The sequence below is a fragment of the Thalassophryne amazonica genome, chromosome 10, assembly GCF_902500255.1.
Source record: "Thalassophryne amazonica chromosome 10, fThaAma1.1, whole genome shotgun sequence".
Taxonomy (NCBI): Eukaryota; Metazoa; Chordata; class Actinopteri; order Batrachoidiformes; family Batrachoididae; genus Thalassophryne; species Thalassophryne amazonica.
Window position 1 is genome coordinate 90,884,027 of NC_047112.1, and position 131,562 is coordinate 91,015,588.

General features: G+C 43.3%; 3 protein-coding genes across 4 annotated transcripts in view; 1 reads left to right on the forward strand and 2 right to left on the reverse strand.

Annotated features, from left to right (window-relative positions):
* The first annotated feature begins 10,742 nt into the window (after positions 1-10,742).
* Positions 10,743-90,139, forward strand: clocka (clock circadian regulator a). Of its 2 annotated transcripts, none has more exons than XM_034180497.1 (24): positions 10,743-10,922; positions 15,174-15,258; positions 28,402-28,636; positions 28,722-28,813; positions 38,623-38,682; positions 40,176-40,324; positions 40,417-40,508; positions 40,603-40,692; positions 43,160-43,250; positions 44,163-44,276; positions 44,364-44,482; positions 45,151-45,233; positions 50,249-50,355; positions 50,465-50,612; positions 63,128-63,203; positions 63,334-63,478; positions 63,561-63,655; positions 63,810-63,896; positions 67,944-68,102; positions 70,360-70,554; positions 77,628-77,815; positions 85,538-85,802; positions 89,298-89,451; positions 89,563-90,139. In XM_034180497.1, the coding sequence occupies exons 4-24, from the start codon at positions 28,794-28,796 to the stop codon at positions 89,604-89,606; spliced, it is 2,481 nt and encodes an 826-aa protein (XP_034036388.1). In that variant the 5' UTR covers positions 10,743-10,922; positions 15,174-15,258; positions 28,402-28,636; positions 28,722-28,793; the 3' UTR covers positions 89,607-90,139. The 2 variants fall into 2 exon arrangements, with proteins under 2 accessions (XP_034036388.1, XP_034036389.1); XM_034180498.1 differs by having other exon boundaries at positions 28,402-28,623; positions 89,298-89,450; positions 89,562-90,139.
* A 5,009-nt stretch (positions 90,140-95,148) lies between these two features.
* tmem165 (transmembrane protein 165) lies at positions 95,149-120,178 on the reverse strand. Its single transcript, XM_034180504.1, has 6 exons — positions 119,877-120,178; positions 111,262-111,487; positions 110,998-111,173; positions 102,236-102,418; positions 99,919-100,024; positions 95,149-99,677 (listed from the first exon to the last, which is right to left on the reverse strand). Exons 1-6 carry the CDS (start codon positions 120,009-120,011, stop codon positions 99,601-99,603), a joined length of 903 nt encoding a protein of 300 aa, XP_034036395.1. The 5' UTR covers positions 120,012-120,178; the 3' UTR covers positions 95,149-99,600.
* A 3,182-nt stretch (positions 120,179-123,360) lies between these two features.
* The window catches only part of srd5a3 (steroid 5 alpha-reductase 3), a 22,769-nt gene continuing 14,567 nt past the window's right edge, over positions 123,361-131,562 (reverse strand). The window contains exon 5 of the mRNA XM_034180503.1: positions 123,361-124,491. Within this exon, the coding sequence (XP_034036394.1) occupies positions 124,232-124,491 (260 nt within the window). The 3' untranslated portion in view covers positions 123,361-124,231. The remainder of the gene's footprint in view (positions 124,492-131,562) is intronic.

Sequence of the window (131,562 nt, forward strand, 5' to 3'; positions counted from 1 at the left end):
GTTAAATGTGGGTGCGTTTGCACCCAGCAATCCGTATGGCGGGAAAACCACCTCCACCTCTCGTCGGAAGAATGTCTGCTATTTAACGCACAAAAGTAATAAAGGGTTACTGTCAAAAAGACAACACAGTCAGCTGAGTACGGTACCTTCTAGGTAGAGCGATATCTCGGCAAAGAGGTGGAGATGTCGTCCTGCTGATATACCACTGCAGATCAGATGATTGGTGACACCTGTTGTAGGTGATAAGTGACAGCTGTCACCCCGGCTGCTCCTGTGAGGCGGCAGCGCCCTCTGGTGCCTGGAGCCCGCACTCCAGACAGGGCGCCCTCTGGTGGTGGTGGGCCAGCAGTACCTCCTCTTCAGCGGCCCACACAACAGGACCCCCCCCTCAACGGGCGCCTCCTGGCGCCCGACCAGGCTTGTCCGGGTGGCGGCGGTAGAAATCGGCCAGGAGGGCCGGGTCCAGGATGAAGCTCCTCTTCACCCAGGAGCCTTCTTCGGGTCCGTACCCCTCCCAGTCCACCAAATACTGGAAGCCCTGGCCCATCCTACGGACATCCAAGAGCCGGCGCACAGTCCAAACCGGCTCGCCATCGATGATCCGGGCAGGAGGCGGCGCCGGACCCGGAGCACAGAGGGGTGAGGTGTGATGCGGCTTTATCCAGGACACATGGAAAACAGGATGGATCCGCAGTGAGGCCGGAAGCTGAAGCCTCACTGCGGCTGGACTGATGACCTTAAGGATTTTGAAGGGGCCGATGTAACGGTCCTGTAGTTTGGGGGAGTCCACTTTGAGGGGAATGTCCTTTGTGGACAACCACACATCCTGCCCTGGCCGATACGCAGGGGCCGGGGTCCGCCGACGGTCTGCATGGGCTTTTGCCCTCGTCCGGGCCTTTAGCAAAGCAGAACGGGCGGCGCGCCACACCCGACGGCACTTCCGCAGGTGGGCCTGGACCGAGGGCACACCGACCTCTCCCTCAACCACCGGAAACAACGGGGGCTGATACCCCAGACACACCTCAAAAGGGGAGAGGCCGGTGGCTGAAGACACCTGGCTGTTATGGGCATACTCGATCCAGGCCAAATGGGTACTCCAGGCCGCCGGGTGCGCGGCCGTCACGCAGCGCAAGGCCTGTTCCACCGTTCTGCTTGCCCGTTGGTCTGAGGATGATACCCGGACGAGAGACTCACCGTGGCCCCCAGTTCCCGGCAGAAGCTCCTCCAGACTTGCAAGGAGAACTGGGGACCGCGATCGGAGATGATGTCTGTTGGAATCCCATGCAGCCGGACGACGTGGTGGACCAGGAGGTCCGCTGTCTCCTGGGCAGTCGGGAGCTTCGGGAGGGCCACGAAGTGGGCCGCCTTGGAGAATCGGTCCACTATCGTGAGGATGGTGGTGTTGCCCTGGGACGGCGGGAGGCCCGTGACAAAATCCAGGCCGATGTGGGACCAGGGGCGATGAGGCACAGGCAGCGGCTGGAGCAGTCCCGATGCCCTGCTGGGATCAGCCTTGCCCCTGGCACAGGTGGTGCAGGCCTGGATATAATCCCGGACGTCGGCCTCCAGGGACGCCCACCAGAAGCGCTGCCGGACAACTGCCACGGTCCTACGCACCCCTGGATGACAGGAGAACTTGGAGCCGTGACAGAAGTCCAGGACTGCAGCCCTGGCCTCTGGTGGGACATAAAGTCTGTTCTTCGGCCCAGTTCCGGGATCCGGGCTCCGTGCCAGGGCCTCCCGGATGGTTTTCTCTACGTCCCAGGTGAGGGTGGCCACGATAGCGGACTCCGGGATGATAGGTTCCGGTGGATCCGACAACTCCATTTTGACTTCGTCTTCATGCACCCGGGACAAGGCATCCGATCTCTGGTTTTTGGTCCCGGGACGGTAGGTGATCCGGAAGTCAAAATGGCCGAAGAACAGTGACCAGCGGGCTTGCCTGGGGTTCAGCCGCTTGGCGTTCCTGATATACTCCAGGTTCCGGTGGTCAGTGAAAACCGTGAATGGCACGGACGTTCCCTCCAACAGATGTCTCCACTCTTCAAGAGCCTCTTTCACCGCAAGGAGTTCTCGATTGCCGACGTCATAGTTCCGTTCGGCCGGGGTCAACCTGCGGGAAAAATAGGCACACAGGTGAAGGACCTTATCGGCCTTTCCGCTCTGAGATAGCACGGCTCCTATCCCTGAGTCCGAGGCGTCCACTTCAACCACAAACTGGCGACTAGGATCGGGCTGCACCAGAACAGGTGCAGACGAGAAGCGCCGTTTCAACTCCTTGAACGCGGCATCGCACCGATCCGACCAGGTGAAGGGAACTTTTGGAGAGGTCAAGGCTGTCAGGGGGCTAACTACCTGACTGTATCCCTTAATGAACCTCCTGTAGAAATTTGCAAAGCCGAGGAACTGTTGCAGCTTCCTACGGCTGGTGGGTTGGGGCCAGTCTCTCACCGCCGCGACCTTGGCCGGATCAGGAGCGACGGAGTTGGGGGAGATGATAAACCCCAGGAAGGACAAAGAGGTGCGGTGAAACTCACACTTCTCGCCCTTCACAAACAGCCGGTTCTCCAACAACCGCTGCAGGACCTGACGTACATGCCGGACATGAGTCTCAGGATCCGGAGAAAAGATGAGTATATCGTCTAGATATACGAAGACGAATCGGTGCAGGAAATCCAGCAAGACATCATTAACTAATGCTTGGAACGTCGCGGGGGCGTTTGTGAGGCCGAACGGCATGACCAGGTACTCAAAGTGACCTAAGGGGGTGTTAAATGCCGTCTTCCACTCGTCTCCCTTCCGGATCCGAACCAGGTGATACGCATTTCTAAGATCTAGCTTAGTGAATATCTGGGCTCCATGCAGGGGCGTGAACACTGAATCCAACAAGGGCAACGGGTATCGATTACGAACCGTGATTTCGTTCAGCCCCCTATAATCAATGCATGGACGAAGTCCGCCGTCTTTTTTACCCACAAAAAAGAAACCTGCACCCATCGGGGAGGTGGAATTCCGGATCAACCCGGCGGCTAAAGAGTCCCGGATGTAGGTCTCCATTGATTCGCGCTCAGGTCGTGAGAGGTTGTACAGCCTGCTGGACGGGAACTCAACGCCTGGAACCAAATCAATGGCACAATCGTACGGACGGTGGGGGGGAAGGGTGAGCGCCAGATCCTTACTGAACACATCCACAAGGTCATGGTACTCCACCGGCACCGTCCCAAGATTGGGCGGGACTCTGACCTCCTCCTTAGCCTGGGAACCGGGAGGAACCGAGGAACCTAAACATACCCGATGGCAGGTCTCGCTCCACTGAACCACTACCCCGGACGGCCAATCAATCCGGGGATTGTGTTTTAACATCCAAGGGAACCCGAGAATCACACGGGAGGTGGCAGGAGTCACAAAAAACTCGATCTCCTCCCGGTGGTTTCCTGACACCACCAGAGTTACTGGTGGTGTCTTATGTGTGATTAGAGGGAGTAGGGAGCCATCTAGTGCCCGCACCTGCACAGGCGAGGTAAGCGCCACCAGAGGGAGCCCTGCCTCCCTGGCCCATCTGCTGTCTAGCAGATTCCCTTCAGAGCCTGTGTCCACCAGTGCTGGGGCCTTCAGGGTTAAATCCTCATAAACGATTGTCACTGGGAGTCGTGTGGCAATATGGGTATGTCCCACGTGAATGTTTTGGCCCACCCCTAACCCAGTTTCTAGGGGCGGGCGTTGGTGTTTAACTGCTCGGGGCAGTCCCTCACTTGATGCTCTATTGAGCCACAAACAAAGCACGCTCCGCGGACCAGCCTCCTCTGTCTATCTGGTGGCCTAAATGTGGCCCTGCTCGTGTCCATAGCTTCATCAGCAGGGGGAGCTGTAACCACACGGAGCGTAGAGGCCGTGGAGCGTGGGGAGGGCGGAACTCGGTCGGAACCGGAAGGGAGAGGGACGGCGCGTGCCCGGCCACGCCCTTCGTCTCGTTCCCGACGGCGTTCTTCTAACCGATTGTCTTATCGTATAACGAGATCAATAAATCCCGCGGTTTGTCCTTGGCCACCAGGTGCTCCTTCAGGACCAACGACAGTCCGTTTACGAAGGCGGCACGGAGGGCAGTGCTATTCCAGCTGGACCTCGCAGCCGCGATGCGGAAGTCGACTGCATAAGCAGCTGCGCTCCGGCGCCCATGTCTCATTGACAGCAGCACGGCTGAAGCGGTCTCTCCTCTATTTGGGTGATCGAACACTGTTCTGAACTCCCTTACAAACCCATCATATGTCAGAAGGAGCCGTGAATTTTGCTCCCAGAGCGCTGTAGCCCAAGCGCGTGCCTCGCCGCGAAGCAGATTAATTACATAAGCTATCTTACTAGCATCAGTCGCGTACATGACGGGACGTTGTGCGAAGACGAGCGAACACTGCATAAGAAAGTCCGCGCATGTCTCCACACAACCCCCGTACGGCTCTGGAGGGCTTATGTATGCTTCAGGGGAAGGTGGGAGGGGTCGTTGAACGACCTGTGGAACGTCACTGTTGCGCACAGGATCGACAGGAGGGGGAGCCGCAGCAGCGCCCTGAGGGCGCGCTTCCACCTGCGCGGCGAGAGCCTCCACCCTGCGGTTAAGGAGGACGTTCTGCTCGGTCATTAGATCCAGCCGAGCCGTAAAAGCGGTGAGGATTCGCTGCAACTCACCGATCATTCCTCCTGCAGACGCCTGTGCGCCCTGCTCTTCCATTGGCCGTTCAACAGCCGGTTGACGCCCCTCGGGGTCCATGACGTTGGCCGAGATATCCTGTTGGGAAAGTGTAGGAACACGGACCCACAACAGGGGGCGCAAATGAACGGACAATGGAGGAAGTCAAATAACAACACTTTACTGTTGTGAATAAGCACAACAAACACAACGGATCACAACAATAGACAAAGAAGTCAATTCACAAGAATGTGTCACGTGGGCAGGCTCGAAGATAAGAGACGTCTGTCCAAAGCAGAACCGGAACCACACGATTTCCTCCGCCACCGAACCCCGGGAATACTGGAGCCGCCAAGTCCCGAACTCCCAGGTGGCCACTGCCTCCGCGTGTCGGACCTGGTACTGCTGGCGAGGAACAAAAACAGTTAAATGTGGGTGCGTTTGCACCCAGCAATCCGTATGGCGGGAAAACCACCTCCACCTCTCGTTGGAAGAATGTCTGCTATTTAACGCACAAAAGTAATAAAGGGTTACTGTCAAAAAGACAACACAGTCAGCTGAGTACGGTACCTTCTAGGTAGAGCGATATCTTGGCAAAGAGGTGGAGATGTCGTCCTGCTGATATACCACTGCAGATCAGATGATTGGTGACAGCTGTTGTAGGTGATAAGTGACAGCTGTCACCCCAGCTGCTCCTGTGAGGCGGCAGCGCCCTCTGGTGCCTGGAGCCCGCACTCCAGACAGGGCGCCCTCTGGTGGTGGTGGGCCAGCAGTACCTCCTCTTCAGCGGCCCACACAACACATTACCTAAAATCCAGAGGTCACTTTGGATGACTTTAGTCAAACCGTAGATAGAATTCTGGCTGACCAATACTAGGTGTGGGTTGAGGAGCTTCTCTTTCCATGGACTATGACCGACATGTTCATAAACGGACCATTATGGACATAAATGCTTACATTATTCAAACCTCACAAACCACATTTGTCCTGCACTGTCAGGCTGAATGTTATCCTGAGACTGTTATCAGTGACTAACACCAGTATGAGTAATATGCTGAGCAATCTGTTGGATATTTATAGAAACCCTGTGTCCAAAATTCAAGAAAGAAGAAGTCCATGGCATAAAAGAAAGCAATTAAATGGTATCTTTATGTGCATAATGGGGATGGGGGACATGGATATGACTGAACAGGCCCGGTCTTGACCTGTACAGTTTCTTACAGACGCTGTATGTGGTTGTTGCATGAAGCTTCTGCCGGTCAGGACCTCGCTCTCTTTTGTTCCTCGTTCTCCTTGTCTCCTCTGTATTGTTTGTTCACATTTTTTCAAAGACTTCTAGTGTGGATCATTTCTCCCTAGCTGGCTCGTTCATTCCCTTGTTCCTCCCAGGTCTTCCAGTTGATGGAGCAGTTCTTGAGGTTGTGTTTCAGGAGGTCCTTGCAGCATTTCTTCTACCCTCCTCTGGAATGTTTTTAATCACTCAACTATAAGTAGACGATCTGCTCGGCCATCAACCATTCTAACGACGTGACCCACCCACTGAAGCTGGTTCTTGATGATGATGCCAGGACGCTGATGGTGGTATGGTAGTCTTCCCAACTGATGTGGAGGACACTCCTCAGATAACATTGGTGGAATTGCTGAATGGTCTTCAGGTGGCAGCGGTAGGTGGTCCAGGTCTCAGATGCATACAGCAGGGTTGGCATGATGACGGCTTTGTAGATAAGGAGTTTCGTCTCATGTCAAAGGTCTCTGTTGTTGAAAACATGGGTGTGGCGCTGGCTGAAGGTGGTTCCTGCACACTTGAGTCAGTGCTGGATCTTACCATTGATGTCTGCATTTTATGACACATGGCTGCGCAGGAATGTAAAGTGGGTCACTTTCTCCAGTACCTTTCCATGCAATTTCACAGCAGGAAGCTGTGGATTGACCATGTTTGGTGGGTGGAGGCTGATACAGGGCCTATGTCTTCTTCAGGTGGATGTGAAGGCCAAGCTTGGTGTAGGCTTCATCGAAGGTTTCAAGGATTTTCTGAAGATGTTCTTCCATAAAGGATGACATGCTGCTGTCGTCGCATACACATATTAAACACATATTTTTCCAGACAGACCAGGGGTTTTCACAATGGGTGGCTTGGATCATAAAAAACTATGACTGGCATATTGCCTCAGCAACCGGTTCACCATCAGTGGAACTAACATTGCCAATATTCATACTTGGTAATTAGTGCTACTAAGGCTAAAATACAAAATAAATAATACTAAAATTTCACTTAACAGCAACCCATATGAAATCACATTCTCACTCCCAACTCATCACCTATTCACGAATCCCTTGTTATCAACATTCAACATACTGGGTACCCCTTTCACATCATTAACAACATACAGGGGAGCAGGTTAACGTACATTAGCCTAATTCCTCTCTGATAACATTCAAAGCCACCACCCAGTGTGTTGCATGCTGATGATAAGAGATACTCACCAAGCATTAACATGTAATGAGCTGATTTGGCCTACGAAGGATTTGGACTCCACTGACCAATCGTGATAATGTGAGTTTTACATCCCAGAAAAACTCAATGAAATGTCTGTGCTTCTTTGCTGCAGACAGACTGAAAGGAAGGTGAGGCGTGTCTTTCACTGAGATCAGAAGTGTTTTGAGCAGTGTCTTCCACACTTGGCAGTCAGCTAAACAGCAGTTCTGTCACAGACATGTCTGCTGAACACAGCAAAGCAGTTGTTTATGTATTTCAGCAGAGGCTCCAAGCAGAGGAAACGCTTCGTTGCGACCTGAATCAAACATTTGAGAAAGGGCCACATTAAGTAACGCGGGGTGCAGAAAGACAAAAATCAGCCTGACTTCAAATATGAGTAACTTAAGCACTTTTATTTATTTATTTATTTATTTATGTTGGGGGCTTCTTGTTATGCTGTTGAAATGAGGAAATGCCTCCGTCCTGAAAATGGTTTATGTATTCAGAGCGGGTGTGCCATCTAGTGTTCAAGAGATGAAATGTCAGCCACTGACCCGACATTAAATAAATGTATTTAATTATTTCACCAAGACATCAAATCTACAACAGGCTTGCATCTTAGATGTACCTTCTGGCAAATTGTAGATGTAATTTTGAGATCTGCACAATAAGTGTATCTGTTTTTATTTTTGTTGTTTTTTTATTTTTTTAATCAATTTAGCTTTGCCAAGGGCCTATACAGGTACGGTTGGACATCTGGGTCCCTGATGTGCGCGCACATAGCAATGCACATAGCAACCAGCGAGCCGCTGAAAACAAACCGCTGTCACGCTCATTTCCTACTTGACGTCCATCACGCTCACAGCGTTCTGCCGCGACTTTTTCTACTTAATATACACCAGTTTTCACACAGAACGCCACGATCGTGTGTTGCAGTTGGCTGTACCAACCACGATAAGTTAAAAGATCAAAAAGTGTGTTTTTTTTGGAGCTCCCAAAGCGCCACATCCTGCTTCTCTCCTCATTCTGCTCGGCTCACAGGAACGGATTCTGTCTTCAGCTGTGAGTTCTCCGCTTTCAGGTGTCCCAACTCTTCCTTTTAGGACACCTGTTCCATGTAACGTAATCATGTGATGGTGAACAAGGCAAGTCCTCATGGTCACTCAGGTCAGCTGGAGGCAGGAACTCTCTGGGTGAGGTTACTGCTGTAGCAGGTTCACCAAGAGAGGCAGCTGCAGGAGGTGAGTTGAAATGAAGCTTTGACTTCACCCTCATTGGCCTGGGGCGTGGCTGGTCGAAATGCTTCACATTTCTGCTTTGGCTTTGGCTGTAGCGTTCAGCGGCCTTTGAAGCACTAGTACTGCAGCACACGATCGTGGCATTTGTTGTGAAAACTGGTGTATATTAAGTAGAAAAAAATGTGGCAGAACGATGCGAGCGTGATGGATGTCAAGTAGGAAATGAACGTGACAGCGGTCTGTTTTCAGCGGCTCACTGGTTACTATGTGTGTTGCTATGGGCACGCACATCAGGGACCTGGATGTCCGACCGTACCTACGCCATTTGCCATGACCAAATTGGCAGGCCTTTGCGAATAAACAACAGTAAAGATGACTATATCAACAATGGTTGTGAGTGTGCGTACAGTTTGTTTTCAGCGGCTACCCAAAGTGGCGGCCATAACTACACGGTCGTGACGTAGGCCCGACCGTACCTATAACCCATTCAGAAACTCTTCCATTATTCACCTTATTCAGGAAGTCAGGGTGGGCGGCTCCATTTTGTCAAACTGGTTTGCCACTGCGTCTAATGATTAGCTACTGTACGTGGGAACACAGTACGTTAGAAGTGTCCACACATGAGCAGCATTAATTGTTCAGTTCGTGGGTGCCACAGCAACTGGAATAAGAGGAAACTATCGCTTTCAGAACGATGTTTTGAACATGGAAATGAGAGATCTGAGTGCTGTGGACGAGCATTTAACTTGTTCCCTCCTCCATCGATATAGACAAGGCTCTCCGGTGCTAGTTAAAGGCGCTGAATTTGAAAAATCCACCCAAATGTCCCTATGTCTGTTCTTTTTATTTTGTGGAGAAAAAACCCGCACCACTGCATCCTTGCCCAGAAAAATAGTTGGACTATAACGCTCTGTTGAAGAAGCCATGGCGGATGCTAGTGAGACAAATGGGTAAGCTGTGTTTGTAGCGTTAGCTGCTATCTAATTTACTCACTTTCTGACGTTTGATACAACCAAGCACTACATGAAATAACGCCATACGTATATTAACATTACGTAATCTTGGCATTACGGAACTACTTGTCGGGTAGTATTTTAACTTGATTCAAGGAGGCTTCGGTGCTTTTATAGTTCCTCATAGCCAAACCGTCCACACAAAGTAGTTAACAATATCTGCATACATCATCGAGGGTCACTTTTTCATGTCATCTTCCCACTCTCTTATGACCAGTTGGTGAGCCAGAGTCGTTCCCTTTGAGCTTTTCAAAAAGTTTTTTGTTTCTACCCATGTAATATCTTCCATTTTTCTATACTGAAAATACAGCTTAGCGGAAGTCCTAAGCCAAAATGGAAATGCCTCTGTTGTAAAAGTGGGCGGAGTTGAATAAGGTGAATAACTTTTACGCATAAGTTTATATTGCAATATATAACGTTACCGTGAAAGGATTCAATTTATACCGGAATTCGCCCTATTGACGTTTCAAATCCCGCAAAACGTCGAAGAGGTCGCTGCTCTGCGAGATCTCAGTAACATTGAGAACTGCATTGAGATGCCCCCTTCAGGCTGCACTTTAACCGCTGCACACGGACCACACCATTAACATCACAACATAAAACTATTTTTATATTGTGCCTAAAACTCTCATGAATATATTCTCTGGGTTTATAGACGTTGTTATTGCATTTGTTTTATGTAAACATGCGAGAATCACAGTCTGCTTCGGCGTTATTTTCAATGGGAGTTCCTCTGAACTACGTTCGCTTCCTGATCATGTCGTTCTGGGGGGAAGTGAGGTTTGCTCTTTAACGTCTTGATTATTGTTCTTTACAACACTGTTTGTCCTCTTTGTTCCAGACTTATATATATGTCTGAAATTCGGTTTGCGTTTATTAAATTCCACACAGATTAAACGTAGCAGACACAGATTGTTATAATTGTTTTAGCAAGTTTTCAGGGTATCATGCATGCAGTTTCTTATTAACGCAACGAAAAGCATAAAACATTACATTTTTCTAGTATAATATTCATTTACAATTGTCATCATGTGGATTCTGTATATGTTCTTTGACTGCAGTGACTCTGGCACGCAAGGGATTATGGGATACGTCAATAGGGCAAATATGAATTTTAGGTCATATCGCCCAGCCCTAATAGCTATCACTCAAAGCAACCAGGCCCTCAATTATTCATATGCAGCTTAAAATATCTTAAACTGATGAGTTATAAAAATCTCCCTCCAAAAAACGTTTTCAAAAATGGGGACCTGGCTGTAAATGTTCATTTCTTTAACATGAAATTCAAACGTGTACTCATAAAAGTCACAGGCAGCGTGGGGCTGCTCGGACAGCAGTTTTTGTTTGGTTTGGTAACAGACTCAGTGACCCACATTCTTATCTAACACTGTTCGTTAGCCAGCTAGCTCACACGCTCGCCGCACTTAGAAAGTCGCTACTCAGCGGAATAGAACGGATATATCTCCTTTTTCCCTCTCGTGACGGTGCGTGGACAGTTTGCGTCATATATCACAGTGAGTGTGTCAACAATGTTTAACTTGTTTTTTTTTCCTTATTTTTGACGTTAGTACGTAAGCTAGGTGGAGTTAGCAACACCGGCCGGTGTTTACTAGTCATTCAGCAGGTAATTAACAGGTAATTAACGCTGTCTAACAACTATGTTTTCCGAATTCTGTTGTTTTGTCATGTTTGTTGAATTGCTGCCCCACTCACCAGACATGGATTTGATAAGTATCTTCATGAACTCGTGCTGTTATATGGAAAGCTTGCTTAATAAACTTCTACATACGAAATTATGGAATCACCGGCCTCGGAGGATGCTCATTCTGTTTAATTTTGTAGAAAAAAAGCAGATCACAGACATGACACAAAACTAAAGTCATTTCAAATGGCAACTTTCTGGCTTTAAGAAACACTATAAGAAATCAGGAAAAATAATTGTGACAGTCAGTAACAGTTACTTTTTTAGACCAAGCAGAGGGGAAAAAATATGGACTCACTCAATTTTGAGGAATAAATTATGGAATCACCCTGTAAATTTTCATCCCCAAAACTAACACCTGCATCATATCAGATCTGCTCGTTAGTCTGCATCTAAAAAGGAGTGAACACACCTTGGAGAGCTGTTGCACCAAGTGGACTGACATGAATCATAGCTCCAACAGAGAGATGTCAATTGAAAACAAAGGAGAGGATTATCAAACTCTAAAAGAGGGTAAATCATCACGCATTGTTGCAAAAGATGTTGGTTGTTTCACAGTCAGCTGTGTCTAAACTCTGGACCAAATATAAACAACATGGGAAGGTTGTTAAAGGCAAACATGCTGGTAAACCAAGGAAGACATCAAAGCATCAAGACAGAAAACTTAAAGCAATATGTCTCAAAAATTGAAAATGCACAACAAAACAAATGAGGAACGAATGGGAGGAAACTGGAGTCAACGTCTGTGACCGAACTGTAAGAAACCGCCTAAAGGAAATGGGATTTACATACAGAAAAGATAAACGAAAGCCATCATTAACACCTAAACAGAAAAAAACAAGGTTACAATGGGCTAAGGAAAAGCAATCGTGGACTGTGGGTGACTGGATGAAAGTCATATTCAGTGATGAATCTCAAATCTGCATTGGGCAAGGTGATGATGCTGGAACTTTTGTTTGGTGCCGTTCCAGTGAGATTTATAAAGATGACTGCCTGAAGAGAACATGTAAATTTCCACAGTCATTGATGATATGGGGCTGCATGTCAGGTAAAGGCACTGGGGAGATGGCTGTCATTACATCATCAATAAATGCACAAGTTTATGTTGATATTTTGGACACTTTCCTTATCCCATCAATTGAAAGGATATTTGGGGATGATGAAATCATTTCTCAAGATGATAATGCATCTTGCCATAGAGCAAAAACTGTGAAAACATTCCTTTCAAAAAGACACATAGGGTCAATGTCATGGCCTGCAAATAGTCCGGATCTTAATCCAATTGAAAATCTTTGGTGGAAGTTGAAGAAAATGGTCCATGACAAGGCTTCAACCTGCAAAGCTGATCTGGCAACAGCAATCAGAGAAAGTTGGAGCCAGATTGATGAAGAGTACTGTTTGTCACTCATTAAGTCCATGCCTCAGAGACGGCAAGCTGTTATAAAAGCCAGAGGTGGTGCAACAAAATACTAGTGATGTGTTGGAGCGTTCTTTTGTTTTTCATGATTCCATAATTTTTTCCTCAGAATTGAGTGATTCCATATTTTTTTCCCTCTGCTTGGTCTAAAAAAGTAACCGTTACTGACTGCCACAATTTTTTTTCCTGATTTCTTATAGTGTTTCTTAAAGCCAGAAAGTTGCCATTTGAAATGACTTTAGTTTTGTGTCATGTCTGTGATCTGCTTTTTTTCTACAAAATTAAACAGAATGAACATCCTCCGAGGCCGGTGATTCCATAATTTTTGCCAGGGGTTGTACTACACATTGGACAGGTTTAGAGACGCAGATAAAATTAATAATAATAATAAAGTCCATTTAAAAGGCGCCTTTCTTGACACTCAAGGACACTATCTGTACAACTTAAAATCCAATAAAAGAAACAACAATAAAATCAATACAACAGACAGAGCAATATGCATCAAGAGGAATAAGCAGTCATAAACAGATACATTTTGAGTTGTGATTTGAAAAGGGGAAATGAATCATTGTTTCTGATTGTATGACAGAAGTATTGTAATCCTATTATAATAGTCACACCGCTTCTGTTGAAAGAGTCCTAAAAATGAACCTATAATCTTAATCAATATGCTAGCTTTATAGGCTAAGTTAGCTGCAAATAACATAAATTATGTTTGATCTGGTAGCTTTAAGGCGCGTGCTTGTGCCATAGACTGTAAAAATAACAGATAAACCCTCCATGATGTCATCCGTAGGTTTTCTGAAGAGGTGCCCTGCATTGCAATACTTAGTACATACTACCCAAATGGCTTCTGATGCATATTTTTTGTAGAATGTCAGGGCCCCTTGGATGCCATCACCATTTTAATGTAGGCCCATTATCTTTGAATCTTCCTGGGAAGTTCTTTGGTCATCAGGTTTTAATTGCATCGTGAGGTATTGTAGTCTGTTTGCACACTATCGAGGTACTACATCATCCAAGTGCTATCATCCAATACTTCAGTACTTCACTTTTACACAATAGTTTCTATGTGGTAGCTGAATAATAATAATAATGGTTATTTATCCTTTTTGTGTTTTTCCATGCATGACTTCAGAGAGAGGAGAAGGAATGTCACTGCTATTTTTCTTTTATACATTGGTTGAAAGAGTTTTGCAAGAGCTTCAGGCGCATAATCCAATTTGGTTCCACCCTGATTTAGTCTGTAGTCATTTTCTGACAGAGTAATTAATGGTGTCTGCTGCAGTATACTGAAAGATGACATCCACTGACAGCAACATGAGCTGAAAAAAATTCCTTTTGCCAGAAGATTGTTTTTTCTTTCAGACTGATTTTTCTCAGAGGATTTACCTCTTGAAAACGAGCCTGGATTTGTCATTTATAATTGATGTGCATGGTCTTTTTCTGCCACACTTAAAAATAATCTTTCATTATATGCATGAGTGTAGGCTACGCACAGTTAACAAATGAGGCCAATATTGACATGGTCCTTCAAAATAAATAAATTTGATATTAACTAATTCTGTTGCTTACTTTTTAAAAGAGCACATCCTCCTGCAGGCTCTTGACTGGGGCTATTGAGTTCTGGAAGCACTGGAAGATAAACTAGCTGTGGAGTGACATGGTTTTCATACTGTGTCTTGTCATTTTTAATTATTGTATGCAACAAAGATCTATATTTTTAATTTTTGAAGTAATAGCTGTTGTGACACTGAAAAGATTTTTGCTTTTCAACTTTTTTAACTACATTGGTTGGACAAGTGCATGCAATGACTGCCAACTAGGTCACATTTGGCCATGTGCAAAAAGTAATAAAACAAAGCCATTGGATTTAATTTATGTTATTTGTTATTCTGGCCTAGTTTAAAATAATATATGAAATACTTCATCTTACTGTGACGTGTCAGCCAAAATTGCAATTAAAGGTCTATGTGGGCCCCAGATGATTTTCAGAGTGGGTCCTGGAATGGCCCACTTTGAAATAGAATATTTTATATACATTCACCCCATGTTCAAATATCATACATAAATGGATAAAATAATTATAAGGATTATTGTTTATACAAATTGTCACTTTTACAGGCAGTCTTAAAATGGACACATGAACATTTACAAGTCACTAAATACGTCTTGGACTTCATTAACAGCAGGTGTTAAGAAATACAAAAAGTATGGCACTTTATGTTAGATCTATCTTGAAGAGGCCATTTTTAAATCCTTTGGCTGTGCAAGAGGGAGACTACTGAGAAAAACTACCAAGACACCCGTGACAACTGAGAGTTACAGACCTGAGTAGATGTAATTGGACAAACTGTGGAATGACATGCTTAATGATATCATACCGTATTGCCACTTATAACATTTATAAAATATTTCTCATCTTCCACTTTGCAAGAACACGCTAATAGTGCTGTTTGCTGTTCAAATAAAACTAAAGGTGATACGTGACTACAATATAACAAAGCCCATTTTGCAGTGGGAAGTGCGCAGCAGTTTTGTTAATGTGATCTGTGGAAGCTTCGTGATACAGATATTTTACAATAATTGTGAGTTGTAATGTTCTAAACTGCTCATTTGTAATAGTGATTATTGTCTGTTCTACAGGTGAGATTCTTTACTAAAATGAACACCGAGTCATCGGTCATGAAGTAACTCGGTGGTCGAACTGTCCATCACTAAAAAAGAAAAGGTAAGCCAATCTAGTATAAACTTGCTGATTGTTTTGCTCTACGATGCTGGAGACCATGTCAGGGTCATGTCTGGGAGTAAGAGGTGGGACTCTGTGGAACTACCTTGGGATCTGGATGGTAACTACCCAGACAGACAACTGGTTCATCCCCATTTCTCCAAAGTAACAATCTGTTGCAGTCAAGTGAAACGTGGGCTGCCATGGGCCTTCTACCACTGCTTGGGTCCACAACAGTGACACACCTGCGTGCTGGATCATGCAAACAGAAATGTGCCAAATGGCCAATAGAATATAATGTGCTACAAAGTATTTGAGGAATAGACAAAGTCATATTTTCACATAAAGTCAAGTTAAACTCATTTGATTTTTAGTGCAGTTTTCTACAACTTGCTCCTAAATCTAAGCTTGACTTCTTTTGGTCACAAAAATAAGTTGCTTCTTGTCTGGGTAGCTGGATGGTCAGCATGATTATTTTGTGTGTACCAGATAAGTCCAGGGCTTTTGGACAGTTGTAGTCATCCTTGGTCACACGTCTTCCCTTGGCAATCGTCATTCTGAACTATGGTGGCCCACTTGGCACTGGTATGAGAGCCCTCACTGAGTTAGTGCTCTGCAGGAACTAGGGATGGGACGACTAGTTGTAATAGTCGACTATGACTAGCTAACATCTGACTTGTCGACTATTTTTTCTGAGTCGACTCGTCAAAAGCCATTTATTAACTTCATTTAACCCTTAAAATAATAGACCTGCTGGAGCTGCCACCACTCCCTTCACTTAGTGAAGGAAGGAAGTGTTCATGAATGTTTTCCTATTCAGGATTTGTCTTTAGGTAAGAACAAATCCTATAAACACGCAGGAGAACTCTTACGTACTGGGCAGCTGTTGCCTCCAGTGCTGACATGTTGTCACATGATGGAGGATTATCATCATTTTCCCTGGTGGAAGTCACTGAGGTAGTCAAACAACTCTGCAGTGGCAAGGCCCTCGGGGTTGATGAGATCAGTCCAGAAATGCTGATGGCTTTGGGTGTGGAGGGACTGTCTTGGATGAGACATCTCTTCAACATTGCGTTGATGTCTGGGAAAGTGCCTAAGTAGTGGAAAACTGGGATGGTGGTCCCCATATTTAAGCAGGGGGACCAGAGAGTGTGTGCCAATTACAGGGGCATCACACTACTCAGCCTCCCTGGTAAAGTCTACTCCAGGGTGCTGGAAAGGAGGGTTCGGTCGATATTCGAACCTCTGATTGAAGAGGAGCAATGTAGGTTCTGTCCTGGTCGTGGAACAGCCGACCAGTTCTTCACTCTCACAAGGATCCTGGAGGGTGTCTGGGAGTATGCCCATCCAGTCTACATGTGTTTTGTGGACTTGGAAAAGGTGTATAATCGGGTAGCCCGGGAGATACTGTGGGAGGTACTGCAGGAGTATGGAGTGAGGGGGTCTCTTCTCAGGGCCATCCAATCTCTTGTTATGTGCTGACGTGGGTCAGAGAACCGAACCAGCATCTGACAATGGCCCAGCGCTAAATAACCAGAAAGCGGTTCCAAGAAACAAATTTATTCCCCCTCATGTGCAATAATCCGTGTACAACATAAATAGTCAGCTGTCTTGGCAAGGTGAAGGACGGCGCGCTCTCCAGCGCCCAAATGGATCAAAGCCCGGCACTTCTGGACTCAGATTCACCGCCGAACACCCCCCAGGTGAATACGACAAACTGACTCTCTGATGTGTGCTGACAGCATGTGTCCCTCACCCGTCCTCCTTCACAGGCACGATGTGTCAAACCCTGGCGCGGTCCTCAGCGTCTCACAACCGAACATCACAAGGTCGAGTTCCCGGCAATTCTGCTCAAATCACTCATGGCTTAAATACAGAACACCATCTCTCTGATGAGGGTGAAGGACTCTTCCGCCAGCACCTTCTCCACAGAAAAAAACAGTTTGCATACGACCCGGAGAGCAAAGAAAAGAAAACAGCACCCAAATGTCCAGCCAAACCCCCCAACACACAACATCTCTGTGCTCACAAAGTAAGAGCTGTGTTTGGCAGTAAGTCGGACTCATGTCCGGTGGGTGTTGGCCTCTGCCAGGGCTGCACCTTGTCACCAGTTCTGTTTGTGATATTCATGGACAGGATATCGAGGCGTAGTTGGAGGGATGAGGGTCTTCAGTTTGGTGGGCTCAGGGTCTCATCACTGCTTTTTGCAGATGATGTGGTCCTGTTGGCTTCATTGGCCTGTGACCTCCAACACTAACTGGATCGGTTTGCAGCCGAGTGTGAAGTGGCTGGGATGAGGATCAGCACCTCTAAATCTGAGGCCATGGTTCTCAGCACGAAGCCGATGGATTGCCTACTCCGGGTAGGGAATGTGGTCTTGCTCCAAGTGAAGGAGTTCAAGTACATTGGGGTCTTGTTCATGAGTGAGGGAACAATGGAGTGTGAGATTGGCCGGGGAATCAGTGCAGCAGGGGCGGTATTGCATTCGCTCTACCGTACTGTTGTGACGAAAAGGGAGCGGAGCCAAAAGGCGAGGCTCTCAATCTAGTGGTCAATCTTCGTTCCTACTCTCACTTATGGTCATGAGGGCTGGGACATGACCGAAAGAATTAGATCACGGGGACAAACAGTCGAAATGGGCTTCCTCAAGACTGTGGCCGGTGTCTCTCTGAGAGATAAGGTGAGAAGCTCGGTCTTCCATGGGGAACTTGGAGTAGAGCCATGGCTCCACGTTGAAAGGAGCCAGCTGAGGTGGTTCGGGTATCTGATAAGGATTCCCCCTGGACACCTCCCTAGGGAGGTGTCCCAGGCATGTCCATCTGGGAGGAGACCCCGGGGAAGACCCAGGACTAGGTGGAGAGATTATCACTCTGGCCTGGGAACACCTTAGGATCCCCCAGTCAGAGGTGGTCAGTGTGGCCCGGGAAAGGAAAGTCTGGGGTCCCCTGCTAGAGCTGTTGCCCCCGTGACCTGATCCCAGATAAGTGGTTGAAGATGAGAGCGAGTGATGTTGTCATATTGGTTGCATTGTCTGCTTATGTGAAATTCATTAAAATACAGTATTGCAGTGATATTTCCATGATATCTCTGTTCATTATTATATATAACGTTTTGGTAATTTACACAACATTTTTTATATTAAAATATATTAAATGTACACTGTAAAAATGATAGCCCCATTAAGTTAAGTGAAATTTTTTCTTCTCATTTACTCCACTTGTAATGGCAAGTTTAGGATATTGGACTCAAGTAAATATGTTTTCAGAATCTGACCTTAGAGCTCTCTATTTTTTTCTCTAATTGTGAGTTGAAACGAAGATTATTAGATTAAGATTTAAGGTGAGTTAACTGATATTCAGGTAACATTCTGAGCACGAAAGCTCACAGCGGAAAATCACGGCAGGTAACATTCTGAGCACGAAAACTCACAGCGGAAAATCATGGCAGGTAACATTCTGAGCATGAAAGCTCACAGCGGAAAATCACGGCAGGTAACATTCTGAGCACGAAAGCTCACAGTGGAAAATCACGGCAGGTAACGTTCTGAGCATGGCAGCTCACATCAGGAAAACACAACAGGTGACATCAGCTCCATAAATGGCAAGGGAGGCCAAACCAAGATAACTAAGTAGACAAAACATAAAGACCGGGTTACCGGCTGGGTGTGTTGTTGGAGCACCGGTGGAAACCCGGAAACAATTCAGAGATTCTGGCCCTGAATCAGTGGAAGATCTGAGATTAAATACTGGTGGTAATGAGGGGGATGACAGTCAGCTGTGAACACGCTGCTTTGCGGGAATGACAATCAGCTGTGAAGACGTCGCTCTGACATCTCCCATGTGCTGTCTTGACAGCAGGGGATGAGCTGTGATGTCACCCACAGCCGACGCCACCGTCCAAACAGAAAACTACCGCAGTCAGGTTCACCTTCACCTGGTAAAACAGACAGAGCAAGAACCAGGACAGACCAGACAGGAACCAGGGGCAAACCCCAACAGATGAATCTGACATAGAGTTTTCTTAAGAACCTTCTTAGGACCACCTTAAGAAGAACCCTAAGAAGATTCTTCGGAAGATATTGCTAAATGAGGCCCAATGTCTCATTGACTTCTCTTCCCTTTCCAAACACTGTTTTTTTTTTTTGTTTTTTTTTTTGTTTTGTTTTTTGTTTTGTTTTGATTTTTCAGTGACACTATAGGGATTTTTTTTTCAGTGAAGAAATACAGGAATGCAGGCAGGCTGGGTTGTTTTTTGTACTGTTGTGTGGGTACTTGCTTGCTCTGTAAGATGACACACTACATCATTGGCAGCAGGAAAGTGTTGTCTACAGAGTTGTGATTGTCAAAGGAGGAAAGTAGGGCATGAGGCCAGCAGGTCAGTGAAGCATAGACGACATCATAGTTATACAACCCCTGCTCTCTCAGTTATACAACCTTCATTCTGCAGTTACTGAAGGCTCTGCTGGTACAGTAGTACTAAGCATTTTCTTCACATCTGCTTTCATATCAATGATCTCATTATTTTTTAAAACTTTGTGGTCATCCCCCACCCTCCTGACTGTATTCTTATTAACACAAATATCGTTCAGACAGTGAAGTCCCAATATATATATATATATATATATATATATATATATATATATATATATATATATATATATATATATATATATATATATATATATATATATATATATATATTGGACTGATGAGAGTAAAATTGTTCTTTTTGGGTCCAAGGGCCGCAGACAGTTTGTGAGACGAACCCACAAACTCTGAATTCAACCCACAGTTCACAGTGAAGACAGTGAAGCATGGTGGTGCAAGCATCATGATATGGGCATGTTTCTCCTACTATGGTGTTGGGCCTATATATCGCATACCAGGTATCATGGATCAGTTTGGATATGTCAAAATACTTGAAGAGGTCATGTTGCCTTATGCTGAAGTTGGGCCTATATATCGCATACCAGGTATCATGGATCAGTTTGGATATGTCAAAATACTTGAAGAGGTCATGTTGCCTTATGCTGAAGAGGACATGCCCTTGAAATGGGTGTTTCAACAAGACAATGACCCAAAGCACACTAATAAAAGAGCAAAATCTTGGTTCCAAACCAACAAAATTAATGCCTCGCAGATGTGAAGAAATCATGAAAAACTGTGGTTATACAACTAAATACTAGTTAAGTGATTCACAGGATTGCTTAAAAAGCAGTTTGAACATAATAGTTTTGAGTTTGTAGCATCAACAGCAGATGCTACTATTATTGTGAACACCCCCTTTTCTACATTTTTTTTACTAATAGCCCAATTTCATAGCCTAAGAGTGTGCATATCATGAATGCTTGGTCTTGTTGGATTTGTGAGACTCTACTGAATCTACTGGTACCTTGTTTCCCATGTAACAATAAGAAATATACTCAAAACCTGGATTAATCTTTTTAGTCACATAGCACTACTGTTATTCTGAACACTACTGTATATATACACACACACACAGTGGGGCCAAAAAGTATTTAGTTAGCCCCTGATTGTGCAAGTTCTCCTACTTAGAAATATGAGACAGGTCTGTAATTTTCATCATAGGTACACTTCAACTATGAGAGACAAAATGAGAAAAAAAATCCAGGAAATCACATTGTAGGATTTTTAAAGAATTTCTTTGTAAATTATGGTGGAAAATAAGTATTTGGTCACCCACAAACAAGCAAGATTTCTGGCTCTCACAGACCTCTTCTATCCTCCACCTGTTACCTCTATTAATGGCACCTGTTGGAACTTATCTGTATAAAAGACACCTATCCACAGCCTCAAACAGTCAGACTCCAAAATGCCAAGACCAAAGAGCTGTCGAAGGACACCAGGAAGAAAATTGTAGACCTGCACCAGGCTGGGAAGAGTGAATCTACAATAGTCAAGCAGGTTGGTGTGAATAAATCAACTGTGGGAGCAATTGTAAGAAAATGGAAGACATACAAGAAACCACTGATAATCTCCCTTGATCTGGGGCTCCACGCAAGATGTCATCCCGTGGAGGTCAAAATGATCATTAAAATGGTAAGCAAAAATCCCAGAACTACATGGAGGAACCTGATGAATAACCTGCAGAGAGCTGGGACCAAATTAACAAAGGGTACACACTCAAATCCTGCAGTGCCAGGCGTGTCCCCCTGCTTAAGCCAGTACATGTCCAGGCCCATCTGAAGTTTGCCAGATAGCATATGGATGATCCAGAAAAGGATTGGGAGAATATCATGTGGTCAGATGAAACCAAAATAGAACTTTTTAGTAAAAACTTAACTAGTCATGTTTGGGGGAAGAAGAATGCTTCACAGCATATCTACTGTGAAGCATGGGGGTGGAAACATCATGCTTTGGGGCTGTTTTTCTGCAAAGGGGACAGGACAACTGATCCATGTGTAAAGGAAGAATGAGCGTGGCCATCTTTTGTGAGATTTTGAGCCAAAACCTCATTCCATCAGTGAGAGCATTGAAGATGCAACGTGACTGGGTCTTCCAGCATGACAGTGATCCCAAACACACCACTCAGGCAATGAAGGAGTGGCTCTCTAAAAAAGCATTTCATGGTCCTGGAGTGGCCAAGCCAGTCTCCAGACCTCAACCCCATAGAAAATTTGTTGAGGGAGTTGAAAGTGCATGTTGCCCAGTGACAGCCCCAAAACATCACTTCTCTAGAGGAGATGTGACTAATCAGAGACGATCAAAGATGGCGGAGGGTGCAGCACACGGTATTCCTGCTGTCCCTGCATTTGTTTCTTCTAGACTGAAACCAGAGATCTACACCACAGTGGACGGCAAAACTATTGTGGAAGATGAATTTTTGAACTTCCTTGTCGTGAAAGCTAGAACTTTAAGCCAGGATGAACTTATTTTACTGGCAGCAAACACGTTTGACTCTGAGTGGATTGAGGCCTCTAAAAAAATCCTGTTTGAGTTGTGCCCTACGACGCAGCATAACATCTCACATAAGGGAGCGCAAAAGGACATTAATAATATAAAGAGCTGTTTAAAAGTCATTAACGAATGCGGAGAAAATGTACCGCGTTTTGTATCTCATTATCTGGATGATCTGCCTCCTTTAACATTCTCAAGCATGGATGTTTGTGCCCTGCTTAAGAAGATGGCGCAGCTACAAGCAGACGTTGGGGCCATGCGAGGTGCGCTACAGATGCAAGTGGATATGTGCGCAGATCTACATGCGATTACAATCGATGTGAACCGCCGGGTGTGTAGCATGGAGAAGGCCGCGGATGAGACACGAAATGACGGCCTGGGCTCACATGCACCAGCGGCGCTGAGGGCCCCCTGCGGTGACAGAGGCTGCGCCACGGTGGATGCAGGCGCAGGGACCGCGCAGGTAATCCAGGCTATCGGGGGCGCTGCTGCTTCTCCCTGTGTGCAAGAAGAAGACGGAGCCCTAGTCGTTGGTGGCGGTGAGGAATCAACGACAGAAAAAGTGTTAAATCCTCCAGGATCTCCTAAGTGGAGTGATGTTGTTAAAAAGGGAAGGCGACAGCTTAATACGGGGACGCACGCGGCTGCACCTGGGGCGAAGAAATTGAGTAAGCGTCTGGCAATTGTGGACACTGGTGTAGCAAGCAACATAAAGAGGGTGACAACTAAGTTGATGAGTGTTTATGCCTCCAAATTCTCTCCTGACTTAGATGTACAGACACTAACTGACTTTATGCAAGAGCAACTTGGCCGTGAGGTGACGTGCCAGAAAATCGCCAGTGCTAATGATAGATTCTCCTCGTTTAAAGTTACGGCTGAGTGCAAAGATGTGGTGGAGATGTACAATCCAGAAATCTGGCCAGTGGGCACTTATGTACGGCGTTTTTATGAGCCACGTAACCGGTCCGCTGCTGGCCCCAAAGGAGCTGCTGTCGTTGCACAGACTAGCAGGGCCACATTAGTCTGTGGAGCGGAGGCGCAATAATTTTTAGATATGAGCCTGAAAGTAATTTCATACAACTGTCGTGGTCTGCGCACAGGACAGAGCGCAGAGGACAGGGCTCACCAGGTTGTTGTGGATCACCTGTTGAGTCAGTGTGATGTGCTGTGTTTGCAAGAGACATTTCTTACAAAGCAGGATTTGGAAAGTCTTAACTATTTAAACCATAATTTTCACAGCGTGGGGGAGTCTTGCGTGGATATTGGTGATGGAATAATACGAGGGCGCATCCCTGGTGGAGTAGCAGTTCTCTGGAACAAAAGGCTTGATTCATTTGTCAATGTATTAAGACTTGAAATGGACTGGTGTATAGCTGTTCAGATCACCTGTGATGGCAAGGAATGTGTTATTTTAAATGTGTACACTCCATATGAGAGTAATTTTAATGAAACTGAATATTTAAACAGACTTGCTTTTATTAATCCATTTGTGCAGGACAAATTCTTAAATGTGCTTGTAATTGGCGATTTTAACTCAGACATTATGGACCATAAATCAATATTCGCTAATCACTTGAGTCAGATTTGTGAGGACAATGGTTTAATACTGTCAACTAGACTTAGACTTAGACTTAGACAACTTTATTCATCCCACCAGGGGCAATTGGTTTCGGCAGCCTGCATACCGGCACATTAACATACAACAACAACAACAAAAACAAAAAACAGAATAAGATAAAAAAAATATATATATATACAACATCCATACATCCTCATACCTATACATCTACACCTCACAAAGAATTTAAAAGACGGATAACAGAAGGGATAAAGGATTTTAACAATCGATTCGTCCTGCAGACAGGTGAAACATAACGTCGACCCGAAGGCAACAGAGAAAATTCACCTGCTAGCACATGTCCGGAAGAAGACAAAATACATCTTGCCTTCCTTATCATTTGTTGTTCACAAAAACTAGCTAGGTCTCTAGTTTCCATTCCAATGATCTTTGAACATATCCTTGTAATACTATACAATCTATTTTTATCCTTCAGAGCCAAGCTGGAAAACCAGCAGATAAAAGAAAAACATAAAAGGCTTTCAATAAAAGACTGATAAAAGCGGCCCATGATAACAGGCCTAACAGAGAAGGAATTCAGTTTGCGCAGAAGGTACACTCTCTGTTGCCCACGTTTCACAATATCTGCCGTATTTACATCAAATTTCAACTTCTCATCAAAGAAAGTGCCTAAATATTTATATGCAGAGACTTTTTCCACGGCTTTACCATGAATAACAGTGTCCACAGCTGACCCTTTATTTCGTCTGAAATCAATTATTAACTCCTTCGTTTTGGATACATTTAAGTCCAAGTGATTTGCATCACACCATGAGACAAAATCAGTGAGGGCCTCCCCATGTTCTGACTCATCTCCCTGAAGGAGCGACAGCAAAGCAGTATCATCAGAAAACTTAACCAAATAACTGCCCTGCCTAACACTTCTGCATTCATCTGTATATAAAATAAAAAGTAAGGGGGAAAGGACACAGCCCTGTGGTGAGCCAGTGGACAAAACCACGGAGTCTGAAACACGTCCATTTACCAAGACTCTCTGCCTCCTATTAGTCAAAAAGTCTGACAACCATACAACAATCTGGTGGGGCAATTTAAAATCATACCTCAACCTCTTAACTAAAAGGTGTGGTTGCATCAGATTAAAAGCTGAGGAGAAGTCAGCAAATAAAAGCCGAGCATGAGCTCGAGGCTTCTCTAAATGCCTATAAAGACAGTTAAGAATGAAAAGCTTAGCATCCTCCACTCCTTTTCCCGCCTGATACGCAAATTGGAGTGGATCTATATTCCCCTCCATATTTGCTATTATCATATTCTTCATGATTTTCTCAAAGACCTTCATGCACAATGATGTAAGCGCTACGGGTCTGAAGTCATTAAACTGCTTAGGGAATGAATTTTTCGGGACAGGAATTATGAGTGATGATTTCCATAAGTCCGGTACTTGACCACAAATAAGTGACCTCCGAAAGATATAAAGGAGGACACTACTAAGTTGGTCAGCACAATACTTTAGTGTGCGTCCACAAATTCCATCTGGACCGCAAGACTTCCTTACTTAGAGCCCTCTTACCTGCAGACAGCGTCACCTACATAAGTGAGGCCTGGCACACTATGTCTTGGTTGGACCATTGCATAGCTACAGCAGATGCTCATGCATCTTTGACTGATATGAAAATATTTTATGAGCTTTCAACAGCTGACCATATTCCATTTGGAATGCAAGTTATTTGTCAGTTTTTACCTATATTGGAAATGTATAAAAATGAAAGTTGTCTGTCTTATGTGGATTGGACCTCTCTCACAGCAACTGAATTACAATCCTATTCTGTGATCACTGATGATCTTCTGAGAAATATGTACCTGCCCAGGGAAGCTCTTATGTGTAAGGATGCTAATTGTAAAAACTCTGAACACAGAGCAGCTGTTAGAGCTGTGTATGAGGACATAGTCAAAGTACTGCTCAAATCAAGTGAGTCCCTTCCAAAAACTAAATCTAAAAAGCAGGTAAGGCCAGGTTGGAATTCCCATGTGTCTGAATTTTTTACTAAGGCTTGAGAGGCGTCTCAGGAGTGGATATTGGCTGGGAGACCAAGATTTGGGCCTATTTATGAACATAAACGAGTTACAAATGCTCGATATAAGTATGCAGTACGTTTTATAACTAAGAATGAGCAAGCAATGAGAGCTGACTCAATGGCAAGAAAACTTGCTTGTAACAACACTTTTGACTTTTGGAAAGAAGTAAAACGCATCAAAACATGTAAGACATCTTTGCCGGGTGCGATTGATGGCACCTCTGGAACTCAGGACATTGTGGAGCTTTGGCGCCAGCACTACAGTAAATTGTTTAACAGTGTTCAGAGTGAGCCCTGTATTTTGAATGATGTGGAACATGTAGATGCAATATTGTCTCAGGAAGTGTTCAAAGCTATCACTAAACTGTCTAATAAGGCCAGTGGACAGGATGGGTTTCAGCTGAGCATTTAAAGTATGCAAGTGCAAGGTTAGCACCACTATCTATTTGTCTCACTGCTCTTCTTGTCCATGGTTTTTTTTACCTGATTCTTTGTTAACTGTCTTGTTGGTCCCTGTCATCAAAGACAAAACAGGGAAAGTTGGAAGCTCTGATAATTATAGACCTGTAGCTCTGGCCAGCATAGTGTCAAAAATTGTTGAATCAATCCTGCTGGACAGGATCTCAAATGCTATTAAATCATCTGATAACCAGTTTGGTTTTAAGGCTATGCTGGGCACAGACGTGTGTGTATGCTCTAAAAGAGATTGTTCAGAAATACAAGAGACAGAACTCTTCAGTTTTTATGTGTTTTTTAGATGCATCAAAGGCGTTTGACAGGGTGAATCATCACAAATTATTTATGAAATTAATTGAAAAAGGTGTACCTAAATATATTGTGCGCATTTTAATTTATTGGTATGTGCAGCAAACAATGCAGGTTAAATGGGAAAACAGTGTTTCTGCTCCATTTAGAGTTTGCATTGGAGTCAGACAGGGGGGAATCCTGTCCCCTGTTCTATTTAATCTGTATCTTGATGAACTGTCAACTAGGCTCAAAGCATGTAAAACTGGTTGTGTTGCTGGAAACATGGTTCTGAATCATCTAATGTATGCAGATGATTTAGTAGTCTTTAGTCCAAGCACTGCTGGTTTACAGGAGTTACTAAACATTTGCTCAGCTTATGGGGGGGTGAGCATGACATCAAATACAATACAGCTAAGAGCTTGATTATGATCTGTAGGACCAAAGAGGACAGACATATGAAATATCCTGATTTTTATCTGTCAAATATTGTATTGAGTATGACATGTAAAATCAAGTATCTTGGGCACATCATCACTGCAGATATGACAGACGATGATGATGTCTATAGACAATGCAGAATGTTGTATGCTCAGGCAAATACACTCATGCGTAAGTTTGGCTCCTGTACTGAAGAGGTAAAGCTGACATTGTTTAAATCATACTGTACACCCCTGTATACGGCTCACCTTTGGACTAACTATAGAAAAGCCAGTCTGCAAAGGTTGCAGGTGGCCTACAATGATGCCTTGCGTGTGCTTTTGAGGAGGCCACAATGGACTAGTGCTACAGAGATGTTTGTCTCTACATGAGTGAACACCTTACAGGCTGTACTAAGGACTTTGATGTACAGTTTTATTTGTAGACTCAACAAGTCGGACAATGAAATCATAGTAACACTCACAAATATGCAATTCAGCTCCATACGATTCCAGTCAAGCATGTGGAAACACTGGTATGGCTGTCTTTTGAAACTGTGAATAATTATTGTTTCTTCTCTGTTTTGTCTGTCTTTTAAAATGGACTACGAGTCTGGAATAAAGTTTGAATTGAAATGAATTGAAATTGAGATCTGCATGGAGGAATGGGCCAAAATACCAGCTACAGTGAAGACTGGTGAAGACTTACAGGAAACGTTTGACCTCTGTCATTGCCAACAAAGATTATGTTACAGTGTACTGAGTTGAACTTTTGTTATTGACCAAATACTATACACACACACACACACACACATATATATAATATATATATATATATATATATATATATATATATATATATATATATATATATATATATATTATATATATATATATATCACCTTTTACTTTTACACAGTGTTTTTAATCAGTGGCATTGGGTTATTTGTATACAGTGGTGTGAAAGAGTGTTTGCCTCCTTGAGCTTTTACATGTTAGAAATTTTTTAGGACATCAAAAAATTTTATTCCTATTCCTGCCAGGGTCTTCAAATTCACATGGAGCATTCTTGGGACACAGACCTTGGATAAGCTCAAAGATGGCTAACCTTGACCTATTTTAAGGGGTCAAAAGGTCACATTTTGTTTAATATTTTTGTGCTCGTAAAGCTAAGGGTATTTTAGTATTGTGTTACATTTTTTAAGTTAAGTTTTTAATTCTGCTTTCTGTTGCTGTCAGTTTGAGCAGGATTCATATCTTTCACACATGTTCACTAACATTTGCTTCTCAAATGAACACTGGAGAAGGTTTTGCTTATGTTAGAGATTAGACAGTTCAGTGTCAACAAAAAAATCTGTCAGATTAATTCATAGGAAGCCCTAGAAATGTTTTTTTTATTTTTTCAAACTCTGCAGACTCTGATGTTGCTGCCATGCCCCACACTCACATCCAGAGTGGACGAAAAACTCAGCTCATTGAAGATCTTGTGGCAGCGTTCTCCCTCTTACCCAGGGAACATTTACGGGCTCTCCTCCAGGACGTACAGAATTCAGTCTTCGCTGCAGGCAACCCACCCACACACCACCATCATCTGACTCCTCGTGGCTCATCCTTCCAAAGTCTTGCCTGTGCTCTCTGTAATGTCAGATGGTACAACAGCCTCAATTCCCTTCGTTTTAATTTACTGTCATTATGGAATATTATATTGTCATTTTGTGTGGTCTTTTCCTTAAAGGTTCTTTCACAAATGACTACCTCACGATTAAAAGAACCATCTCCATCACTGTGACCCTGAACAAGATATAAAATGACCTCTACCAATGAGCGGTGAGTCAGCTGTTTTTAACTAGCTTGGACTGGCACATACAGAATTTTAAAATGCATCATCTGTATTTGGTAAATGCTTATAATGTTGCAATGGATCTGTTAAAAACACTTTTCCCCCTTGAGGAAAAATATGTTTTGATCCAGTCTTGTTGTTTTCATGCCTTAGTGAAGTAACAGTTCTTGTGTGTGTGTCTCTTCCTTTAAGCATTAAAAGAATGTAAAATAATGTTTAAGTAGGCCTGTCGCGATAATTGATATATTGACTTATCGATGAACATCTCCCTTTCCATATCTGTCACCAACTTGGGTGTTAAAATGGACCTTCAACTCACCTTGACACCCACATCAAACACCTCTGTAAGACATCATTCTACCACCTCAAGAACATTGTCAAACCCCGTCCAACACTCACCCTGGCAGATGTGAGGAAGCTCGTCCATGCCTTTGTCTTATCCAGGCTGGACTACTGTAATGCACTCCTTATTGGGATTTCTGACAAGCGCATCCAGAGATGCAGAGATTACATCCATCGATAACAATACGTTCAGAACAATGCTGCCAGGATCCTGAAGAGGGTGTGCAAGTATGATCACATCAACCCCATCCTGAAATCCCTTAACTGGCTCCCTGTCCTGCTCATTATTGATTACAAGGTCTCCCTCCTCACACACCAGTGCATTCAAGGACATGCCTCCTTTACCTCCAGGAACTCCTCAAACCCCAGACCGCCTCACGCACCCTCCCTTCTGCAACCACAAACACTTTCCAAGCCCCCAGAACCAAGCTTCAGAGCATGGGAGAAGGGCCTTTTCCTCTGCTGCTCTGAGGCTGTGGAATGCCCTCCCTGACCACTTGAGGGCCCCAGAGACTAGAGATGTTTTTAAATGAAACTTAAACTTATCTTTTTAATAAAACATTTTGCTAAATATATTTTTTAGGTTCTTTTTGATCTTGGTAATTTTTAATTACATTGATTTAAATTTTTTTTTTTTCTGTTCTGTAGCACTTTGAGGTTGCTGAAATGTAAAGTGCTATACAAATAAAATTCATGATTATCATAATTATTATTGTTCGATATACAAAGAAGAACACAGTCATTTTGCTGGTCTTGATATATCGCCATTTACATGCAAATTTGTGTCACCAACTTTTTAGAGAGTCGCGCTGCTTCTTTTGTCCCTCTCAGCTTGCAGTCTGGGGCTGTAGGGTCAGCCCGCTGTGTGTGCGAGGCATAAGACCATAAACACATGGAGTGAACAGTGTGCCGCAGTAAACAGCCACCCGAGTCGACTGCACAATTACATCTAGAATGTTTCCATCCAGAACATTTTGAAGAGTACATGGACTTGGTGTCTAAGACTAATTCCACAGCTCTAGTGTTGGAATATTTTGGACTAAGGACAGATGAGAGAGGAGAGCCAAAAGTGAACAAGCCGGTATGTCAGCTTTGCTTGAAAACAGTGGCGACAAAAAGTGGAAATACGAAAATACACCTTAACCATTGCCATCCCATCCAGTTTTCCCAACTGGCAATTAAAAATTGGTCATGTGACACAACTCGTGGCAAGACGCCCAACAGTTTGCTGTTAAGGATGCATTTGCGCAACAGTGCAAATATAAACAAGACAGAACAAAATGTTGCACACTCACAAACTGTTACTTATTTTATAATTACCTCCACCAAGGAGGTTATGTTTTCGGTCGTGTTTGTTTGTTTGTTTGTCTGTCTGTCCCTCTGTTTTTCAGCAGGATAACTCAAAAAGTTTTGAACGGATTTTGATGACATTTTGTGGAGTGGTTGGAAATGACAAGAGGAACAAGTGATTAAATTTTAGTGGTGATCCGGATCACGATCCGGATCCAGGAATTTTTTAAATGATTCTTCACTATTGAGGGATAGGGGGAATTTTGACATTCTAGTTTCTAACTCCACAAAAACAAGGCAGAAAGGCTTGAAAAAAATTAGGGTGTAACATAGTCAAATGTTCTATCAAACAACAAAGTTTGGTGATGATCGGATCTGGATTCCGGATCTGGTGATCCAGAATATGCAAAAATATAGGGAAAATAGAAAATGTGTCAGTGTGAGGTGACAAATGAAGCTAGAGATGCACAACTAACACCAAATTGTAGCTGAATCTGTACTGATTCAGTAAGGTGTCATCAGATTTGATGTAGCTTCAAATGTTATGGAGCTAGATCCAGAAGAAAACTGCCATTACCGAAAAAATCATTTTTATACAATAACTTTTGAACTAATAAATGTTGTGTGGGCCGCTGAAGAGGAGGTACTGCTGGCCCACCACCACCAGATGGCGCCCTGCTTGGAGTGCGGGCTTCAAGCACGAGAGGGCGCCGGAGCCACTGGGAGTGACAGCTGTCGCTCTTCATCAGCACCAGCTGTCACTCATTCAACCCATCACCATAAAGGCCGGACTGCAACTCCACCTCCTCGCCGAGAAATCATCTACCATACAGGTAATTTTCTCTGCTGAATCTAAACCGAACAATAGTCTGATCTCTTTTGCAGCCGTTTTCCTGTGACGGATTCCTTGTCTGCTGTGTTGGCGTTTGGTGTGGACTGCGATGGCTTCGCCTCCCACCCCACCCAGATAAGTGGTTGTCTCAGGAGCTGCACGAGTGTGTGATTGGAGGTGGAGGTGCTCCCTCCTTACTGAACACAGACTGTGGGATTACTGAGTGTGCGTACTCACACTCATCAAACTGTTTCTGTTCTCTGCCAGCAGTACCGGGTCTGACTGCTGAAGACAGTGGCCACCTGGGGCACAGGGCTTGGCGGCTCCGGTGTTCTTCAGATCCGTTGGTGGTGGAAGCTGTGTGGGTTCCGGCTCTTCTATCACCAGACGTCTTCTATCTTCGAGCCTACCACACGCCACCTTATGTATGATTGACATTCCGCAATATTGTTATTGTCTGTACTTCGTTGTGCGCTTCACAACATTAAATTGTTACTTTTTGGCTTATCCATTGTCCATTCCTTAATGCCCCCCTTTTGTGGGTCCGTGTCACGACACCTTCCCAACATGATTTCTCGGCCAGCGTCATGGATCCCGAGGGGCGTCAACCATCGCTTGAACAGCCAATGGAAGAGCGAGTTGCACAGGCGCCAGCAGGAGGCGTGTTAGGTGAGCTGCAGCACATCTTAACCGCCTTTACTGCTCGGTTGGACTTAGTTACCGAGCAGAGCATTGTTCTCAATCGAAGGATGGAGGCTCTCACCGCCCAGGTGGAAGCGCATGCTCAGGGCGCTGCTGCAGCACCTCCTCCTGCTGAACGAATGCCAGAGACAGACATTCCACTGGTCCCCCCACCTTCCCCTGAAGCATACATAAGCCCTCCGGAGCCGTACGGAGGCTGTGTGGAGACATGCGCGGACTTCTTGATGCAGTGCTCGCTCGTCTTTTCACAGCGTCCCGTCATGTACACGTTAGACGCTAGCCGGGTGGTTTATGTTATAAATTGGCTTCGAGGAGAGGCATGCGCCTGGGCTACGGCGCTCTGGGAGCAGAATTCACAGCTCCTAACGATTTACACTGAGTTTGTGAGGGAGTTCCGACAGGTGTTCGACCACCTTCATAGAGGCGAGACCGCTTCAAGCGTGCTGCTGTCGCTAAGACAGGGGGGTCGGAGCGCAGCGAAGTATGCAGTTGACTTCCGCATCGCGGCAGCGCGAGCCGGCTGGAATGCTGTTGCGGTCCGCGCCGCCTTTGTAAACGGACTGTCTCTGGTCATTAAGGAGCACCTGGTGGCGAAGGACGAACCGCGGGATTTAGACGGGCTTATCGACCTGATTATACGGTTAGACAACCGATTAACAGAACACCGACGGGAGCGAGACGAAGGGCGTGGTCAGGCACAAGCCGTCCCTCTTCCTCCCGGGTCCGAAAGGGGGCCGACTTCCCCACGCTCCACAGCCAGGGCTCTCCACATGACGACAGCTCCCCCTGCTGACGTTGCTATGGAAACGAGCAGGGCCAAAAAGCGATCAGATCAGAGACAAAGGAGGCTGATCCGTGGGGAGTGTTTTCTCTGCAGCTCAACCGAGCACATACAGAGAGAGTGCCCCAAACGGTCAAAACAGCAGTACTCGTCCTTAGAGACTGGGCTAAGGGTGGGTCACAATACCCACGCGGGGAAACCCCGAAAATCTGCACGTATCCCATTCACGATCCTGAGTGGGGATCTAACCCTTCATGCCCCAGCACTGGTGGACACGGGGTCGGAGGGGAATCTGCTGGACAGCAGATGGGCAAAGGAGGTAGGGCTCCCTCTAGTGGCCTTACCGTCACCATTGTCGGTGCGGGCACTAGATGGCACCCTTCTTCCATTAATCACACACCAGACACAGCCCGTGACTTTGGTTGTTTCTGGGAATCACAGGGAGGAGATTGTGTTTTATGTAACACCTTCTACCTCCCGAGTGATTTTGGGTTTTCCATGGGTGTTAAAACACAATCCCCGGATTGATTGGCCGTCTGGGGTTGTGGTTCAGTGGAGCGAAACCTGCCACCGGGAGTGTTTAGGATCCTCGGTTCCACCCGGTGTGACAGCTAAGGAGGAGGTTTTAGTCCCCCCCAATCTGGCGGCGGTGCCAGCCGAGTACCATGACCTTGCTGACGTCTTCAGCAAGGATCTGGCACTCACGTTGCCCCCACACCGTCCGTACGATTGTGCCATTGATTTGATACCGGGCGCTGAGTACCCGTCCAGCAGGCTGTACAACCTCTCTCGTCCGGAACGCGAATCAATGGAGACCTACATCCGGGACTCGTTAGCTGCCGGGTTGATCCTGAACTCCTCCTCCCCGATGGGTGCTGGTTTCTTTTTTGTGGGCAAGAAGGACGGCGGACTCCGTCCATGCATTGATTACAGAGGGCTGAATGAGATCACGGTTCGCAACCGATACCCGTTACCTCTGTTGGATTCAGTGTTTACGCCCTTGCATGGAGCCCAAATTTTTACAAAATTGGATCTTAGGAATGCTTATCACCTGGTTCGGATCCGGGAGGGAGACGAGTGGAAGACGGCATTTAACACCCCGTTAGGTCACTTTGAGTACCTGGTCATGCTGTTCGGCCTCACCAATGCACCCGCGACGTTCCAAGCATTGGTTAGTGATGTCTTGCGGGACTTCCTGCATTGGTTTGTCTTCGTATATCTAGACGATATACTCATCTTTTCTCCAGATCCTGAGACCCATGTCAAGCATGTACGTCAGGTCCTACAGTGGTTGTTGGAGAACCGGCTGTTTGTGAAGGGCGAGAAGTGCGAGTTTCACCGCTCTTCTTTGTCCTTCCTGGGGTTCATAATCTCCTCCAACTCCGTCGCCCCTGATCCGGCCAAGGTTGCGGCGGTGAGAGATTGGCCCCAACCAACAAACCGTAGGAGACTGCAACAGTTCCTCGGCTTTCATTAAGGGCTACAGTCAGGTAGTTAGCCCCCTGACAGCCCTGACCTCCACTAAGGTCCCCTTCACCTGGTCGGATCGGTGCGAAGCCGCGTTTAGGGAGTTGAAGCGCCGGTTCTCGTCTGCACCAGTTCTGGTGCAGCCTGATCCTACTCGCCAGTTCACAGTGGAGGTGGATGCCTCTGACTCAGGGATAGGACCCGTGCTGTCCCAGAGCGGGGAGTCCGATAAGGTTCTCCACCCTTGTGCCTATTTTTCCTGCAGGTTGACCCCGGCTGAGAGGAATTACGACGTCGGCAATCGGGAACTCCTTGCGGTGAAGGAGGCTCTTGAAGAGTGGAGACACCTGTTGGAGGGAGCGACGGTGCCCTTCACGGTTTTCACGGACCATCGGAACCTGGAGTACATCCGGATCGCCAAGCGGCTGAATCCCAGGCAAGCCCGCTGGTCACTGTTCTTCGGGCGCTTTGACTTCCGGATTACATACCGCCCCGGGACCAAGAACCAATGGTCGGATGCCCTGTCCCGGGTGCATGAAGAGGAGGCCATGGCCGAGTTGTCAGACCCCATAGAGACCATCATTCCCGAGTCCACTGTCGTGGCCACTCTCACCTGGGATGTGGAGAAGACCGTCCGGGAGGCCCTGACATGGAACCCGGACCCGGGGACCGGCCCGAAGGACAAACTGTATGTCCCACCAGAGGCCAGAGCTGCGGTTTTGGACTTCTGTCATGGTTCCAAGCTCTCCTGTCATCCCGGGGTGCGCAGAACCATGGCAGTGGTCCAGCAGCGCTTCTGGTGGGCGTCTATGGAGGCCGACATCCGGGACTACGTCCAGGCCTGTACCACCTGTGCCAAGGGCAAGGCTGACCATAAGAGGACTTCAGGACTCCTCCAGCCCCTACCGGTACCTCAGCGCCCTTGGTCCCACATCGGTCTGGACTTTGTCACGGGCTTCCCGCCGTCCCAGGGCAACACCACCATCCTCACGATAGTGGACCGGTTCTCCAACGCGGCCCACTTCATGGCCCTCCCGAAGCTCCCAACGGCCCAGGAGACAGCAGACCTCCTGGTCCACCACGTCGTGCGTTAGCATGGGATACCAGCGGACATTGTCTCAGACCGTGGCCCTCAGTTCTCCTCTCAGGTCTGGAGGAGTTTCTGCAGGGAACTGGGGGCCACCGTGAGTCTCTCGTCCGGGTATCACCCTCAGACAAACGGACAGGCAGAACGGGCCAACCAGGAGCTGGAGCAGACCCTCCATTGCGTTACCTCCGCGCACCCGACGGCCTGGAGCACCCATCTGGCCTGGATCGAGTACGCCCACAACAGCCAAGTGTCGTCAGCCACCGGCCTCTCCCTGTTTGAGGTGTGTTTGGGGTACCAGCCCCCATTGTTTCCACTTGTGGAGGGAGAGGTCGGTGTGCCCTCTGTCCAGGCCCACCTCAGGAGGTGCCGCCGGGTGTGGCGGAACGCCCGTTCTGCCCTGTTGAAGGCCCGGAAGAGGGCCAAGGCCCATGCAGACCGCCGGCGTTCCCCGGCCCCTGCATACCAGCCCGGGCAGGAGGTGTGGCTTTCAACCAAGGACATACCACTCCAGGTCGAGTCTCAGAAACTGAAGGACCGCTTCATCGGACCATTTACAATCCTCAAAGTCCTCAGTCCTGCTGCGGTGAAGCTGAAGCTGCCGGCTTCACTGCGGATCCATCCTGGCTTCCATGTGTCGCGCATCAAACCTCACCATACTTTACCCCTCTGTACCCCCCGGACCGGGGGTCCGTGTCACGACACCTTCCCAACAATAAAGACATAAAAGTGATTCCAAGTTCTAGTGCTATGTTTTCATGGTCAAGGATGTCAAATATAAAGGAAAGAAGACTGTATGTATCATAGTTTTGGTTGTAACACGGAATTGTTGAATAGATCACTGTGCCAAGGAGGGAATCTCTTTAGGGTTAGTGACCCTATGGCCTTGTGTAGCACATGCAGCACTTAAAAAATAGTTCTGTTTCAGAATTTACTGTTATTTATTTAGAGAAGTGTTTCATAAATGTTAAAAAATTCATATATTTGCAGTTTAGTTGAATAATAAATTGAATTTTGTCTCATTTGTTTTTGTCTATAAGCACATGCAATATCAATATCAGTGCTCAGATGACAGTAGCTTCTGGGAAAGGTACAAGTTGCAATAAACTGTAATGCCAAGTGCTAAGGATACATGCTATCCAGTCACAGCAGATGAAACTTTTTTTACTACTGAGCAAACATCATTGTTAGACTTTTTTAGGTTCAGTGATTCCACGGCGTGTAGATGTTATGGCGTCAGTGACCCCATGGCCTTGGCGGAGGTTTGCACTCTCCGAGTGCTTCTAGTTAGAGAGATGCAACCATTCAGCACACTTGAAAAACCTGCCCTCATTATGTGTGGCATAAAATGGTCTTAATATTGCAATATTATCAATTGTTATATTTTCTTAGGCAATATATCGTCTACCAAAATTTGTTTTCGTGACAGGCCTACAAATACTCCCATCACATTACTCTTGTGGTTGACTTCACTGTCTTCCTGATCCATGGGCTATAGCAAGGCAACTCTGTGTTGCACACTTAATGGAGCTGTACCTTCAGAAAAGGAACAGTTCAAGCTTTCAGTGGTGGGGTTTCCCCATAGTTCGTTCAGTGCCTCCTGACTGCAACTAATCTGTTACATACATATAATGGATTTTGTCCATTGTATACATGTAGCTGATTTTGATTATAATGGACAAAATTTGCTAGTCCACCTCATTTCATTATATGCAAGTTTTACAGTAATTAGGGACATTTTTGCTTTGAGTGAAAGGGAGTGTGTGCCACTAAGCTGAGCTCAAAGCTCCGTGAGACCACTAGCCGTGCCTGCTAGCAGTTGTTGAGGACCGTGTCTGTCCTTTGTGTGATTTATTATGAATATCTGGAATAAAGCCCCATTAAACATTAGTTTATCATCCTTGACATCAGAAAAAAGTGATGGGGAGGGTGGATTTTTTTTCCTTAGAAACAGAGAACAAACAATACAGTAAAATTTTAATATGTAAAATTGTAATATGAATTAACATAAGTTTATGCTACTCATTTCATTTCAGTCTCGAGGATTCACAGCTCTGGTTGTTCTTTCCTGAAACTTGTGGCTATCAGCAAAACAACCTGCACACATTGGGTAATACTTGGCTGCATCATATTCAGATAAATCGTCCTCAGTCCCACAGACAAAACAATAAGCGGCAAGTTTGGGGTCCGGCTTGGTAAACTTCGGCCATCTTCGGACAAAGCATATTGCCATAGTGGACATGCCGGTTTTTGCACCAGCTGTACCGCCGTCAAGGAAATTTGCCCCCCCCCCCCAAAAAAAAACCCTGATATGGGCCATTTTGGCATGCGGGTAGGAATGACTGACTAATGGTTTTTTGGTGTTGTTTTTTTATGGGCCCTAATATGGCGTGCTGTGCAGTTAATTGTCCTAGCGGATCTAAGAAGTCTGTGCTCCAGTATTTACATTGAGGGAAATTTTTGTGTTATTTAATTTTGTATGTTAGCAACATTAGCACTTTTATCATATATATTGGTGGCTTGATGATATTAGGTCCAGTTAATTCACAATCCCTGAGGCAATAAGTCCGTCAGAATAATCATATCCACCCCCAAGCTACTACTCATGAAAACCATTGCCCAGCCCACAGAAATATGCTTTAATAAAACACCAAAAAGCAAGCTTAGCCTGTTAGCTTTTAGCTTGTTCAGTAAGTCTAAGATGGGGGCATGTTCAGGCTTCATTTGTCCTGCCCAGGTCATGCAAGGTCTCGCCCATGCTCCACTTTACCCATTTATGGGGTGGCTGGGATGTAGGCAGAGTAAGCATTGCCAACATGGCTACACCCAGAGCAGCATTTTGGAGCTTCAAAACAGCTTTTCCAGGTCTCTTCAGAAAACCTATGGGTGAAGTCACGGATGGTTTGTCAGAATACAGTATATACAGTCTGTGGTTTTAACAGCAAATCTATCATTTCCGAAGCTTTTGTAAGTTATTTGACTCATAAAATTATGATTGCTTAATTTTGTGTCATTGATTAATTGACTAATTGTTTCAGGATTCTGGAAAAGGCTTTTGGTAGATCCATCCAGCAGATGCGAAGTGCACCATCGGTTGGGCTGCTAAACAGTCGTGTTATAGTCATGTTGCTATGTTGTTATTATTACTACTACATTATTTAAGACTTAATTTCAATTGTATTTTTCATTGCTGTAAAAAAAGTAGTTGTCAGAGTAATGTATTAAATTGTTCTTAAATCTTTTTTTTAATGAACATTTATTGGAAATTTTTTATTTGAATCTGTTTTCTTTGCAGGGATGACAGCAGTATCTTTAATGGGTTAATGGAAAAAGATGAAAAGGACAAAGCAAAACGGTTAGACCCATGTGCAAATTTATTTGTATACTTACCGGCAGAAAATGATTGTGATGCGCTTCAAAAACCATGATTATACGAGGTCTATTAGAAAAATTTCCGACCTTATTATTTTTTTCAAAAACCATATGGATTTGAATCACATGTGATTGCGTCAGACAAGCTTGAACCCTCGTGTGCATGCGTGAGTTTTTCCACGCCTGTCGGTTGCGTCATTCGCCTGTGAGCAGGCTTTGAATGAGGAGTGGTCCAGCCCCCTCGGCGGATTTTCATTGTCAGGAAATGGCGGAATGATTTGGGCTTTTTTTCCATCAGAATTTTTTCAGAAACTGTTAGAGACTGGCAGCTGGAAACCATTAGAAAAATTTATCTGGCTTTTGGTGAAAATGTTACGGGCTTGGTAGAGAATAAGGAGTGTTACTGTCGCTTTAAGGATGGCCCCCAGCGGCTGTGGGGCGCGCCGCGCTCCGAAGCCGCCATCGACAGGCTGAACGACCATTTCATTTCTAAACGGATGGCTGTCTGGATCCGTGACCATCGTGTGCCATTTCTCTGGTTATCACAAGAGCTGGACATCAACCATTTTCCGGCAGATTTCACTTTTAACAAGAGTTTGTGTCATGGAAAGCCGAGCGGAGGCTTCGAGCGTCACGATGGATTCGCTACTGGAGCGAGACAAAACCACCTTCGTTTTGGTCTCACAGGACGGCTTTGAGATGGCGTTCAGACAGCTGTCGGTGGTTTTTCCATCGAGTGATTAGCCGAGAAATTGTGGATGTGCCTGGACATGTCAGAACATGTCCTGTGAAGCTTCATCACGGCGTTGCTTTGCGCCATGCGGCACTGCCGCGACGCGCGGAATTCGTCCGCACGTCTATCTCAATGTGCCGAAAAAGTGCTGATGTCCACGTCTTTTCACAATTCCTGTGCTAGTCAGTTTGGAAATGAACGGCACATTCCACTGTTACAGGAGTTTTTGTCATGGAAAGAGGAGCGTAGGCTTCGCGCGTTGCATGAGGGTTCAAGCTTGTCTGACGCAATCACACGTGATTCAAATCCATATGGTTTTTGAAAAAATAAGGTCGGATACTTTTCTAATAGACCTCGTATCTATTTTGTTTTTGTTTTTTTACATGACAATAATTATTTATGTGTTTCATTGGCAGTCCTTCATTGAACAGGAGTTAATGTAAAGCTTAGCACTACTTTGTCAAATCCTCCCATGGCCGTAAGTCAGTGGTTCCCAAAGTGGGGATTGCAATGTTTAAGATGTGTGTGTTGGAATGGAGGGTTTAATTCTTATCTCCAAAAGAGTGGACCTGCAGAAAAGTTTGGGAACCACTGTCCTAATTTCACCCATATGCCCAAATTAAATTTTACACTGATATGGACTCGTGAAATCACATACATGAAAATTGTAAGTGTAACTTTAACGAAAGGCCAGCCCATGGAATCAGAAGAAAATGTGTTTGTCCTTGTGCCTGACTCAACAGTGTGTCCCGTAACAAGTCTGAGAAGAAACGCAGAGAGAAGTTCAATGCTCTCATCAAGGAGCTGGGTACTATGTTGCCAGGCAACACTCGGAAGGTGGACAAATCTACTATTTTGCAGAAGAGCATTGACTTTCTGTGCAAACACAAAGGTAATGTGACCTCTCAGGGTTCCCACAAATCTGTGACATATATTTAGAGATTCTGTATTGCATCTGAGCTTAATTTCCTGGGTATTTGTTAGAAATTGCTGCTCAGTCAGAGTCCACTGACATCAGACTTGACTGGAAACCGCCTTTTCTCACGAATAAGGAGTTCATGCATCTGATGTTGGAGGTGAGCTAGAAGTACTCTTGCACATGTAGCCATTTCGATTATATGGAGAATATGATTGAATCAAAGGAGTGCACTATATTTTTGTTTTTGTCAGGCATTAGATGGTTTCTTTCTCGCAGTTATGACTGATGGCAATATAATCTACATCTCGGAGAGTGTGACATCCCTTCTGGAACACTTACCTGTGAGTATGAATAGGTAAATTAATAAATGCACACAGTCAGTACTTTTGTTTTATTCAATAGCCAGTAAAAATGCTTTTCCTAAGTCCTGGTTTTTGACACATGCAAATCTGTGAAAGACTATCCATGTACTCGTGAATCCACAGTTCATGCCTTCTGTCATAGCTATTTTTTCCCTTTATTGGCATTGTACTTTGTGTACTCTATTGATTAATTGCATTATTTTATTTTTTAAATTGCACTAGTTAGAGTGATCTGCATGCTACAGCACTTGTCCTCTCCATGATGCATTGCGCTGAGGGAATGTTGAATTTTGAATCTTGAGAAGAGAAGGAATATTGTGACCTGTGTTGTGGAATTTCTGTGATGATATAAAATGAGACAGGCGACACAAGGAGCACTCAGGATTCAGACATACGATGCAGAGAGATTTAATTTTGGTTGAAGCAGAAAATGGGTGCACCTGGAGAAGTTCCAAAAGGTACCACATGCAACCATCCCCACAGAGCCCTCTGCCCTTACACGCAGAGAGCGGTGTTAAGGACCTTTCCCAAAATGAAAACAAAATCATAATACAAACATGGCCTTTGGCTAGTCTGGGTCATGATCAGATGTATAATGAATGCTAGCAGGGGGTGACCCTGGTCCAGTACTTTCAGTACATTCTGCCCTGACAATATAAGGCAAACATCAATTATTCCTCGACATCCTGAAACAGCAGGTCCAAAAGCTGCAGACCTGGATAAAATGTCAGGTTGCAATAGTTACTTGACACCACATTTAATGATTTTTATTTATTTATTTTTTTAACTGCAAATGTATATCAGTATCTGTATCCTTGAAGAATTATAATCTGTACTGGCAGTGGAAGAAAACATATTAGCAAGCTCCTACTGAGCACATTGTTTAAACTCAGTTCCTCCTCTTCTGGGTGGCGCAGTGGCTTAGTGGTTACCAGTGGTGCCTCACAGCAAGAAGGCCATGAGATTGCTTCCTGCCCTTTCTGTGTGTAGTTTACATGTTCTCCCCGTGTCTGTGTGGGTTTCCTCCAGGCACTCTGATTTCCTCCCACAATCAAAATGTGCTTATTTAGTGTCTTCTTTCTCTGCCCCTGACCAAGGCAGTGTCTCTACATCTGGAGTTGGTCCCCAGGTGCTGGACTGTGGATGCCCACTGCTCCTAGTAGTTAGATTGTGTCTAACTGTAATTAGGATGGGTTAAATGCAGAGGACAAGTTTGGTTGAATGTATGTGTAGTAGTGGTGCAGCTTAGCTAAAATTTCCATTAAAAAATTGTTTGTTGTGTGATAAAACCATGGAACCTGGCACACATATTCTAAATTAACTGTGTATTTTCAGATATGGAGCCATCCTAGAGCTGACCTAACAAGCTAGAGGAGTCAATAAAGAGTTACACAGGGGTCAAAATTTAAAACGCTCCAATCATGTTGAAAACTATATTACATTATTTGTCTGAACGTAACGATTCCAAAAAGGTATAGTTTGGACTATCTATGACTGAATTCCATGGAGTTATGGGGTAAAAACAGCAAAAATAGCAATTTCAGTTTGTACAGGGGTCAAAAGTTAAAGTTGCTCCAATTTTGGTAAAAAAAGATGCAAATTATTGGTTGAGTTAATAGCATTTTAAAATGGAATAGTTTGCACCATCTGTCATGCTTAGTTATCATGTTACGGGGTAACATGCCATACGTCATCGAATCCAATAGACGTCGACCTTGTTTGACCTTTACTTTGTAGACCAAGCATTCAACACAGTCAAAACTATTCCATTTATTAATCCTTTTATTTCAACCAATAATTTTCATCATTTTTTTACCACTTACCAAAATTGGAGTAAATTTAACTTTTGACCCCTGTACAAACTGAAACTGATCTTTGTCACCATTTTTGCCATTTTTCCCCCCGAACATTCAGTCATAGATGGTCCAAACTATTTACCGTTTTGGAATTGTTATGGTCAGACAAATAATGTGGTATAGTTTAACATGATTGGTGCATTTTTAAATTTTGGCCCCTATGTAATTCTTTATTGACCCCTGTAGTTCATTAGAGGTCAGCTCCAGGCTGGCTCCATATCTGAAAATAAACATTAATTAACTTAGAATATGCGTGCCAAATTCCATGCTTTATCACACAATGAACAATTGTTTTGCTATGCCGCCCCACTATATGTACAAATACAGGCTCTTCTTCATTCATCAATTGAGTTCTGCCTCTTTCCAACAACCACACTCTTTCAGAAACTGTATGGTCCAAATGTGACCCCAAAATTGAACACAATCGCCACACTTGCTGGGATTGTCTCTGTGCTTATTGTCTCACACACACACACACACACACACACACACACACACACACACACACACACACACACACACACACACACACACACACACACACACACACAGCCCTGAGAGCTAATTATTTACAGCCACATTTGTTTCAGAGTGATCTTCTTGATCAGAATCTATTGAACTTCCTGCCCGTGGAGGAGCATTCAGATGTTTACAAGGCCCTTTCCTTGCATATCACGGATGGTGAGACTTTTACACTAGAATATCTGGAAAGTGAATGCTGTAGTTTTACATTTATATATATATATATATATATATATATACACATATACATATATACATGAGCGCCTTGGGGCAACTGTTTGTTGTGATTTGGCGCTATATAAGAAAAAAGTTGATTGATTGATTGATACACAGTCACAGATGCTGAAATGAACTGTATTTTTTCTGAGGTCCAACTGCCATATGCAGAAGAAGCTATACCTGAAGAAGCTATACCTGAAGAGAACCATTCAAAAAGTATCCAACCTTTGACTGCAAAAATAAATTACTCACCTGGGGGTCTGAAATCCTAATCCCTTTTGATGTAGTCTCCTTGGGACTGTACATACCTCACCCAGTGGTTCCGTCATTGTTGGAAGCATTTCTGGAAGGCCTTTTTTGGAATGGTGTCCAGCTGGGCCGTAGCATTCCATATGATGTCTTGTCAGGACTCAAATTAAGTCCCTTTTAGTGCCATTTTGATGTTGGGGAACAGCCAAAAATCAGAGGGAGCCATGTCAGGAGATTAGGGAGCCTGACGAATCACAAAAGTGTGTTTGACCAGGAAAGTCTGAATCAGTTGAGCAGAAGGGACGGGTGCATTGTCATGATGGAAGTTCCAGATGCAGTTCCTTATGCTCCACCATTAGCAGCTTCAGTGTGGATTCTGTGTTCACTCTAATGCTGACTGATGCACTCTGTGGGTGGGAAAAAAAATTCATGCATGCACAAGAAGGTTGCCTACACTTCCCCATAGCGACAACTCGCATGCTTCATTTGTTTCCGTGGGATAAGATAAGGTTGGATACTTTTTGAATTCATATTGTGTGTGCATTGCCTCTGTTACCCAAGTCCTAACTTAAAATTATTTTTTTTATGTTTTTTTTTTCCCAGCAAAAAATCACCTTGAATTTTGTTGCCATATACTCAGAGGAGCAGTTGACCCCAAAGAGCCCCCAGTGTATGAATATGTCAAGTTCACTGGAAATTTCAAGTCCCTAAATAATGGTTAGTCACACATGCAAAAGTCTCTTAGCTCTGATTTGAGATTTGTTGGCATTAAAGAAGTCATTCCTTTGTTCTACTTTGTTCCAGTGTCTAAGTCCACCCAGAATGGTTTTGAAGAAGTGATCCAGCGATCACATCACTCTGCCTTTGAAGACAGAGTGTGTCTTATAGCAACTGTGAGACTTGCAAAGCCTCAGTTTATTAAGGTGAGAATCAGTGGGTCTTCTTGAAGATTTTTTTTTTCTTTTAATTGGTTGGTATTTAATTTACATGCTGTTTTATGATGTTTGAAAGACTTTCAGAACTGTGTTAAACAGAAATTCTAGTTTATCAGAAAGTTCAGGGAACCACATTTGGTCATCTAAATAATGAAGCTAAAAACTTAAGCGAACTAAAAATGATAACTTATCAGCACTTTTAGTATCACCCACAACCTAAGACCTTCAGCATAGCACCTGTGATTCCCACCTGTGGCCTTCCTGTGTGGAGTTTGCATGTTCTCCCTGTGTTTGCGTAGGTTTTCTCTGGGTGCTCCAGTTTCCTCCTACATTTAAAAGAGATGCAGGCTAGGTGAATTGGAAACTTTATAATTGTCCATGTCTCCCTTGCAAAAGAGGTCTTGATCTCAATGAGACTAACCTGTTTAAATTAAATTAAGTTAAAACCACCAGTTCGATACCCTCCCCTGCCCATTCTCCATGTAATATGGCATTGCGCCAGGATGTGCACCAATCTTGTGCCAAAGCAACATGCAGATCCACCTTGGAAACAAGGGAGCAGCCATATTATTAGATCAAAAAAAACTTTTCACTGACTTGTTTCATAATACATGTAAATAATATGATGCATGAGCACCTCCACTCTTCTTCCACAGGAAATGTGCACGACAGAAGAACCTAATGAGGAATTCACCTCAAGACACAGTTTAGAGTGGAAGTTTCTCTTCCTGGACCACAGGTACAGGTTCTTCTGCATTTGGCAGTTGACCCTCAGAAGAATACAGTGTGTGGATTAGGGTTGGGTATCGGGAACTGGTTCTTTTCGAGAATCGTTAAGAAAGGATTCGATCCACCGACATCAGTTGCCTTTTTGCTTAACAATTCCCTTATCGGTCCATCAGAGCGGCCGTTGTTTTTGAGGGTGTTTGTCGGGAAAATGATCATTTCTCTAACCACTTCTGCAGCGCAGCTCTGCTTTGAAGCAGTGTGCCGTCCTGTTGCTTCATTGGTTCTTTGCTCTGTTGCTTTTCAGAAGCGGCAGATCTGCTTCTTAACCCCTCTCAAAGCCATTAAAATGTCAATCATGACTCACTTTTGTGCAGATTAAGTTACTAACTGGGACTCCTGTCTTGTTGCGAGAAAGAAACAAGAATCGTCCTCTGTTCCGTTCGCACAGCTCCAAACGCTGCGCGGCTCTCTGCCGGGTCAAATTAGAAAGATAAGAGTCCAGTCAGAATTAATAACTTCAAAGCAAATCACGTTTAAATCAATTGACACCTCTTTCCAAACGTTGTAATACAAACAATAAACTGCAGTCGATCAAAACGTTTTTTTCCTCCCAAAATGAGACGTCCTGCGCTGACGTGCAGCAGCCGTATGAGCTCAGAGTGTTGTGTGTGGGCCGCCAGAAGGGGAGGTACTGCTGGCCCACCACCAGTGGGCGCCCTGCCTGAAATGCGGGCTTCAGGCACGAGAGGGCGCTGCCGCCACGGACACAGCCGGGGGTGACAGCTGTCACTCATTATCTCTTGACAGCTGTCACCCATCTACTCAACATCATCTCACTCCATAAAGACCAGACGTCATCTCCACCTCGTTGCCGAGATATCGTACTTCATTGGAGGCAATATACTCAGCCGTTTGTGTTTTACACATCAATCTGTATATTGTGAGTCTTTGCAGGAGTACCTGTTATCCTCTGTCTGCGGGAGCTGATTGAGTGCTGGACTGCACTCTTTTCCCCTGAGGAATCACTGCGGTACTCTGCTACATATTGAGTGAGAGGTGGAGGTGGTATTCCCACCGTTGTTGTTACGGGGTGTACACACACCCACACTTGACTGTCTTTGTTCTCGCCAGCAGTACCAGATCCGACAGTCGGGGACGGTGATCACCTGGGAATTTAGGACTTGGCGGCTCCAGTATTCACCAGGTTCGGTGGCGGCGGAAATCGTGTGGTTCCGGCTCTTCTCAGGACAGACGTCTTCTATCCTCGAGCCTGCCCACACGTCACCTTTGTGGATTGACTGTAATCATATTCTGAGATTGTCTGTATGTTCGTTGTGCTCCTTCACAACATTAAATTGTTAATTTTTGGCTCATCTATTGACCGTTCATTTGCGCCCCCTGTTGTGGGTCCGTGTCACTACACTTTCACAACACAGAGGATGGAGAGACATTCATGCCAAAATGTCTGAAAGGAAATGCTTTTGACAAAACTACAGATTTTGTTTATGTCCACAGATCAAGGATTCAGTGACCAATTTCATATTTATTTACTTTAAGACTCAGTAAAATGTTACTGACATAGAAAACCTGCAAAGCCTACTTTTAGTACACAGAATATTCACAAGAGGTATTGATAAGGAATCGGATCGCTAAGTGGAATTGATAATGGCATCAATATCGATAAAGTCTTATCAATACCCATCCGTAGTGTGGATTATTAGCAAACTTTACAGAAGTGTAATAATTGTGTCATGGTGACTTAAGTCACCACTTAAGTTACCACTTGTTAAGTCACCATGACACAAAGTTTTTTTAACCGATAACTAGTTCATTTCAGTGCATTTGCGGTAAGAGGAGTGGAGCAGCAGCACGTGCACATCGTGTTACGATTTAGAGCCAGGAACCAATAAAGGAAGATCCCCGATATGCAGACAGCTGAGACTCAAAGGTGCATTCAAAAAGTAAGGGATTTATTTCCAGACAGTTTAGTTAAACTCAGGAACAGGTAAGTGCCTCAACAAAAATACAGACTAACCCAACTCTGGGTGAATGATTCAAAAAACAGCTGGTGTGGGAATGATTCTAACAAAATGCAATCTAACTCCAAAGCCAGGGTAAGGAGAAAATCCAACAACAAAAGGTGTGTCACAAAAGAAGATAAATATTCAGAAACCCAAGGAAATAACCACTCACCACAAACTAGGACAGACAAACACAATGAACTCCCAAGGACGGAGCAAACAGAGAAGGTTTAAATTAACTGACTAACGAGTAACACCTGGGACAAAGTGAACAGCTGCAGAAATCAAACCGGACATGTAATGACTTGAACTGAACAGAAGATGGCAGCAGAGGCATGAAGACAGTAAACGGTGAGTAACTCACGACTGGAAATTAACAACCCGGCACGCTGACTAGACTTACAGAAAAATACCACAACCAAAGATGAACAAAGTAAATCAAAATACGTAATCCACCTGGATCACAAAAACTGAAAGAACCATGAATAACATGATGACAACATAAGGCAGAGACACATACCGCAAGCAAGGAGAGACAGACACACGCAACAATGCAGAACGGTGGAGGATGTGGAGGATGTGACAGACACATAACCACTGGAAGGAGGGAGTGAAGGAATGAACATAGGATTAAAACACAAGATATAAAGACTCACAACAGGGGGAGACAAAGACTGGACCAAACCATATATCCACACATAATTGGCTGGGAACAGACAGCAGAAACATAGACTGTGGGAGCACACGCCGACATACACACCAACATAGAAACGAGACACGATTGCAACATAAGCCAACACACACACACACAGGACAGAGACATATCAACCACAAAGGAGACAACTAAGACATGACAGAGGACCAAACGTCTAATGCACAACACACGCACGTATACACACAGGAAGAAGGAGGATAGACAAAATCCACAGACACCACTGACAGCCCAGGGGGCGTGTCTGAACACACACACACGGAGACCAGTACAAACGCAGAACTCATAAGGTCTCAGACAATCAGCAAGAAAGCACATACACAGATGACAGAAACTAATAAAACCTCCTCCACAGACGACATCACAACACACTGTGAATGCAGCCTGTGAAAAACAGCCTCGCGTCCGGCTGTGGAGTGCACCTCTTCCACATTGATTTCCTCAAAAGTCGCATTGATAATTCCACTGTGCGCCCTGTTGCCAAATAGATGAAAACTGTGATTGAATCCAATAACAAGTACCTCGATAAAGCAATTTTTTGATTAGTCATTAAACATGATTCACTTAAAAAAAAAGTGCACATTTTCTCACTTTTGTCTGTGAGATGCAGCTAGCAGCCAGTGATCAGCAAACAGCACTTGTATTTTTAAAAAGTACACAAACCCACTCCCTGGAGAGGAAGCCCATCCAACTAGCAGGAGGCCCCATAGAAGACCCAGGAAATGTTGGAGTGATTATATGTCCCAGCTGCCTTGGGAGCAGGACGTTGGGATCGCCTAGGAAGAGTTAGAGAACTTGGCAGTGGATAGGGAAGTGTATAATGAGCTGCTTGGTCTACTGCCACTGCAACCTGTACCCAAAAGTGGCAGAAAATGAATGAATGAATGAAATGTATTCATGTTTTTATTGTCATGTTTCCAACTGTGGGCTAGAAATTCATGTTCATCTGTGTCAAATAACAACCAATGTGTTGTCCATCTTGCATATTTTTTAAATTTAAAACTCCTTTTGGTACACACCACAGGCTGAGGGCTTCCTGCAAAAATCCACAGTTAACGTTTCCATCAGTGTCCATCTGATGGTTCCTTTTGGTCATACTCCAACAAATAACATCCAGTATATTGTCCAACATGCGTTTATTTGTCCATCTTGCTAATTTTTTAATTTAAAAGTCCTTATGTGAAGTAACAGCATACACGTGCAGATTTTTTTTTCATTGTTGTAAAATGAACATCAATGAATAACTAATTCAGTATATTTTCTCTCCATTAACCCTCTGGGGCCAACACCGTCAAATACAACGGCTAAGACCAAGCTTTACTAAATTATAAATAACTTTTTAATGATGTGACATACAAACACACTTTTTTTGCTGAAAAGTTAACTCCGCGGACTTTCGAGCCAGCCATCGGCCATCTTTCTACTCCTCATAGAAGCTGTGTGATGACGTGCGCAATGTGAGTGTCCAATCTGAATTGGTTCACCGTCACATGGTTTTCCAAAATCCAATCGTAGGGCAGATTTACCTCATGTGAAAAGCCAAAGATCGTTTCAGGAGTGATATATTACTAGTTGGCCCGTTTCAAAACAGTTTATTATAGTTTGCTGTGTGTTTTGAATAAATGTGTGTGGAAAATTATTTTCCGCTTTACTTTTTCCTTTCTTGTTTCTGATTGTAAACCTGTATTACACTTATAAAACACAACAAAAGCATATATATTCTGAAAGCACAGGTTGTCCTGAAAAAAGAGACATAAAACTTGATTGTGGGATGCAGGGAGAGCTGTTAACAGCAATAATAAAACATTTATGCCAGGTGAGTGAACTGTCCAAAAAATGCCCTCGGAGGGTTAAAAAAAATAATTTGTTGCAGTGACAAATGTGAACTAGGATGTTTTACTGGAATCAATTTTCTTTATACTTCCTGAACAGGTTGGATGTGGCCTGGATATACCATTAATTTTGGGGTGGAGCAGACTAAGTAACTAACTAACTAAATTAAAAGAAAATTGCAAAATGAGGCATTTTTGGCCATGTTGGAAGTTTGCAGTTTTATTAGTGGCTTTTTTGTGCTTATTTTTGATGTAGTCTTGTGTTTGTACCACCTGCCATCAGATGCCACTTGACATACAGGATGGGCTGTTAATTGTAAATAGTTTTGAAAATGTTAGATGTGCCTTTGAAAGACATGTCCTTAAAAAAGATGGTCTGAATGTTATTTTATGCTTCTGTGTGAATAGACATGAATGTTGCTTACTCACATCAATGGCAATGTTATGTGTTTTTGTTCAGGGCACCACCCATTATAGGTTACCTCCCGTTTGAGGTACTGGGTACATCAGGCTATGACTACTACCATGTCGATGACCTGGAGACACTGGCCAAATGCCACGAACACTGTGAGTAGAGTTCAGTCAGCCTTCAGGAAAATGAAGTGATCAACAAATTATACATTTTTCAGTTTCTCTCACTGTTTGTGACAGTCAACTCCTCATTTTGTCTCTGTAGTAATGCAGTATGGAAAGGGAAAGTCATGCTACTACAGATTCCTGACCAAAGGACAACAGTGGATTTGGCTTCAGACCCACTATTACATCACGTACCACCAGTGGAACTCAAGACCTGAGTTTATAGTCTGTACACACAGTGTTGTAAGGTAGATAGAAATGATATAATATTTCTATTTACAGGCCTGGTATTTTTCCGGCCTGAGCCGGATTTCCGGCTTTTGGATCCGGATATATGCAGCGGAGGTGACAGGCTGCCATGTAATCCTATGGAAGGACGCGTTGTGGATATGTCGTGACGTGGAGATGTCTGTCTGGAGTTTATACTTGACGTGGACATGTCCTGTCTGTGGCAATCAGCCTGTGAGCAGGACTTGTGTCCCTTTGTCTTTTATTTAACACAATTACGACAGAGTTTGAGGGGGAGAAAGCGAGGAATGCGGCAGCTGCCGGTGTTTTTTTTTTTTTTCACGTGCGTGCACGCGAATGAATCGTCCATGAAGATCTAGGGCAGTCACAATTATTACAATATTCACCAATCGCGATTATCTGACGTCATTGTGCTGCAGCCTCGCTCACTCTGTTTTGCTCTCGTCTTGAGGCAGGACAATAACATGGAGGGTGAGGAGCGATCTGTCCTGCCGTTTGGATAAGACGGCCGATTAAAACAGTGGCCGTCTTCTTCAAAGCCGTCTAAAATGCGGAGTTTACCGAAGGAGCTGTTGGTGTGCGTGTCAGTGTGTGTGTGTGTGCATGTGGAGTCAACAGGCTGCAGACTTTGAGGGAGGGGGATTCCTGAATGGAGGCATGACACTTTACACTCTGCTGAGAACCATCAATGCACGCAGCAAGCGCGGAGCAGAGAGAGGATTTTAACCTGAGTGAACATGTTAAAAAAACAAAACCAAATCATGGAGCTGCCTTTACTTCTCTTTGAACTTTCTCTCCCGGTGTGATTCTGCCGTTACCGTCCTGTTCACACCATGTGCGCATTGTATACTGAATTTATGAGATCATGAGATGAAATAAACGGTCAAATATCTTTAAAAACATATTTAAAAAATGAGAATATATGAATGAACTGAGCAAAAATTACGCATACATGGGTTAAAAAAACCCTGACGTGGAGAAGCTGTGGTGATGTTCAGAGGCACAGATCACAAAAAGCAGGTGAGAACTCTGAACATTAACAGCTGTTATTTTCCAAAGGTATGTATTTGTTCAATCTTGAGCTTAATGTAGTGTTTAAGCACAAAATGTGACTGATGAGGAGAAACAATTTCAGAAATGCAACAGAAACAACCAGAAATCAGAAAAAGTTGGGACTGTATGTAAAATGAAGATAAAAATAAAAATGTTGCACTAGTCCCAGTTTCCCCACTCACAGAAGCCAAACATTCTTCCAGAGTTGTGTAGCCTTATACTACGATGGTAGAATATAAAGAAGGGAAAAAAGAAAAAAAAATAGACAATATATTCGTCAATCGCAATTATTTGGCTGACAATTAATCGTCTCAAGAAATTCCTAATCATGACAACCATATGAAGATTATTTTATTAATTACACAGATGTATCATAAAACAAATGGTGACTGGTTTATAACACAATTATGACAGAGTTTGAGGGGATGGTCCGCGAATGACATTTAGCGCCAGGAAATATACTGGTTCTTTGTTTAATAAGAGCCGCAAAATATACCCTGTTCTTTGTTTAATAACACAGTTTTTCATTGGTCTAGCTCAGTGTGATAACCAATTATTGAACGTGTTTTAATGTGGCTCAATCTGTATCAGAACAAAAATCTTTTCTTAGAATTTTGCAGGCGCCTGTTAGACAAAGCGATCAAATTCAAGAAAGAGATTATTTAGTGGATATATTTTTGACCAGTGCAGCCAATTGCCGTAAGTAGTATTTTATGTTTTTTATCTATGTAGTTTGAAGATGTCTTAGTGAAAGGATTAAGCATCCATGACGAGTGTTCGATAAATTTCGAAATTCAAATTGCTTACGAATTTTGGCATTTCGAAAACAAAATGCTTAGCTCATGTTGTAAGTTAATAACCATTCATTTATTGAAAAAATTATTATTTTTCACATATTTGAAACTCCGAGTGGATGCGAACCCAACCCTTTTGTTGTGTGGGCCGCCAGAAGAGGAGGTACTGCTGGCCCACCACCAGAGGGCGCCCTGCCTGAAGTGCGGGCTTCAGGCACAAGAGGGCGCTGCTGCCACGGACACAGCTGGGGGTGACAGCTGTCACTCATTATCTCATGACAGCTGTCACCAATCTTCACTTCATCATACTATTCCATAAAACCCGGATTTCATCTCCACCTCGTTGCCGAGATAACTTCGACCTGTTAAGGTATAACTCTCAGCCGTTATTGTGCCGAATGCACGTAATCTGTTCTTGAGACTTTTGCAGACTTACCTGGTGATTACTCGCAGCTGGAGCTGGGGTTTGCGGATTGTGGAGGAGTTGACGCTCTTCACTCCTCACATGAAACTCGATAAGTAGTCATTCAGGCGCTGCACGTTACTGTGTTACTGTGTTTCAGGTGGAGGTGGAATCTCCACCATTGTTGTTACTGGGTGTACACACACCCACATCTTATTGTTTCTGCTCCTCGCCAGCAGTACCAGATCCGACACTGGGAGACGGTGGCCACCTGAAGACTTGGGAATTGGCGGCTCCAGTATTCTCCGGGTTCGGTGGCGGAGGAAATGGTGTGGTTCCGGTTCTTCTCAGGACAGACGTCTTCTATCCTCGAGCCTGCCCACATGTCATCTTTGTGGATTGACTGTTTGCAAAATTCTGTAGTCCTCTGTATTGTGGTTGTGCTCATTCACAACAGTAAAGTGTTCATATTCGACTCTTTCATTGTTCGTTCATTTACGCCCCCTGTTGTGGGTCCGTGTCACTACACTTTCCCAACAGGATATCTCGGCCAGCGTCATGGATCCCAAGGGGCGTCACCCATCTGTTGAACAGCCAGTGGAAGAGCAGGATGCACAGGCGTCTGCAGGAGGCGTGATTGGTGAGTTGCAGCAAATCCTCACCGCCTTTACCGCTCGGTTGGATCTTATGACCGAGCAAAACGTCATCCTTAATCGCAGGATGGAGGCTCTCACCGCACAGGTGGAAGCGCGCGCTCAGGGCGCTGCTGCAGCTCCTCCTCCTGCCGACCCAGTGCAGAATATAGACGTTCCACTGGTCGTTCAACGACCCCCCCCACCATCCCCTGAAGCATACATATAAGTCCCCCAGAGCCGTACGGAGGTTGTGTGGAGATGTGCGCGGACTTTCTTATGCAGTGTTCGCTCGTCTTTGCACAGCGTCCCATCATGTACGCGTCTGACGCCAGTAAGGTGGCTTATGTAATTAACTTGCTTCGTGGTGAGGCACGCGCTTGGGCTACAGCGCTTTGGGAGCAAAATTCATGGCTCCTTACCACTTATACTGGGTTTGTGAAGGAGTTCAGAATGGTTTTTGATCACCCTAACAGAGGAGAGACCGCTTCAACAGTGCTGCTGTCAATGAGACAGGGGCGCCGGAGTGCAGCCGAGTATGCAGTCGACTTCCGCATCGCGGCTGCGAGGTCCGGCTGGAATAACGTTGCGCTCCGCACCGCCTTCATAAACGGACTGTCGTCGGTCCTGAAGGAGCACCTGGTAGCGAAGGAAGAACCGCGGGATTTAGATGGGCTTATTGATCTCGTTATATGGTTAGACAATCGGTTGGAGGAACGCTGTCGGGAGCGAGACGAAGGACGTGGCCGGGCACGCGCCATCCCTCTCCCTTCCGGGTCCGAAAAGGTTTCGCCCTCCCCACGCTCCACAGCCTCAACGCTCCGTGTGGCTACAGCTCCCCCTGCTGACGAAGCTATGGACACGAGCAGGGCCACATTTTACAGACAGAGGAGGCTGGCCCGCGGGGAGTGCTTTGCCTGCGGCTCGAGTGAGCACCAGCAGAGAGACTGCCCCAAGCGGTTTAAACACCAATGCCCGCCCCTAGAAACTGGGCTTAGGGTGGGCCAAGACATTCACGTGGGACACACACATATTTCCACACGACTCCCAGTTACAATCCTGAGCGGGGATTTAACCCTTCAAGCCCCAGCACTGGTGGACACGGGGTCAGAAGGGAATCTGCTAGACAGCAGATGGGCTAGGGAGGTAGGGCTCCCTCTGGTGGCGCTCCCTTCGCCATTGCAGGTGCGGGTACTAGATGGCACCCTTCTCCCTTTAATCACGCACAAGACACAACCTGTAACTCTGGTGGTGTCTGGAAATCATCGGGAGGAGATCGAGTTTTTTGTGACTCCCTCTACCTCCAGAGTGATTTTGGGCTTCCCGTGGATGTTGAAACACAATCCCCGGATTGATTGGCCGTCTGGGGTGGTGGTTCATTGGAGCGAAACTTGCCATCGGAGGTGTTTAGGTTCCTCGGTTCCTCCCGGTTTACAGGCTAAAGAGGAGGTCAAAGTCCCTCCCAATCTGACGGCGGTGCCGGTTGAATACCACGATCTTGCTGACGTTTTCAGCAAGGATCTGGCACTCACCCTTCCCCCGCACCGTCCGTACGATTGTGCCATTGATTTGATTCCAGGCGTGGAGTTCCCGTCCAGCAGGCTGTACAACCTCTCACGACCTGAGCGCGAATCAATGGAGACCTACATCCGGGACTCATTAGCTGTCGGGCTGATCCGGAATTCCACCCTCCCCGATGGGTGCAGGTTTCTTTTTTGTGGGCAAGAAAGATGGCGGACTCCGTCCATGCATTGATTATAGGGGGCTGAATGAGATTACGGTTCGCAATCGATACCTGTTGCCCTTGTTAGATTCCGTGTTCACCCCCCTGCATGGAGCCAAAATCTTTACAAAGTTGGATCTTAGGAATGCGTATCACCTGGTTCGGGTCCGGAAGGGAGACGAGTGGAAGATGGCATTTAACACCCCATTAGGTCATTTTGAGTACCTGGTCATGCCGTTCGGCCTCACTAACGCCCCCGCGACGTTCCAAGCTTTGGTTAATGATGTCTTGCGGGACTTCCTGCACCGATTCGTCTTCGTATATCTGGACAATATAATCATCTTTTCTCCGGACCCTGAGACTCATGTCCAGCGTGTACGTCAGGTCCTGCAGCGGTTGTTGGAGAACCAGCTGTTTGTGAAGGGCGAGAAGTGCGAGTTCCACCGCACTTCTTGTTATGTGTCGGACGCAGCCCGGAGAACCGACCAGCGTTTGAAGGACCCAGTATAAAATAAGCAGAGCACGGTACAAAGGATAACAGAATTTAATGAACATAACAGTGCTGTGATAAATATAAAAGTGCGCGGTCTGGCGTGGCGGATTTGCGGTGTGCTCCCAGCAGCACAAAACGGTCCAGGAGCCAGAACCAGTTCGGACCCAAGGACCCCGCCGACACCCCCCAGGTGGCCGCGACAAACCGAGTCTGTGAAAGAAGAAATCATCATGTGAGTCCACACTCTACACACAGAGGGACTGCTCAAAGGTGTACAAACAGCAAACACTTCCTGGCTTAATCACTAATCAGCTTCCCACCCTGCAGGCATAGAACACCCTGCTTACAAAACTCCACAGCAGTGGAAGCTGATTAAACGACTACATACAGCTCAATATAATAAGGTGTGAGGGACACCATATTTACTGACTGTATAAATGTTAGTCACAAAATCTAACGTACCTCAGGAAGTGTGCTGACGAGCGTGAGACCTCACCCCCTCCTCTTTCACAGACCATGCATCAAACCTGGACGTTCTCTGCATCCACTGATGATGAGATGGCTCTCGAGACGACGATCTCACCTGTCTGGTCACAAGATCGAGTCTCTGGCAAATACACACTGTGTACTCCAGTCTTAAATGCCACCATGTTCCAATCCATGTAGATGCACCACAGCTGTGAGTCCTGACGAGCCGCAGGTGATCAGCCTCAGGTGATCAGGGTGAGGTCCTGATAAACTCAGCTACACAGCCACTCAGTCCCAAATGCAAGCCACCTGGAAGGAAAAACAAAAGACAGAAACAAAAAGGCAGCCAGGCCCCCCAGCCATACAACAGTACCCCACCCTCACGGGAAGCCTCCCGGCGACCACACAAACCTGGCCCAGGAGAAACACCCCCCTCCAGGGACCATGGCTGGAAACCGTATCCGCATTCATCTTCCAACAGAATCTTCATCTAACAGAACGGTTGATGTCTTCTCCTCTGGCTGCATCTTTGCCCTTGTTTCTATCAGTCAGTTAGCACAGGTGTGGCCAGGAGTTCTTGAACCTGTGCGGTCAGCCTTTGTCCAACCATGTTCACAGTCTGATTAGTCATAAAACAAAAAAGACAAACACAAACAACCAAAACACCCCCCCCTCCCCAGGGGACCGTCCCATCAAACCCCGGGAAGAGGAGAAAAGAAAAACACAACCCAAACTTAAGCTTACAAATAAAAATGCTAACACCCCCCCCTCCCCAGAGGACCGTTCCATCAAACCCCGGGAAGGGGAGAAAAGAAAACCCAAACTTAAGCTAGCAAATAAAAACACTAACACCCCCCCCCCCCCCCCAACGACATGTAGGGACCAACACCCCCAGAGGACATCCCGCCAGCTCCAGGAGTAATAACCACAGCCGAGGTCCCTCTGGGATCCAATGTCACCCACGGGGACTCCCAGCGCCTCCCAGAGGACCATTCCATCAACCCCAGGAGACGCCTCCCCTCATGACCAATGGACCCAGCCCCGGCCGTCTATGGCTAGATAGACCCACAGCCCTCTCCCCCCCAGAGGACACCACAGTCAAACCCTGAGGGCGGAAACTGGGGGGAAAACAAAAGGAGAAAAAAAAAACATACAAACGAAACAACCCCAACCCCACCCCCTTGGCGCAGTGGAAACTGGAAGCACGTCCAGTGTCACCAACCGTGACTATACCCCAGAAGCCAACCGGGAGGAGTGGAACAGCGGTTATGGCAGACGGCACAAAACGGCGCCACTCCTCCGACTTCCAAACCAGCCACCAGCTGCGGGTATATCCCACTGCCCCAAACCTCAGCCACGCCGATGGCAGACGGCTCAAAGGCGCGCTGAAGCTGGAGGTGGAACAGGGAATCAACAAACAAAAACACCCCCCCCCCCCCCCAGGTGCAGAGGTTACCTGGGAAACGCCCAGCATAACCAAACTGCACCACTCCAGCAACGCCGACACTACGGCTCACACGGCTGGAGCCAGAGGAGAAGAGAGGGAACAAAAAGAAAATAGCCCAAACCCCCCCCCTCCCCTCCCGGGTGCAGAGGTTACCTGGGAAACGCCCAGCATAACCAAACTGCACCACTCCAGCATCGCCGACTCTACGGCTCACCCGGCTGGAGTCAGAGGAGAAGAGAGGGCATAACAAATAACAAAACAAAAAAAAAGAAAAAACAACCCAATTACCCCCCCATGACCCCCCAGGGGACCGTCCCATCAAACCCTGGGAGGTGAAACTGAAAGAAATAAAAAGAAAGACTAACAGACTAACATAAAGTTGCTTGGGTCCTTTTTTGCTCCAGACAGAACTGCAGGGTCACGACCCCAGACACTAAATAGTGTACAAATAAAAACCCCACACAAAAAAACCAACTCAAAAAACACCCACACAAAATGAACACACACAAAACTAATAAGTGGTTTATACCGTCAAGCTCAAACAAATGGAACACACCTGTTCCAACTTAAGAGCTTGACGGTAATGTGACTCAGTCACCAAAAGAGGGAGCCAAAGTGCTAAAAATGAAAAACCCCCTTTGGTAACTGAGAAAACAAACTCATGCTGCCTTTCTGTGCGCAGCTCTGTGTAACACACAACCAAAAATGTGATTTAACTAAATAACACCGGAGCTGACACAACAGACGCAGTAGTTATCTTCATCTGGGGAAACGGGGCTACAACTGTCACACGGGAAGCACAGCGACCCGTGCCACAGAGCTCCGCCGTGCGCGTGCACCCATTACAGACACACTCTTGCAGCTCCCGTTTAAACCTCTTATCCGGTCGGAGCGTGACGCGAAGCCGTCGCCAGTCACACTCCACCACGACCCTCGGATAAGGCACAAACACAGGAAGACGGCTGCATGAGCGCTCAAATCAGTATTCAGTAATGGGTTCTCCAACGCGCACCATCCGGGCGGAGAGCACCCGCAACTGATCCGGATAACTTCTGAACGTCTGCTGCCGCCTTCCCGGCGCGTTACCGTCTCTGCTACCGCTGGGTCCGTGATGTTTGGCCAGAGACTACTGTTATGTGTCGGACGCAGCCCGGAGAACCGACCAGCGTTTGAAGGACCCAGTATAAAATAAGCAGAGCACGGTACAAAGGATAACAGAATTTAATGAACATAACAGTGCTGTGATAAATATAAAAGTGCGCGGTCTGGCGTGGTGGATTTGCGGTGTGCTCCGAGCAGCACAAAACGGTCCAGGAGCCAGAACCAGTTCGGACCCAAGGACCCCGCCGACACCCCCCAGGTGGCCGCGACAAACCGAGTCTGTGAAAGAAGAAATCATCATGTGAGTCCACACTCTACACACAGAGGGACCGCTCAAAGGTGTACAAACAGCAAACACTTCCTGGCTTAATTACTAATCAGCTTCCCACCCTGCAGGCATAGAACACCCTGCTCACAAAACTCCACAGCAGTGGAAGCTGATTAAACGACTACATACAGCTCAATATAATAAGGTGTGAGGGACACCATATTTACTGACTGTATAAATGTTAGTCACAAAATCTAACGTACCTCAGGAAGTGTGCTGACGAGCGTGAGACCTCACCCCCTCCTCTTTCACAGACCATGCATCAAACCTGGACGTTCTCTGCATCCACTGATGATGAGATGGCTCTCGAGATGACGATCTCACCCGTCTGGTCACAAGGTCGAGTCTCTGGCAAATACACACTGTGTACTCCAGTCTTAAATGCCACCATGTTCCAATCCATGTAGATGCACCACAGCTGTGAGTCCTGACGAGCCGCAGGTGATCAGCCTCAGGTGATCAGGGTGAGGTCCTGATAAACTCAGCTACACAGCCACTCAGTCCCAAATGCAAGCCACCTGGAAGGAAAAACAAAAGACAGAAACAAAAAGGCAGCCAGGCCCCCCCAGCCATACAACACTTCTTTGTCCTTCCTGGGGTTTATCATCTCCTCCAACTCCGTCGCCCCTGATCCGGCCAAGGTTGCGGCGGTGAGAGATTGGCCCCAACCAACAAGCCGTAGGAAGCTGCAACAGTTCCTCGGCTTTGCAAATTTCTACAGGAGGTTCATTAAGGGCTAAAGTCAGGTAGTTAGCCCCCTGACAGCCCTGACCTCTCCAAAAGTCCCCTTCACCTGGTCGGATCGGTGCGAAGCCGCGTTCAAGGAGTTGAAACGACGATTCCCGACTGCACCAGTTCTGGTGCAGCCTGACCCTAGCCGCCAGTCTGTGGTTGAAGTGGACGCCTCTGACTCAGGGATAGGAGCCGTGCTATCCCAGAGCGGAGAGACCGATAAGGTTCTTCACCCGTGTGCCTACTTTTCTCGCAGGTTGACCCCGGCTGAACAGAACTATGACGTCGGCAACCGAGAACTCCTTGTGGTGAAAGAGGCTCTTGAGGAGTGGAGACACCTGTTGGAGGGAGCGTCTGTGCCGTTCACGGTTTTCACTGACCATCGGAACCTGGAGTATATCAAGACCGCCAAGCAGCTGAACCCCAGGCAAGCCTGCTGGTCACTGTTCTTCTGACGTTTTGACTTCCGGATCACCTATCGCCCCGGGACCAAGAACCAGAGATCGGATGCCTTGTCCCGGGTACACGAAGACGAAGTCAAAACAGAGCTGTCGGATCCACCGGAGCCCATCATTCCGGAGTCCACTATCGTGGCCACCCTCACCTGGGACGTGGAGAAGACCGTCCGGGAGGCCCTGGCACGGAGCCCGGATCCCGGAACTGGGCCGAAGAATCGACTTTACGTCCCACCAGAGGCCAGAGCTGCAGTCTTGGATTTGTGTCACGGTTCCAAGCTCTCCTGTCATCCAGGGGTGCGAAGGACCGTGACAGTTGTCCGGCAGCGCTTCTGGTGGGCGTCTATGGAGGCCGACGTCCGGGAGTATATCCAGGCCTGCACCACCTGTGCCAGGGGCAAGGCAGACCACCAAAGGTCCCAAGGACTTCTCCAGCTGCTTCCTGTGCCTCATCGCCTCTGGTCCCATATCGGCCTGGATTTCGTCACGGGCCTCCCGCCGTCCCAGGGCAACACCACCATCCTCACGATAGTGGACCAATTTTCCAAGGCGGCCCACTTCGTGGCCCTCCCGAAGCTCCCTACGGCCCAGGAGACAGCAGACCTCCTGGTCCACCACGTCGTTCGTCTGCTTGGGAGACCTACTGACGTTGTCTCGGATCGTGGTCCCCAGTTTTCCTCTCAAGTCTTGAGGAGTTTCTGCAGGGAACTGGGGGCCACCGTGAGTCTCTCGTCGGGGTACCACCCACAGACGAACGGACAGGCAGAACGGGCCAACCAAGAGTTGGAACAGACCCTCCGCTGTGTGACATCCACGCACCCGACGGCCTGGAGTAACCATCTGGCATGGATCGAGTATGCACATAACAGCCAGGTGTCTTCTGCCACCAGCCTCTCCCCGTTTGAGGTGTGTTTGGGGTACCAGCCCCCATTGTTTCCCGTGGTGGAGGGAGAGGTCGGTGTGCCCTCGGTCCAGGCCCACCTGCGGAGGTGCCGTCGGGTGTGGCGCACCGCCCGTTCTGCCTTGTTGAAGGCCCGAACGAGGGCTAAGGCCCATGCAGACCGCCGGCGGGCAGGAGGTGTGGTTATCAACGAAGGACATCCCCCTCCAAATGGACTCCCCTAAGTTGAAGGACAGGTACATTGGACCATTCAAAATCCTCAAGATCCTCAGCCCTGCCGCAGTGAAGCTCCAACTCCCAGCTTCACCGCAGATCCATCCTGTTTTCCATGTGTCCAGACTGAAACCACACCACACCTCACCCCTCTGTGCTCCTGGTCCGGCGCCGCCTCCTGCCCGGATCATTGACGGGGAGCCGGCTTGGACAGTGCGCCGTCTCCTGGACGTCCGTCGAATGGGCTGGGGGTTCCAGTATTTGGTGGACTGGGAGGGGTATGGACCCGAAGAACACTCCTGGGTGAAGAGGAGCTTCATCCTGGACCCGGCCCTCCTGGCCGATTTCTACCGCCGACACCCGGATAAACCCGGTCGGGCACCAGGGGGCGCCCGTTGAGGGGGGGGTCCTGTTGTGTGGGCCGCCAGAAGAGGAGGTACTGCTGGCCCACCACCAGAGGGCGCCCTGCCTGAAGTGCGAGCTTCAGGCACGAGAGGGTGCTGCCGCCACGGACACAGCCGGGGGTGACAGCTGTCACTCATTATCTCATGACAGCTGTCACCCATCTTCACTTCATCATACTCCTCATCCGTGTCACTACACTTTCCTAACACCTTTTCATTTTCTGCTTGCTTTTCTTTCCACACTGATGTTCGCTTGGACTGGTCTGTTGAATAAACTGTAAAATAATTGCCACGAAAATATGAGCCCAGCAGCAACAGTGTTCAGTGATGGTAGTATGGAGACAAAACCTGCAGATGTTAGGGGAACCTATGCCCAATTTTTGTTTGTGGTTATTTTATTTTTGCTTTAGAAATCTGCATTGTAAAACACAAACCACTTGACCTCAAAGATGGGAATGATTGTTTAAAAACTTTAACATTGGCTGTTCCTGAGAGCTTTCCAAACAGGTTTGAAAAGGCCTAAAATCGCAGCCCCCAGCCCGGGGCTTCGCCCCTGGACCCCATTGGGGGCCTAGGTGGCCCCCAAACCCCTCGACAAATTAGTTTCAGGCTTAGCCATATTGCCTCAATGTATTCAGGAGCTCCATTTCCTCATGGAACTGGTTACATTTACAGAAAACATTCATTTACTTCACGGAGGACGTCTGTATGTCTGTTGTTGTATAAGTTTTGTAGATTCATGTGAGAAGTGTCAAGCAATGCAAGAGGGAGATGAGTAATATTCAAAGTGGTACAAATCCTATTAGAACAATGCGCATACATTGGAAAGCTGATGATAACTATACATGGGGTAGAAGTAGCAAAACTTAAATAAATTAAGTGGAATAGTAAACATAGGCATGAAATGCAAATAGTGATATAATAACTGATCTGTAATCAACATTCACAAATATTTATCATTTACAGAAAGTGTCCTCAACGGTGGAGCAATACAAATAGATTTGGAGTGATAGATACAGTCTACTTTTCATCAATTCACAACTAACATTTATCATTTATAAGAATTTTTTGTTGCATCTGCCCAAAATGTCAATCAAAAACAACTCACAGTGACTGAATTAGTTACTGGCTCTTAGCATGTGGGGCTGACCTGCTGTCGAACTTGTATCTTGCCATGGCGGTGGCAAATAGAGAGAGGGAAGTGAGAGAAATCATTCTCCAAAACTTTGCAGAAACGTTATCGCGCTTTTTACACATAAAAGAACTGTCACAGGTCAATACAAAATTTTTCAATGGCTGTTGATGGGTCTTCATATTTCACTGAGATCAAAATGTTATGTTTTTCTTTTGCTGTCTTTGCGTTGCAGTTATGCTGTAGTAAGAGCAGAGCAACGCAGGGAACTTGGTATTGAAGAATCACCATGTGAAATCAGTGCAGACAAGGTAATAATTTGGTCCAAAATGAGTTACTCTTATAAATTATTTACAGATTTGTACAAATGACATGAGCGCATTTAGATCCAGTTAGCAACTTTCCTTACCGATTGCAGTGACATTGTCCCTGTTCTCACAGCACTCCCAACATCCTGATTCTGAGTCTCAGATCAACACATCCAGTATAATGGATATTCTAGAGCACTTGGACAGGAGCTGTCCACCGTCAGCGTCTTCTCGCAGCTCACGCAAATCCTCACAGACTGTGATGTCTAACCCAGCCTGTAAAATGGCTCAACAAATGAATATTACAGGCCAGCACAGTATTCCAATGACTGAAAACATTCTGTACTGTTTTCCTCTTAGCGTCACAGGTTAAGCTTCAGGAAGACAGACATATCCCAGATTACCAGTCTGCTGCTGAGGTCACATTACAGAGAAGATCATCTGTCAGTAGTGAGGTTAGTGAATGGTCATCACAGTCTGGTGTACAATGTCACTAATGGTGTTCAAGGTCAGGAGGGATTGACATAAGGATAAGCAGATTTAATACTCTGAATGTGATCTGTCCCTGTTCTTCATGACGCCTTTTCCCCAACTTTGTATTTCCACCAGCAGTCCGTGAGCTGCCCAAACACAGTACAGAGCGTGGCACAATCTCTGGTTTCACGGCCATCTGAAAAGGTTCAGACGAGTGGCCAAGTAAGATATTGTTCTGATTCATTTGAAAAAGGATCTCATTCAGACCTCCACTAAAGTTCCACATTGCTCCTCACCTTTTTGTTGGCAAACAGCAAAAGAGTGGATTACAGATATCCAGATATATCTGCTGTGTGTACAGTCATTACAAATGGTGGTGACTGCAAAGTCAAATTCAATAGTCACTGCATTTTCTGTGTATTCTTGCAATTTATATCAAACACCCAGCAAATTTCTATGAAATCCTTAATGGTTTTATCTTGTATTTTCAAACTGGTGTCATCATTAAGAGACATTCTAAATATTAACAAGCCACCTTCCTTGAATATACAAGTTTGTGTCCCTTGGCAGATTGTGTATTCGGTGTACAGTATAGTGATCCCAAAAGTCCAGTGATACATTTTTCTATTAATCACTCCAACATTTTCCACCAACTACACTACATACATTGTAGTGTAGTTGGTGGAAGTGAGTATTTTGACATTATCATCATTTTTGTGCCTATTTTCCCAACTACACGCTGTATAAAACTGAATGCTTATTGGAATTAAGCATTCTCAGGCGATATGTATTCATGTAATGACGGTGTGGCCTATTGTAATTAACACCTGATCTCAAGGTGTGCATACTTATAAGGCAGCTTCTGTACCTCAGCTAAAGAGGTTTAAGAGACACTGAAATGTCAAAAATGGTAAAATGCTTTTCAGAGGAATTCAGCATTCTTAATGCTTAAGCTATGAAGGTGTGATCACTGAACAGTCAGACATTTTGTTGCAAATAGCAGAGTCACAAGAAATGTGTGGAGGAGAAAAAATGAAAAAGATTTGAGAAGAAATAAAAGTGACACTATCAGGAACCCATTATCCTCCAGTTCCAACATATAGCAGAACTGCAAGTGGCCTGAAGTCAAGTACAAAGTGTTCAGTGCTCAGACACATGGGCAAGATAAGGAAGGCTGAAACACGACCACTACTGAAGACTCAAAAGTTGAAATGACAAGACTGGGACGAGAAATATCTGAAGACAGATTTTTCAAAGGGTTTATGGATGGATGAAATAAGAGTGACTTTTGATGGACCCATGGTTGGATCACTCATGAAGACACAGCGCCACTTCAAGTCAGTCACCAGCGAGGAGGAGAAGGGGTACTCATGCTGGTGGCTATAATTAGGGCCTTTTCACACATAGTACGAATAAGTACAACTCAGGGCGACTCACAGCAGAACAGCTTGTATGAGCAAACCACAAAAACACGCGGGAACACAGTGCGAGCAGCTGCGCGATGTGGACAGATGTTAGTTCATGTCCGTTCAAACACAGTACGTGTTCCCCAGGCGTGACGTCCAGAACCACAGATCTCCGCAGCCGCTCCTGTAGGCGGCCACACCCCGTGTCAGTTCAGTGCACACACCAACATGTCACTGTGTCTGTTTGCAAAGCCACACTCGTGGGACACTTAGACAAATTTCACATCCAGCTCAACAGTGATCGTGTTAATAGTGCGAATGTCCACACGTTTTCAAACTGCCAAGTGAGCGGTGTTAGATGCTCATGTGTGTCAGCTGGAATTTGGCCGACACCTACCGTGAGAGGGTTTGATAGGCTCTCACAGCGCACACTCTGTCTTTCAGCCGCTCGTGTGCGCAAATAGCTGTAGCAACAGGTGTACAAGGCGTTAGAGGCAGCTATGATTTTACACACGATTGCACACGATTCCTGCTTCATGCTCACTTCATGCGCAATTTGACCATATTCGCACTATGTGTGAAGGGGCCCTTAAGGATGAGCCAGACTTAAACTCAGCTCCCAAACGAACTGTCAGTTTTTAAAAGATACTTTCTTCAACCAGTAATACAGGAAAATGTCTGCATCATTCAAGAAGGGCTGGGGTACCCGGCGCTGTCCGGGTTAACCTGTTTTAGACATAAGCCAAATGCCAATCATTTTAATCAAAACAATTGCCCAACATTTGTTTTTGTAATGCTGATGTCGTATAAATATAATAGTTAATGAGCTAAAGTTTGTCCAGCAGAACTATAAGAGGTGGACTCCCCAAACTAAGTGGAAATATTTGGTTAAAAGACAAACACATTTGAAGTCCTTCATGCAGACTTTGTTTTGCAATCAAATTTATAACAAAATTACACACAAAAGTTAGGTAAAAGTAAATGTAAATATCTGAATCAAAATTGAAGTAGTGGTGTATTTCACTGTTTTACATTGCAATTTTACAAACAAAAAATGAATGTATTCAGACAGGAAGGCAAATTGGGTTGTACAGGACAGTCAGGTGCTTAACAGTTGAGAACATAAAGTAGCTGGGGCAACAAAAGACTGGGAAAGTTGATGAATGTTCAAAGAACACCTAATTGGAAACACGTGAGTGTCATGATTGGATATAAAAGGAACATCCCCAAAAGGCTCAGCCATTCACAAGCAAAGATGGTGTGAGGATCGCCACTTTGTGAACAACTGCATGAAAAAATAGTCCAACAGTTTAAGAACAATGTTTCTCAACGTTCAGTTGCAAGGAATTTAGGGATTCCATCATCTACAGTCCATAATATAATCAGGAGATTCAGAGAATCTGGAGAACTTTTTACACGTAAGCGGCAAGGCCGAAAACCAACATTGAATGCCCGTGACCTTCGATCCCTCAGGCGGTACTGCATTAAAAACCGACATCATTGCGTATAGGAGCTTACCATGTGGGCTCAGGAACACTTCAGAAAACCAGTGTCAGTTAACACAGTTCATCGCTACATCTACAAGTGCAAGTGCAAGTTCAACAATTAGTGTCCTCAGTTCCCAAACGCTTATTGAGTGTTGTTAAAAAGGAAAGGTGATGTAACACAGTGGGAAACATACCACTGTCCCAGCTTTTTTGACACGTGTTGCAGGCATCCATTTCAAAATGAGCAGATATTTGCACAAAACCAAAAAAGTTTATCAATTTGAACATTAAATATTTTGTCTTTGTGGTGTATTCAATTGAATATAGGATGAAGAGGATTTGCAAATCATATTTTATTTTTATTCACATTTTACACAACGTCCCAACTTCATTGGAATTGGGGTTGTATTTTTAATCTTGTGTTCTTTTATGATTTTGCTTCCTCCAATTAAGGGTCACGGGGGGTGGGGGTGGGGGGCACTGGAGCCTATCCCAGCAGTCATAGGGCGTGAGGCGGGTTACACCCTGGAAAGGACGCCAGTCTGTCGCAAGGCCATATATAGACAAACATCCTCATTCACACGCACACCTACGAACAATTTTAAGTTTCTAGTCCACCCAACCTGCATGTCTTTGGATGTGGGAGGAAGAGGAAGCCGGAGCACTCGGAGGAAACCCATGAAAACACGGGGAGAACATGCAAACTCCACACAGGAAGGCCACAGGTGAGAATCAATCTCACGACCTTCTTGCTGTGAGGCAACAGTGCTAACCACTAAGTTACTGTGCTGCCCATCGTTAGATGTTGCATTTGAAATTACAGACCACAGACAGGCTTCAAAGTTAACACAAGGGTATGTTTAATTTCTCCCACTTGCCCGAACAAAGTATGAGCAGGTGTAAGGGTTGAGAGCACCATACATCTGTTTGTCTCATGTCCCAATCCCTTAGCACATCAGTAGTCCCTGTGGACAGAGCGCCACCTGTTGTAGTGTCCACTGGGACAAATTAATGCTGTATATGGAAAAAAAATTCAGTTGAGAATTCATAGGAAAAACAAAAACATTGTATGCAGTCAGAAACAATTGACATGTGCACAGATAAAAGAATGGACCAAAGAAATGTGCTGGGGCCGATAGTCAGATACATCACTCCTGTGTCACTGAAACGCTGGAAAATCTAACTGTAGGGTTTAATCAGCTGCAATAGTTCCACAACTAGTGGACATTAAACATTTGACCTTGCTTGAAGATATGCTTGTATCAGCCTGTGAAATACTCGTCTCAGGCCGCACCAGCTAAACATGCTTACTTACTGTCACTGCAACTGTATTTTCTCTTACAATATCCCCCCCCCCCCCCCCCACACACACACAGTCTGGGGATCGGTTTTCGAGCAACTTAGATGCCGTGCAGCACCTGAAGGAGCAGCTACAGCAGAGGACCAGACTGATAGAGACCAACATTCAGAGGCAGGAGGATGAGCTGCGGCAGATCCAGGATGAACTGCAGAAGGTTCAAGGACAGAGTCTGCAGGTGAGTCGCCCAAGAGTGTTCATATACAGTAAAACCCGTGTATAATGGATTCAGGTGGACCAGTGAATTTTGTCCAATATAATCAAAATCCACTATATGCATAAAATGGAGAAAATCCCGAAAATGGATTAGTTACAATCAGGAGGCAATGAACAATCTACGGGGAATCCCCAGCACCAATTAGGTTTACGTATTTCCTTGATTAACCGCCTGACCTTGAATATGGACCTGCCTTATTTGATGGCTGGGTCAAAACTTTGTCTGTCAAAAATAAAAGCCTGCCTTAAGTAAGCGCCAGGAATAATATGCATTGAAAAAGGATCACATTTAGTTGAATCACTGTTTTTTTTCTAAGTCTGCTCTGGAGTACTACCTTAAAGTCCTAAAGCCTGATTTATGCTTCTGCAACTCTGTAACTCTGTGGCCATGCAATGACATTGACGTCCGCGTTACCCTTTTAAAGTTCTCTGTCGCGTTGGTAGGTGTTGTAATGCAATTTACTGCAGGAACAGCTGCTTTTCTAGATCAGTTTGTCCCCCAACAACCTCCACATCTTTATATAATCATCAACTTCCAAACTAACCTTACGGTATGTGCAATTTGGTCATTTGAGTGTCTTTGTAGTTTTTAGACTCTGTGTTGTAAAGTTGGTTATATTTGTGGACTTTTCTGCCAAATGTTCCTTTGATTCATGATTGAAATGTCATCGATGTGCACACTGCAAAAACAAATATGACAGGAGAGGAAGGAATTAAAGCGGAAAAGTGACTAATCACAGCCCTTGCAGTCTCTGTCATTGAGTAGGTGCACGTCAGGTTATGGAGCTGGATCGCAGCCATGCAGAGGGCTCTGATCTAAAGTAGTTATATTTGTTTCGCCACACCCAGTGATATGCGTGAAACTTAACATCATATTGCAGTGCAGGCAACAAGCAGAATTTTGTTAATAATCACTGGCCTTGATTTATGCCCTGGACTCGTTTAGGTGCCAGGTCTGAGTACGGTTTGAGGAAAAAATAAAGGACCAGGCTTTTAATCAAGGAAATATAGTACCCACTTTCCTTGAATCGGCGAGTGTCTGTGCTGAATTTCATTTCGTACCTATACTGCGACTGGACACGCCCAGACTGCTCTGTCCAGTACGTGCGAGGGGTTTTTAATGGAAGTGCATTGTGATGGGACAGAATGCTATGTATGATGTGAGTGAAAATCCATTACACAAAATCTGGTAAATACGGTGTTTATTACATGGAAAACCATACAAAAGCATTGGGACTTTTGCTTTTGCCGGTGAATGTGAATACGATGATGGTTTAGGTGAATTTTACTGTACGAGGTCTGTTAGAAAAGTATCCGACCTTTTTATTTTTTTCAAAAACCTGATGGATTTGAATCACATGTGCTTGCATGAGCCAACCTTGAACCTTTGTGCGCATGCATGATTTTTTTCACGCTTGTCGGTTGCGTCATTTGCTTGTAAGCAGCCTTTGTGTGAGGATGGGTGGAGTCTCTTTCGGGCATGTGAGCTGGACATGTCACAACATGTCCTGTGAGGCTTCATCACGGAGGCGCTGTTGCTGCGCCATCAGCTTCGTGCCAGTGAATTTCGCCGCCACTCTTTTCATGGCCAAATCTTCTGTCACAGTGGAATGTGCTGAAAAAGTGCTGATGTCCACCTCTTCCGCAATTTCTCGGATAGTCACATGATGGTCCCGCATCACCACAGCGTTCACTTTGGAAATGATCCGGTCATTTCAGCATGTTGATGCCGCCCGGAGCGCGGTGCGCTCTCCACCATTGTGCGGCCGTCTTTAAACCGATTGTACCGCTCCTTAATCTGTGTGATGCCCAGAGGATCATCACCGAAAGCCGTCTGAATAATCCGAATGGTTTCCATCTGGCTGTCGCCCAGTTTCTAGCAAAATTTGATGCAGTCATGCTGCTCCAGTTGTTCCGCCATTTCCTTGCAAAGAAAAACGACGAGAGACTCCACCCATCCTCACACAAAGGCTGCTTACAAGCAAATGATGCAACCGACAGGCGTGAAAAAACTCACGCATGCGCACGAAGATTCAAGGTTGGCTCATGCAAGCACACGTGATTCAAATCCATCAGGTTTTTGAAAAAAAAAATAAAAAGGTCGGATACGTTTCTAACAGACTTCGTATCAGCACTTTGCTGTGTAGTTTACAATTTATGTGGTGTGTCTTGGATGCATTTTGGCTGTAATGTGTCTGATATGTGAATGTTTATTGTAGATGTTCTTGCAGAAAGGATCTGGAGTATTCAATGTCAGTTCAGTTCAAATGGCCCTTGGGAATGCTGTGCAGCAGGGAGGTGCACACAGCACGCAGGGTCAGGTAGCTTCTACAGGGACGCTACAGAACAGCATGCAGCAACCACAATCCCAGCAACAGACGCTGACACGTGAACAGAGCACAGCACTCTCACAGGTATCTCACACTCAGCATTTTCCATGCCACCATGTCATTTTAAGAAGTTATATAGCTGCATGCCCAACAAGCTATTTTTTACTGTCTTCTTTGTACATAAAAGCTGATAACAATGGCATTCATATGTGTGTGTGTGTGTGTGTGTGTGTGTGTGTGTATATATATATATATATATATATATAGAGAGAGAGAGAGAGAGAGAGAGAGAGAGAGAGAGATGGAGAGTCTGAAAACCCTTCCTACCCAACAAGCTGACCACATGGCTCAATGGTGACCCACCAGGTCAAAGGTCACATAGAGTGAGACCACTGTTTATTTAGTGTATTTGAACTAGACAGTGGATTTTTGCAGGTCTGCAAATAAGGAAGAGGGCAGCAGCAAGTTCTCAGGTGTGGGTAGTGAAGGAGGTGCGTGATGAATTGCATGATGAATTGATATATTTTTTAGAATAGCAAAGGCTGGAGGCAAAATGAGAAGGGAGTTAAAACAAGTAAGACAAATAAGGGCCCCTTCACACATAGTACGAATCAGGACAAATCAGGGCGAATCACGGTGGAACACCTCGTATGAGCGAACCATGAAAACATCGAGCCAACCGGCAGGCGTAAAGGATCCCGCTGCGACGGTTTCATGCACACAGTGCTGTAAAAAACAAAGAAAAATACATGCACCCATGGGATTCAAACCTGCAATGTACAAAAACTCTGGTTGCCAGCCAGAAACTTTACCACTGTGCTACCATCACTGTCCTGTAAAAGGTGCGGAAAAAGACTTAGACTTAGACTTAGACAACTTTATTCATCCCACCAGGGACAATTGGTTTCGGCAGCCTGCATACCGGCACATTAACATACAACAACAACAACAAAAACAAAAAACAGAATAAGATAAAAAAATATATATATATATACAACATCCATACATCCTCATACCTATACATCTACACCTCACAAAGAATTTAAAAGACGGATAACAGAAGGGATAAAGGATTTTAACAATCGATTCGTCCTGCAGACAGGTGAAACATAACGTCGACCCGAAGGCAACAGAGAAAATTCACCTGCTAGCACATGTCCGGAAGAAGACAAAATACATCTTGCCTTCCTTATCATTTGTTGTTCACAAAAACTAGCTAGGTCTCTAGTTTCCATTCCAATGATCTTTGAACATATCCTTGTAATACTATACAACCTATTTTTATCCTTCAGAGCCAAGCTGGGAAACCAGCAGATAAAAGAAAAACATAAAAGGCTTTCAATAAAAGACTGATAAAAGCGGCCCATAATAACAGGCCTAACAGAGAAGGAATTCAGTTTGCGCAGAAGGTACACTCTCTGTTGCCCACGTTTCACAATATCTGCCGTATTTACATCAAATTTCAACTTCTCATCAAAGAAAGTGCCTAAATATTTATATGCAGAGACTTTTTCCACGGCTTTACCATGAATAACAGTGTCCACAGCTGACCCTTTATTTCGTCTGAAATCAATTATTAACTCCTTCGTTTTGGATACATTTAAGTCCAAGTGATTTGCATCACACCATGAGACAAAATCAGTGAGGGCCTCCCCATGTTCTGACTCATCTCCCTGAAGGAGCGACAGCAAAGCAGTATCATCAGAAAACTTAACCAAATAACTGCCCTGCCTAACACTTCTGCATTCATCTGTATATAAAATAAAAAGTAAGGGGGAAAGGACACAGCCCTGTGGTGAGCCAGTGGACAAAACCACGGAGTCTGAAACACGTCCATTTACCAAGACTCTCTGCCTCCTATTAGTCAAAAAGTCTGACAACCATACAACAATCTGGTGGGGCAATTTAAAATCATACCTCAACCTCTTAACTAAAAGGTGTGGTTGCATCAGATTAAAAGCTGAGGAGAAGTCAGCAAATAAAAGCCGAGCATGAGCTCGAGGCTTCTCTAAATGCCTATAAAGACAGGTAAGAATGAAAAGCTTAGCATCCTCCACTCCTTTTCCCGCCTGATACGCAAATTGGAGTGGATCTATATTCCCCTCCATATTTGCTATTATCATATTCTTCATGATTTTCTCAAAGACCTTCATGCACAATGATGTAAGCGCTACGGGTCTGAAGTCATTAAACTGCTTAGGGAATGAATTTTTCGGGACAGGAATTATGAGTGATGATTTCCATAAGTCCGGTACTTGACCACAAATAAGTGACCTCCGAAAGATATAAAGGAGGACACTACTAAGTTGGTCAGCACAATACTTTAGTGTGCGTCCACAAATTCCATCTGGACCGCAAGACTTCCTTACAGTAACCTTCTCCAGAAGTTTTTTCACACTATCCTCACTAATGGCTATCCCATCATCAGTAGCAGAGGGAGTACTTTCCAGGGGGAGTTTCTCTGCAACCTCATGGTTCTCAAACCGGGAATAAAAGCAGTTGAATGCATTTGGCAGATCCTCCTCGCAACTCCCCTCTACTTTAATTGGTGCTTTATTATTATCCTGTTGAACGTTAGTAACTGAAGCCATAGACTTAATGCCTCTCCAGGCCGCCCGCAGGTCACCACTGCTATACATATATTCTACTTTATCCTTATAAGCTCTCTTCGCTTTCCGGATTTCAATCCTAACCTCTTTGTTAATTTCTTTCTTTTCCCTATTATTTCCTATAAAAAAAATGTTTTTCTTCTTATTTAAGACACCCTTTAAATTTTTGGTAACCCACGGTTTGTTATTAGCATAGCTAATAATATTCTTTTGAGGGATATTAATGTCGACACAGAAAGAAATATAAGAAGAAACAGTCTGTGTCAGTTCATTCAAATCCGAGCATATGTTATAAAAGACCTCCCACTCTGTCCATTCGAAGCAAGCCCTCAGTTTGTCGATACAATCTTCTGACCAACACCTCACCGACTTTATAGTCCGTTCACGAAGTCTGCAGACTGGCCTATAAGTCGGCAGGAGAAGGACACTGCTGTGGTATGAGGCTCCAAAAGAGGGCATACTGGTGGACCTGTAAGCTTTGGCTACTGAGCCATAGCAAAGGTCTACCGTAGAGTTCCCCATTGTTGTTGGACATGTAACATACTGCTCGAATGTCCTCAGCACTCCGTCCAATCGGCAGTGATTAAAATCCCCCAAAATAAATTTGGGAGCATCAGGGGAAATTGCAGTCATTTTATTATTCACATCCTCGATCAGCTGGCAGGCTGCCGTGACGTCAGCTCTCGGGTGAATATAAACAAGAGAAAAAAACAGCTGAGGAAATTCCCTCGGTAAGTATAAGGGGCGAAGTGAGATACACAATAGCTCAATATCCGAGGTGCATATTTTCTCTCGCACCACCACAGTTTTACAGTATCTCTCATTAATGTAAAAACAAACCCCGCCTCCCCTAGACTTGCTTGTGATAAAAGGGGAACGGTCAAGACGAATGGGGAGACCAAAGCCAGTTAAGCAGAAATCCTCATTCTTGTCTCGTTCTCCCAACCACGTTTCAGTGAACGCGAGGAGGCAAGTCTCTCTAAACTCGCGTTTCCACTTAGCGTAGATCTCGAGTTCGTCCCTCTTATTCCTAATGGACTGAATATTGGAAAGAAGGACTGTAGGGAGAGGTGGGAGCCGGCGTCTGTCGTCAAGTCCGACTCTTCTCAACCGGCACTGGACGCCCCCCCTCCTCCCCCTTCTTCTCCAGCGCTTCCTTGGCACAACCCCACTTACTGCGATGTTAGAAAAACCGTCTGGCAGGCCAGGAGGATACAAGAACTCTGTACTCGCCGTTGGCAAACGGAGAGACATCAGGAGTTTCCGGCTGTAAGTAATCCTACCAGCACTCACATCTCCGCCATCTTGGTAGCCGCTAATGCTCCGACACCATAGCGACCAAAGGGCAACAAGGATCCCGATGTAAGCTCCCTTCATAGTTCCGCATAATCCGCGTAGTTCCGCTTAATCCTCGGTAACAAATGTTAGGCGTAGAAGGAAAAAGAGAAAAGAAAAAAAAAAAAATATCGGCAACACACAGCACTCAAACCATACGCCACAGCAAGCTGCACAGTGTCGCACAGGAAGACGAGCGCCACTTCCGCCACTTCTGAGAAATCAACTGAGAGCCTCTTGCCAAATCCAGAAGCGAGCAGTGCCCTTACAGAAGTAAATGCCTGAAACCAATAAGGACATAAATGTATTTTTAAAAAAAGAGAAAAAAGCCCCATGATAACTGACCAAACGGCATTTGTTATGGTGTATTTCTGCTGATATGTGACTGAAAGTGGCGTATTTTTGCACTGTTGGCTTGTCATTGGGCAGCCCATCGCAAAAGCGATATATATGTTTTATGTATTTCCACGTGAGGACAGCAAGCACACACATGCGTGTTGGGGGGGGGAGTGCACAACACACATGCACTTGGCAACTCCACAGTCATGGGGCACTTAGACAAATTTCACCGTCAGCTCGAAAGTGATTATCTGCTGAATGTTTTCGTACTAACAGCGTGAATGGCCACACATTTTCTAAGTGCCAAGCGAGCGGTGTTAGATGTTCGTGTGTGTCACCTGGAATCTGGCCGACACCTGCCACGAGATGGATTGAATGGGCTCTCACAGGGCACATTCTGTCTTTCAACCACTGGTGTGCACAAATAGTTGTAGCAACAGGTGTACGAGGCGTCGGAGGCAGCTCCGATTTTACACATATTGCATACGATTTCTGCTTCATGTGCAATTCGACCAAATTTGTACTATGTGTGAAGGGGCCCTAAAAGATGAACAATGTGTTTTCTTGTGTGATGATGATAGAATAGAATAGTGGTGCTTGAAAGTTTGTGAAACATTGAGCTGTTACACATCTGAATTTTGTAATGAAATTTAGAATTTAGAAAAAAAATTCAGGCATTTTATGTTAGAATATCTAAAATAATTCCCTTTAAACTCACTGTGAAGTGTCACTCTACAACATGTCATAAATAAATAAAATGCAAAAATCAAAACAACGGCATGCATAAGTACACAGAGGGTCGACACTGATGTCACACACAATGAAGACATGGAAAATGAATATATAGAGAAAGCTGAGGGAGGACACAAAGGAGGCTGAATTGCGCTCACCAGTAGATGTGCTTTGTGTACGAATGAGGTGTAGTTTGTCACTGCTGGTGCACTAATACTGGAATTCAACAGAAAGTACAGAGAAGGTACAGGTACTTGTAGGTAGATTTGACTTGCAGCAAAGAGAAAAGGGCATCCATGTTAGTCAGGCACAACAATAACAATGAAAACACTGCAAACAAGCATCAGGAGAAACCACTAAAAGACGGCCAGCATAAAAATTGATGTGCAAAAGGAAAATAAATAAATATGTGAAAACCCTGCTAAGATTTGTTCAGGTATGAGGCGTGCTCAGCGTGTACTTCCGATCCATCACATATTATGTGCTGCTGCTATATTGGGGACAACACAACAGCGTAGCAGCTTTATGGCTTGCCATCACATACATTTTGTGATAAAACTAGTTACAATGCTGCATTATTGTGCGGTGTTTAACTGTAGCAGCCATAGCTGCAGATACAGAGTGTCTTCCCATTGATTTCTAGCAGAAACAGAAAGGAGGAATACTTGGATTCAAGTTGGTAAGTGACAGAACCCAAATGGATCTCCCTGGGCCCCAGGAAAGAGTGCCATATTATGTGGGCTTCATGTTACTTTTAGTATGTGGTGTAACGTAACCGTGAGTGGAGCAGAAAGCTGCACATTTATATTTGTTGAGCACCCAGCTAGAGCTTGCAGGTTCACAGAGCTGAGGTTCTGCAATCATGCAGACAGAACTGAGCATGCACAGGATATATTTCTGTTTTCTCAGATTAGTCATTTCTCTTCAAAATATAATTTATGCACTTGTAAAAGTTCTACTTCATACTCACAAAGCGCGATAAAACCAAACTGCTGTTACGCTGCTTATTAAGAGACGGCCTTTGATGCAGAGATGAAACTTACTCATTTTTCTGAAACACAGAACAGCTCATATTTCAAATCGATTACGTAAAACATATAATATGCTTGAAAGTGAAACTTCCCCTCTTGTTTAGATGTTGCTCAGTCTTAGTTGTACCACCAGCTAAACTAAAAAAACCGAGAAGTGTGTCATCATGTACCTTCTCTGTATGCACGTTGGACCAAGAATATCCTGGTCAAAAATCCAGCACTGTGTGTTTGTGGTATTTAAAGAGTGCAATAGTTAGAAAGCCTGACATGGCAGCAGGGCTTTACGGAGCCCTGGAGCACACTCCTGGAAGCACACTTCTGGAAGCACACTCGTGCATGTGACAGAATTAAAGTGAGCATTAAAGGTCAGCTTTCTACAACAGTGAAGTATGAGGTTGAGGCATGGGCAGTGAAGGGAGTGCAGGACAAGAAAGTGGATGTGGCAGAAATGAGAACTCTCAGAATGGATGTGTGACGTTATCAAGCTGGACAGGACAAGAAATGAGAGAATCAGTGGTACAGTGAAAGTAAGGGTGGGATATCTAAGAAAGCACAGTGGTTTTGACGCGTGACGAGAAGATATTGGTTAAACAGTGATGAGAACAGAAGTACAGTGGAAGAAAGAGAGGAAAGGATGAAGGAGCAGTGGGTTGAAGGAATATGAGCTAAAAGGTTTATCACCAGAGATATGAAGAAAGCTGATCAGAAACATGGATCCGCCATAGAGGTAGGAACAAGTGAAGATGAAAAAGAAGTTCAATTCCTCTACATCTAAAACACTATTTAAACTCTGTAAGTGTGAATTCCATATGGTGATTCTATTGATGTGTACTTAGTATGTAATTTGACGAGGATAACACCAACATATGTTAAAGCAACAAGTAGTTTGGGCTTTTTTTATACTGTACCATCTTGTTGGAAAACAAATTCTTAATCTGATAAGTATCTCCTACAACAGTTATACATATATAAAGTAAACCTCTTACATGCAAAATGTATAGGAGGATTATTATGTACTCTGCAGGTTATTTCATTTATTTATTTATATTTAACCACACATTCTTCCATCCTGCATAGATACCACCTCTAACTCTGGTTCTGTGGGTTTCAGTCTCATCACTTGTCTTTCACGGGGCAGCCTCAACAAAGCCCGCTGCCTTCAGCCCTTTACAACACAGTGATGATCTCCCAGCAAAGCCCTGCCAACACAGTCCAGTTTGCTACGAACCCATCCCAGAACAGTGGCTCCAACTCCTCTGCGGTGGGAACATTTCCTCAGGACTGTGCAGCTCAGATCAGGTTGGTATCATCAATGAAAAATAAATAATGAATAAAAGCACATCTTATTTTTTCAAGCAAAATAAATTCATGAGCTGTTTGGATTCATGAGGGCCAAACATCTGAAATCTGTTTTATTTTTCTCAGTGTGTTTCTCTGTTTTAAAAACTTTGCTATCTATCTATCTATCTATCTATCTATCTATCTATCTATCTATCTATCTATCTATCTATCTATCTATCTATCTATCTATCTATCTATCTATCTATCTATCTATCTATCTATCTATCTATCTATCTATCTATCTATCTATCTATCTATCTATCTATCTATCTATCTATCTATCTATCTATCTATCTATCTATCTATCTATCTATCTATCTATCTATCTATCCATCCATCCATCTATCCATCCATCCATCCATCCATCCAGTGGCGGCTGGTGAAAAACAGTCTTGGTGGGGCTGCTGTGCCAATAGATTCCCTTGCCTTGTCCAGTACAGGCATTCAAGTGAACACTCGGAAAATTACTACAATTCCGCAATAATCATTTCATGTCCTTCTCAAAATCAGCAGTTTTACAGATAAAGTTAACCATTTACAGCTATATTAGGCCCCATTTCTACTTTGGAAAGGAACAGTATCAAATACAACACTCAAGTTCTTGAGCAAAGAACATTTCACCATTTGACACCAATTACACACATAGTACACCAAACTGTACTGCACTGCTATTATCTTCAGACAAACAGATCCTGGGATTCACAATGACACCCCCTTAACAAAATAGAAAATATCACCAAATTTACACTCTTTCAAAATATGGAAAAATTCTTAAATTGACAAAAGAACATTATGTACATACTACAATGTTCACACCACCTTCCAAGAGAGAGAGAGAGAAAATGTTTGTGTGTGTGAGAGAGAGAGAGAGAGAAAGTGTTTGTGTGTGTGAGAGAGAGAGAGAGAGTGTGAGAGAGAGAGAGTGTGAGAGAGAAAGTGTTTGTGTGTGTGAGAGAGAGAGTGAGAGTGTGAGAGAGAGAGAGTGTGTGGGTGTGTGTGTGTGTGTGTGTGTGTGTGAGAGCAAGAGAAAATTAAGTAATATTTTGCATGAACATTACTGAGTGGAATGGAGGCAAACTAAAGAAGCTTGAAAAACTTAAATAACTTGACTAACTAATAACACCAAAACCTTTAAATTAAATTGGTTAAAAATAATTAATAGTGTAGAGGACAAAGCAAATGAAGTATACAAAACCACTTAAATGCGTTGCTAAACTTGGGTTTGTCTTACTACTTGTGTGTACTCAGTGGCTGTTAGAATTTCTAATACCAGTGGCTGTTAGAATTTCTTTAAAAAACATGCAAATTGCTATTTTAGGGTTTTGTTTTGTTTTTAAACTGAGCAAATAATTTGTTTTAGAGTGTGGAATACTCCAAAGAATATTTCACTTCTGTGGACTGATCCTCATAACGTGTAAAGTGAAATCAAAATACCAGCATGGCTGCAGCTTTGAACACTGTTACAAACAGCCCCGGCTTCCCCTATTACCATTGTAACTGGTCTGCTGTCCCAATAAAGATCACAGCTTTGACCCCCTAAAACAAACAAAAAAACCTCACTCATTCGTTTTATCTTAAATTTTCATCCTCGTTTCCACACCAGGAGCAACATTCGGGAATAAATCCGAGCAGCTTGTCAGCTCACATGAGCTGAAGTGGATCCAGAGGAGTCAGTCCGCAGCTGGCAGAGGTGGATGCGCTCCTTTCCACCCCGCAGTAAAGAGCGCAGACCAGCAGCCTCCGTGACGTGTGCGCGCTGACAGTGTGAATGAAGCCTGACACGGTTTATAATGAGTCAGACAAACGTCTCTCCTCCAACCGGGATGTGCAGTTGTCATTAAACCACGAGAAAGATCTGATGTGCGCACCTCCATGCGCCTCCAAAAGGATCCCCGCGAAACCTTGGTGTCATTGATTTGATTAGTTTTGTCCCGTTTTAAACCTCCGAAGAGTTCTTCAACTTACTCCAGCAAAACACACGGAGACAAAATAAAAATAAATAAATATAACCCAAACGTCGTCGTCACCATCATCTCTTCCTGCCTGACTGACTGACAGCAGCAGCTGCAGCGTCACGTATATCACTGACTGTAGCAATCTAACGTTCCCGCATTTTTGTAGCAAGGGCTAAAATTCCGGCGCCCCAAAGCCATTAATTTTGGCAATGTTGATTTGCCAAATATTTATTAATTTTCCCTAGCAACTACATACAATTGGTTATTTCGCTGCACTTCAAGGGCGCTTTGAATGAGTGCCCAAGATGAGGAATGATACGTTCTCTGCTTCTGTCAGTGGAAATGCACTGTTGAATGAGAGTCAGTTGGAGGAAGTGTTGTTTTAATCATTCATATTACATATAGGCACATACTATTAAGTAAAACTGACAGTAATAATACTTTTTAAATATATATATATTATGACTTTTTCCCTCCACATCTAGGAGGGCAACGCCCGAGCGCCCCCTATGGGCCAGCCGCCACTCTATCTATCTATCTATCTATCTATCTATCTATCTATCTATCTATCTATCTATCTATCTATCTATCTATCTATCTATCTATCTATCTATCTATCTATGTCTGTCTGTCTGTCTGTCTGTCTGTCTGTCTATCTATCTATCTATCTATCTATCTATCTATCTATCTATCTACACACACGCACAGCGGGTAAAATAAGTATTGAACACATCACCATTTTTCTCAGTAAATATATTTTGAAAGGTGCTATTGACGTTATTGTCACCAGATGTTGGTAACAACACAAGTAATGCATACATGCAAAGAAACCAAAACAAATAACTGCAGAAATTACAACCCCAATTCCAATGAAGTTGGGACATTTTGTGAAATGTAAATAAAAACAGAATACAATAATTTGCAAATTCTCTTCAACCTATAGTCAATTGAATGCACCACAAAGACAAGATGTTTAATGTTCAAACTGATAAACTTTATTGTTTTGTGCATATATTTGCTCATTTTGAAATGGATGCCTGCAACATGTTTCAAAAAAGCTGGGACAGTAGTATGTTTACCACTGTGTTACATCACCTTTCCTTCTAACAACACTCAATAAGCATTTGGGAACTGAGGACACTAATTGTGAGTACCATGATTGGGTATAAAAGGAGCATCCCCAAAAGTCTCAGCCGTTCACAATCAAAGATGGGGCGAGGATCACCACTTTGTGAACAACTGCATGGAAAAATAGTCCAACAGTTTAAGAATGTTTCTCAATGTTAAATTGCAAGGAATTTAGGGATTCCATCATCTACAGTCCAAAATATAATCAGAAGATTCAGAGAATCTGGAGAACTTTCTACACGTAAGCGGCAAGGCTGAAAACCAACATTGAATGCCTGTGACCTTCGACCCCTCAGGCAGCACTGCATTAAAAACCGACATCATTGTGTAAAGGATCTTACTGCGTGGGCTCAGGAACACTTCAGAAAACCATTGTCACTTAACACAGTTTGTCACAACTTCTACAAGTGCAAGTTAAAACTCTACCATGCAAAGCGAAAGCCAAACATCAACATCATCCAGAAATACCACCGCCTTCTCTGGGCCCGAGCTCATTTGAAATGGTCAGATGCAAAGGGGAAAAATGTGCTGTAGTCTGATAAGTCGTTTCATATTGTTTTTGGAAATCATGGACGTCGTGTCCTCCAGACAAAAGAGGAAAAAGACCATCCAGATTGTTACCAGCGTCGAGTTCATAAGCCAGCATCTGTGATGGTATGGGGTATGTTAGAGCCTGTGGCATGGGCAATCTACATATCTGTGATGGCATCATCAATGCTGAAAGGTACAGGAGCAATGCATGCTGCCATCCAAGCAACGTCTTTTTCAGCGACATCCCTGCTTAAGACAATGCCAAGCCACATTCTGCACGTGTTACAACAGCGTGGCTTCGTAGTAAAAGAGTGCGGGTACTAGACTGGCCTGCCTGCAGTCCAGACCTGTCGCCCATTGAAAATGTGTGGCGCATTATGAAGCGCAAAATACGACAACAGAGACCCCGAACTGTTGAACAACTGAAGTCGTACATCAAGCAAGAATGGAAAAGAATTCCAGCTACAAAGCTTCAACAATTAGTGTCCTCAATTCCTAATCGCTTAGTGAGTGTTGTTAGAAGGAAAGGTGATGTAACACAGTGGTAAACATTCAGCCCAGTCTCAGTTTTTTTTTTTTTCTTTTTCCGTGCGCCCGTCACGAAATGAGTCAAATTTTCGTGACGTTTTTTTTTAAACTCACTATTACTAATCCTACTCCTACCCCCAACCCTAACCAAAACCACCCCGACCCCCCCGCTTCACTTTTAATTTCGTGCAGCCATCACGAAATGAATTAGAATGAATTCTTGCTGCCGTGACGAAAATGAGGCGCTTTTCGTCTCAATTTCACAAACCAATAGATTAATCTATATTTTGTGCTGCTGAATCACGACTTGCCGTGAGACCAGGTTGAAACATACCACTGTCCCAGCTTTTTTGAAATGTGTTGCAGGCATCCATTTCAAAATGAGCAAATATTTGCACAAAACAATAAATTTATCAGTTTGAACATTAAATATCTTGTCTTTGTGGTGTATTCAATTGAATATAGGTTGAAGAGGAATTGCAAATCATTGTATTCTGTTTTTATTTACATTTTACACAACGTCCCAACTTCATTGGAATTGGGGTTATAACTTATGTGTAATAAAATTAAATGACAGTGAAAAAGTATTGAACGTGCTTACTGAAATGTATTTAATCTGTTGTACAAAAGCCTTTGTTGGTAATGACAGCTTTAAGATGCCTCTTGTATGGAAAAACTAGCCACATGCATTACTCAGGAGAGATTTTGACCCATTCTTCCACACAAACAGTCCTTAAATGTTGAAGGTTCCATGGACGTCTTCTATGAACTCTGATCTTTAGTTTATCCCATAAATTTCAATGGAGTCTTGTGTGGTGAGCATGCATACAGGCCATGACGGTTGAGTGCATTACTTATCGTTTTCTTTGAAACAATTGTACCTACTAATTCCAGGTCTTTCTGAAGCTCTCCACAAGTGGTCCTTGGCTCTTGTCCAAGTCTTCTGATAATTCTTACTCTTTCAGAAATCTTGTGAGGAGCAGCTGGTTGTGGCCAATTAATGGTGAAATGATGTTCTTTCTCCTCTCAGATTATGGCCCCAACATTGCTCACTGGAACATTCAGACGTTTAGAAATCCTGTAACGAATGCTATCAGTATGTTTTGGAACAATAAGATTGCAAAGATCTTGAGAGAGCTCTTTGCTTTTACCCATCACAAGATGTTTCTTGTGTGACACCTTGCTAATAAGACACTTTTCTAGGCCATCAGTTGAAATTGAACCAACTAATATTAATTTGCACTGACAAGGGGCAGGACTGCTTCCCAGTTACTGATAGATTTCAGCTGGTGTCTTGGCTTCCCATGCCTTTTTGCACCTCCCTTTCTTCAGGTGTTCAATACTTTTTTGCTGTATCATTTCACATTATTACACGCAACTTAATTTCTGAACATTTATGGTTTGATTTCTTTGTATGTGTGGATTACTTGGGTTGTTACTGGTATCTGGGGAAGATTTCATGTTAATATCACCTTTTCGAAATATATTTTGCATCCGGAAATTATTCACAGCTCTTCACATTTTCCACATTTTATGTTACAGCAGAGAGTTAAAATTCCAGACAAGTAGGAAGGTGCAAGGCCATTAATACAACCCCTGGCAAAAATTATGGAATCACCGGCCTCAGAGGATGTTCATTCAGTTGTTTAATTTTGTAGAAAAAAAGCAGATCACAGACATGACACAAAACTAAAGTCATTTCAAATGGCAACTTTCTGGCTTTAAGAAACACTATAAGAAATCAGGGAAAAATTGTGGCAGTAACGGTTACTTTTTAGACCAAGCAGAGGGAAAAAAATATGGAATCACTCAATTCTGAGGAAAAAATGATGGACTCATGAAAAACAAAAGAACACTCCAACACATCACTAGTATTTTGTTGCACCACCTCTGGCTTTTATAACAGCTTGCAGTCTCTGAGGCATGGACTTAATGAGTGACAAACAGTACTCTTCATCAATCTGGCTCCAACTTTCTCTGATTGCTGTTGCCAGATCAGCTTTGCAGGTTGGAGCCTTGTCATGGACCATTTTCTTCAACTTCCACCAAAGATTTTCAATTGGATTAAGATCCGGACTGTTTGCTTGCCATGACATTGACCTTATGTGTCTTTTTGCAAGGAATGTTTTCACAGTTTTTGCTCTATGGCAAGATGCATTATCATCTTGAAAAATGAATTCATCATCCCCAAACATCCTTTCAATTGATGGGATAAGAAAAGTGTCCAAAATATCAACGTAAACTTGTGCATTTATTGATGATGTAATGACAGCCATCTCCCCAGTGCCTTTACCTGACATGCAGCCTCATATCATCAATGACTATGGAAATTTACATGTTCTCTTCAGGCAGTCATCTTTATAAATCTCATTGGAACGGCACCAAACAAAAGTTCCAGCATCATCACCTTGCCCAATGCAGATTCGAGATTCATCACTGAATATGACTTTCATCCAGTCATCCACAGTCCACAATTGCTTTTCCTTAGCCCATTGTAACCTTGTTTTTTTCTGTTTAGGTGTTAATGGTGGCTTTCGTTTAGCTTTTCTGTATGTAAATCCCATTTCCTTTAGGCGGTTTCTTACAGTTCGGTCACAGACGTTGACTCCAGTTTCCTCCCATTCATTCCTCATTTGTTTTGTTGTGCATTTTCGATTTTTGAGACATATTGCTTTAAGTTTTCTGTCTTGACGCTTTGATGTCTTCCTTGGTCTACCAGTATGTTTGCCTTTAACAACCTTCCCATGTTGTTTGTATTTGGTCCAGAGTTTAGACACAGCTGACTGTGAACAACCAACATCTTTTGCAACATTGCGTGATGATTTACCTTGTTTTAAGAGTTTGATAATCCTCTCCTTTGTTTGAATTGACATCTCTCATGTTGGAGCCATGATTCATGTCAGTCCACTTGGTGCAACAGCTCTCCAAGGTGTGATCACTCTTTTTGAGATGCAGACTAATGAGCAGATCTGATTTGATGCAGGTGTTAGTTTTGGGAATGAAAATTTACAGGGTGATTCCATAATTTATTCCTCAGAATTGAGTGAGTCTATATTTTTTTCTCTCTGCTTGGTCTAAAAAAGTAACCGTTACTGACTGCCACAATTATTTTTCCTGATTTCTTATAGTGTTTCTTAAAGCCAGAAAGTTGCCATTTGAAATGACTTTACTTTTGTGTCATGTCTGTGATCTGCTTTTTTTCTACAAAATTAAACAACTGAATGAACATCCTCCGAGGCCGGTGATTCCATAATTATTGCCAGGGGTTGTAGCTTTAAAAATAAACATTAAAATCTTAAAATCTATTCTAAAACAAACTGGAAGTCAGTGGAATGAGTTAAGTACAGGCATAATATGGTCACATCTGGAAGTGTTTGTTAAAAGACGAGCAGCAGCATTTTTCACAAGTTAGAGGCGTGCAAGAGACGACTGATTAACACCACCATGAAGTGCATTACAGTAATCAAGTCTGGAACTGATGAAAGCATGTATGTGACCTTTGTATGTGCCCACTGACTTCTCTTTCGGTTTCTGGCAGGTTTCCCGCTGGTCCACAGCTGTTTACTAAGCTCGTCACAGGACAGATGACATGTGGAGCTGTCATGGTCCCCACAACCATGTTTATGGGCCAAGTGGTGACGGCCTTTGCTCCTCAGCAGGCACAGGCACAGACCATCAGCATTACCCAGCAGCCACCTCAACATCATCAGCAACAAGAGCCACGGACACAGCCACAAACACCGGTGACAGCCATGCAACCGATGCAGACTGCACTGTCACAGCAGCAGACCCACTTCCTCCAGGTAGGTCAGGATTAAACATAAAATTTGCCATTATGGACAGAGTCCATAATGGTGCTTGTCAAACAAATGCGGCATAGGGTCTGACAGACACACAAAATACCCCCTGCCCCCCAAAATAATCCTCAATATAAACATGTTTTTGGAGGTACCGATCACATAAAAAGTACATCCCACAGCACAGCGTGCGTAGGGCCTGGCAGGCCGAGACGTCTCCACATGTGGTGCAGGTGAATGCTATCTTAGACTTGACAAAGACCAAATGTGAAGGGTGCCATTTAAAACTGATTTGGAATTAATTGGGTGCATCTGTAGTGTACAGAAATCTCAGAAATAACAAACAGACTGCCTCTTTAAACCCACCAGATGATCTGATGATCCTGAACAGTTCTCGCGTGACAGAGATCACCGGGGCTCGCCTGTCTAGCAGATGTTATGTAAGCTAACTCTGTATCATTACATAAAGCCCGCCCCATATGAGGTGGGAATGGGCTGAGTGATAATTACTTTGTATGGGAGACCGACCAGAACAAACAGCACATTTAATATGAACTCATGTTCTCAGGCTCTTTTTTTTTTTTTTCTTTCCACTTTGTTTTCACCATAAGCATCTCCTGTTTATCTGCTGCTGGCAACATTTGCCCCAAGTTCCAAAGTTTAACATAAAATGAGAACTTGCTCTTCATTCTAGGAATAAAGAGAATGTATATGTCACTGTCTGTCATAGCAAACCAATGGGAGACAAATGTATAGAAATGGTATTGTAAATATACGAGGTCTGTCCATAAAGTATCGTACCTTTTTATTTTTTTTTAAACTATATGGATTTGAGTCATATGTTTTCACGTCAGACAAGCTTGAACCCTTGTGCGCATGCATGAGTTTTTCCACGCCTGTCGGTGACGTCATTCACCTGTGAGCACGCCTTGTGGAAGGAGTGGTCCCGCCCCGTCGTCGGATTTTCATTGTCTGGAAATGGCGGAATGATTTTGTGGTTTTTTTCCATCAGACTTTTTTCAGAAGCTGTTAGAGACTGGCACCTGGATACCATTCGAAAAATGTATCTGGCTTTCAGTGAAAATTTTACGGGCTTCACAGAGAATAAGGTCTGTTAGTACAGCTTTAAGGACCCCTTTAAGGACGCTCAGCGCACCGCGCTCCGAGCTGCGACGACGCGGCACAAGCCACCGGACCATTTCTAAGCTGATGGCTCTGTGGATACGAGACCGTCGTGTGCTCTTTCTCTGGTTATCACAAGAGCTGGACATCAGCCATTTTCCGGCAGATTTCACTTTTAACAAGAGATTTTGTCATGGAAAGCCGCGCGGAGGCTTCGCACGTCACGACAGATTCGCTTTGGAAGCGAGACAAAGGAACACCTCCGTTTCGGCGTGTCAGAGGACAAGTTTGGACATGTCCAGCTCTCCACAATTTCACTGATACTTACTGGACTGGTAAGCATTGAAAGCCGAGATAGACATGTCCAAACTTGTCCTCTGACACGCTGAAAAGGAGGTGTTCCTTTGTCTCGCTTCCAAAGCGAATCTGTCGTGACGCGCGAAGCCTCCGCGTGGCTTTCCATGACAAAATCTCTTGTTAAAAGTGAAATCTGCTGGAAAATGGCTGATGTCCAGCTCTTGTGATAACCAGAGAAAGAGCACACGACGGTCTCGTATCCACAGAGCCATCCGTTTAGAAATGGTCCGGAGGCTTGTGCCGCGTCGTCGCAGCTCGGAGCGCGGTTAAAGGGGTCCTTAAAGCTGTACTAACAGACCTTATTCTCTGTGAAAAAGCCCGTAAAATTTTCACCGAAAGCCAGATAAATTTTTCGAATGGTTTCCAGGTGCCAGTCTCTAACAGCTTCTGAAAAAATTCTGATGAAAAAAACCCCAAATCATTCCGCCATTTCCAGACAATGAAAATCCGACGACGGGGAGGGACCACTCCTTCCACAAGGCGTGCTCACAGGCGAATGACGTCACCGACAGGATTGGAAAAACTCACGCATGCGCACAAGGGTTCAAGCTTGTCTGACGTGAAAACATATGACTCAAATCCATATAGTTATAAAAAAAATGAAAAGGTACGATACTTTATGGACAGACCTCGTATGTTGTTCTTCATTAAATACCATCACGTCCATGTTTTTACTACATCATTTGTAAACTGTAGTAACATATTTTCTTATTCTAATTGTTATGAAATTTACATTATTTTATTGAATGTTAATGCACTTGGTTTCTGTGTGGAAGGTATTTTATCAATTAATACTTACATTAGATTAGATAGTTGCGCCAAGTTTGTGGCATCATATTCAAGAAGACTTGAGGCTGTAATTGCTGCAAAGGTTGTATCAACAAAGTGTTGAGCAAAGGGTGTGAATACTTATGTACATGTGATTTCTGTTGTGTGTGGGCCGCCGGAAGAGGAGGTACTGCTGGCCCACCACCAGTGGGCGCCCTGCCTGAAGTGCGGGCTTCAGGCACGAGAGGGCGCTGCCGCCATGGACACAGCCGGGGGTGACAGCTGTCACTCATTACCTCTTGACAGCTGTCACCCATCTACTCAACATCATCTCACTCCATAAAGACCAGACGTCATCTCCACCTCATTGCCGAGATATCATACTTCATTGGAGGTAATATCCTCAGCCGTTTGTGTTTTTTGCAATATATCTGTATATTGTGAGTGTTTGCAGGAGTACCGGTTCCTTTTTCTGTGGAGGCTGAGTGAGTGCAGGACGGCACTCTTTTCCCCTGAGGAATCACTGCGGTACTCTGCACCATATTGAGTGAGAGGTGGAGGTGGCATTCCCACCGTTGTTGTTACTGGGTGTACACACACCCACACTTGACTGTCTTTGTTCTTCGCCAGCAGTACCAGATCCGACAGTCGGGGACGGTGATCACCTGGGAATTCGGGACTTGGCGGCTCCAGTATTCACCAGGTTCTGGGGCGGCGGAAATCGTGTGGTTCCGGCTCTTCTCAGGACAGACGTCTTCTATCCTCGAGCCTGCCCACACGTCACCTTTGTGGATTGACTGTAATGATATTCTGAGATTGTCTGTATATTCGTTGTGCACATTCACAACATTAAATTGTTACCTTTTGGCTCATCTATTGACCGTTCATTTGCGCCCCCTGTTGTGGGTCCGTGTCACTACACTTTCCCAACAATTTCTTTGTTTTTATTTTTAATAAATTTGTAAAAAAAAAAAAAATTCAAAAACCTTTTTTCATGTTGTCATTATGGGGTGTGGTGAGTAGAATTTTGAGGGGAAAAAAATCATTTACTCCATTTTGGAATAAGGCTGCAACATCAAATATGGAAAAAATGAAGTGCTGTGAATACTTATTGGGTGCACTGTGTACTGCAAAGTAAATTTGAAGATTACTTTCATTAATTATGTTTTTTTTATTGTTACTGTGCTTTGGCAACACATGTTAAAATCACTCCTAAAATCCCACTAGTCTGAGTTTTCCCAATTCTCTCTTCAGGCTCCTCAGCTGCTACATGGAAACCAGTCAGCTCAGCTGATTCTGCAGGCGGCATTCCCGCTACAGCAGCAGGGTACGTTCACTACCACAACCCCGCAGCAACACTTACACAGATTGCTGAAAGGGCAGAAACAGCAATTTCAGCAACAACTGGCCCCTCACAGAGCAGACACCTCTGCCACACAGCCACAGTAGACGGCTGCAGCCAAACCCAGAGCGGCGCCGACAACAGTGAGCACAGTGAGAGGAGACACTGAGCTCACTGAGGAATTGGACTTTGGCTCTACGCGGAGTAAACCACGTGTGTAATGTGTGCTACAGTTACATTAACATGATAGCTTTGTGCAGATCTCTCAGGTGAATCAAGTCCTGCACAGCGGCCACATCTCCTTTGGATGTTTTCTTCTTTCCTCATCTTTCATGTAAAAAGAATTATAGGTCAGGAAATATTTTTGCATAAAGTGGTGTAGTTTGTTTTATTGTACAGTTATTAAAGACTCATATTTTATGTAAATATACAGAGAAAGAAATTATTTTCTGTGCCGCATGAAATGATGTTGAGCACTGTGATTTGCAGCTTTGGGAATGCTTTTTTTCTGCTCAGCGGCTGATATTTTCACGTCTTTTTCTCCTCTGAGACGTTTGTTTGTGTGTCTGCAGAGCAGACAGATCTGATGCTGTTCGTTGTGTCAGTGTGTTTATTCCTCGAGCAAGAATATCGTAAAACTGAATGTACTAATGTATTGTTAAGCTTCATAAGCTACATTATCAATTATTGTCAGTCAAGATGACAGGTTGAAGGAAATGTAAAGTGCTAACATTTAATATAAAATTTTATCAAATCTTAATCACCTTACGATGTTTTTTCCTTAATTTGACACTAATGTTTCTATGAGTTCATGTGAAATGAATTGAATGATGTCCTGATTTGTATGTTTTACGTCTTGAACCTCTTAACTGGGTTAACAGAGCAGTCTTTTGTTTCTTTGTTTTCTGGAGGATACATTGTATCTTCTGTATAAGATGGAAATACAGTTGAAGTCAAAACCTTTGGAAACCTTGGCAAATGACTTTTTAATTCACTTTTTAAAAAAACACAAAAAAACACCAACTTTCCCCCACAGTGCCTGACAGCCCACTCATCAAAGCAGATGTTTGGACTTTCTAATATTCTTCTTGGTTTCAGCCAAACATACAGATATTTCTCCATATGTATTACATCATCATCATTGAAAGCTGTGATTCTTTGGACTCTATTAATTTTGTGAGGAACCCAGACCCTGGTGGACACCAGTCCATCATGCATAACTTTATTCCCTGTAACAATCCCAGACATGTCCAACAGGTGGCAGTGTTTAGCAGGTTGCACACAAAGCTGTGGTGTGTCACTTAAGCAAACAAAGTTGCTTTTTGGTTTAATCTGCTGCAGCAGTCAAACTCCCATCACACAAACACCGACTGAGGCCAAATGGCGTCAGAATAACACATCTGGACGCAGTCTCTGAGCCGTCTACATATTTGGTCCCATTCGCTCGGCTGTCCTGAGTGTGTTGCACATGTTCAAAACACTCTTGGCGCCGTTGAGATGGGACACACATCTGATGGTGGTCTGTGTGCTGTTTTTGCACCATTTGATCTCAGTCTACATATTCTGACGGAATCATGACGGCATTTGAAACGATCTGATCACGGTTGATTGAGCACTGAGATGGGTCAGTCACGGCAAAGCCTGCCGGCATGTTGTGTCACGTTTGTCCACTTCCACTGGACCTCGGCCAGGGAGGGCAAAGGAAATGTTGATATGTATTAACATGTATGTGGCACTCTGCGCGCGTCAGAGGCTGAGTGCAGGTATGATGTGGAAATGTTTCCCCAGCCCATGACAACATAAATACACATGCAACTCACCTCCAGTACGGCCCCAGGAGCATTCCACAGTGCAGCGCAGACAGCTGGTGAAGTCCCTGCTGCACTGTGTGCTGGCAACGTCGATCGGCTCACAAATGCATAATCCATCTCTGGCATAAATAAATCCCATGTGAAGTGCCGTCCCACACCAATAATCCAGCTACAGTTATGTTAAGATGCATATCAAGTACACTGAATGGCCACACAAAAAGGAGTTAAAAAAGAGAAGAAAAAGTTTGCTGAGTGCATCTGAAGAATGTTGCGTACATGGGGGAAGTTGGCGCACTGCCAGCACCGTTCAGCAGCAGTTATAGAGTCCAGCCGGACGAATAAAATCTAGCAATGCAAGGATTTTTGCCGGACTGTACAACAGCAGGCGGTCACTGACAGTTGTTAACCTTTTTGTGTTCAGTCTGGATGGACTGTGCTCACTTGCACGCGTGCGCATGTGTGCTCCACATGTGCTCCACGTGTGCACACGGAGCAGCTCGTACAGCTATTATAAACACACATGCGTGCACCTCAGTGACCATTTCAACTGGCCACACACTGGTGTGATCACTTGTTCTACGCACGTACACGCATGCACTTTGTCATCTGAACACTACTGTACATACATACATACAATACAGTAGTGTTCAGAATAATAGTAGTGCTATGTGACTAAAAAGATTAATCCAGGTTTTGAGTATTTCTTATTGTTACATGGGAAACAAGGTACCAGTAGATTCAGTAGATTCTCACAAATCCAACAAGACCAAGCATTCATGATATGCACAAGGGGGTGTTCACAATAATAGTAGCATCTGCTGTTGACGCTACAAACTGCTTTTTAGCAATCCTGTGAATCACTAAACTAGTATTTAATTGTAGAACCACAGTTTGTCATGATTTCTTCACATCTGTGAGGCATTAATTTTGTTGGTTTGGAACCAAGATTTTGCCCATTTGCTCGTGTGCTTGGGGTCATTGTCTTGTTGAAACACCCATTTCAAGGGCATGTCCTCTTAAGCATAAGACAACATGACCTCTTCAAGTATTTTGACATATCCAAACTGATCCATGATACCTGGTATGCGATAAATAGGCTCAACACCATAGTAGGAGAAACATGCCCATATCATGATGCTTGCACCACCATGTTTCACTGTCTTCACTGTCAACTGTGGCTTGAATTCAGAGTTTGGGGGTCGTCTCACAAACTGTCTGCGGCCCTTGGACCCAAAAAGAAGTTTTACTCTCATCAGTCCACAAAATATTCCTCCATTTCTCTTTAGGCCAGTTGATGTGTTCTTTGGCAAATTGTAACCTCTTCTGCACGTCTTTTATTTAACAGAGGGACTTTGCGGGGGATTCTTGCAAATAAATTAGCTTCACACAGGCGTCTTCTAACTGTCACAGCACTTAAAGGTAACTCCAGACTGTCTTTGATCATCCTGGAGCTGATCAATGGGTGAGCCTTTGCCATTCTGGTTATTCTTCTATCCATTTTGATGGTTGTTTTCCGTTTTCTTCCACGCGTCTGTTTTTTTTTGTCCATTTTAAAGCATTGGAGATCATTGTAGATGAACAGCCTATAATTTTTTGCACCTGCGTATAAGTTTTCCCCTCTCCAGTCAACTTTTTAATCAAACTACGCTGTTCTTCTGAGCAATGTCTTGAACATCCCATTTTCCTCAGGCTTTCAAAGAGAAAAGCATGTTCAACAGGTGCTGGCTTCATCCTTAAATAGGGGACACCTGATTCACACCTGTTTGTTCCACAAAATTGACGAACTCACTGACTGAATGCCACACTACTATCATTGTGAACACCCCCTTTTCTACTTTTTTTTTTTACTAATAGCCCAATTTCATAGCCTAAGAGTGTGCATATCATGAATGCTTGGTCTTGTTGGATTTGTGAGAATCTACTGAATCTACTGGTACCTTGTTTCCCATGTAACAATAAGAAATATACTCAAAACCTGGATTAATCTTTTTGGTCACATAGTACTACTATTATTCTGAACACTACTGTACATGTGATTTCTTCGTTTTTTAATAAATTTGCAAAATAAAAAACTTTCATGTTGCCATTATGGGCTGTTGTGAGTAGGATTTTGAGAAAAAAAAATGAATTTACTCCATTTTGAAATAAGGCTATAACATACCAAAATGTGTAAAAAGTTAAGCGCTGTGATAAGTTTCTGGACGTACTATAGTTTCTCTGGATCTTTTTGTATCATTTATTAGGCTTACGGTTCAGTGTCAGTGGTTCTTCATGTCAAAGTCAAAAGCTCCTCATTAAATCCCAAATTATGGCAATTAGTCATTAAGCTTTTAAAAGTAATTACCTCTACTCCAAGAATCTTCTGCCATCTTCCATGCTGTTGAGGCATTCATCTTGGTGTATGTAAACTGGTGACACTGAAAATTTGAGTTAATAAAAAAAAATTTAAATTCGACCCTGGAACTTATTTTTAAATAATATTAATGATCCTCTGTAGGGCCGTTAGTGCAGGTACTTATCTCCATTTTTTTTATGGTGTGGAGTCTAAGATGGGGCAGCACATTGGTTTAGTGGTTAGCGCTGCTGACTCATAGCAAGAGGATCATGGGATCAATTCCCACCTGTGGCCTTTCTGTGTGGAGTTTGCATGTTCTCCCCATGTTTGTGTGGGTTCCCCTGGGTGCTCCCGCTTCCTCCCACATCCAAACACATGCAGGTTAGTTGGAATGTAAACTTGTCCGTAGGTGTGTATGTGTTTGTCTATATGTGGCCCATTGACAGACTGGTGTCCTGTCCAGGGTGTACATGCCTCACACCCTATGACTGCTGGGATAGGCTCCAGCCCCCGTCACCCTTCATTGGAGTAAGTGTTTGAAAATGAGTGACTCTAAGATGACCCCTGGTGGGATGCCAGTCTATCACAGGCTACAAGACCAGTACCACTTTACAGCTGGCTGGATTGAGACAATATAGATTAAGTTCCCCCCCTCCCCCAAGAACAAAGACAAATAGCGTGACCAGGAATTGGTCTACACATTGGTAACCCAACTTATTACCCCACTGGGATACCTGCTCTGCAATATTAAACAAACCCAATACTGCAGCATTAAATATATTTAAGATGAAGTGGAAAAGTCAGGTTTGAACTACACATACAATTACTCCCCCCCCCCACCCCCAAGGCTGTTTTTTCTGTTTTATGAAAATAAATAAAAATCAGATTATTTCAGGCTGCAATGATGGTTTACTTCACACTCCCACAAGTTAATTGTCAATAAAAAAACAAGTCATTACTTTTTGTATACCGGCAGTTAATCTAAATGATTGAAACACACACCACTTTCCAAATTAAAACGATAAAATCATGATCAGCATGTCCATCTGTTCACTTTGTTAGCCCGATATCGCAAGAACCAATTGACCATTTCGTTCGTATTTAACATAAGGGAGTACTTGGGTGATCCACCTCCAACACCAATTACGGTGACCTTGGTGACAATTTTAAGGTTGCAGCCAGATATTCAAAATATTGTCATTGCCACCATTCGTAGGGTGATAGCTCAAGAACCAGTTGACCAATTTCATCCACATTTAGCATCAAGGGTGTACTTGGGCAATAACCCCCGCAACACTCTGTATTACCGATTTGTGGGAGTTGGGGGGAAACGTCATCTCCCGATGACTCTTATTGAACTTAAAGAATGGATTCTACAGGTTGTAAATGTTCTTTGCTATTCCTAAAAAAAAACAAAAAAACAGGTCTCATGCAGTGATGATTAACCAGGAAAAGTGATAGTAAATACTGATCTAGTAAACTCCCCACCAGACCATTCATAAAAAAAACTGATTGGCCCCTTTAAAAGTAAAACTAATGTGTCTGTGTTCACTCCATTACATCACAGTGTTTTCAGCACTTCAGTCACTCCAATGACATCAGATTAAGTAAGAAATTAGACCACAGGAAACACTTTTATTCAGGTTAAACCAATGTGTATATGCATCTTGAACATAATTTTACACATGGCCAAAGCCTGTCAAATATTGACATCACAGCATCAGCCTGTAAATTAAAAAAAAACAGAAAACATATTCCAAGTGTACAGTGACCCTTCTCACCTGCAGTATATATGCTCAAAACAAACTCATAAGCTAAATAAATAAGAAAAATGGTAAATGAATCCTGACATACTACACGGCCATACTCAGGCTTCTGTGCTGCTACACTGTAGCTTCGTATTCACTTCTGTCTCATTATAAACACCGCAGACTTGTTCACTCACTGTCATGTGACTGCAACATGAGAAAGAGCCAAGATCAACAGGGCTGAAGACACCGAGCCAATTTATAGTGTGGTGCGATATGTAATTCCGTAGGATTTTTGTGCCAAAATTGATTTTTTTGTTGATTTGACTTGGTTAGTGGTCCAGTTAACTGAAAATAATGGGGTACAATTTTTCTGACCCCTGTAACACCCCTCTATGGGGGTCATTCTGCCCGGGTGGCCCTCAAACAGTATAAAGCGTATCTTCCTCAATTCTAGACCAATTTTCACAATCTTATAGTCCTTTTTTTAATTTGTAAGGGTGCTAAATACATAAATAATACACCCTGCATGCAATAAATCAAGCTTTGTTGCTTTTCTGTATTTTGGGGGGCTGGGTCTCCTAAGGGCCCCAAAATTAATCTATGGGGTTATGAGGGTACTCAACATAATAATGATACACCCTGGATAACATGAAAAATATTGATTTCATTTTTGGTTATCTCCCTTCGCAAGATATCAGCTGTCACTCTCAGTTTTGCAACTGTGTCAAGTGAATCTAGGTGGACATCAATAGCTTTGCTAACACCCTTCAGGGTAATAAGTTTGTCAGGCTCATTCTTACGCAGTGATTTGACAAACTGGAAATTTGGCAGACGCTCAGTGATTAACCTTTTCAGGTGTTTTCTGTAGTTTTCATCACCCTTGACCTCTATCTGATATCTTTTCAAGAGCGAGATGTAGGCCTCATTCACCTCAGCCATATTTATTGTGTCACAATCATCCACAACTGTATTTTGAATGAACATGAGTAACTCTTCATCACAAAGAGATTGGATCAGAGGCACATTGCTGTGGCCCTCAGAAAGACGGGTTCTCTGTGCTGACCGTAAGCAGTTTCTGTGATAGAACTTTTCTTGAGCAGCTGCATCACCAGCATCAAACAGATCAGAAACACAAGTTCGGACATGATCATCACGTGTTCAACTTTATCTGAAGCAATGTTTCACCCATTCTATCAGTAAAAACCTGATGCAAAGACTCTTTGGCCTCAGATGCACAGAAAGAACATGAAGAGTACAGACACACCTCTGCTTTAGATAGACTTTTTGGACAGTTTGGAGCATTTGAACATGAGGGGCGACCTAGAGCAGGAAAGAAACCTATGGGGGAGTTAGATCTATCACGCTTTTTAGCACCCTCCCTGAGTTTTTTAATTACACATTTATTCACAAGGGGTTTACGGCATTCACTGTGATATAAGTCTTTTCTTTTTGACTGTTCCAAACTTGATAAGCTCTGTGAGGTTTTGAATGCTGGTATCCCCAAGGCTTAGTCTTTCTTTACAACAGTCCAGGAGTTCTTCAACCATCTGTGGATTACAAACAAGTCTTTTGGATGATGTTTCACCCTCATTGCAGATGATACAAGCACTCATTTTGCAGACACAGCTTCAAGGATACTCACTTCACCGTTATGCATAATCTACAACACACACAAATATAAATATATTTTAATACAGTTACCTATAGATGTTATTCTGATAATGTGTGGTGTCTTATTCTAACTTATTCTATGTTATCTTGTGTAAACTAATTGTTAATCAGAAAACATTTACCTTATTTACTTATATAACGTGTTATTGTTACAGTATATAAAAATAAATATTACTTAACTGGTCATGAAACCAAATGTTAACACTGAAATTATTCCCTTAAAAACCACAGCATCTCCAAAGATTCCTGTCTGTCCAAAACTGACTGTGGTCACTGAAAAATTTATGAGTAACATGTAGTTGATAAAACTGGTAAATTGTAACAAATCCTTATTCCATTAATAATATAAAGACTTAAATATCAGTCTGTGCTGAGTCTGCAATTTATAAAAAAAAGTTTTATATGAAGTTAGCAACAATGAAAACCCATAAAAGACTAAAGTTTAATAGAAGTGACTAAAAACTAGTAATTTAGGTTTTTTTTGCATCCTCGGCAAACAAGTCCCTCCAAAAGGGGGTTATGGGGGTCAGAAAAATTGTACCCCGCTATTTTCAGTCAACTGGACCCCTACCCAAGTCAAATCAGCAAAAAAAAATCAATTTTGTCACAAAAATCCTACAGGAGCCCTTTTTATGACATATCACACCACACTATTACGCTGCATTCAAAACAAAAATCAGAAAAAAATAAGACGACAGGTTGAGAAACTAGGTCCAAATTAAAAGTAGAAAACTAATAGAAATAAGCATTTTGGCTGTTGGAAATTGTATCACAACATAGTTTTTCCCACCAGAGGGTGGTCTGTTGGACAAAACATTATTTTGTATGCCCCCCCCCCCCCCCCCCCCCGGTCACATTAGCTACAAGAGAGAGTTTGAGTTTGCTAATTATGTATACATCAGCAGCTATATCTGCATTATAAATTGTTTATGCCTTAATATCGTATCGCTTACCCCCACAATAAAAAAAATAAAAATAAAAAAAACTGTATTGGTCAGCCTCTAGACCAACTGTTCTGATGTCACTCTAATTAGCTGGGTCTGCAGAAGTGAATACCGTCAGCCAACAGCGGTTACAGTTACAGTCTATTTGTGGGGAAGTGGGGGGTAGACAATACTGTGCAAAGGTTAAATTTAATCTACTGAGAACCTTTAAAAATTAAGATCCAGCTAAAGATTAAAAAAAGGCACTTCACTAAATTTTATACAACTTTACCTATAGTTCTGCAATTTCGATATTTTTATAAAAATTCTACAAAGGTACCTATAATTTATGCAGTGCTGTCTGGCGTCACCAGTGATGCTCGTTAGCGATCTACAGCACGTGCGCTGTATTTCATTCTGTACGTCTCTGTACCTAGTAAACTAGCAGAAGTTTCACAAACTGGGCTATGGATGAACTTTTAGAGTTTTTAGTCTGAAAAAAAATGTAGCATTTGTGACCCGCCTCCAACCTAATCATTCATGTGTTCATTGTCTGCATTGTTAAACTGGAAAGAAAAGCCACAGGAACCATGTTTTCAGTGAAGTCACTATGTCAACATGCCGGCTGCACAATCAGCCTGTAGCTTTTCATGTCTATGCCAAAACTTCATTCCTACATATCAGAAGTTAAACATTTGAGGACATTGTTTCTGACATGAATTAGAGCACATTAATCCTGCCCACCCCCCCAACCACAAACAAAGTGGTGGTGGTTCCATTTTGATGTTTTTTTTCCCACCATGACAGGAAAGTTGAGAATGAACACAAAGGACAAGCAAATTAAACAGATTCAAAACACACTAGCATCTGATGACAGTAACTGAATGAAACTGAAACTGGCTTTACTTCACCTTCATAATTAAATATTTTCTAGATTCCACATTAGTCATCCTCAAAGTCAAACATTTCTATTTGCTCACAGGTTGAAGCTACGCTGCTGCAAGCAAGGTGTCGGCCTGATACAGATGTCTGTGACATGCGTGACAGAAATATGTCTCCTGCTTGCTGTGAGCCACGCCCACTGAGCCCATCGGTAATTAGTTTTTTTTTTTTTTTTTTTTTTTTTTTTTTTTTTTGGAGGATGCATCACCTGAGTGGTTCCAAGGCATTTTTATCTATAACTTATTCAGGTCAGAGACACCTGGTGACATACCAGTCGGCTGAAAACGTGCACAGTACAACATGATCCCTTTAAGACAAAAATCAACAATTCAGGAAAAAAAAAAAAAAAAAGGGGGGGCAAAAACATTTATAAACTGACAGAAGTAATTGCTTAGCGTCAGATTCTGAGTCAATAAAACTAATACGGACGGTTACACAGCAGCGACCACTAACAAACCAGTCACAGATCCCTCTCTCAGTGAGCACGGCTTCCAACGTCTGAAAAATCTAACTTGTATTGTTTATGAACGTGTGGACCACATTCTCAGTCCTGCAGTCCTCAGTTCCAGGAGGTTCCAACAAAAGGGATCAATCTGCAGGTGAATCCTTCTTAAAAAAAACAAAAACCCAACAACATACTAGTGAATCAGATCCTTGGAGAGGGAGCAGGATCTCAAGACTCATTTCATACTGGACATATGAACAAAGTACAGTTTGTACACACAAACTTCAAAAAGGTTTTACACATCCATACAGACTCAAGTGGTAAGTCTCGGATCCAATTAAAATCCTTCTTCTGGTTTGAAGAAAAGGGCAGAGAAGGCAAAGGCCAGGAAAACAATCCCTCCAATGATTGTAACTGTGGAAGCACAATGACAAATTAAATAAGCAAACAATAAAAAAAATAAAAAGGTGTGTCAATTATGTCTGTACACAGTGAACATGTGGAAGACAAACAACCAGTGCAGGTGTGTGCTACTTTTAAAGTATCACAGCAACACAGAAATCTACTTATTTCACAAAGTACAAACACACATTTGAAGACTGGACTGTTGAGAATAAAGCGTGTGAAACATTTAATGAACCAAACATTATCTCACCTGATCTTACAGATATTTTTTGGGCAATCATTCTTCCTCCTATAACAGCCAATCCTGTACACAGACAATGTCCAAGGGTACCACCCACTGCCACCCCAAAAGGATCCTGGGAATTCAAAATAAACAGCATCTTACCATAAAACCTAGAAGGTACTTAGTAGGGTTGAGCCGGATACTCATTTCAGACGAGTATCCATTACGGATAAAGCATTTTTGACGAGCACGATACGAATAAAACTCCTCAATATCTGTGCTTGTACTGAAGGAAAATTGTCATTGGCTGACTGTCTTCACGCTCTGTGATTGGCCAGTCTCACACAGCGCCCACCCCTCCCTACACAGACACGTCTGTCTGCAGCTTCTCACACAGGAACTGATCTGTGTTTGGCTGAATTCTGCCTCACATTGCTCTGTCAGTACTCTAAGTTTTCTTCAGCTCGCCTCTTTTTCAGTTTGTCTGATATTTAAAATGACTTGGTGAGCTTGTTTCGTATGTTACGCGGCGTTTTTGAAAGGACAGAGCTGAAAACGGCTCGTGTCGCATCGGTCACTGCCTCCCCTCTGGTCTGTTTTTTATTTATTTATTTTTTAACCGTTTGTTTGCTCTTCATTTTGTTGGTGATATAAAGTCAGTTGGAAAGGTTTGCTTGTACTGAACTCGGTACTTTTGAGAAAAATACAGTGAACAAGGCTGACATATTTCCCTGTTTGTCATCACTGGATGTTTGCATGAATCACCAAGTTCACACAGATCATTAAAAAAATAAACCATCTTACACACATATAGCTGAACACACAAAGTAGCCTATATTCATATTTTCATTGAATATGGCTGCATGCGATATCTGACGCTTTCTCACTGCAGTTAAAAAAAAATAAACTGGTCAGTCGAACAACCTCTCTCCCTCTCACACAGTCACACACACACACCTTAATCAATATTGTTTAACTTTGTGTGGGAAAAAATGCCAAGAACGTTAGGTAGCAAAAATAAATAATTGAAAAAAATCTGATCATAAAATTTAAAAAGGAAGCCGTGTTGAGTATCACAAGTAGTTCATAATTTCCTACTACACTGAATGTCAATTCTGAGGCTGTTCTGTTATTCATTCATACACTTAAGAATATTCATGTTGAGTTCTGTAAATAGTCCTCTTACTTTTGTGATCAAAATCATTGATTTGAATCTCAATTTTGAGGCAATTCTGTAAATACTTTTCAAATAAACAATAAATATAACAACTTCTGATCAATCCATATCAATTTCAGACATATTTGAGAAGTGAAATGAAGTTTATAGTATTTACAGAAAGTGTACAATAATTAAACTAAACTGGACAGTTGCATAAATTTGGGCACCCTTCTCATTTTTTTGATCTGAATACATTTAGCAGTAATTATTGGAACACAAAATTGGTTTGTAAGCTCACTGACCCTTGACCTCCTTACACAGGTGAATCCAATCATGAGAAAGGGTATTTAAGGTGGCCATTTACAAATGTTTCCCCTCTTTGCATCTAATGAGTGGCAACATGGGAGCCTCTAAACAACTCTCACATGACCTGAACACAAAGACTGTTCAACATCATGGTTTAGGGGAATGATACAAAAAGCTATATCAGAGATTTCAGCTGTCAGTTTCCACTGGGAGGAACATAGTGATGAAATGGAAGACCGCAGGCACAGTACTAGTTAAGGCCCGAAGTGGCAGGCCAAGAAACATCTCATAAGCTGAAGCGAAGGATGGTGAGAAAATCATGGAAGTCATCAGGGGTGCCCAAACCTTTACATACAACTGTATTTCATGTATACTCAGGGTGTACTCTCACGATGCACTCTGGACTAGGCCCAAGGGCAAAGCCAAAGCCCAGTTTGTGTGCTTTGGGCTGTGTGTGGTCCGACTTGGAGAGGTGGTCTGGGGTGCAGTCCAGCTAGGATCTGTCACGGCCGCATGTAGTGTGATCATAACACAGGAGCCTGGAATTTGAACATCAAGTCACAACACGACTGTTCCATTTAACTATTACTACTAATATTTTTACTATGATTTGAATAATACAGACCTAAACCTTATGGAAAAATCCTTTGTTCCGTAATTAATTTGGACGGGGCAGTTCTTTTGTTATTTATTTATGTATTTTAAAAGGGGGGTAGGGTGAAGTCATTATTACCATAGTTCCATCATGTTCGGGCATGGCCCAAGGCACCTAGGCTTAGTGAGAGTACGCCCTTAATATACCAAGAAACAGATTGAGCACCTTTAAACAACAGTGCATAAGACTGAAACCGAAATAGCCTAAATGAAGCAAAAACAAACCTCACGGGCAGCCAGTATAATCGTGGTCAGCTGTGACCGGTCCCCCCACTCTGCAAGGAAGCTGAGCGTGAGCGCCTGGAGGAAAACTGGCGAGATAAAATTGTACCATTTGGTCTGAGGCAGCGGTGTCCCTATCCCCGCCTCCAGGTCTGGTGTCGCATTAATTAGTATGGATCGCTGAATCTGCACAGACAGAGAAAAGCCATGGACTCTATTTACACATACAGATGTGCCCTGCAGCACAAGGATGAAAATTCTCTTTTCAACTTGAGTCAAGTTAATGTCCAGGTGACCCAGTTAGTGCTGATTTGGAGAAATTGGGATTATTGCTATTATTAAATGATTGGTAAACAAACTAAGTCCTATTGTGAATTTCTCCTCTGTGAGATCAATAAAGTTTTATCTTATAGCTCCTGAGGCCCATTGGTGCCAGTGCTCATCTCCAGATTCTCTCAGCTTGAAGCCAATGAGAGTCCGCGACTTGTCCTGTACAGGACACCACTCTGACACAGGTCACTTCCCAGCAAAGGCTGGTACACTGCAAAAACTGATATCTAAGAAAGTAAAGACTTGTTTAAAGAAAAGTTTTGACAACTTTTGTCTAAGTAGAAAAAATAATCTTGTCAAGCATTTTTTTGTCCATAAGAAAAAAACGTATCTCACTCTTACGTTTTTCCAGATAATATCAAGCTGTATTTAACCAGTAACAAGGAAAGGCAATGGATTTCAAATCATCCAAGCAAAGTAACAAGATTGTCTTCCTTATTTCAAGACAGAGGCTAATCCTAAAATTAGAAGTCTGTCTAGTTTTAAGGCACATTTTGATTATTCGGCACCTAGACATTTTGCTAGTTTTGAGAATTCTAATGAAGTAATTTTTTCTTACCCCATTGGCAGAATTTTTTGCCAACTACAAGACAATATGGCTAGATTTTGGATTATTCTGAGGGGGACTGCTTTGGCAGTGTACCCTTTTAAAAAATACAAAAAAAAACACTTAATCTAACCATAATATCTTGTACCACTGTCAAGTAAATAAATTCAACTAAGTTTTCTGGGGGTTAAAAATAAATAAAAATTACAAAAAAACAATATACCAAAACACTGTACCACAGTTTCTTTGGACCCAGTATAAATACACTGTTGTATTTGTGTTCTAGCTCGTGCTTACACAAACTTCCCCAAAATGAGGCAAGAGGTGTCAGCCTGAGGTCCACTTAATCTTTAGTGAAATCATTCATGTGACACTTTAGGTGACTTAAGTAACAACATGAACTGCAAAACAAGGCACTTTGCAGAGTGCAACTGTTATTACTGTATCTTTAATATTCTGGGCATTGGGGGAAGAGTTATTGTGAACTACGGTGCCACACCTACATTTTACACAACTTTTAATAAAGAAGTACCCAAGTCTGTCCTACAGATCACAGGAGCCACTGTGGAAACAGAAGTGCTTAAATGAAATGTTCATTCTGGCAGTGTGTGGCTCCTGCCAACAGTAACGCGATTTTCAGAAGAAGCAACATTGGTAAAACCTTTTTTAAAATCCCAAAGCAATGCGAACCATTTGCTTGTTGTGGCAAACAAATGGTTCTTACACACAGAAAACACAGAGGAACAAAATCTCTACAGCATGTAAACATTTTTGTGTTTATATTTTTAATACTGTAGTCCATTAAGAAACGCTCCTTTCACATCAGAGCCTGTGTGGGCGACCCACAGTCCATCCTTGACAAACAACTGAGCTGGTGGAGGAAACAAGTTAAAACATGTACAAAGAAGTGCAGACAAAGAAAGCAAGTACACTGATGTGTTTTCAGGGAAAGCACAGCCGCACCTTTCTGCAAATAAAAAGTCACATTTATTAGCCTTAATTCCTAAATGGTAAATGCAATATTTTTGTTAAACCATGTGAATCAAAGTTGAACTAGACTGTGTACTGCTTTTTTTTTGACACATTAGCTACAAGAGACAGAGGAAAAGCGAACAGCTACCATTCATTTTCAATCTGAGGGGGCATTTTACCGCGACAAGAGAAATGGTCATGATGGGTTGCTCACTAACAAAATCAAAGATGGTGGAATATGCTCTAAAACAGCTGTATTTCTGAATAAATGTAATATGTCTGGCATTTTTTCCTCTTATATTTTGCAAACGTTGCCAAGAAATAAGCACTTCTAAATCTAACAACGCTGTTTTTGTAACAAGGTAATACACCTGAAGTGATTTACAAGACTTCTAATGGAGATGTTAGTGTGCGATCTAGCCATACAAGAACACACAACCATTGCACTGAAACAAAAATCAAATAAAATGTAGGAAGCAAGCATGTAGGAAAAGCTCACTGACAGCCGTGGGTTTCCCTGATTGTTATGATCCATTGTTAAACATATGCACAATAACAGCATTAAAAACAAGCTGGCCGCAACCCAAGAACAACCATCAAATACGAACTGCTTGTCACCCTCACTTGTGTCCAATCTGATAGTATCAGTACTATCAGAATGGGGGGGGGGGGGGGGGAATCTGGTTAGCAAGAGTTTTAAGTAATTAGGGTACACCATTACCAACTCTGAATGTACCATTCAATCTTTACATACTAGAATTGGTGCAGCATACCAGAAGTGGAATGAACTAAAACACATACTGACTGACAGAAGGATCCAATGTGCAACTAGAGTGAAATTCCTAATCACCTGTATACGATCAAGGTTTTTGTACAGCGTACAAGCATGGGAATTAACTGAGAATGAACTGAACAAGGTTGAAGTCATTTGGCATAGATTCTTAAGAAACATGGTTCAGGGAGGAACGCCGTGGAGGTGTTGACACCCGCTGCCTTCGTGCCAACAGCATTTCTGGCCGTGGGATACTGCGACGCGTCTCTTAAAAACAACATGGAAGAAAGAGAAAATCCGTCCGCCTCCGTCAAATTTTAAATCTGATGTTTGGGCGCATTTTGGCTTCAAAAACAAAGAAGGTAAATAAGAAATCGACATGACAAACGCACTTTTCAGACACTGTAACACGACAATGAAATACTGTGGGAACACAACAAACTTAAAGGCACACATGCGGAGGCGCCATCCAGAAAAACTGCAAGAGCAGCCAGCACCGCAACCAATGATAAGACAAACAACCTTTGATTGCAAACTAGCCCCTTTATCTACACGTGCCAAGAAAATCACCGAGTCGATTGCTGAGTTTATTTGCCAGGATTTACGGCCATACAGCGTGGTAGAGAACAGTGGGTTCAAAAAAATGATAAGCACACTCGAGCCTCGCTATGTGATCCCGAGCCGAAAACAATTCACAGAAGTAATGGTCCCACAGATGTATGAAGAGGAAAAGCTACAAGTTAAAAAATCCCTTGCCTCCGCAGAAAATGTTGCCCTAACATGCGATGGGTGGACTTCGTGAGTCACGGAGTCATACCTCACCATAACATCGCACCACATTGACGAGGGCTGGGAATTAGTTTCCCATGTGTTGCAAACCAGGGCTTTGTTTGAGTCCCACACTGGCACCAACATTGCCCAGGTGCTGAGAGCGGCACTGGAAGAATGGGAGTTAACTAACAAAGACCCTGCAATAGTAACGGACAACGCATCGAATATGACCATCGCTACACAGCTGGCCGAAATGCCACATTTCAGGTGTTTTGCTCACACACTGAATTTGGCATCCCAGCGTGCCCTGAAACTCCCCACTGTCACTAGATTGCTAGGGAGAGTAAGACGGGTGACAACTTTTTTCAGACGCAGCACTGTTGCGTCCCACGTACTGCATGAGAAGCAAACTTTGCTGAACCTCCCTCGCCACAAATTGATTACCGATGTCGCCACTCGCTGGAACAGCGCGCATGACACGCTGGAGCGCTTTTTAGAGCAACAGCCTGCCGTCCACGCTGCACTCCTGTCTGCTGAAATACGCAAGTCTGAGAAGGAAATCTGCACACTCACAGAGTCTGACATAACTGCTGAGGACGTTGTCGCTGCCATGCTGCTATATGCTTAGACTTAGACTGCTGCTGGGGGGGTTCCCATGATGCACTGAGTGTTTCTTTCTCTTTTTGCTCTGTATGCACCACTCTGCATTTAATCATTAGTGATTGATCTCTGCTCCCCTCCACAGCATGTCTTTTTCCTGGTTCTCTCCCTCAGCCCCAACCAGTCCCAGCAGAAGACTGCCCCTCCCTGAACCTGGTTCTGCTGGAGGTTTCTTCCTGTTAAAAGGGAGTTTTTCCTTCCCACTGTTGCCAAGTGCTTGCTCACAGGGGGTCGTTTTGACCGTTGGGGTTTTTCCGTAATTATTGTATTGCCTTGCCTTACAATATAAGGCGCCTTGGGTCAACTGAATGTTGTTATTTGGCGCTATATAAATAAAATTGATTTGATTTGCCATGAAACCTATGAAAGTAGCTACACTCGCAATATCAGAGGAGGCCAGTCCAACGCTATCTATTGTAGCACCACTCCATTCCCAACTCGTCCATGAGCTCCAAGACAATCTGAGTGATTCCACCTTGACGAGGGAACTTAAAACCACAATGTGCCAGGATCTTATCAAGAGATACTTAAACGAAAAGGAGGCTCTGTATAAAGCCTCGGCTCTTGATCCCCGTTTTAAGGCCTTACCTTTCCGAGGACGAGAGGGAAGAGGTCTACAATGGAGTAACTGCAGAAGCTGCCAGGACCAAGTGGGCATTACAGGTAACATTAACAGCAATACAGTTAAAATTTATTTTAAAAATATAAATTTATATCTTCACAGTTTAAAAAGCATAAATAAGTAATAAATAAATATTTATAACTAAATTCATGAATAAATAAATCCATTGTAGGTAAATGCAGTTGTCATTGGAAATGTTATTGTGCAAGATAAAATCATTCACAATTCTGAAGATTGTGTTGATTTACTGTTTTCCAGCAAAGCACAAGTGGACTTCAGGCAGAATTAATGGAGGATGGCAGCCAAAACCCTGACCAAGAAGACATGTCTGCTATATGTTCATCAAAAACATCCAAACGCTGTTCTCTAGCTGACCTACTTGGAGGCAGCTTGGAGCAGGTTAGTTTAAAAATATGTTACAACAACATGCTGAAAGAAATATTCTAAGTGAGTGTCTTGTTTCCTAATTTGAGGATGCTCCACAAACTATACATGCATATGGCATTTAAATTTAATGTAAAGTAATGTAACAAATAATATTATGATGATGATAATTTAATGTACTGAGTAATATAGTATATATATTTTTTATCTTGATTATTGCCTTGTCCTCCCATAATGCAGGTGCTGCAAAGAAATTGAAAACTGCTGAGGACCAGGCAAAAGACGAGATAGCAAGATACAAGGAGGAAGCACCCGTGGCACTTGGTGATAATCCACTTGACTGGTGGAAAGAACATGAGAGCCAGTATCCTTTCCTTTCACGAGTAGCAAAAAAACACCTGTGTATTCCAGGTACTAGTGTCCCCTCGGAGAGAGTTTTTTCTACCGCTGGGGACATAATCACTGCCAAAAGGAGTGTAATTTCCCCTGATCACCTGGACCAGCTTCTATTCCTCAACAAAAACTTAAAAAAGCACTAGGAATACCATTGTATCTGTTGCCTATATATTACTAGTTCATATTACCACTTGTTCATTTGTTTTTTGAGTGGACACTGGACACATGCAATTGATGCATTTCGATGCAATGGATGTTTACAGTCTTTAATTATTTTTTTATTTTTTTTTTATTTTTTTATAGTTTTATAAGTCCTATGCACTTTTTTGTCTCAGTGTGTCCTTTTATGTTTGTGAAATGATATTGTTATAATGGCAGCTACCTCCAAAAGGGGAAATGTCAGATGTTTGAATGTTTTCAATTCACTGGTTTAAAGGACCACTGACTGAGGCCAAGTAAACAGCACTGATAATCCTTATTTTGTTAGTTTTATAAATCCTATGCACTTTTTGTCATTAGTGTGTCCACTTGTTGAAACGGTAATATTTGTTTTAATGGCAACTGCCTCCAAAATCGTTTCAATAAATTCAGTTATGAATTGAGTTGCTCTGAGTTATGTATCAATTGAAGACACTATACAGATCATACACAGCCAGTCAGCCACTGGTAATGGCTGTATTTTTTTTACATTTTCACTGAAGTATGTTGAAAATATCGCAATGCATCGCAATAATTCAAGTATTGTGATGCATCATGATAGAATCGCATCGTGGCATGTGAATCGTGATTCGATTGAATCGTGACTTCTTTGTCAATACCCACCCCTAATGACAACCTCCAGAAACAGGTGCTATTTGATGTTACAGCTCCAAGGAAAGTGTGGAATAGAATGGAGAAACTACTTTGTCAACAACAGGCAAGGAAAATGATGATGGTGAAGACTGACTTCCTGCGACTGCTGAATATACGATTCCAGCAGGAGCACGCCAAGGCAATCGCTGATGCCACAAGAAACGACAATGATGATCGTGTTAGTGTCATGACACTAATATTTTAATGATAATAATAATATTTTCTAATAATATTCTGCTTCAAAAACTGGCCAATCTCAACTTCTCAACAAAAACTCTACAATGGTTCAAATCATATTTAGAAGAGAGAGGGCAATGCGTAGTGATCAATAATGAGACATCTAACATTCTGGAAACAAATACAGGAGTGCCCCAAGGCTCCATTCTTGGGCCTTTGCTCTTCACACTGTACATTAATGATCTACCTGATTCATGTCCAACAGCAGGTTTTCAAATCTATGCTGACGATGCAGTGATTTACGTGAGTGGGAAAACAGTACAGGCTGTTTCAGAGGAACTGTCAAAACATCTGCAAAAGGTAGCTGTGTGGTTTCAGAATGCTCGTCTGTCTTTAAATGTAAAAAAGACTGTCTGTTTGCTTTGCCTCGAGAAACAAGTCCATAACGGAACAACTGAATTTACAGATAAATGGACAAAACATCTTACAGGTCCCAGAGATTAAATATCTGGGCCTGGTTTTAGATTCTCAGCTTAAATTTGAGCGTCACATCAAAAAAGTCTGCAAAGTTGTCAAAGCAAACCTTTTTACATTTAGAATGATCAGGGACCACCTGCCATTCTCTGCTGCGCGCACTTTTATGCATTGCATGATTCTTTCCCCATATAAGTTACTGCATCAGCTCATGGTCACAGGCCACACTCACTACAGTCAGGCCTTTGCAACTGATCTACAAGAGAGCTATGAAAATCTTGGATAAAAAGCCCATCAGATCACATCACTGTGTTAGTATTAAGAATGTAAAAATGTTAACTTTTGAAAATTTTATGAAATATGGTCAGTTAAAATGTGTGTTGTTTAAATGTGTGCACCAACAGGCCCCAATGGTCCTCAGTGACTGTACAGTTCCTCTCAGGTCTGTGGGCTCTAGGACCAGAGGAGCTCAGAGTGGGAACTGTCAAATACCAAGACGGAAAACATCATTTGGTCATTCTGCTTAGTGTGCAGGCTGCTAAAGCCTGGAACTCTCTGCTCACTGATCTGAAGGGAGAGACAAACTGGGTCCTCTTCAAACATAAACTCCAGGACTTTTTAATCAGAGGTCAGAAGTGTGACCATCACTGACTGCTTATTAACTTTGTGTTGTAATGTCTTTTATTGTGTTTCTTTTTTGTTTTATGCAAGACCCATCTAGGGACGGACATTGCGAATTAGCGCTTGCTAAATGTTGTAGTGTTTCTGCGTAGGCTCTCAGTTGTCCAGGTGGTTTCCATAGTAGAGAAGCATGAATCTTCGACTGGACTGGTTTGCTTGACGCGAGGACGTTTCACTTCAAATCACAGAAGCTTCCTCAGTCTTTAAGGTGGAGATGAACTGCAGACTGAGGTCCACTGGTGCCCTCTCTGCGGTGCTGGTATAGCCTTTTGTGTAAAGGTTGCTTAGTTTCACCTATGTAGTGTTCGTTACAGTTTTCCTGACATCTGATAGACCTCAGTCTGCAGTACAGCTCCACCTTAAAGACACTAACCACACGTTTGAGGACGGAAGTTAAAATCCTAGCCAGAGAGAAGAAATGGTTTGAGAGAGGGGTGAAGGAGGCATTCTATGTGAAACAGCTGAAACCCAGCCTTAACCGGGGAGGGGGTCTGAGACACGCTTTGTCCCCTGTTTACAATGGGGTACTCAGATCAAAGCAGTTTCAGTCTTTTGTTCATGGTAATGAGTCATTCATGCCATCAGGAGAGGCATCAGACCCATCGTTAGGAGGGACAACTACCCTGTCATTAGGAGGGTGCTAACTAGAGCACAATAGGTGCTAATCAAAGCAATTGTTTAATCACTAGCCAACAGCAGTCTGCCTCTCGGTAGGAGGCGTCTGGTTAGGTTTAAAACTCCAGCTTTTGTGGCTTCTGTTTGTTGTTCTCGACAAGGGTCAGACAAAAGTCAGACTACCAGAGCAAGAATTTTAGCTGAGGAAGCTTCTGCGATTTGAAGCGAAACGTCCTCGCGTCAAACAACCCAGTCCAGTCAAAGATTCAAGCTTCTCTAATAAAATGTTGTAGTATGTAACATGACTCTTGGAACATACTTGTCCCTATTCAAATAAACCTAAAATAAATAAATAAATAAAATTTTGGAAGGCGAACTCCTTCCATCGACCTCAAAACTTTTATCCCTCATCACCTGCAGTGCTTGAGTTGTACCCACTGATACAAAGCCAGAATCAACAGTACAGAAAGGTCATTAAACCTATAGCTAACATTTCGCTTAAAAAATTGTACCTCTTCATCCTTCTTCTTGATCTCTGCCTGCACCTCCTCCAGCTCATCTTGACCTTCATCTGGGCTCATTTTCAGTCCCTCTCTCAGCATGCGTACACCAAAGATGGCGAACAAAGCGGTGGACACATAGTAAGTGTAGATTCTAGGGATGATGGTGGTGGCGTATCCAAACAGCACTGAAGGATGAGGACAGTGAGAGTCACTTAGGAGTTGCATAGGTTTATATTAATTCCATACAAAAACAAAATATCCAATTTGACTAACCAGAGAGACATGTCATGAGACCCAGGGCCAACATAGCACCTGCCAGTACGGTGAGACGGCTGTAACGCATGGCCATGATGGCTGCAATGAAGAACGTCTTGTCTCCCAACTCTGAGACAATGATGACTGAGATAGAAGCCACAAAGGCATGGATGAACCCCATGTTACCTTTGATAGACCCATGGTCATTAACTACTGGACCTACTGGATGAGAAACTGAGACTTTCTGCAAAAGAAAAAAGTGACAGTCATAACGCAATACTTGGATACACAAAAGGACAACATTAAATCAGTGTGACCAAAACCAGACTGACAGAAAATACTGTGCAAAAATTAACACATACTGTGCGGCTCTAGTCATGTGGGTCTGCAGCCTGTAATACCATCAGGTTGGTTCTCCTCCATATTATGTGTCATGTTCCAAAATATGTAATACATGATAAATGGCTGTACTTTCTTCATTTTAGCTTTTTATTGTCCCGTCAGATTATCGGTTGTGTCTGTAATGCTTGTAAGTCTGATCATACAGAGAATGAATGTTATAAATGGATATAATAGATATAATTTTTTGTTCAGACATCAAGTATCTGAAGTTAAAAAGACAGCACTTCTATGAAATTTCAGATGAACATTTTTTTTTTTCAAATTGCCCAAAGTATTGTATTTTTGATTCAGTTTAGTAATTTTGATATGAGGGGCTACTGAGAAGTTCTGAGCCTGAGCCTGACCCAGAAAAAGCAGGATGTTTATCTTTTGCATTCTAAGAAACCAACATTTTCAAACATTACATCCAACGAGTCAAAACTTCACACATTCTCGAGAAATGCACAACTGATTTTGTCCCTCACACAGAAAGGGTAAACTCAGTACATAACAAACTTCTCATTTTTTTGCGCATGGGCAGATAGCGAATATATACAAACCTGGTAGGGTGTAATCTCAATACACGACAATGGTTACGTCATATGCCAACTACTCAAATATCAGTTTCTAAAACCCCTTTCACACCGGGGGTGCTCCCAGTTGCGCCGTGTACCATTATGACAACGCCGCGTGGAAGCAACTCAGTGCCGAGACGATGCAGCTCGGCGCCACAACAACGCGAGGGGCGCAAAGGAGGAAGCAAGTCGGGTGCCGAAAAATTAAACCTGTTTAATTTTTTTGGCGTCCTGTGCTCGATGCAGAAAGAAGTGGTTCCAGCGCAAGTCGGGGCAAAGAGGCGTTACCCGGCGTGACTCAGAAGCCAATTTATGATTCCTGCTGTGTTCCATTGTTCCCGCAATATAAATCACGCAGGATTGTTTTTATACCGTGTACTCAATGCAGTAAAAACTATGAGCTAAACAAAAAAACAAACACCACAGAAAAAAAAAAATGCTGATTGCAGCTCAGCTCCTTCTCTGTGTGGAGCTGTCTGGTGAAGAGAGGCACTGTGAGGCAGCAGCTTCTTCTCTCACAAATGTGTTTAAATAAAATCCGTAAAAGTCCTGCTCACAGACTGATTGCCAGAAATATCCAGTAACAAGTCCGGACATCTCTAGTCCACTCATGGACGTTCGTTCACGCGCGCGCATGTGAACAATTAAAAAAAAAAAGTCTGGCTGCAGGCATTAGTTCCTTGTTCTCTGCTCAAACTCACATCACAGCAAAAAAAAAAAAAGGACAAAAAAAAAAAAAAGGACAGAAGTCCTCCTCACAGACTGATTTCCAGAGACAGGACATGTCAACATCAAGTAGAACTCCAGACATCTCCACATTTGCTTTTACGAACGGTTCGTTCGTGCGCGCACATCTCGCGGTCAAAGGAGGAAAAGATAAACTATAGAACTCAGAGCGCAGCCCTGCAGCTCTGCACAATAACAAAGATAAAGTAGAAGAGAAGTCAGAGTGCACAGTCTGCAGCCAAACTGTGTCCTTTGACTTCTCTGTGCAGAGAACCTGCAGGCTGCGTTCTCACCTCCTCTCTGCCCCCTGCTCCGCACACCTGACGCAGATATTCCTGCATCATCACGACACCACAGGAAGCAACTGGGAGCAGCCCCGGTGTGAAAGGGGCTTAACCCTACTGGTTGATCTGGATATTTGTCAACTGCCTCCTGTACAGCTTTGACAAAGTTATGTCCAGCTTTACCTAGACTTCTTGGCTCGGAAGCTCCTGATAACTGCTACTTTCTTGCCTGTACTGGATAATGGTGACGTTGTGTATATGCATGCTTCAGTCAGTTGTCTACAGTCCTTCACTCCGGTGTACCATTGTGCTCTGAGATTCATCATTATATAACGGCTGAGTGGATTCTTGTCATTTGATTGGTGCTTTGTATGTCAAAAGACATGGATTAATTCATCCCATTTGTGTTGCACTGCATTCAGAGTGCGGCTTGGTTCCATTTAGAATGCAAATTTGGTTCTATACTTTTGGTACCATTGCACTCTCACGTGCACGCTCGCACATGTGATCACGCATACACACCAAAATGGCTGTGTGTTATTTGTAAATTGCTTGTAGGGATGTCCCGATCCGATCATGTGATCGGAAATCGGGCCCGATCGTGGTTTCAGACTTGATCGAAATCGGACGTTGCATCCCGATCAGGAATCCGATATAGATTTTATCCTCATTATTTTGATCAGCGCTATTTCAAGCTCATTATTGTAGATTAATGGGCCTTTCACACATTGGAAGCGTCAGAGGCGTGAGACGCGTTGCTTTTTAGAGGCGTCAGAAGCGTCTCTTTAGCTTGGCTTTTGACGCGAGCGTGCATTGCCATTTGTCGGCAGGCTGACGCGGTCAAAGTTCAACCCAATCTTTTTTTTTTAACTGAACAAAAGAAAAAACATAAGTTCAACCAGACATTCTCGCACATGCGTGCGGCTGAAACCGATTCCAGAGGAGAAAAGGGAACAAGAGTTGCGCAGTGAATTTGGGAAGAAGAGATGAATTGTAACCGGACAGAGGTGGGGGGAGTTACATGCGCAAAGTTTCTTTCGCAGAACTGCTGGTGTGTTTATGCGCTCAGCCTGACGCCTCGATGGAATGACAAGAGCATGATGGGCACTTTCCCACCGAAACTCCTGCTCAGTCATCCTTCCGTGCGCAGCAGGACCCGGTGCTGACCAAGTCCTCAGGATGACGAACTGTCATCTGATTAACAAAAAGAAAAAAAAAAAAAACAACAAAATGTCCTGTGATCGTTTGTCTGCAAAACGGTGCGAGAGATGGTGTGCGCATGAGCGACATGCACACTCGTCACATTTAGGAGCGCGTCTTAAAGAGCTTCCATCTCCATTCACGTTCACTGCGCTGATCTGAACTTGTTGAACACTGATAAAGCATCAGAGGGGTACACTGAGGACTGTGAGGATGCAAATGTAAGTTGTTTTTTTTTTTTTTTTCCTTTTACTTTTCAAGTTGACTTTTGAACTTTCAACGCTCTGAGCTGTGACGTAGCTTCTCGCTGCCCAATAAGAACGACGCGTCGGGCCAAAACACGGAAGACTAGTGGCAGAAACCACTGATCTGTACAAATGGAAAATGGACTGCATTTATATAGTGCTTTTCCATCTGCATCAGACGCTCAAAGCGCTTTACAATTATGCCTCACATTCAGCCTGATGTCAGGGTGCTGCCATACAAGGCGCTCACTACACACTGGGAGCAACAGGGGATTAAAGACCTTGCCCAAGGGCCCGTAGGGCATTTCCATGTGACTCACGTTACATTTTTTTGGTAAATTAGAAAGTATTTTTTCTGTGCAACTCACACATAAATACATTTTTAAACAATTAATTGCATGCATGGGTCAGCTGGTACAAGGTATGAAATAGTATCAAAAAAGTAAGACCAAATCTTTAATAAGTCTTTTAATTACTATTAATTACAGCGTGACTTGCGTTACACAAAAAGGAAAGGACAAAAAACTTAACTATTTTTAAAAGTCTCTTTCAACTGAAAATAACTGGAACATAGAAATACCAGTAATGTAATTGTAACACAAGAGGCTCTTATGTTATAAAGGAAAAGAAAATATTTTGCCCCAAATATTCTTGGGCTCTTGCATAATCATCGTGACTCGCGTTACTGTGACACGCGTTACATTTTTCCTCAAAGTGGAAAAGTACAATTATGTCACCAGATGTAAAGCATTTTTTATTTAAAAGTAATCTATGACTGAAGATATTTCTTGGGGACTCCATTTTTTTTTTTTTTTTAAGTACACTGAAGTAAACATTAACCCTTTGTTTTCTTAATTTAGTGTACATGGATAACCTACTATCTAATACATGTACAAGTATATTGGCATACCATACCTTTCTATAGTACTGACTACTGAGGTAAACTCTCATTCCAATTGCAAGAGATCACTTGGATTCAAAAATCAGGAAAACCAAAGTGACCACGGTTGTTAACAGCAAAAGGTGGTTGCAGCCTTTTCACTAGTTTGTCGCTGGTGTAAAACATCTCATCTGGTTTATCAGGCCATTTCCAAAACTTGCCAGCTGGTATCATTACAGAAACTTGGTATTCATCCTTTTCAATACTTTGGACCTCCCCTGGGTAGATCTTCCCATCATATACTACACCGAACCAGTCACCCACCAAGGCACTAGAATCAGTGGCCTTGTTTTAATTCTCAATCTATTTCACTATTTAAAATCACTATGTGAAACTTAATCATGTGTGCTTAGAATGTTCAGAGAAACACAGAGGCAGTCTCAATCTGCTGGCAATTTCCTTTAAGATGCATACCTACTTTTCCATGTAGATAATGCATGTAATGAAGATTCAGTCATACACATACATGTAGGCCTTGCTAAATAACAGCTCTTTGTTTACCTTAATTTTCTTAACTTTTGTGCAAATTAAATGTCTACATAGTTCCGCAGTATTCAAAAGTCAAATGATAATGTAAAATACATTTTTTAACTTACCCGATTTTCAATATTAAGTCAGATGAAAATTTCTTTTGTTTTTATTTATGAGGTGTGGCATCAGCACAAACAGGAAAGTGAAATGAATTGTGGGTAAAAGAAAGTGCTTCCATCTGTACTTAAACTTAGAAACTACCAAAGAGAAGAAATTGAAACAATTTAAAAAGAAATCATGAAGTTTAAACATTGTGACTCGCGTTACTTGATCCCATTTTGTAGGGGTGTCGGAAGAAATCGATTCACGTCTGAATCGCGATTCTTATTACGATTCTGAATCGATCCAAAATGTCCAAGAATCGATTTTTAAAAAGCATTTTATTAAACATTTCCTTGCTTACTCGCTGCATGTACTGTTTGTCAGGCAACGGCTTCCGTACTACAGCATCTCCGCGAGGGGCGGGGGGTCCAGCGTGCTTCAAACATTCGTGAGCTGAAGCTTAGCATGGTGGATGAAGAGCTAATTCAGCCAGCACCGTCTTTGCTGAAGGCAAATGTTTGGGTGCATTTTGGATTTTTATTATTTGCTGTGTATGAAGGAGCTTGACATGAGTTATGCAGTGTGCAAAATCTGCAAAATGAAAGTTAAGTACTTCGGAAACACTTCAAATCCGCAAGCCCACATGCTACGTCATCACCCGGAGCTAAAAGGAGCGGAACAGCGGTCTCTGCCGACTACTGACCAGCGCTTCGCTAAACTGCCAGTCAACTCTGAACGAGCAAAGCAGATAAGTAAATTTACATCTTTAGAATCACTTGATTAACCTTGTAAAGCTGCATTTTCTTAAACATAAACATTTTTTAAGTAATATAACTATTTCTCAGAGCTCTTTGAATCGAAAATCGATTCTGAATCGAATCGTCACCCCAAGAATCGGAATCGAATTGAATCGTGAGTTGTACGATTCACATCCCTACCATTTTGTGACTCGCCTTACATGTGACTCGCGTTACACATATTCAGTGCTCAATAATTTATCTTAAATGGAAACACCAGGCCTGCTACTGGTTTCCCAATAACCATTGAGGGCTAGAGATGCAAATATATCACTGTCAGTTTACTGCTAGTATAGAATTATTTTTTTGTGAGAAAAATTGTACTTTTTTGTGACTCAGGTTACATAACATTTAATACCAAGTGAGGAAGGCTGTCAAAGAAAAAGTAGATGCTAGAACAAAACTTCACCACTGAAAATATTTAGAAGAAGACCTACTTAAATAGACATAATAGTGAAACTTTGGAGATTTCTTTAAAAATAATCCTTCAGAGGAGAAAAAAAATGCTATCTAAAATTATAAAAAATAAAACAAATGCAGTTATTTAATTCTTGAAATTTACATGAAGAAAACACCTAACAACCAAAAGTATTTTGTTTCCTGAAAGAACAACTTATTTTATATGAAAAATACTGAAAATGAAAGGGAAACACTATAAAAAAAACTTTTGCCTAATTTTCCCATTCAGCATGGAAATGCCCCTTAGTGATTTTCCAGTCAGGCGGGGATTTGAACCACAGATCAGTGCAGAAACCACGTGTCTGAAGAAAAATCCTTGGAAATGTTTTTTTGTTGTTGTTTGTTACCTCAACATTTCTGATTACTGTTTAAAAAAGTTTAGAACACTTGTAATTAAAACAGCTAAATAAATAAATGGTTCTTTAGAAACCTTTCATCTATAAATTAAAACCACCTGTTATTTCAGATTAGATAATTTCTTGTTTAACATACAGAACCTTGGACATTTATTTTTAGACAAATAAAATAACATGGAAATTTGTGTATTTTTTAAGTCTGGTAGATTATTACTTGATTGTTCAAGCTACCTCAAGGAGAAGTGCACTGTTTAAGTAATAAATAATAAAATAAGGTGATTCAAATGAAATTATATATTTAGAATTTGTTCATTGTTCATTCAGTTTTTTTAAAGTATTGGATCAGGACTCGGTATCGGCAGATACTCAAAATCAGATGACTCGGAATCGGATCGGGGCCAAAAAAACCTGATAGGGACATCCCAAATTGCTTGTATTTTATTTATTTTAATGGTTATCTTGATTATGTTAATTTGTTTTTTATGACATGTGCTACTACGTTTCTTGGCCAGATCACTCTTGTAACAGGTTTCGATCTCAATGGGCTTTTTTTTTTAACCTAGTTAAATAAAGGGTGATGATGATGATAATAATAATAATAATAATAATAATAACCTCGCAATCTTAGTGGTTTCTTATTGGATACCGTACAATGTTGATGCTGTACAGAATTGGGACCATTTGCGTTTGGAATTTGAACAATTAGACTCCATAAAAAAGTAGTTTATCATCCACGCCTGCATGCCGAAATCAGCCTGCATCAAATTTTTATGATTATTTTTTAACTTTTGGCAAATTTCACTAACGGCAGTACAGCTGATGCAAGAATCAGCGCATCTGCTAGGTGTTGAATATGCTTTGGCCGAAGACGGACAATGTTTACTGAGCCAGTGTCAGGGTCTCAGCACTCCCCTAGTCTGAGCAATCCTCTACTGCACATGCCTGAACCCGGTGTCGCAGTATGATCGGTCCCCCTGCCTTCACTGCACATGCGTTATGTCGGAGTTTTAGCTGTGATTAACAGATTATTGCCTCGTTTATGCTTAAGACAGACTTTAGAATGATTTGATAAGTTTTACTTTATCATCTGACTCAGAGAATCGGTCTCAGAGGCGCTGGTGTCACGCTTTTATCGGTCCCCCATTTTTATTATGAAATAACTTTGAATTTATGTGGAAATGATTGTTGTACACAAGCTTCAGAGATCTGTGGCTGAGACAGATGATGACTGGAGTGCAGTTTTAAGCAGAAACGAGGCGATAAAGGGCGAATGGCTTTTGACATTCTGAAATGACTCATATGCAGTGAAGGCAGGGGGACCAATCAAAAGGGGGAAGTTCAGTCTGCGTCTCACTCACACACAGTATGCATGTTTATCAAGTTGCTAGCATGCAGTACAGACTGTATTCAACATGGAAACAAGATTTATTTTAAATACAGCTGATATCTTCAGTTCCTCACTTGGCATGCAAGTGCTGTATGTAGTTTTTCAGGTTTGAAATGACTCATGCACCTGAAGAAAGAAAGAAAAGAAAAAAAAACGCCTACCCTCATCACTTTTTTTCCTGATGTCAAGGATGACAAACTTTTTTTTCTTTTTTAAATGGGGCCTTAACAGGCATAGCTTCAAAGTGACGCTGGACCTACTCCAAAGACAGAAAATTAACCACCGACAATAATTCATTCAAAAATAATTATAACTGCCAGATTTTGTCTGGAAGTTTGTAGCTCGGAGAACTACTTTTCATTCAAACTCAAGACAATAAAAATGAATGTGTTGAAACGAAGACAGAAGCCTTTTTGAGACTTGACACTTAAAATCATATCGATTAACCCCAACTCTTGCAAATTCGTATTTGAAGCAGCACAGCCTGCTCTCCCGTAAGAGATTTTCTTACATTACAGACGATCACATTTGTGTAGAAATGTCATATTTTATTAACTTCGCATGTTTTTCTGAGTGGCACTTGAAACCTGATAGCCTGTTAGCATGCGCGCGCGCAGCGAGCCACAAACAAACGGGGAAAAAAAAAACCCGACACAACGTCTGCATGACACATACTGTCCTCAGAAAATAATTTAAATGAATGTTCGTACCTCTTCAGGAGCCTGGACAGAGATTTGTTCTTCTGGAACAGCAGTAACCTGGACGATCGACAGGACAAGGACAGCAAGCGGAAAGCAGACGGACAGCATAGTTCTTCCATGGCCTCCGCCGACCGCGACAGGCATTATTGCTGTCTGAAGTCAAACCAAACACGGTCTCCCTGCCAACTCGTCCTCGCTCAATCACTTCATGTCACCGGCTGCTAACAGAGCTAACTTCATATTAGCAACGAGAGCGCTTTGAGACAAGAAATTCGCAGAAACGCGTCACTCTTCGTTTTCTTGTCGAGTTTATTGGCGGGTTGCAAACCGGCACGGCGCATTACCGCCCCCAACTGTTTGGGAGTGGAGCATTAATGGAGTCTGACGTATGGAAGTGGAGAGATAAGGGGAAGAAGAAAAAGAACAAAAAGGTGGTGGTGGGGGGAATTGCACTGTACCACAGTCTATTGAATAATCCTCTTCCCGTTAAATATGCAATTACATACCTCCAAGCAGGTGGTGTAGGTGTAGAAAAATAAAATAATCCCTGAAGTTGTTAAACTGGTCTGTCCTAGTGCTCTCAAACACTGACCCGTTTCATGTTTTCCAATGATGTTGGCAGGATGATTTAAACCTGTGTGACCTATACATAGTAATGTGATAACTTCTTCCCTGCAACTCCATTTCCGGTCTCCTCAATACAACCTGCCTCTGAATTTTATGTAAAAACCGACCTTTATAGATTCCCTGTCCCATAGCTTTTGCCTTGTTTTGTTCATTTCTGTCTTGTTTTGACTTCAGATTTACTAAGTGTAATGTTGATCTGATTTCAGAGCTGCTTTAGCCAGCTGATTTACTTCATTGCCCTCAATCTGACACATTCTGTTGTAATTTAAATAAGTTTTGAAGAATCTCAGTGATCAGGTCTGGCCTGCAAACTGATTTGCCATTTGAAATGCTGAGTAATGCTGCCACTGAATTTGAGCAGATGACATGGTGACTCAACTTCTTTTTTTGTCATCTTTATTGACAGATTTGAGAGAAACCAAAAGTTACACAAAAACGTATAGAGGTTAAATACACCACAGCAAAAACAACATACTCAGGAACAGATTAATTCAAAATAAAGATCAAGACTAGGGAGAATTATACATAAAACAGATAAAAAACAAATCTAAATCTAAAAAACAACAACAAAAAAACAAAACAAAAACATCAAACTTTCCAAAAGTATACATAATGTATACTCATGTATACATGGCCCCTCAAAAGACTGACGTGGCATTTTGCATGATGTAAGCAAAAAACAAGCATCCTCAGTCAGTATGCATCGTCCTTAATATTTTCCAGTAAATATTTTAGGATGGGCTGAAGACTAACACAAGAAGAAAAATAAATAAATACGCAGTCTCTTAGAAATTATAACTTATGATATTATAATTATAACTTATAATGCCACTATAAGTTAGACATGCAGACTATAATGTATAAAATGACTAATGGTTAAAATGTACACAAAATACATAAAAGCAACCATTGAGAAATAGTTGACAACACTTGATACATTGTACTTTTGTTACATTATACCGCCATCCAGTGATTAATTTCTCTCAAAGCAAAAAACACAACAGTCTTGGGTACACACTTCAGATTGGAGAAATTGAATGTTGCGACTATTGTCTGTTGCACACAGCTTCAGGGTGGGACAGAACAGTTGTTTTGGTGGTTTCCCTCACCAGTGTCCTTTTGCACAATCAGTTTTTGAGAACTTCCTACTTTAGAATTACCACACAGCCCCATATTACTTGTACTTCTTAATTATTGATGCAAATCAAGTCCAAGACAATCTATTACTGCACTGCACTATTACTGCACTGATGCCTGAGCTGGCCCAGACCCAGGGTAGACTAAAGCATGTTGTGTGTTGGGTTTGTGGGCGTGTGTGTATGTGTATGTGTGTCTACTCTACTTAACTCTGTGTTAATGTACTTAAAAAAAAAAAACTAACCCCACTTGGCATTTGCACCTATTGTTCTGTATATTTCCTGTGCACTTTGTATTTGCAAGTGTTACATGCTATGATTATGTCCTCGATTGTAAGCCGCTTTGGATAAAAGCGTCTGCCAAATGTAATGTAATGTAATAATGTAATGTAAAGACATATTCACTGAGTTGGAAATGTTCATGTATCCATCCCCTGTCTTGTCTAAGGAAATCTGACTGCAAAAATGATCATTTGTGTCCTTGAATGCTTCGATTTCGTTTGTCAAATTACTACAGTTGTATGTAAAAGTCTGGGCATCTCCCTGATGATTTCCATAATTTTCCTTTATAAATCATTGATTGTTTGGATCAGCAATTTCAGTTAAATATATCATAGCAGACAAACACAGTGATATTTGAGAAATGAAATTAAATTTATAGGATTTACAGAAAGTGTGCAATAATTCTTTAAATAAAATTAGGCAGGTTCATAAATTTGGGCACCCCAACAGAACAAAATATATCAATATTTAGTAGATCCTCTTTTTACAGAAATAACAGCCTCTAAATGCTTCCTATAACTTCCAATTTGAGTCTAGATTTTGGTTGAAGGTATTTTGGACCATTCTTTACAAAACATCTCCAGTTCAGTCAGCTCTGCTGGTTTCCGAGCATGGACAGCCCGCTTAAAATCATGCCACAGACTTTCAATAATATTCAGGTCTGGGGACTGAGATGGCCATTCCAGACCGCTGTACTTGTTCCTCTGCATGAATGCCTTAGTAGATTCTGAGCAGTGTTTAGGGTCGTTGTCTTGTTAAAGATCCAGCCCCGGTGCAACTTCAGCTTTGTCACTGATTCATGAACATTGTTCGCAAGAATCTGCTGATACTGACTGAAATCCATGTGACCCTCAACTTTACAAGAATCCCAGTACCTGCACTGGCCACACAGCATGATGGAACCACCTCCAAATTTTACTGTCGGTAGCAAGTGTTTTTTCTGGAATGCTGTGTTCTTTTTCAGCCATGCATACGCCCCTTGTTATGGCCAAATAACTCAATTTCAAACAGAATGTGACATTTTAACCTCTCAAAATAGGTCCAGGTTAGCCACCTCTGAACTTGTCCAAGGTATGTGTCCCAAGAATGTTCCCTGTGAATTTGAAGACTGTGGCAGTAATAGAACTGGACTCATGCTGAACTCAGACAGATGTACAGACAGACAGATGCACACCAGGTCTTTGCAATACCCGATGGCCATATGGTGGCCTTAGGTAAAAAGGAATAGTTCGCAGCATGTATCACGCTGAGTTATTACGTTACAGATTAACATATGTCACATGTCATAGGATCCAATGGATGTTGACCTTGTTTGACCTTTTCTTTGGAGACCAAGCATTCAACACAGTCAAAACTATTGCATTTATTAATCCCATTAGCTCAACCAATAATTTGCATCACTTTTTACCAAAACTGGAGCAACTTTAACATTTGACCCCTGTACAAACTGAAACTGACCTTTGCCACCATTCTTGCTGTTTATAAACAATAACATTTGGTGCTTGTATCTCTATTTGCCGGACTGCTCTGTAAATATTCTGTTATCTGTTGCACTGTAACCAGCTGATTTCTAACAAAATCTTACTCTACAGTCAGCTGAACCATGTGAACCACTTGTTCCCTTAAATCTTTGGAGGAGTGTAGATTTTTGAAAGACCTGAATTCCCTCACCTCAGTATCTCTGTATCTGTGAACAAGACAACAAACGACCGCTTGCTGAAACATGTACAACATGACAACTTTAAATATGAGTATCAATTCTGCAGATGTCTGCCATCTATAATTTAATTTGTTTAACCTTTGATTATAATTGTGTCAGCACAACATCCAAATAATAATAATAAAAAAGAAAACAAAAAAAGAAATGCCAGTCCGTGTGGATGTTTGCCCCGTCCACTGCTAGAAAAGCAGCACACCAGACCCTCTACACAGTCCCTGTGGGTGTTGAGCCCACATGGAGGTGACAGTGTTGTTTCATCGGGCTGCGCCTGATCAAGTCCCATGGTTTGAGACCCAGCCATCAGGCGCTCCCATGCAAGCCACCCCCACCCTGGGCCCAGCACCAGGAGGAGAACCCAGTATCCCTAATCCTGGGCTTTGTGGTGAAAAGAATCAAATCTTGCTGCGATGATGAACTTGAAGAAATAACTTGTAATGTCCTCATATAACAGAGATTTTACTCGAGAAGAATAATAATTTCACAGCACACCCGGGAGGTGTTTACAGCCAGCGTTGTGCCCCTGTGGAGCAGCAATTAGTCAACAGCAGGTTTTACCACTTCCTCACATCTATTGTTCAGACTAAAGAACACAAAACAAATCATAGCATAAAAGGTATAAATGCTTTTCTATGTTTTGGGTACAATTCATATTTACTGATGTAAAAGTCGTGACAAAGCTGTGCTGCCAACGCCTGGTTAAAGAACACATAACTGACCACAAGCCACCAGGTAACAGAAAAGCCTCCAATAACCAAACCGAGTGACGCGTAGATCACCAGCTCAGCAAAATAATGTGGACATGACACCAATTCGAACCAGCCTTCCTTTGGCATTCTGTGAGCCAGCATTTTCACTGTTCCTGCAAGACAACACGAACACAATATAGTAAAAATACATCAGCCAACATGTAACTGATAACCCACAGTGAAGTCTATTACAAGTTACTGTGCAAATAAAAGTCATCACTGTAGATTTGGTTATGTTACACACTATCAGGAAAAACAACATAGTACATCAGGAGTGTAACAATCACGCTCACATATTTTCTGTCCTATTACTTGACCTATAAAAATTGGATGGACTTTGTATAAAATTGGTGTAGTTCTTAAATGGTTAATGTGATATGGTTAATGTGTGGTTTTTAAGGTGGCAGTAATTAAACCATTACTTAAAAAGCCATCACTTGACCCAGCTATCTTAGCTAATTATAGGCCAATTTCCAACCTTCCTTTTCTCTCAAAGATTCTTGAGAGGGTAGTTGTAAAACAGCTAACTGATCACCTGCAGAGGAATGGTCTATTTGAAGAGTTTCAGTCAGGTTTTAGAATTCATCATAGTACAGAAACAGCATTAGTGAAGGTTACAAATGATCTTCTTATGGCTTCGGACAGTGGACTTATCTCTGTGCTTGTTCTGTTGGACCTCAGTGCTGCTTTTGATACTGTTGACCATAAAATTTTATTACAGAGATTAGAGCATGTCATGGGTATTAAAGGCACTGCGCTGCGGTGGTTTGAATCATATTTGTCTAATAGATTACAGTTTGTTCATGTAAATGGGGAATCTTCTTCACAGACTAAAGTTAATTATGGAGTTCCACAAGGTTCTGTGCTAGGACCAATTTTATTCACTTTATACATGCTTCCCTTAGGCAGTATTATTAGACGGTATTGCTTAAATTTTCATTGTTACGCAGATGATACCCAGCTTTATCTATCCATGAAGCCAGAGGATACACACCAATTAGCTAAACTGCAGGATTGTCTTACAGACATAAAGACATGGATGACCTCTAATTTCCTGCTTTTAAACTCAGATAAAACTGAAGTTATTGTACTTGGCCCCACAAATCTTAGAAGCATGGTGTCTAACCAGATCGTTACTCTGGATGGCATTTCCCTGATCTCTAGTAATACTGTGAGAAATCTTGGAGTCATTTTTGATCAGGATATGTCATTCAAAGCGCATATTAAACAATATGTAGGACTGCCTTTTTGCATTTACGCAATATCTCTAAAATCAGAAAGGTCTTGTCTCAGAGTGATGCTGAAAAACTAATTCATGCATTTATTTCCTCTAGGCTGGACTATTGTAATTCATTATTATCAGGTTGTCCTAAAAGTTCCCTAAAAAGCCTTCAGTTGGTTCAGAATGCTGCAGCTAGAGTACTGACGGGGACTAGCAGGAGAGAGCATATCTCACCCGTGTTGGCCTCTCTTCATTAGCTTCCTGTTAATTCTAGAATAGAATTTAAAATTCTTCTTCTTACTTATAAGGTTTTGAATAATCAGGTCCCAGCTTATCTTAGGGACCTCGTAGTACCATATTACCCCATTAGAGCGCTTCGCTCTCAGACTGTGGGCTTACTTGTAGTTCCTAGGGTTTGTAAGAGTAGAATGGGAGGCAGAGCCTTCAGCTTTCAGGCTCCTCTCCTGTGGAACCAGCTCCCAATTCAGATCAGGGAGACAGATACCCTCTCTACTTTTAAGATTAGGCTTAAAACTTTCCTTTTCGCTAAGGCTTATAGTTAGGGCTGGATCGGGTGACCCTGGACCATCCCTTGGTTATGCTGCTTTAGACGTAGATTGTGGGGGGGTTCCCATGATGCACTGTTTCTTTCTCTTTTTGCTCCGTATGCATCACTCTGCATTTAATCATTAGTGATCGATCTCTGCCCCCCTTCACGGCATGTCTTTTTCCTGGTTTTTTCCCTCAGCCCCAACCAGTCTCAGCAGAAGACTGCCCCTCCCTGAGCCTGGTTCTGCTGGAGGTTTCTTCCTGTTAAAAGGGAGTTTTTCCTTCCCACTGTTGCCAAGTGCTTGCTCATAGGGGGTCGCTTTGACCGTTGGGGTTTTTCATAATTATTGTATGGCCTTGCCTTACAATATGGAGCGCCTTGGGGCAACTGTTTGTTGTGATTTGGCGCTATATAAGAAAAAAGTTGATTGATTGATTGAGTTTGTTGAACCCCTTGTATTAAAGCTTTTACAAAACCCCTCTCTACAAGCACATCTTGATTGTTTGTTTTGAACTCCACTGTGTTTGTGTACAGAGGCAAAATTTATTTATTTATTTATATATCACACATCCACACATGGAGGTGAAAATTACATTCTGGGCTCTCACGCCATTCCACCAGGGGGCAGTAAATCATCTATATATTAAAAGTGAAGGGGCCTCTGTGTACGTGTATGCGTGCGTACGTGTGTGTACCTTCGAACATGGAGAAACTGGGGAGAGCTGACATTTGCTATTTGGTAGGCTAATGTATTTTGGGTCAAGGATTAACGCTGCCAAAACGGAACGTTGCTAGGACTAATATCTTTGGAGATATTACGGATATTACATAACAACAGTGAACAATGGAGATTGATAATTACATCCTGGACTCACACCCCATTGCAAATCACTATAGAAACTTCACATAATTTATTATCACCTTTGCAAAATGTCAGCTACCGATTTTATAAACACTACCCAATCTAGAGTACATGAATCCCTGTGTGTGTGTGTATATACACATATACACACATATATATATGAGGTCTGTCCGTAAAGTATAGGTCCTTTTTATTTTTTTCAAAAACTATATGGATTTCATTCATATGATTTTACGTCAGACATGCTTGAACCCTCGTGCGCATGCGTGAGTTTTTCCACGCCTGTCGGTGACGTCATTCGCCTGTGAGCACTCCTTGTGGGAGGAGTCGTCCAGCCCCTCGTCGGAATTCCTTTGTCTGAGAAGTTGCTGAGAGACTGGCGCTTTGTTTGATCAAAATTTTTTCTAAACCTGTGAGACACATCGAAGTGGACACGGTTCGAAAAATTAAGCTGGTTTTCAGTGAAAATTTTAACAGCTGATGAGAGATTTTGAGGTGATTCTGTCGCTTTAAGGACTTCCCACGGTGCGAGACGTCGTGCAGCGCTCTCAGGCAGCGTCATCAGCCTGTTTCAAGCTTAAAACCTCCACATTTCAGGCTCTGTTGATCCAGGATGTCGTGAGAGAACAGAGAAGTTTCAGAAGAAGTCGGTTTCAGCATTTTATCCGGATATTCCACTGTTAAAGGAGATTTTTTTAATGAAAGACGTGCGGGCGGATTGCAGCGTCGGCTCGCAGCCGCCGCGACGCTCTGTCACAGGAAAAACACCTCTGCTGGAAGCCTTAAGGACAAGTTGGAACATCTCCAGCTGATAAACAATTTCTCATATACTCACTCCACTGAAAGCCATCAAAAGCCAACTGGATTTTAACAAATGGTTATCAACACGGAGGTGTTTTTCCTGTGCCGCCGCGCCGCGTCGGCTGCGTCCCGACGCGCGGACCCGTCCGCACGTCTTTCATTAAAAAAATCTCCTTTAACAGTGGAATATCCGGATAAAATGCTGAAACCGACTTCTTCTGAAACGTCTCTGTTCTCTCACGACGTCCTGGATCAATAGAGCCTGAAATGTGGAGGTTTTAAGCTTGAAACAGGCTGATGACGCTGCCTGAGAGCGCTGCACGACGTCTCGCACCGTAAAAAGTCCTTAAAGCGACAGAATCACCTCAAAATCTCTCATCAGCTGTTAAAATTTTCACTGAAAACCAGCTTAATTTTTCGAACCATGTCCACTTCGATGTGTCTCACAGGTTTAGAAAAAAGTTTGATCAAACAAAGCGCCAGTCTCTCAGCAACTTCTCAGACAAAGGAATTCCGACGAGGGGCTGGACGACTCCTCCCACAAGGAGTGCTCACAGGCGAATGACGTCACCGACAGGCGTGGAAAAACTCACGCATGCGCACGAGGGTTCAAGCATGTCTGACGTAAAAACATATGAATGAAATCCATATAGTTGTTGAAAAAAATAAAAAGGACCTATACTTAACGGACAGCCCTCGTATATACACATACATACATACATACATACATACATACATATATATATATACATACATACATACACACACACACATATATATATACATACATACATACACACACACACACACATATATATATATATATATATATATATATATACACTCAACAAAAATATAAACACAACACTTTTGGTTTTGCTCCCATTTTGTATGAGATGAACTCAAAGATCTAAAACTTTTTCCACATACACAATATCACCATTTCCCTCAAATATTGTTCACAAACCAGTCTAAATCTGTGATAGTGAGCACTTCTCCTTTGCTGAGATAATCCATCCCACCTCACAGGTGTGCCATACCAAGATGCTGATTAGACACCGTGATTAGTGCACAGGTGTGCCTTAGACTGTCCACAATAAAAGGCCACTCTGAAAGGTGCAGTTTTGTTTTATTGGGGGGGGGCAATACCAGTCAGTATCTGGTGTGACCACCATTTGCTTCATGCAGTGCAACACATCTCCTTCGCATAGAGTTGATCAGGTTGTCAATTGTGGCCTGTGGAATGTTGGTCCACTCCTCTTCAATGACTGTGCGAAGTTGCTGGATATTGGCAGGAACTGGTACATGCTGTCATATACGGCGGTCCAGAGCATCCCGAACATGCTCAATGGGTGACATGTCCGGTGAGTATGCCGGCCATGCAAGAAGTGGGACATTTTCAGCTTCCAAGAATTGTGTACAGATCCTTGCAACATGGGGCCGTGCATTATCCTGCTGCAACATGAGGTGATGTTCTTGGATGTATGGCACAACAATGGGCCTCAGGATCTCGTCACGGTATCTCTGTGCATTCAAAATGCCATCAATAAAATGCACCTGTGTTCTTTGTCCATAACAGACGCCTGCCCATACCATAACCCCACCGCCACCATGGACCACTCGATCCACAACATTGACATCAGAAAACCGCTCACCCACACGACGCCACACACGCTGTCTGCCATCTGCCCTGGACAGTGTGAACCGGGATTCATCCGTGAAGAGAACACCTCTCCAACGTGCCAAACGCCAGCGAATGTGAGCATTTGCCCACTCAAGTCGGTTACGACGACGAACTGGAGTCAGGTCAAGACCCCGATGAGGACGACGAGCATGCAGATGAGCTTCCCTGAGACGGTTTCTGACAGTTTGTGCAGAAATTCTTTGGTTATGCAAACCGACTGTTTCAGCAGCTGTCCGAGTGGCTGGTCTCAGACGATCTTGGAGGTGAACATGCTGGATGTGGAGGTCCTGGGCTGGTGTGGTTACACGTGGTCTGCGGTTGTGAGGCTGGTTGGATGTACTGCCAAATTCTCTGAAATGCCTTTGGAGACGGCTTATGGTAGAGAAATGAACATTCAGTACACGAGCAACAGCTCTGGTTGACATTCCTGCTGTCAGCATGCCAATTGCACGCTCCCTCAAATCTTGCGACTTGGCATTGTGCTGTGTGATAAAACTGCACCTTTCAGAGTGGCCTTTTATTGTGGGCAGTCTAAGGCACACCTGTGAACTAATCATGGTGTCTAATCAGCTTCTTGATATGGCACACCTGTGAGGTGGGATGGATTATCTCAGCAAAGGAGAAGTGCTCACTGTCACAGATTTAGACTGGTTTGTGAACAATATTTGAGGGAAATGGTGATATTGTGTATGTGGAAAAAGTTTTAGATCTTTGAGTTCATCTCATACAAAATGGGAGCAAAACCAAAAGTGTTGCGTTTATATTTTTGTTGAGTATATATATATATATATATATATACATACATACACATACATACATACATACACACACACATATATATATATATATATATATACGAGGGCTGTCAATAAAGTAACGGTCCTTTTTATTTTTTTCAAAAACTATATGGATTTCATTCATATGTTTTTATGTCAGACATGCTTGAACCCTCGTGCGCATGCGTGAGTTTTTCCACGCCTGTCGGTGACGTCATTCGCCTGTGAGCACTCCTTGTGGGAGGAGTCGTCCAGCCCCTCATCGGAATTCCTTTGTCTGAGAAGTTGCTGAGAGACTGGCGCTTTGTTTGATCAAAATCTTTTCTAAACCTGTGAGACACATCGAAGTGGACACGGTTCGAAAAATTAAGCTGGTTTTCAGTGAAAATTTTAACGGCTGATGAGAGATTTTGAGGTGACACTGTCGCTTTAAGGACTTTTCACGGTGCGAGACGTCGCTCAGCGCTCTCAGCCGCCATCGTCAGCCTGTTCAAGCTGAAAACCTCCACATTTCAGGCTCTATTGATCCAGGACGTCGTGAGAGAACAGAGAAGTTTCAGAAGAAGTCGGTTTCAGCATTTTATCCGGATATTCCACTGTTAAAGGAGATTTTTTTAATGAAAGACGTGCGGACGGGTCCGCACGTCGGCTCACAGCCGACGCAACGCTCCGCCACAGGAAAAACACCTCTGTTGAAGCCTTAAGGACAAGTTGGAACATGTCCTGCTGTTAAACAATTTCTCATATACTCACTCCACTGAAAGCCATCAAAAGCCGCCTGGATTTTACAAATGGTTATCAACACGGAGGTGTTTTTCCTGTGCCGCCGCACCGCGTCGGCTGCGTCCCGACGCGCGGACCCGTCCGCACGTCTTTCATTAAAAAATCTCCTTTAACAGTGGAATATCTGGATAAAATGCTGAAACCGACTTCTTCTGAAACTTCTCTGTTCTCTCACGACGTCCTAGATCGATAAAGCCTGAAATGTGGAGGTTTTCAGCTTGAACAGGCTGATGACGGCGGCTGAGAGCGCTGAGCGACGTCTCGCACCGTGGGAAGTCCTTAAAGCGACAGAATTACCTCAAAATCTCTCATCAGCTGTTAAAATTTTCACTGAAAACCAGCTTAATTTTTCGAACCATGTCCACTTCGATGTGTCTCACAGGTTTAGCAAAAATTTTGATCAAACAAAGCGCCAGTCTCTCAGCAACTTCTCAGACAAAGGAATTCCGACGAGGGGCTGGACGACTCCTCCCACAAGGAGTGCTCACAGGCGAATGACGTCACCG

Excerpts from the sequence above, each read along its gene's own strand:
- clocka (XM_034180497.1), top strand. The coding sequence starts at position 28,794 with ATGACCTCTACCAATGAGCG. Across the intron at positions 50,356-50,464 it reads GGCCAAATGCCACGAACACT|TAATGCAGTATGGAAAGGGA; the intron begins GTGAGTAGAGTT and ends TTGTCTCTGTAG. Across the intron at positions 63,479-63,560 it reads TGTGATGTCTAACCCAGCCT|CGTCACAGGTTAAGCTTCAG; the intron begins GTAAAATGGCTC and ends TTTTCCTCTTAG.
- tmem165 (XM_034180504.1), bottom strand. The coding sequence starts at position 120,011 with ATGCCTGTCGCGGTCGGCGGAGGCCATGGAAGAACTATGCTGTCCGTC. Across the intron at positions 111,174-111,261 it reads TCTCATGACATGTCTCTCTG|TGCTGTTTGGATACGCCACC; the intron begins GTTAGTCAAATT and ends CTCATCCTTCAG. Across the intron at positions 100,025-102,235 it reads TTATACTGGCTGCCCGTGAG|GATCCTTTTGGGGTGGCAGT; the intron begins GTTTGTTTTTGC and ends TTGAATTCCCAG.